General features: G+C 39.4%; 2 protein-coding genes across 2 annotated transcripts; both read left to right on the top strand.

Moving 5' to 3' along the window:
- The first annotated feature begins 40,146 nt into the window (after nt 1–40,146).
- On the top strand, nt 40,147–89,227 carry LOC146670506 (cadherin-22-like). Its single transcript, XM_085407776.1, has 4 exons — nt 40,147–41,279; nt 67,684–67,978; nt 88,998–89,117; nt 89,208–89,227. The coding sequence occupies exons 1-4, from the start codon at nt 41,046–41,048 to the stop codon at nt 89,225–89,227; spliced, it is 669 nt and encodes a 222-aa protein (XP_085263902.1). The 5' UTR covers nt 40,147–41,045.
- A 2,538-nt stretch (nt 89,228–91,765) lies between these two features.
- Nucleotides 91,766–136,251, top strand: LOC146670505 (cadherin-22-like). Its single transcript, XM_085407461.1, has 9 exons — nt 91,766–91,888; nt 93,444–93,625; nt 94,103–94,359; nt 96,988–97,124; nt 107,157–107,278; nt 125,427–125,544; nt 129,038–129,187; nt 129,461–129,562; nt 134,465–136,251. Exons 1-9 carry the CDS (start codon nt 91,798–91,800, stop codon nt 134,995–134,997), a joined length of 1,692 nt encoding a protein of 563 aa, XP_085263587.1. The 5' UTR covers nt 91,766–91,797; the 3' UTR covers nt 134,998–136,251.
- The last annotated feature ends 7,928 nt before the right edge of the window (nt 136,252–144,179 follow it).

Here is a 144,179-nt window from a genome sequence, read left to right as displayed (position 1 = left end):
TACATTATACTCTTTCATAATTGCCACAGTTTCAGTGCAGATCAAACAGACACACTTCCCCTTGAATTCTTTGAAGAAATATTCACTCTCCCACCGTGTCTGAAATTTTCTGCACTCTCTTTCTACCTTTCGCTTCTTTGATTCTGCCATGTTTAGTAACTTGGGGGTAAATTTCTTCTGTGATTGTCCTTTTTGGTGGAGCAACTGCCTTGATCAAAAGCAGCTCCCCCTGGTGTTTAAACTAAGAAGTGCAATACACTCAAGCAAAAGTTGAAGTGCGGGCCGCGGTGTAGTGGTTCTCAAAGTGTGTGGCGCGCCCCACAGGTGGGACACAGAGTTCTGACAGGTGGGGTGCAAGTTACCTGGCAGTTGACAGCTGCAAGACACGCGGCTGCAGGTTTTCGACTACACCCTACACACATCAAAAACAAGAACAGGACCCAGTTTATTCTGTTTTAAGCCGGCGAGGCATGATGCCTCTCAGATACTTACGCCTCCCCCGCAGCCCTGCCACAGACCACGCCCCGCCACTGCTCTGCAGTCAAAAACAAGCTCACTGCAGCCACTAAGAGTGAAAAGTATTAAACTCTCACTAAATTGTATATTTTTAATCTCTGTTCACAAGTTTTTGGATTTCTTTTTTCATAAGACGAAGACTGAACTTTATGTTTCCATGTTTGTCAGTGTTTGCATTCTGTTTAACTTGTTGCTTTTTTGAAGAAGTGCTGCAGGCTGACGAAGCAGTCTAGTGACAAAAGTTACAAATAGTCATTTGAAATGAAAGTTTTTAGTTTAGAACAAAAATTACTGAAGGAATTATTGTGAATGAGCTTATTATCTAAACAAAGTTGCAGCTAGGCTTTTCTGTCATTGTTTTGTTTAGGTGGGAAATGAAAATATTTCTTCCTGCCATGTGGGGAATGATGCAAAAAGTTTGAGAACCACTGGTTTACTGTTAGTACCTAAAGTTTTCACAGTACAGTTGTGGAAATAGCCAAAAAAATAGGTGATGCTATCTTTAAGGCATATTGGTCACACTATCAGCTAAAGCAGAAAATAAGGATTTTCGCAGAATTTTGTAGGTAGGAGTAAGTGATCAAACAGATTAAATAGACTTTCCTATTAATGTGACAAATGTTTTTATGTGTGAGATGTATGTGATGGGTTTCACATCTATGCACTTACCGTATAGTTTTCTATCACTCATCACTATGTAGAGCAAGGCTGAGGTCAGAAGCAGCCATTTACTCACAGCATTGGACAGGAAAGTCAACCCACGCACACACTACTACCTGAACACCTTCAGGCCCTTTCTGTCTCCAACTTGGAAGTGAAAAATCATTCTATTTTTCTCAGCTGTGCAGGCTGAAAAGTCTTTTTTATATAAGGCTACAACTCTGTTTCCCATAAAGTTGGGATATTGTAAGATGCACCAAAATGAAAATCACTATTTATTGAAGATATCACAGGTGTTGAAAACAGCATATTTTATCATTTTTGGAGAAAAAAATATGCCTTTAAAAATTTGATACTAATACCACTTTTTAAAAAAAAGTTCAGATGGGAACATGTTTACAACTGTGTGCCTCATCTTTTAAAATATTAAAAAAGTGCAACATTGTTTCCCAGTCTTGCTTGATATGGGATTCCACAAACTCAACAGCTGAGTGCATATTTTAAAAAAATATTTTTTTGTTTCAAAATGTGCCAAATCTTTTCACTGGGTGATGGTTCATGGGTATTTTACTGTGGAGCCATGCTTCTGCTATGTGTGCAGCGTGCGGTTTGGTATTGTCTTAGTTGAATAAAACAGACTTTTCCCGAGCTGTGTGGCACCATATGTTGGTTTAAAAACTGTATAAATCACTGAGCATAGCATCCACAAAACATCATAGAATTCATAGAATTCGAACATGCAAAGTCATAAAACTGTGATAAAAATTGTAATCTGTCAGACCACACTTAGACAGTTTTTCTTTTTGTCTCAGTCCATGTCAAAATAACTCAGATGGCAAAGGAATCTGTAGATCTTGTTTATATATTTTTTTCTTTTCTTTATTTTTTCATGCATTTATATAGTGATATACCTAACATGTGATATTCACTAACACTGGTTAATTAATTGCAGGTTACTGTCTGTTTTTGCTGTGCTATATGAGTGCCAAATCTCACAAAGAGTGAGTAATCATTTTTAGCCTTTTTTATTTATGTACACAAAACTTTTTAATATACCATGCGCCAAATGTTATTCTTTTCCTTTGTTTTTTTTTTTTTTTCTTTTTTCCCAAACTGCTTATCCACAAAGGAACAGATATGCTAAAGGTCTACGTCAGCATTATACAGCTACTGTTTGTTTATTAAAGAGGTACAGTGTCAGTTTTGGTCTGTTGGTCTAATGTGTTTGTTAATGTTTTCAGAAAGCAACATTTTGTGATGAGAATATTTCAAATATAATTTACTAAGATTTTTAGAAAGAAATTTACTCCTCATTGTTTTGAAATTAACAGGGGAAAAGCATACGCTTAACGTAACTGTATAGTTGATACTATGTTATGAGAACAAGTGCATAATAGGGACTGGGAAATCTGTGAGTGTGGTGCCAAAGCTTTGGCTCAGTCCTGTAACTTTTCACTAAGCCCTTGCACACCATGTTTAGAGTTAAGCCCCAAAAATACAGGTAAAATACACCAAGAGTCTTTTTTTCATTAACACTATGTCATGCTGACATGGGCATGAGAAATACAGGAAGTCAGAGACAGAAACCATTGGATATTATAATAACAATTATAATAGTAATAATTGTACCGTTAACGATAAGATATATGTTTTACATGATCTGCAAATTTTTATTTTTTTTTTACATTTTACACAACATCATCTCTCCTTTTTAGGAAACAGGGTTGTAATTTATTTTTGATTCAAAACCAATTTCTTTTCACTTATCAGGCTGTTATAGCCTCTCGTTCCTCATCCGCCCAAAAAGTCTTGAAACTTGACAAGAGATTTTCAATTTCCAGCAGCAATCTCTACTAACAACCTCAGCCTTCCAGGATATATGGGGCTATTACCATTCATGGGAACAACAAGAAACAAGATGAAGGAGAAATCCCATAAGACCAACAGCAAATGCATGGTGTTGTCTCCTTATGTTAAATCAACATTATGCTCTGTTTAGAAATATTTTGTTCTAAAGCTTTGCTCCCAATGTATGCATCTTGGGTGTCTGTGAAATGTGTTTTTATGTGAAGTAGGATCTGATGAGTGTTAATGCTTCATTTTGGCAAGGCAGCACGGCAAACTTTGAAGATACTGATTGCTTGTGTCCTACACTCTAATGCTCTTGTTAATTCCCCAATGAAGTTGATTGCCACATTCAGATGCACAGAGAAGGTTAGAGAGGAAAACTGTTAGTGGTGCAATGACAAGGTCCTGCAGCAGCCCGCCATTAATTCAGCTACTGAGTTGCTTCACCTCTTGTCTTTTCCTCCTGTTCTCTCCCTCTTTGCCTCTCACCCTATCTCTCTCCCTTTTCTGTCCCTCAACTGCTTCACATAACATTTCATGAATTAAATTAGAGCTTGCGAAATCTTCAGACATGCTTATTACCGGGCTGGCATTGTTGTAATGTGTCTGACCTTGACCTGTTAAAGATTAATTCAAGCAGACAGGGCTGAGAAGGCTCCCCAGCTGATTCCCATGCAGAGCACAGACAGCAGTTGTGTTTACCAATCTTAGATGGAAGAAGAGAGCAAACAAGTACCAGCACCACACTTGAGGAAAGCAGTACGGACTCGACTCACCGTGTCACACCTGACAGTGGTAGAGGAAATGTGTGTAACTGTACGTACATGTTAAGGATGCATCGTGTTGTATTTTAGTCCTTAGTGCCTGCTATTTTCAATGGGTAAAATTAAAGAAACAAAGACTCACATGCATCCACATCCAGCCAACATGTCTATGAGCTAGGCTTGGCTTTATTATTGGCCAATATTTGAGCTCAACTACGTGACTCGCATTCCTACGTGTATATCTACCTGTATGGTTTGGAGTATTTTTGCTTCCTTCTTATTCTGTACATTTTTAAAAATTCTTCATAATCGTCAATACAAAGAAAACTAAACATAAAATTCTTGGAAGAGTCCACACATATTCATCCAAAATCCGAAATTAGCTCAGAGTTGTGCAAAAAACACAGGTAGTAATGGTCTTAATTTTTGTTCCATCCATTCGCTTCCGCTTATCCTTTTCAGGGTCGCGGGGGGCGCTGGAGCCTATCCCAGCTGTCATAGGGCGAGAGGCGGGGTACACCCTGGACAGGTCGCCAGTCTGTCGCAGGGCCAACACACAGGGACAGACAACCATTCGCACTCACATTCATTCGCACATTCACACCTAGTGACAATTTGGATTATCCAATTAACCTATCCCCACAAGCCGCATGTCTTTGGACGGTGGGAGGAAGCCGGAGTACCCGGAGGGAACCCACGCAAACACGGGGAGAACATGCAAACTCCACACAGAAAGACCCCGGCCTGATGTTGGAATTGAACTCAGGACCGTCTTGCTGTGCGGCAACAGTGCTAACCACCATGCCACCGTGCTGCCTCAATGTTCTTGTCTTAAAATGGTTTTAAAGACACACATGCACATACATAGATGTTTCTGTGTGATCTCAGACTTACATTTTAACAGGTAAGAACAATGTATTTTCTGTTTCTTTTTTGTTAGTTAATTACCCACACGGGCCTGCACGCACCACAGGAGGAGAGGGGGGCACGGAGACCCACCAATCCACCTCCTCTACATAATTTCCTTAGGGATTATTAAAGTATTCTGATTCCGATTGTGATTAACTTTAAAATCTCTTTATGTCATGCATGTTTCTGTTTGTTTATTTATTTATTTTTTCCATTGCTGTATGTTGTCACGCACTGGTCTGGTATACTGCAAAAAGCTGACAAATGGTCTACTTACTACTTGTTGTCATGCATAGCCACACACACAGGCACAACTCTGGAAACCTTTTGATTTTGTAAGAGATTGTGTTGCTCAACAACACAAGTTGCTCTTGTGTTTTTATTTCTACATGCACTTGCCTCTGTGGCTGCCATTGTTTTTTGTGAACATCATCTAACACAAGCTTTTTGTTTGATAGCATTGCTCTCCCTTTGTTTTTTGTTTTTTTTCCTACCATCTATTTCTGCAGATCCTTCCATTTCTGTTCTGTTCTGTTCTGAGCCTCGGTTTGCCTTTGCTCTCATCATCTTCAGTGTAATCGTCATCATTACAGTCCTGCTCATGTGTCCATCCAGGGTGTCCAACTGCATTTCAGGCAAGCATTTGCCAGCAGACAGAGCCTGAATCTGTTGTGTAGTCAAAGGCACTCCAATTTAGTGCAAACATCTGATTTTTAATCACTTTAATATTAATATTTAATATTTGTGATTTTTTTATATATGTATATACCGAAAAAAAACATTAGCATTACACAGCATATTTTGTAACCATAATTAAGGCAACATTATAATTCATGTACCAACTGTTAGTACTGTTATCACACATATATTCCATTCATATGCAGGGATCCTAAGGTGAAAAGTTGTTTAGCAGGCTGCGTTGTTTATCTAACCATAGCACACATTACAATGGGGCATATGCTATTTAATGTGTGGAATGCAAATGTAGTCAAATTTATACCGGCTACAAAGCCACATAACCAAAAACACCTTCGCAGATTTGAAGTGCAGTGGAATACACGTGTCTTGTTATTTACTACCTCATCCCAAACTAAAATGATATAGCAAGAGTATAGTCTTAAATGATACGGTGAGAAATTTTGAAAAGAAGACTACTCTGCTCCTATGTAGGTCATTAGTTTTCAAAATCCTCTGCTCTCAACAGTGCTAATCGGTTGCCTAAATTTAGTAATCCTGTTGGCAGTGAGGCAGAGATTCTCAGAGTTTGGCTTTTGCAACACTTCTGAGGAGCCAGCAGAAATGTTGTCTTGGTGGTTTAGCGAGTTCACTCATCTCAACATACAGTAAAAGCTGAATCGTTTGTGTTTGAGTTTTTCTTTCACGTGCAGATTTTTTTTTCAACTGCATATTAGTGCATTTCAAGGGTTTAAATACTGACATGCTGTTACCATTGACATCAAATCAACAGTTTATAAGAAGTAAATATCAAATCAAGAAAACTGTCATGACATGCTCAGAGAGTCATCACAAATAAATGAAGAAATATCCCAAAAAACAAACAAAAAACAATTAAATTATATCATTTATTTAGAAAATATAGTTCTAAGGAGTTGAGACATACATGGAGGTAGGGTAACAGAGTCAATGTGTAGCAAATAAGGTGAATGCATAATCTCACTCAGTCTATCAGTATTGTATTTGAATGCAGCATGTCAAAATGTGAATACAGTTAAATTTAACACAGAGGTTTAATTGGGTTATCTTTTAATACTGAACTAACTTAATAACTTTAAACAATTCATGTCACGCACGCATGTAAAGTTTGAGACCAAGTCTATTTAAAAACAAAGCTGGAAAGCATTATATCTCACTTCTCTGGCGTTTGCAACCAAGGACCCAAGTGGCCACATTGTTGAAATCTCCATCCTTTCCACAAGTGCTCTAATGCTTCTCTTTACTCAGGCTCCAATTAGTATAAACTATTCCTTGCATTTTCAACGCTGACTCTTAACTTTACTACAGAAATATGGAAAGTAAAACACTTGTCTCCTCTGCAACCGGTAAACTTGAATCCCTGTTTACTTCACTCCAAGTTTACTTCACTCCTTTTTCAGCAAATGTAGCACATAATATTTCTAAAAGAATCTCTCATCTCTTTAAATTGTCCTTCATTTCTGTCTTTTTTTCTTGTAACTGCTGTGATTAATTCTTTCTCTCTCTCTTTCTCTGGTATTTCTTGACCACATTTCTGCGTCCTCGTGTCTTGGTCTCTCTTTTCTTGTCTTTGTCTCTGTTCTTCTTTTCTCCCTCAGCAATGTTTTGTGATTGGCAGCTGAAGCTTGACTGCAGTTGAGTTAATAGAGAATAGAGAGGAATACCTAGAGGATTTACAGCTGAGTGGAGACGCACAAATAAGATAATGACTTGGGAATAACAATTTTGCTGCACCGTTTGGGAAGGCACTGGAGAGAGAGAAAGAGAGAGAAAAGACAGAGAAGAGACAGACAAAGAAAGTTACAAAGACAGTGAGGAAGAGAGGGGGAAAGAGAGGCAGGCATAAGTGAACAGATTCCAGGGGCGGCAGACTTAACAAGATTTTTCTAAATTGTAGAAAATAGTCAAAATCCCCGTGGGTTTTCTGAAAAGATAAAGCCTTGTATTTTTAGACAAGTCACACACAAGTCAAGAGTTATTTTCCTTCCTGATGCATGTGTTTATAAGTCTGGTTGATTACTGACCATATCTTTTGTATCCTAATGGGACACAATACGTTTTGAATATTAAGACTTGAGTGTGAGTGTTTGGTGTGGGCTGCCTCTGCCTTTGTCTTTTATTAAGTTTTGATTGTGATGTTTACATTTCTTATCCAAAACAATGGCTAAGTACTAGTATAAGGACATTTATCCCACAATAGAAGAGGTGCCTGTTACGGAGAGATAACCCGCTAAAATTCATAATACCCGAACATCTCTTTAACTTTGCCAGACAGGAGTGGGTCACCCATCAAAACCATTATCTATAGTCATTTGGTTGTCAGAGTTGTTGGTTGAGTTATAGAGGCTGTTGGCACTCAGAAGGCCTTCTTAAGGGACCTAATCTCAGACTAAAAGACAAGGGCTCTTGGTGATATCATTTTCCCCCTCTTGCTTCACTGCTCTGTCCCTCCATCATCTCTTTGACATCACTCAACGCTCAACAAAGTAGTTAATGAAGCAGAAGAGGAGAGAATATTTGCCTGCTAATTAAGAAAAATGAAAGGAAGTGGAGTTTGAAAGCTGACACAGATGCACACCATAATTGTCCTCTCCTTGATGTGGGAGTATAGCAATAGGCTAAACTTTTTCAGTTCAATCATTTTAACCGTTTGTAGCGCTAAGACTTGCGTCTGTCTCAGAGTTTATTTGTCACTGTTTCCCCCCCCTTGTTTCCTCTCTCTTTTCCACTGTTGGCTGTTTTTTGTTTTTTTGCATTGTCTGCAAATTTAAAGACATGAGGTGAAAAATACAACTGATGCATTTGGCTGCTTCCTGCTAAAACATGTTCATCTTAAACACTCAAGCTAAAATCAGTTTGTTCTATTAAGACAAACTGCATGTACCAAATATAGATTGCTACACAGCTTTTACTCTGTAATCATCTCCTTAATCAATGTCAGGAAGCCCACATACAAATCTAAAATGTTAAACTCAAATTATTAAAAATGTACCACTATGCATATTTAGTACTGGGTGCAGAGGCTTGCAGGTGTGCTCAATTGCCTGTGCACAGTATAGGAAATTTCACTCTTGTGGAGATCACAGCAAGAAGTCTTGAAAACTGTTTGTAAATGTACTCTTACTAAGTGGTTCCCAGGGACCAATTTTTTACGCCGTTTCCTGACAATGCTGGGTGCCCATTATATGTGGATATGGGCTCATTTCATATTTCAGACCTCTGCACAAATAAAAGACAAAAACAACATAGTGTAAATGCTGTTTAGACTATTTTTTTATTCTTTCTAATCAAAAACTGATCAATAGATGTGAAACCAGAGGGTCTGAGAAGAAAAAACACAATTTCTTCACCTGGCTTTTATTAGATGTGGTTTCAATAGAGGTCATTTACATTGTAATCATTGGGAAACAAACATAGTGGTCTGGGATTTTTCCATGTTTTAATTCTCTAGATGCATCCGGTTAGATGAGAAGTCTTAATATACAGTCATGAATTTGTACTGATGTCTATTTAATGGGTATGCATCTTATTTAACTAGTTGATAATGAGTCAAAATGCACATTTTTACATTTCATTACATGTTATTAATAAATTCTTTAAGTATGTACAGTCAAAGGAGCTTGCAAAGAAAAGCATCTGGACTTCTTTAAGTTGCTTGAAGACGTTTCACCTCTCATCCGAGAAGCTTCTTCAGTTCTAAGGTCAAATGGTGGGGAGTCCCAGATTTAAACGAGATGAGAGGTGAAACATCTTCAAGCAACTTAAAGAAGTCCAGACACTTTTCTTTGCAAGCTCCTTTGACTACAATGATCTGGATGACTGAGAACCTTCACAGACACTTAAGTATGTACAATTTTGTAGAAATCACTTTGGTTATTGTTTGTTTAATTAGCAATTTTAGAGTGGTTCTGACATTTGAAAGGGGAGCGTTGTAGAGAGACAATGCTGTGATGTGTGGTTGGGCAATCAAAGCAATTAATTGTCAGGTGAGACCCTGGGCACATTATTATATCCCAAAGGTAATATCTTTCCCATTTCATTATTTTTTATTGGATCATTAATTCTCTGTCAATTCTAAGCACATAACATGCAACTGCACATCTGTTTTGACCCCAGTGACATCCTTAAACTCATTGCATTGGATATTTGTATCCAAGATATTAAATGATGGACTTCCTGCAGCTGAATATGGATAAAACCAAACTAACTGACTAGTGGCCCTGATGCATCTAACCCACTCACAATAACACATCTGAGGTCCTTGTCTATAAAGTTGAGCCAGTATTATAATATTTTTAGTGTGACTTTTGAACCACTAAGCACGTCAACTCAGTCATCCAATCTTGATATATGCAACTTAGAGACTTAGTAAGATAGGCTCAATTTTATCCAAAAGAATTCTAGAAACAGCCATGCATGCTTTTGTTTCCTCTAGGTTAGATGATTGCAATTTATTACAGTTTGTTTATTATACAACCAGACTTGCTAAAAAAGAAAATGCATCACTGTAATTTTAGCATCTCTTCATTGGTTACCTTTTACTTTTAGAATTGATTTGTTGAGTTTTTGGCCGGCTCTCTACTAGCCAACCCATAATCATTGGTGATCAGGCTCTTTCTGTCAGGGCATCCACTCTTTGGAGCAAACTCCCTGAGGGGAAGAGGACTTGCAAGCTCCTTTTCATCTTTTAAAACCCTCTTAAGACATGGTTTTGTAAGCAGACCTTTTCTGTGCCTCCATTTTGGGTTATTTCAATGTTGTCCTTTATAATTGTTTTATCGTCTCTTCCTAGCCTTATTTTTTTTATTTTATCTTTGCTTTTAATTCACCTGTTTTAAATTTCATTTTCTTTATTCCCTGCTTTTAATCACCCTGTGCTGGCAGTGTACGCCTACCTGATATTATTTCACATTTATCGTTTAAAAAATTTCATCGCTGCTTGTTTCCTGGCTTGTCTTTGAAACACCTTATATCTTTGTCTTGAAAGGTGCTACAGTATATAAATAACGTTTAATATCTATAGCATAGGACAGTTTTCCTCAGCCCTACAGCAGGTACTCACTTAATATGTATATGATGACATAGACATGTACTGTATGCTAGTTTACTTTGTTATTCTTTGGATTTTCATTATATCACTGCATATACCCATATGGAAAAGAAATAGAAAAAACTTATAAAAAACTTGCATAAGATGTAGCCTACTTCATATAGTGAATCATTAAAAGGCTTATATGATTTACTCATGAAAGTGGCCACTTTCTCATTACTCTCATTTTTTTTTTTTAGTAAGTATCCAAAACATACAAGTTTCATTTATATAATTTTTCAAGGGATCTTATATCGGTTTTCACTCTTATATGCTTTTCATACAAGTTTCACACAAGACAGATACAAACTTTATAAGATTTATATATATATATCTTTTCCATATGGGTAGTAAGATGGGAAAAACAGCTTTTAATAACTGCCAGACAGATGAATAATAAAAAAAAAACATATTCTTCTGCTTGGTGTACTACATATATGTTGTATAAGACAAAGTAATCAGTTACAAGCACTATTAGTGTTACTTTTCTGTAGCACTAAAAATTGTTGATCAAAATTGATTTACAATGTACACATAACATAAACGTAACATCGCTGTTCACTTTGGGTCACATGCTCTTTATATATAATTTGTGAGAGAAAACAAATTCACAGATGCATGGGAATGTGCACATAGTAGCACAGTTCACTTTGACATCAAAAACGAAACATAATATATATAATTTGTAAGGAAGAAGCGCTATAAAAATAACTCCCAACAGCTCCAAAGATGATGATAGTGATAGTTTCTTCCAGATTGATTAGCATGCCTAGGAGGAGTTGGGGAACAGACCCATATACATATCATTATAGTAAAAATACATCTGACAGTTTATGCATTGCTTTAAAATATTTTCACGTCTTATTCTAGCTACATAATGCTTAGTTGTAGGATAGCAATTTATAGAGGAATGTTCAATATGCATCTACTCCCATTGCACAGACCAGTGAAATATAGTTATTTTACATGCTGACAAAGTCCAAGAACTGAACTTTGTTCAATTTAATCCTACCCTCCCACTAACACAACCACCGTCCTCCTGCCGGTCCACTTCTGGACACATGCCGTGATTCTGATTGACTTTTGATGGACATTATTCTTTTTATGGTGGTAACAATAACTTCAATGCTATCCTAATGATAGTGATCATAATGCTGGGAACTCAATCTCCCAATAGTGTGTTGATAGCCGTGCAACAACCTCAGCAGGGAGTGAGTGAGCAGACTTCAAAGGTGCGATTTGCCTCACAGTGGAGTCTAGGGCACTGCGGCCCACGTGGGCGGCTGTCATTTTCTTGGTGAACTTCTCTGTTTTGATCCTGCAGTTCAATTGCTGTTCTCTGGCCAGGTGCTTGAGGAGAAAAATTGTGTAAAGGTCTTATGTGATTTCTTAAAAATTGATTTATATATATATATTTTTTTCCCTATATAACAACACCATAGTCTTTTCAGCACCACCATTAGGGTTCTCGTAGCCATGTGCTTAACTGCCACTTTGGATTGGAAAAAGAAGAAAAATGAAACACAACTCATCTTGACATTGATATTGATCAATTTGCCAGTAGACGCTGCTACTGTGCTCAGCTGTAAATTGAACCCTGACACTCATCCACTCACCCCTCTCTCCTTGGAATGCTTCCTGCAATGCCCCAATAATTTTTATGCAAAAGATGGCCTTTTCTGCCACGAGAAGAATACAATGAATAGATTGATTAGTCAATACCATAATGGGGATAGGGTAATGAGCCTGTCAGTCATAGAGTCAGAGCAAGAGAATATGCCTAGACAGCAGAATTACTTTGTTAGTAGTGTAGACATGGGCAGGGTGGTAAAAATTGGATTTTAGGCTGATTTACAGACCACTGAAACAAAGTGTTCTGGGACAAAAAACTTCTAAGGAATAGAGCAGAGTCACATGTTGTGCTTGAGAGTGTATAAATGTCTAGTTGAGTATTTATTCCTGATATCCATCCAAAAATAATACTCTGCACATCAAAGCCTGACGCTTTTGTATTTGTTTCTAGTGAAATTAAGACATTGTTAATCCTCTCATGAAAACAAAGGCTTCCCACTGACAGGATTGAGCAGTTGCATCATTATTTAATGGCAATAAACTGACAAGTAAAAGACATAATCACTTAATTTGAATGCTACTTAGATTTTCTGTTCTATTATTTCTGGGGTGTGAACTAAACCAGTGGGCTGTGATATTAAATTTGTGGTGAAGAAATCGAATAAACTATACATTTAAAGTGAATGAAATATTTTGAAAATAAACAAGGAAAAAAAAGCAGGACTTCAGTCGATTTATACATGAATGCTCCATTTGTTTACAATATTCAAGCCTTTCTTTCTCTTTTCTGCCTCCACTTTTTCCAGTCGTTCTGCTTAATTCTTCGCTTCATTTCAGCTTTTAGTTTCAATTCTGACACAACGCTCTTTTGTAGGCGGGTATGACGATTTTTAAGCCCACCAACTTCTTTGCCATTAAATTCATAATCATAATACATTCTTTTATTAATTGTTTTTAAACATGTGTATGACTGATATAAATGCTGTCTGCAGTGCACAGTCATTTACAGTGAGAAGATGTGCACTATAAACCTAAAAGAAGAGGGACCATCTTCCTACTATCCCATTTGTTTTGCTTTTGGGCACGGAGAGCAAATTCTCTTGTATCTGAAGCTGAGGCAATTTGTTTTATTTGACTTCTTGCCCCATAAAGTGTCAACGTTGGTTCCCTTAACCCAGGGGAGGTTTGCTGCAGAAAACAAATGGGTGTTGTAACAGCCCTTACCAGCAGAGTTCAGTTTTGGGGTGTGATCTATGTATTTATCTAGGAACATTTGCTCTGTTTATCTATAACTGGGAGGATAACAAGCAGGTTTCTTCCTGTGTGCCTCCGTGCTTGATCTTACACACTTTGATTGATCTCATGTCCCTAGAGGACTATGGGGAATTGGTAGCCACTTGAAATATTCATCAGGCTGCAAAAAAAGTTAAAAAATTCAGAACAGATAAAGATGGTGGTGTTAGTATGTTCTAGTACTGGTGTGTATGTTTGTACACTGCTGAGAGGATTGTGTGTGTGTGTGTGTGTATGTAACTATGAAGAAGTGAATGTTCAGCCAACTATTGATTTTGGAAAAGGCTCTCACTGAGATGATGAGGAGGTGTGTCTTGTGAAGTGGCTATTATGTGAAATCAGTTGCTGTTGGCTGATTTTTGCATGCTCTATATTCATTGCTTCCAGCTCTCCAAAACAGCTTAGGCTGCATCTCCTTAGGATGCAAACAATTGCATCCAGATTCACTGGTTTAACGAACACTCAGCTGCTTCAACATGCTTGAAAGTGCCGTAATCGCTCCATTTCTGGAAAGACTTGAGTTGTCTTGTTTTGCTCTTAACACCCTGAGATTGAAGCTGAAAGCCAAAATCCAGTAAACAGTGTCAAAAAAATAAATAAAAAGCATCATTGTGAAACAGATACTTCACCATGGGAGGGATATTGATACGTGTGACTTAAACCCTGCTAAGCATTATAAAATGTATATCATTTTCCCATCTACAATATTTCAGACAAATTTTGAATATGACATGAATGACAAGTGCAGAATGGTATGACTTTTAGGAATTGAATAATAATGTGAGAAACTCAATTAAGTAATCATATTTAATGAATTACTTTTCCCCCCCAGCTGACTTCCTCAACACTGACATTTGAACACCCACAGATAAGGATTCAAACAGCCTGTGTCCTGGATGTTGACATTTGACATGACGTTTCCTCTAATTCCTGAGCAGCTACATAATAATTACTGCAGTTATACAACCTGTCCTCGGGCTTGGAGGCTTGACCTTTCTGCAAATAACATGTTCATTTCCCTTAATGTGAAAACAGGGAATGTCATTTCCTATTGTGCGCTCCAAACGCAACAACTAAGATGTCATCTCGCATCAGCTGCAGTCAGCTGTGAACTTATGATATTGTGGGGGCATATATGTACTGGGAGTTTTTATATGTGCATAACAAACAAACACATGGGGTCCATAACAACTTATTTTTTAAATTCAGTTTTTTTTTTATTTATGTACTTTCTTGTAACTTTTTCACCAGGAACCACAAGGGAGATAAACAGAAATCCCTTTGAGGAAGTCTTCACACACACTTTCAAAACCGCAGCCACATATAAACACTGGAAGGAAACATGCATATTTAGTTGTTTATAGCTGAGTAACCACACAGCAGGCATGTGGTTAAGATGTATGACAACCTAGTTAAAGCATTCAAGCTGAAAAATGAGCTACACTGAGAAGAAAAATAAGTGTATGTTATGGCCCAGTATTAGGTTGTTAAGAAAACATTTTTCTTTTATCTTTATTAGACAAGATATTTTTGTTTGTTTCTTTGTTTCTTTTTGTTTTGGGGAATATTTTGATCAGTTCAATTAACTATGATCAATAATCGATTGCAACTTGCTGACTTTTGCAAATTTATGTTTGGCACTGTTGACTATGTTTTTATATTTTTCCTGGCTGAAGGAGCCACAGAGGAGAGGAAGCTGTGTACACTACAGTGCGTGCCTTGTTTTTACTTTGTACATATTTACCAGAGGTGGGACCAAGTCATTGTTTTGCAAGTCTCAAGTAAGTCTCAAGTCTTTATCCTCAAGTCTCAAGTCAAGTCTCAAGTAATGTCAGGCAAGTCAGAGTCGAGTCTCAAGTCACTGGTGTAAAAGTCCGAGTCAAGTCACAAGTCTGAAACTTTGAATTTCAAGTCCTTTCGAGTCTTTAAAAAAAAAAAACGAAAAAATAATGTTGCAGTTATGCTAAATGTAAATATTAGACCATGTAATTTTAAAATCTGTGTTTTTCTCAACACATGACAAAATAGTGAACTTAGAAAATATACACAAATTGTGAAATTGCACCTCTTTAAAATGCAGCTCAATTAAACCTAGCTCCAAGAATAATTTTCACCGACAGTTCTGAGATAAGCTGCATGTTATTCTTGGATGCGGTTGTAGGACCAGCTTTAAAATCGCATGACAAAAATATCATACACATTAAAAAAAAAACTGTATCACCAACGTAGCCTGGACAACATTTGCTAGTTAGATGAAGTCAACTATCTCATCTTAGCATATTTATATGCATGTTTATAATTATACGCTTCTTGGAGTGAGTGCATACACTCATGAAGTTTAGTAACTTCAGGTCACTGCAACAAGCCCAGGTACAGTTTACCGACGGATGGGTGCAGGACCTTGAAATGCACCGTGTAGAACGAAAGTGTCACAGGCTGGGTCTCTGACCCAGCGCTCTGATTTCATGTTTGTATTTGTCTCATTTTGTTATGTGATTTAGTTTGTGTTATTTCCTATCTGCCTTTAGTTTAGGCAGTTATTGTTCCTGGGTTTTCTATGTTTTGGGGTTTTGTATTTATTCATCACATATTAGGTCTGTTAAGTTGTGTTGTCATGTTTTAGTTTTAGTATTTCCTGTTTTATTCTGACAATGTCATGTGTTCTTTGTTTATTGTATTTAGCTTTCCTCTCCTGGTCCTGTCATTAGGTTTATGTCTGTCAGCTGTTTCCCCCATGTGTCTCCACCTCCCCTGATCACCTCATGTATGTATTTAAGCCCTTTGTTTTCTGCATGCCATTGTCAGGTCGTCTGCTCATCCATGTCTCATCTCCAGGTACCCATGTCAGTTCACTATGGTTAAGGTTTTTCATGTTTTGTTATTAGTTCACCCAGTTTAGGTTATTGTTTAGTTTTCACCGATGCCCTATTATTTTGTACCCTCGTTGCTAACCTCAATAAACGGCTTGTTTTGTTAATCCACACCACGTTTTGGTCTGCGTTTGAGTCCTCCTCTGCAACACATACGGTCTGCCCCAGCCAGACCGTGACAGAAAGACCATCGTACGTATCATAAGTTTACCAGTCTCACAAATTGTCGTCATAAATACACATTCCTTAACCGTTTATTAATAGGACCTTTGAGCTCAATGGTAATTAATTAGTAGTGGAAATAATTTCTGGTACCCATCACAGAAATGTAGCAGTGACAATAATATTGTATGCTGTAATCATACTGGGCAATTAGTGATACAAAAAACCTGTTTTATCCTGTGAATAAAAGTATATGTTTTTGTCAATGTACCATAATAACAGAAGCGAAACGCAATATTGTGTCAGGACAATTCACTATTTATGCACAATAAATAAAGGAGCATAGCGCGACAATTTCTGTTCAGCGCCAGACTTGCTTGTAACCTATATCACCAATTATGTTAAGAAAAATGACGTATTAACTACTACAAAACTCTGACCTTCGTGTAAATGCTTGGAGCAGACTAACCTGTGAGCTGGAGGGTTCTGGGACGTTATATTTGATCTTTGAATGGCTGCAATCCAGGCCATCCGTCGCGTCTTTGTTACTTCGGAAACATGGCTCGAACAATTTCTCTTCAACGACGTAATCCGATAACAACCGATCTCTTTACCCGTCGGCTTCCCGTGGCTGTCATGCGACCGGCTATTGCAGTTAATAATACAACGGCTTCTTGACATTTTTGTGTTTCTTTTTATCGCTGTGTGACTGATTTCAATTGAAAGCCTGCATGCGCTAGTACCGCTTGCCACGAGTTCCCAGAATCCTTTGCGGTTCTACCCGTGAATGACGTCACATTTTCAATCTCTATATAATATGCATGTTAAATTTTATATTTGGGGTAAAATATCAAGTCTTTTCAAGTAAACCGGTTCAAGTCCAATTCAAGTCCCAAGTCATTGGTGTAAAAGTCCAAGTCAAGTCACAAGTCTTAGAACATTTTTTCAAGTCAAGTCTAAAGTCATAAAATTAATGACTCGAGTCTGACTCGAGTCCAAGTCATGTGACTCGAGTCCACACCTCTGATATTTACTTCTCGATTCGAGGTTTAAAATTGGCTGTTGTCACAACATATTGCTTCGATTTACCAAGTGATAAAGAAGAAAGTAAAATAAACATGTTATTGCCTCTGAAGTCCTTGCGAAATGTGTACTCCTCTGAATATATTAAAGGATTAGAGATTGTATGTAACATGATTATAAACAAAGCAGCTGAAGTGTGATCAAAGTGAGGGAGAGTAAACACACACACGCAAAGCAAACACACTCATACTTACAGATACATACACAGGAGACGAAAAAGTGAGGGATAAACAGAAATTATGAGACGGATTAAGAGATTACTCCAAAGAAAGATTTTTTTTTCTTCCATAAACGAAAACAGAACATTAGCAACAGACTTTGCAAATGAAGAAATATTAAATATGGAAAAACATGTTTGCACGTTTGAGGTTTTGCCCGTGATTTCACGCTATGAGACCTCTTCTTAATAAATATCCATGGGATAGTTATGGATTTGTTTTCCCTTTTTTTTTAATGTTTAGACAATATATTTGGGGCGCTGTCTAAAACATGAATAAAAACAAAATGTAACACGAGGATTTACAGTTTTTATCAGGTAATTTAACTGAAATGCTGAATAGAAAATTCAATATTACTGTGACAGCATGCATAAACACAGTCACGCACATGGCCACTTTGTTAGGTACACGTTGGTTAAACCCCTTTTTGCCTTCGGAAATGCTCTAATCGGTGGTGGCATACCTTCAGCTATGAGTTTCTGTTCAAGAAACCATTTTGAAATGATCTGGGCTTTTGAGCATGGCACATTATGTAACGTGATCATAAAGGGATGGACCTAGTCAGCCACAATTCTCAGGTAGGCTGTAGCGTGCCAAGAAAATACACCCCACACTGTTACACTACTAGTAGCAGCCTGAGCATTTGCTAAAATGTAGAATGGATCCATGCTTTCGTTGTAGATTGATGTCAAGTTTGATCAACTGTGTCTGCAAAAAGAAAACATGACACTGAGAAGATTTTGACATTCTGCTCCTTTGCTGCAAATGCTGATGGAATATATATAAAAGGCAGTCTTACATTGTTTTACTGAAGTGAGCAAGGCATTTTCTCAAAAATGCATCATCTGGATGGCAGCAATTATATTTCATATGCTGAACACAAACTTGAATATGTCATTTAGCTCAAATGCTGAATGTATGCTGATAAAAACCTGGCAGTTAATTTCCTCTTAATCACAAAGAATGTATTCTTTCTTTTCTTTGCAAACTCAAGTTTTAACAACATCAGTGTTTAATGACAGGGTTTTTCAGTAGTGTTACTTAGCTCATGAAGTGATATAGTAATTATTTGTATTAGTTATATGGGCCTTTTTTTGACAAAGGTTTCATTTATTCTGTGATGTACTACATACATACAAAGGTAAGCTCTAAAACATTGTGTTGCAATAAAAGCCCGAAGTATATATGAAGCTAATGGAGAAGCTTCATGTGTGTCTTTTTTTCGCCTGAATTCTGAGCTGCTGATGATGGATGAGATCATTTTTATCCACTAGTTCATGACTGTGTACTGGTCAGTGGTATCTCAGCAGGATCTTTAGGATACTTATTTCTGTGAGACATTGAGCAGTGACACTTAACATCCTCTCTTCCTCACTTCAGTTTTATGTTTTTCTTGTTTTGTTAGTTTTCAGGTGGCTCAGATACACTCTGGACAGGCCTCATTAGTACTGGAAGGTATATAGAGGTTTTAGAGCAACCTATGCTCCCATTCAGATTTGTCTTTTTCAGGGAAGACCTTGCATATTTCTGCAAGATAACAGTAAACTGCATACTGTATCTGTTACAACACCATGGCTTTGTAGTGGAAGAGTCTTAATATTTAACTGACCTACCTGCAGTCTAGATCTTTCAATAACTGAAAACATTTGGAGAACCATGAAATAAAAATGATAAAAAATGACAAAGAAGACCCAGGACTATAGAGCAGCTAGAATTCTATATCAGACAAGAAAGGAGAAACATTCCTCTTCCTAAAGTCCACCAGCTGGTCTCCCAAGTTCCGAAATAACTCACTCGCAAATGGAGAAAAATGTAAGGAAGACAGGAAAGCAGAGAAAGAAAAGAGTTTATGAGCATGAACAGCCTGTTTAATGTCACAGCAAAGCATCTCAATCGGATTTCATGGTAAACAGACTGGTTCTTTTCTTCTCTACCTGTGCACTCAAACCAGTATATATACAGCATGCTTCATTCACACCCATTCATACACAGACTTTTTCTATGCTTGCTGTAAGTGCTTTCGATCTACAGCTACACACATTCACACCTTTACTCCAGTTATCTTGGTTTGATATAAAAATTTGTGTGATGATCTGAAACATTTAATCTGAAATTAGACATGATAGTGCATGTAAGATCTGCTTGTATCGTGTTGAATTATTTGGCAAAATCCACTGAAAGCAATGAAATTTAGAGCACAAGCAACAAAAGACAGCTGATCACAGCCTGTAACCAAAATCTACTTGTACTCACAACAGAAATGAATGAAACTTATTTCTGAGCGATTCTTTTCCCCACACTTCACTATTACAGATCATCCTGGGTTTCGTAAACATGCCAAATCCAACTTTAACCCCTGATTTTATTCATTTTCCTGTTTAGGTGTGGAGACAAAACAGGGAGACACATAGATCAGTGCAGTGCCTGTCATTATTACTGTGGTGAGGAAAGAACTGTGGATGTCAGTCTACAATACTATAATCACCCATTTCCACAAACTGTGATAGTGACTGAAAGATACAATACAATAGAAATGGGCTCTCTCTAAAGGGTGTCTGTGGTCACTCATAGATACACGGTCTGGAGTTTATTCAATTGAGATAGCCTTATTGTGAAGCCACTGCCTCATCTTCATTGAAAACAAACTATTATGGTGGTTTGGGAAACTTAGGTGTTGTCGTTGCCTCCTAGATGAGTTTTTTTATTTTTTATTTCCAACATCAGAATATCCATTATAAAGACCACGACATGCTGAAAAGATTTTGTCTCCTGGTTAGCTTAAAAAAAACCTCCATAATATCTCCAAAATAAGATGAATATTGAACTTTTACCCTGATATCCCAGACGGATAAGAGCTAAATATAGATGGATTGTAACGTACTAATACTTACATTACAGTACATTTAACCTGAACTTGAAGTTTCCACACTGGCTTGTTAGACATAATTTTTTTACATATCCACTTTGTTCTGTTAAATTTTGTGTTTGAGTTGCAGTCAACCCCAATAGGCAAACCTAAGTGAAATCTTTCTTTTTAATTTAATTTTATTCATCCATTTTACTCCCCCCCCCCCCCCCCCCCCCCCCCCCCCTCCCCCCTTGCAGTCTATTGGATGTTAATCCCAACAGCTTATTCTACAATCTCAACATGCTGGTTCTACATCAGGGATAAAATGTAAGATGATAATCCCATATAATTCTGGAGTCCCAGAAACTATTTGAAACCATATTCCATGAACATGAATAACAGGATGTGAAAACATGGACTCGTTATATTTCACACTGTTTCTAACTATTGTTAAACTGCATAAATTTATTCATACACATTTTTTTATTTATATAAAGTGTCCAATAAGATAATGCCCTGACTGTTTGACAGCAGGTTGCGATCATCTTTTGGGGATTTACATCCGAAGGCAATACAGTAGTGTAGTGCTTAACACTGTTGGCTCACGTCGAAGGTTCTGCGTTTGAACCTGCAGTTTAGCTGGGGCCTTATTGTTAGTAGTTTGCATGTTCTCCTTGTGCCTTACTTTATAGATCCCTTCACTACCAAAGTCTCTAGTTAAAGAGTTTTTGCTAGCTAGAGAGTTTTTGAATCTAGTGTTTTTCATGCTAGCTCTTCAAAAAACATACAGACCACTGTATATTCATAACGTTCATAGCAAAAGTTATTTCCTGTTACTTTAATGTTTATTTATCTCTGTGGGAATCACTTTAAAGTTTTTGGAACAGAATTATTTATAGTTTGATTACTTTTAGAACATATCGCTGCTGATCATTAAATTACACCCCAGTTTCATCATAAACTTAAACCACAGAAAGAAAAATGTACAGCATTGTGTTAGTTTGACCACTTAAAACAACTTCTTATTCCAGTATTTGCTGGGTTATCCACACTGGGATCATCAGAGTTAAAGGACAATCAGCCAAACTCACCAAACTATTAAATTTCTCTTGAGTTTTGCTAAAAGTTTGAGCACTTTAATGTATCAATATACATCCCATATGGGTGTTTAAGGAAGGTACAGTATCTCTTACAGTTTCATTATTTTCCGAATCTGTTTTGCTGTATTTTCTTTAATGAATTAGACCTTACTAACAACTCTCACCTCTTGATACTCTCAGCTGCTTTGATATTGCATTTCCTGTTAGACCACATTCTACACATTCACTGACATTTTATCCCAGGAGATGAGTTTCATTTAAAGAAACAAACTCACGCATACTGTTTTGAGTATGGAAAGCTTCATTTGTGGTGCTCTCTCAAAGCTCTCTCATCCAGTTCTCTCTTTTCTCTTGTTGTGTTTTGCTTTCTCGAGTAAGTCATTTTGTATCTCAGGTACCTGAGCCTCATTCCCAAGGTGTATATTTCAGTTCTTACATACTTACAGTATTTGATCTGCTCTCTCAGGTTGTTCTTTTCATATATCCTTTCTACTTTCTCTCCTCCATTCCAGACGGAAGCTATCTTAGTATTGTTTGAAAGTTTAGCTTAAGCAGCCAGTCTTTAGCTTCAGCCAATTTAAAATTGTCAACATCTTTTAATCTTGCTATTCATCTCTTTGTGTTCAAACTCTCTGTGCAAGGCACCTTTGATATTAGTTGGTTGTTTTGTAAAGACTTCTTCCATATTCCTCAGATATCTGTGCATCTGAGCTATGAGTTAGTCTTCTATCTTCTCCTCTCTTTTTATAGTATAGAGCACAGTAACAATGCAGTAATCTGTACTCTACTAGATGCTCCTGTTAAGGGAGATGCATTTCTATTAATATATTTAAATGTTCAGTATCTTGTGCAGGTCAAAAATGCAATGAATTCTGTTAGACAGGAAGGTAGGAATGCCATAAAAATAACCAAAGACATAAGTGTGTATTCCTGAAATGCATGGTTTGAAATGGTTGGAGTCTTTTCTGTGAAACTGTATTTTAAACACTGTAACGGATTCCACAGGATAGCGCTTTTCATGGAGTAGTGTAACAATTTGTAAGGACTCAGTGCCAAGTGAACCTAAGGTCACAAGGCATTAATTAAATTGCTTTGAACTCTAAACACTCCTGAGCCATGAAACATCTTTTCATAAAAAGAGCAAAGAAACTTGTCATACTAGTTCTCTAAGATAGTCAACCACTTGGTGTTATGGCAGCTTACTTTTGTGTCTGCATTGGCTAGAAGCAGCTCTCAAAGGCAGCACTGGTCTGTTGCTGCATGTAGAGGGTCCTAGTATAGCCTGCTTGGTGCTAAGGACAGAGTCAGAGCAGCGTGTTGACAGACACCAGTGCTCTTCTACCATGCAAGGCCCATGTGCACTGACAGCTGTCAGCTACCTTGGCCATCATCTGTCTTTCACTGAGATGCACACATGCACCTCTGTATATGCATGAACACACACACTAACATAATATTTCCTTTGCACACATGCGTGCACACATGTGTAAGTAGAAACACACACAGAGCCTGAGAGGAGAAAGCTGGCCCAGAGTCTTAGTCCAGTCTACCTCTCTCTCAGTTTCTCTTTATCCCTCCCTCTCTCTTTCTACCAGCCAAAGCTAAGGATACTGAGCGCCAGCCACCCGTGAGATGAACGATTTAGTAATTGTGCAGCTGGCAGCCCAGGCACGGGGGCTTTTGCAGTAGTAGTGGACACTGTGGCATGTATGGACAAAAAGACTACTCCTGTGGGGAGAAAAGAGAGAAAGAGAGGCAGAAAGGCAAAGACAGATAGAAGCAGAAAGATGGAAATTTTAATGGAACACAGTTAGTTCTTGAAAAATACATTTAGGGAAAACTAATGGCTGTGAGGACAGTGAGAAAGACAAGAGAGTGGGTGCAGGCTCATCTTGGTATGTGGGTGGAAGCTTTTTAGTTTTGAAGAGTAGCAACAGTATTGGCATGGGAGAAAGGGAGCAAGGGAGGAGGGGCAGTGATTTGAATAGGAAAGGGAGGGAGCGAGGGATGGGGGTGGAAAAGCAGCAATTAGTGTAATTAGAAGACCAGCTTTAGCAAGGCACTGCCAATATGTCACCTCTCATTATAAGCCATAAGCAAACACAGCAGCCTAATTCAAAGCAGCACCCATTCTCTAGACAGTTCCCTGTGTCAATGCAGATTTTGTTCTCCCCAGTCACGCTCGACTGCATATCATTGACTTGCCAATACAACATGGGGTTTTGGATCCAGAATATAGAGTCCAGTCTGGGAGAGAGAGACCCAAACAATAGCAAGGTCCAACTAGCATGCTGCTGGAGTATGGGATGTTTGGCAGCCAAACAGACAGGACTCGAATCCTTGTTAGGCTACAGTGAGATTGATTAATTCAGATGGATGAAATGTGTTAGATGTTTGTGCAGAGGTGGTTTGAATAGCGGATTATGTGTTGATTTGGATTTAATGTTTGGGCAATTATGACATGAGAGCCATTGTGCTTTAAAGCTGTGGACACATTTCACTGAACAATTTTATCGACTTGTGTAAAAACAGTGTAGGATTGATTGGACAGGATGTTATTTCATGTTAGAACAAGTACACATATGGCTACATGATAAGTTTGTATTTGGACTTAATAAAAAAATCAATATGCCAGCTAAGCTAAGCTAAGCAAAAAATGGACAGTGCAATGCATTTTATTATATCATACATGCTCATCATTTCTTCCAGTGCCCGTGTTTCTGTCGTCCGAAGGCAACTGCTATTTGTTCTAGTTTGTCTCATAGCAAACAGCCCATTAAAACTTTACCATTGTAACATAAACAATTTACAGAAACATGTTTTCTGTTGTGCCTCTGCTTCTTTTTTTCACCCCTCTGTGACATGACACAGGGCTGCTGAGCCAAGTGACTGTGACAAATTGGGATTGGAAATGACAAAATAGGCTATTTAATAAGCATGGCAGAGGGGATTGGACTCTGGTGTTGGGTTCACTCGAATAAGCAGACTGTCTGAACTCCTCCTGGGCCCGGCTTTGATGGCAGCTTTCATCCATCTGATGGGGAGATTCTGGCAATGGAAGTTGGAGCCCTCTATGCCTGCTATCTACAGAGTCTGTGTGTATTAAACTGTGCATGCTTGTGTGTGTGCATGTATGTGTGTGCATAGGAATGGTTTTGTGTAAATGCAAAACCAGCGCACACATCAATCTGATGCACAGATATACTGCGGCGAGTGAGGGGGCCCAAAGGGAATAAATGTGGCCATGTGTTAACCTCAGGCTATTAACTTCCAAATATAAACTCCTTCCGTCAGATTGTAATCACTTGTGCTGTTTTTGTCACCATGGCCCCTGAAATGAGAAGCTGTTATTAGAGAGAGATGCAGCGATATTCTCTAATGATACTAGGTTCAACTGACTTGTCAGATTTTGTTAGTGTGTGGGTGAAGACAGAAATATTTGCCTGCATATATGTTTAAAAAATAACTGATGACTAATAAAACACAATGTCCACGTGTTCAATAAACAGTGATCATTTAGAAAACTATTATGGGAACATGCATTTTAAGGCAATGCAGAATGGACAAAAACAGGAAGACATCAAGAAAAGGTATAACGACAAAACAAAGTGTGAGTTGAAGCCAAAAGAAAAGACAACAAAACAAGTTACAAAGTGTTAGCAGGCAGCAATGTCAGTGTGTAAAGAAAAGACGGCTTTGATATAATAAAAAAGCAGTTAAGGAAAAGTGAGGAAGGGAACAAATGATAGGATGGGTTAGAAAGTTTATTGTGGTGTACAAGCTGGAATACATTAACAAAATAAAATACCAAGGTTTGCATATTATTTCTATGCACATTTGTGTGAAAAGTGACCTTGCTTTGTGTTTATGCATATGTGTCTGGGCGAGTGAGTGTCTATGTCTTTGCCTGCATTTAGGTTTTGCTATACAAGCTTCCCAGAAGGAAAAAAATGGGGGGGAAGAGGCCAGCGGGGCAGGGGAACACTGCATTTTTGACCAGTTACATCACACACCAATGCCTGTAAAAACATGAATCATAAATTAATGTATGATATTTTTCACTTATGTGCAAGTTCAGTTGTAGGGAGAACTTTATTTCACTTCTTCAGATTTCTGCATTCTTCAAAATGTAGTTCAAGGCTATCATTATTTTATTTTTTTTATTTTATTTTATTTTATTTTTTTTCTTTTCTCTTTTCCTCTCTTTTTTGAATGGCTCTAAAAATCTTCCAAAGACTGTTCTGGTTATCTGCTACAGAGAAGATGTGCAAAAATTATGTACAACTATAAAACAAATGGAGTAATTGGTCAATTTTAAGTATATTCAAATGCAGTCATGGAGATTCCAGTTGTGTGTTGATGCAAATACTATGGTAACACCTTGTGCTGTAATGTTTTTGGAAATAAACTCTTCCTGGACATATTGGCACCTCTTTACAGTCTTTGGGCTTGGCTGTAAATCTAGAAAACAATAAACATGGTTTGTCTTTTTATAACCTGTGTGATTACCGGAGGCAGAATGACAGGGTAGTGGCGTTGAGTGGAAAAAGCCAAGGAATGCTGCTGCTTTTCTTACAACCTGCTTACAGCAGCCTGTAGTCATTATAGTAGAGCTGAAATCCTTTAGCGTTCAATTTCCCTCCACATGACATCCACAGATGTAAGCTGTGTTAAACGCTGCTAGTGGAAAACATGAAGATTTGGGATTCCTCATCATCTAGGAAACATACATTTATCAATTAAAGATACCATACAATAGCCTACAAAGGTTCCTGTAAATCATTACTTTCCTAATAAGGGGTCACCAGAGTGTATAGCTTCTCATGACTTGGCAGGTTTCTAAACCACAAATTAAACATTTGACATCATTCCGATAACAATAAAAACATACATCTTAGGGTCTTTTCTTCTTCCAATAAGTTTAATCAAAAAAACAGTCAAGTAAAGCACATTTGCTTGTCTGACTCATTTGAACTTGACCTTCCATTTCTAATCTAGAGGGTTTAATATGATGCTGGTCCACCTTTTGCACAGATAACAGATTCATCTCTTCTGGGAAGGGTTTCCACAAAGTTTACATGTGTTTATGTGAATTCTTTGACCATTATTCAGGAAGGATAGACACTGATCAAGATCTGGCTTGCACACCAAACTCATCTTTGTCCAGAGGTGCACAGTCATGTTGGAGGAAGAAGGGGCCATCCCCAAACTGTTCCCACACAGTTGGGGGCATGAAAATGTCCATAATGTCTTGGTATGCTGAAGGATTTAGAGTTTCTTTCAATGGAACTGAGGGAAATGCAGTCCCACCAAACTTCTCACTTGGCACAGTGCAATCAGAGAAATATCACCTCCTGGCAATCGCCAAACACAGACTCATCCAGAAAACATATCTCCACTGCTCTAGAGTCCAGTGATGGCATACTTTACACCACTGCATCCAGTGCTCTGTATTGCACTTGGTGATGTAAGGCTAGTCTCAAGTTCACTGAAGTTTGGAGGTCTGTAGTGACTGACTATGAGAAAAGTTGGTGAACTCTGTACATTATGCACGTCGGCATCTGCTTTGTGATTTAATGTGGCCCATGACTTTATGGCTCAGTTACTGTCGTTCCCAGACACTTCCACGTTGTTATAATAACAATAAGAGCTGAATGAGAGCAACCTGTTCTTTCACAAATGTTGTTTGTAGAAGCAGTCTGCATGCCGGGCGCTTGATTTTATGCACCATGGAAGTGACTGGAAGGCCTGGATTCAATGATTTGGAAGGGTGAGAGAATATATATATATATTTTTTTTCCTTACTGAGGTTGTTGTTCTCGGCTCTAAAACCCTCAGAAATACACAATCCAACCAGATGACATTACCTTTCCCTCCAAAAACTCTGCGGCGGGCCTTGGAGTCGTTTTTTGACCGCCTCTCAGAATGATGCTGAAAAACTACTTTGTGCATTTATCACTTTTCTCCCATATTAATGTCTCTTTATTGGCTCACTGTTAAATTCAGGTTCACATTTAAAATCCTTCTCCTCACAAGGCCAAGCTCTGTAATAATAACAATCAAGCCTCATCTTATCTTGAAGACCTCGTACCACATGACCTCATGTTTGTCTTTTTCAGACTGTCTTCTGTAAACAGAGATGGTTGTTTAGGAAAATCCCAGTAGATCAGCAGTTTGTAAAATACTCAGACCGCCCGTCTGCGCCACGTGCATTCATTCAGTCTGAACTTCAGCAGGCTGATGTAACCATGTCTACATGCCTAAAGTCAATGAGTTTCTGCTACGTGATTGGCTGATTAGATGTGTAGAAATATCAATGCTATAAAAAAGTAATATCACAATTAATACTCAAAGGCTGTCCTTTAATTTTATAATAACTGCTGTATTTGCTTTCAGAACATTGTAGTTTACTGTGTTATCTTGACTGAAGGGGTTTAATGAATATTAAGTATTAAGAAAAAGTGAAATATATGAAAGCTACCTTTCAGGCTATAGCTCTAACCTCCACCAAACAGAGGAAGGCAACACTTAAAGCAAAGAAGGCACATGAATCCCTGCTTGATCGCTCTCTTGATTGCTTGAGCGTTTTAAAGACGACCGTGGCATTACAAAAACCTTACATAGTCAATATAAAGTAAAAATGTTTCCATTTGCTTTGCTTTTTCTGACTAATTTGCATTTAGTTACTATGCTATACCCTGACTACGTGAATACATGTGAAGATGTGCATCAGATTTTTAGATTTTGTTTCGTCTGTGGGAGTTTACAGGCTTTTGAGTCGAAACAATAAAACCTTTTCTATGTTAAAATGTCTGATTCTAAAGGGGGTTTCTATTCCATTTCCAATGTTTCAGCACAGCACATGTAAAAAAACAAAATAAAAATCAGACAATAGACAAAACAGGAAGTGTCTGTGCAGCATAATGCAGTCCGGCACAACATCCGATGAGGCTTTTATGCAGCTTGAGTCACAAAGATAACTCATGAAACGAATTTAAACTCAGCAGAAAACTGAACGTGGAAACGAAGACGAGAACAGGAACAAACGGCAGAGGAGGGTCACCATGTTTGACAGGGTAACAGAGGGATTTGTTTCTAATGAGTAAACAGACAGCGTACACTACTGCCAACCCACACACACACACACACATTCTGTGTTGTTGTGTGGGAGAAAATGAGAAACGTGAAACTTGCACTCGTCTCAAAGAGTTTCTCTTTTAGGAAGAATAAGTGTCAGTGAGGTCTGGCTGTTGGTTTGGGGGGTGGCAAAACCTTTTTTTTTTTTTGGCCTGTCCCGTTTGGCTCTTTTGCCATCAGAATTGTTGTCTAAAGGCAAAGAAAGATGCCCAACGGATTTACTTTACCAAACTGACCATCCCAGCCTTGCCGTAATGGTCCATTTGATTCACCTTTTATTGTTTATTTTATTTTCACTTAATGAATACGGGACAGACTTGACTGGGGGAAAGAAGGGGAGAAAGAAAGAGGGAAAGAGAAACAGCTGAGAAGAGGGACGGGGGAGAAGGGCAAAAGACAAAAACCAACAGAACGGGCAGAGAAAAAAAAATGCATATATCAATCACCTGGATCACCTGCTGAGAAAGAAAAAAGAAAGCAAGCAGAAGAGAACAAGAGTAATAGAATAAACAACATCACAATGATATATGGGAATATGACAGTAAATACTAAATGTTAAACATTATTGTGCAGCACATAAGATCAACAGAACACAGTGTGCTTTGAGGTAGGAGCCAAAAAGGGTGTAGTTTGTGGGTGTGATCGCCCGTGTGTACACCTGTGAGCATGGACGCGCTTGTTTTTTGTTTTTTTAAAAGGTTCCTTCATGTAATAATCTGCTAGAGGGTGTGGGGGGGCCACAGCCCCGTCCTCCAGGGCGTGAAGCAGGTGTGGAGGAGATCAAAACTCCAGACATCCAGAGGCCCCCAGAACACAAGAGACCAAGGAAGACCAACAGAGGGGCAGCTGCGCCACTGTCCCGGAAAGAGCTGAGGAGAGTCCCAGATGAGGGCTCACTCAGCAGCCGCGGAGCAGAAGCCAGGGGGAGTTGCAGTGACGCGCCCGTGAGCTCCGCCGGCAGCCAGCTGCGCCTGAGTGACCAAGCCCCAGGCCGAGAGGCCGGGGGCACCCCACCTCCGAAGTGGCCCGAGCGAGCCCCAGGCTCCAGGCCCCGATAAGCGGCCGCCAAGGAGTGAGCCGGTGTGTACCTGGACGCCCATCCCCGGACACAAAGAACCACCAACGCACCGATGTCTGAGGGGGTCCGCCACTGGCAGGGGAAGTGGTGGTAGGGGGAGATAGGCCTCCAAACCTTGGAGGGCCTGAGATGTCCCCAGAGAGGTGGCGCCTGACACCCAACCTGACATATAGACACAGACATACAGGCACACACAGATACAAACATCCATTCCCACCCTCATGCTCTCATATGCACTTACTCCACACTCAACCAACGTGGAGACAGACATAAAGAGACGTTGTACACACGATCACACTCCCCAAGCGTACTCTACAAACCGGGTCTAGGTGCCCCCGCCCCTGGAGGGGGGAACTGCACCCAGACCCAGGTGGTGTTTCCCTTTTCCCTGCGGTGGGGGGAGGCAGATCGCCCCGACTCCGCAGCAGCAGGAAGGCTCCACACTCCAGACCGCAGTCGGACGGCCAACTCCTCCTCCTAGCCCCCCTGCTCCAGCAGGTCGCAGAGAACGGGGGTGAGAGAAGACTCCGAACCTCCCTCCACCCGCTCATTGTAATGTTGATGCATGTGTGTTCTAAGGTGCATTTAAAACCCAGGAGGGCATGGAGCTACCTGCCAGAGAGCAGCAGGTAAGCGCATGGTCCCTCCTGCTAGCCCTCAATGTCTACGTGTATTTAAAATTGAGAGGTGGGCAACGATGCCAGGGGTGGGGTGTACACCCTGATGGTACTTTGGGCTCCGTGTATCGTGCCCACCCCCAAGATCCTATATGTATGTGTAATGAGAGTGTGAGTAATGTGAATGTCTAAGTTGTGGGATAAAATTGAGGCAGAGGCAGCCAGAAGGGGACAGAGGGGGGGGTAGTCTATCATTATAGACTTGACTTGACTGAATTCTTGGACAATTCCTGGTCTGCTGTTAGTGACTGTTTTGTTTGCATAAGGTGCAGCTGTAATGTTTACCACCACCACCACTTCAAGGTTTATCACAATCTTAAACTTAATTAGCCCAAAAATCAGTCAGTACATTAGGGTGTCTGATGAGAGGTTGTCAGCTACCTGCTTTGCTAGCTTTTGTTGTAGCTATGGAGTCTGTGTTTGCAGTAATTGTCACTGCCTTAAAATGATCAAGCTCAATCTGCTTCATACTGAAGGCACTGACAAATGGTACAAATCTCTGCAGTGAATGATTCATCTTTTCCAACCCAAGTTAAAAGGAAAAAAGAAGCTGCCAGTATTTTTCGTTCAGTGGTTCACAGCACTCACATATGCACTCCACACAACTCTCTGAAGTGGCATCTAATCTGATTGGTCAGGGGAGGCATGATAGAGAGAAGAGAGGGCTAATGGCAGAATAGAGAGGCAAAGATAACAAGCTTATCACAGTGTGAAAAAAAAAAAAAACTGGGCAAAACTTGTTTTGAAGACAATGTCAAACAAAACACTGACCAGTTTGCTGGCTTGTCAGTGTCATTTTCTCACACACATTTCAACAGGTGAGCTTTATCAGTCGTCATTAATTAATTAATACATGGGTAATTTAGATCTCTTTGACTTTAGGGTTTTTGGCTTTCTTAAATGTTTCGTTCCATTCAGATTTTATTAAGGACACCAGTCACTGGCAGAACAACAACACATGTAATACAAAATAAAAAAATAAAAATTAAGGAGAAGTGTAACTGTTTCCATAACACTATGTGGTTTCTTGGAAATGCTGTGTTTAACCTTACCCAGTCATGGTCACCATATAACCTATTACACCTAAATACAATAAACAGCCGATTAGATGTGTTAAGCAGCTGTGACCTTCAAGATATCCAGTGTAATGTGATAAAATGAGTAATAAACCCGTATGTAAACAAAGAAAATGTCCATACATCTATAAAAGATGACAATAAACAAGAATAGGATAGCAATTAAAACACAATGACCATAGAAACATGGGCACCGTCAGATGGAATCTACTCTAATTAAGTATATATTGTGAGCCAATTACGTCCTTAGTAGTCATTTAATATATATTAGTTTCTGGCAAACTACTAAGTGGCGGTTTACGCCACAACATAATTGCCGGGTAAATCTCCTACATAATTATAAAGAACAAAATACATTACGTTATGTAACACTATGACAGTGACATCATTGCTCACAACAAGAAGGCTTGATAAGCACTCTAATAATAGTAACAACAGCCTAAGTAAAATTAATGTTTATTTTTCTTTGAAAAGGGCAATAGGCCACTGATTTAAGACGACATGGCCATGCTGTGTCCCAGAACAAATGCATATCAACACACACGCAGATATAGATGTATTGTGCCCTTTCATGTCTGTGAATGGCCACATCTGTGTGTGAGAGAGTGTCAGAGACAGAGAGGCCTGTCTGCTGGTCATTGGCCCCATGCCTATCAGTTTGCAGTGATCAGTCTTGCCTGGCTGTCGTCTGCTCACTGCCAGCTGTCAAAGGGCTTGCTCTGGGCATGCCCACTGATGAGAGGCTGCAGCCATGCTCTAGAATCAATCCAGCACTCTAATAGGTCACGAATGGCTGCACAGTGCTTGCCAATAGCTTTGGACTAGAGAATGAGTAGAGGAGGGAGCGGAAAGAGATAGGGCAAAGAGAAATGAACAGGGAAGGATAGGTACTTCAAACATATATATTTTTTTAATGATTAATCATTATTTATTTATTTTTTTTCAACAAGGTTTACTGCCCACTGTTACAAAACAAAGGGGTGGTAATTGACATGCCGCTAATTTGCCTCTGCCAGCTAAGGCTTGTGACTCCTTTGTAGTGATGGCCAAGTTTTAGTAAAATCAGAACACACTAACATAAATCTCTCTCTCTCTGTTTTTCTCCACAGCTCATTACAGTTACCCACTTTTAGACCCAAGTATAAGTAAATGTGTACACACTTAATGGAATTCCCTAAGTGCACAGGCAGAACAGAAGGAGACGGATTTTCATGGAGGAGTGTACATTTTATTCTTTGGATGCCAAGCAGTTGGTGCTCAGCAAATGTTTCAGTTTGCAAAGCGACTTCTGGGCCATTGGTGCACACAGAAAATATTTGATACAAATGCTCTCTAATTAATCAAATTCAAACCGCCTGTCCTACTGTTAAATCATCTACTGTAAGGGAACAGGGAAAGCAGATAGGCAGAAAGAAATTAATTCTATCTTCCCAATGTTGTTTGCCTTTGAGGCAAAGAGGAATAAACAGTGTGTTTTTATTACTTTGAAGTTATCACTCCACAGCTGTAAAATATCTAATTGGAAACTTGAAAAGAAATATATTTGATAAATTTAAGTCAAGTGAAAGACTTAAGAAGAGTTCTGCCTCCCTTTCACGCTCTCTCTCGCTCTAAATACACACACACACACACACACACACACACACACACACACACACACACAAAGTAATAAAAGACATACATTTCCTTTCGTCACAAAATATATTTATTATAAACATTTTAAACGATGCTCTGAATCCTACAGCAGTAATGGCAAAGACATAATTTCTTGCAGAAGTTGTTAATTTAATAATGTAATGTTTCTCCTTTTTAAGTACCTTTTGACAAAAGCCATATTTAGGTTTAATTCTTAGCAGTTTTATTATTTTATCAGTGATATAGATCACTTCATTACAGATGGTAATTTTAAAATACTCATTAAAATAGATTAATAAACAAAGGTAAGTATAACAGCTAACACCCAAAAATGTAATTCTTACAGAAGAACAGCATTAGTTGTGCTTAAATAAAGAATATAAAGTATTTATAGTTTTCATGTGACACCCACCTGCGGTCCAATGCTCTTCAGCCATCCTTTGCTGTACTATCGGATGTAGTAACCAGCATTTATTGACAGCTGCCAGAAAGGTAGAGAATATGGCACCAACATGTGAACACCTGTCCTAACCCTGACTTACAGGCCAAATATCACCAATCCCTGTGTGGTGGGGCGTGGTCGGTGGCACAGCTGCAGCGAGGCGGACACACCTGAGCGGCATCAGCATTCACGCTGCACCTGCATTAAATAGTCCGTACTGGGTCCTGTCAGTGTTATTGTTGTCAGCGTGTGTGGCTGCGGGGTGCAAACCTGCAGCTGTTTGTGTGTAGCAGCAACCGTGATAATTAAAGTATGCTGGAAAGCATGAGTACATGGTCGGTTTGCCTGCCAGGTTAGTGACTGAAGACTATGGTTAGAGTGCTCACTGTGAAACCGACTGAACAGCTGATTTTACCATTGACATCACAGGTGGTGACAAAAATGTAATAAACACATTTGAATAATTTTTATAACAGAATAACAGAATTTGCTCCATGTCAGTTTGCAGCTCTTCACAATTTCACCTCTCCTGCTCAGGCCTGAAAATGATGAGGCTGTTCTGCTCTTTATTCTGCTCACTCTTTATTTGCTCAGATTAGTTCTCCACACTCTGGATACTTCATTCAGCTACAGCTCGCCCACTGCTTTGCACAGCCAGCAACCCGTCTGGTTTTCCGGACACACTACCCACTCTGACCTGCTCTGCTCAGGCTCAAAATCCCATCCTGAGCCTGGCAGTAATTATTCATCTTTTATCTGGTTACACTTCCTTATATATTTATTCATGTATTATTTTGTTACCTGTTGAAGATCAGGCTCTGGCTGCTGGGTTGGGGTCAGCAAACTCTCAGCTTTCTTTCTTGGCTAGCTGTGCATTAACATGTTGTCTGTGCGGATGAATGCAGAGAACCCAAGTTCTGTTAGCAGCATAATGCAGTTGTTTCTGTCTTGGACACAGCTTCACTTTATGTACTCATGTCCTTTTGTGCAATAAAAATAAAAGTAATTTCCATATCGCCAATTCTGAACAGCTGTGCTTCACTCCACCCTTTTCCTCCTCCCACACAGGAAATGAAATCGATACTGATATTTTTTGCTTTCTATCTGGAATGCAGACAAATGAAAAATGAAGAATCATTGTAACACAAGAAACAACTGTAATGTAATGTTACATTACTGAAAAATATACTTATTGTAGTAATCCATTACATTGTAAAACAACAAAAAACTGTCTTTAGGCTGTCTTTTCAGGGTCTTAGTTTTAAGTCTGTCTCTTAAAACTGTCTCCTCTGAGACGTGAATTGAACAAATTAATGAATAAAAGTAATTATTTAGACTAGAGATGGCACGATACCACTTTTTTATGTCCGATACCGATACCAATATCATAAATTTGGATATCTGCCGATACGATATGAATCCGATATAGTGTTTTTTAAATCAACAAAACTGTTTTTTTAAATATCTTGCTGCATTTTGTATAAGTTCATACTCAAGTTTAAAACAAGAACTACACTAAAGCTATTCTGTTATACCTGTATGCAAAAAAAAATATTTCATAGTTCAGTAATACTGATCAATCTAATAAACTTAAACCTACACCATCCTCCCTATTCTGGTATTTTAAAGAGTACTTAGCATAAATATTAAGCAACCTAACTAATAGGGTTCCAACTCCCAGCAACAACAAAAATAAATAAATAAAAAATAGGGAACCACCCCTCACGCACCACCTCATGATGCTTAATCGACGTAATCAACCTTAATTTGATGCAGTGTGAAAAAAAATGCACAGAAATCAATTATTTTTCAAGAAATATTAAATAGATTCAACATCTTTCTTCAACAAAATTGCAGACTGCACAGATGGTACCTTCCCAAAGGAAAAAGTACTATAGCTTACTAGGGTATATATATTAGACTTAATAGTCACTATATACAGTAATGGACTTCTATTCATTTTGCATCAAATTAAAACTTTGGGTGTCAGATAATTATTTATTAAAAGCTAGACATTTTAAATGAGAATAAGAAAGAAAAGTATGTCTTTGTGCCCCCTTTTCCCTGTTAATGCCCTATCGGCCCCCCTGGCTAAACTTTGCTAGATCCGCCCCTGCACAGTTACCAGCATCAGCTACGTAGAAAAAGATCCTCGAGTAGAAAGTAATAATAAATACATTCTAACAACAGCTGATCAAGCTTAAACGTGCTGCTGTTGTTCAGCCGCTGGTTTCCTCTTTCTGGTGCAAAGTGGGCCAAAAGCAAATTAGAGACACGGACTCGCGACAGAAAAGCCGATCAGCTGATCATTAAGCAGTTTCATGATCGAAGTAGCAGCAAGAAGAGGCAGTCGCTTGTTAAGCTTAACGCAGGAATGCTTTACAAACATTCAGAGATGGACTTACACACTTGCTTTACTTCTCTCGGGATAACTTTGTCGGAGATGAAATGCCGGGTTGCTAGCGAAGCTCCACATGCTATCCAGACCACCACAGGTCCCGCATGCCACAGCCGCTCTATCACGTGATGCATACTGCTCCGACGTGCTAACGTTCTGAGGTGAGTTACGGCGTGTTGCAAGTTTTGTGAGGTGCTTTCGTGATATTTAATGGATCGGATTACATTTTTTATTTTTCTCCGATATCCGATCCAGTAATTTAGGTCAGTATCGGACCGATACCGATACGTAATATTGGATCGGTCCATCTCTAATTTAGACATAATTTGCAAAAATAATGAACACTAGTCAGTGTCAAGTATGTGCTTCTTGAGTAACACATATCTTCTTGGATTTGGCATTTGGTTACTTTTAGTGTTCAGATAGAAAATAGGACTGCGTTAAAAGCCCTAGAGACACTACATTTGCTGCTGGTGTGTCGCTACAGGTGCCACTGTGAAAATTAAATAAGAGCCCAGCTAGTGTACAACAATTTATACTTCTTGCCAGAAGTTCAATCCTCGGGTAAGATAAACAGCGAGGTAAACTGCAAAATAAACAGTACACTTAACTTAGGGCTATACTCATCATAGTGCCTTTTTCTTCATCAGTACAGTGTGTTTTTAGATGACGCTAAACTGCATTTAGCAGCAAGTTTATTGGTTGAGTAAACTTTTGCCTCGCCAGACCTTGGACCTGAGATCATGGTGGATAAGCAGGACATTTTTTTTATACATGAATTTGCTAACCTCAGGGTTTTTGCATATCTTGCGGAAAAAAAACAAAAAACAAAACACCAGACAGATAGGTAATATGGTCCAGTAGTATGAAGACATGAAGTTGGAACTTGCTCTTTATCAGAACTGTGGGTGTGGCCTGGTCACAGTGGGGGAAAAAACGCTCTGTCATCCCCCATGCCAGGCAGCAGGGAATGGTCATTATCTTCAGTTACAAGTGGTGGATTTTAGAGAGGGATACATGGCAGACCCAGAAAAGCTTTATCACATTCTGTATCACTGCTGTCTGAGCAAAGCTCCATCTGAAAAGAATGCTGGAAAATAGGCCTATCGCTGCCAACAACCACACTCCCACTGTTAGTGGACACAGGCAGCCGTGTGTGTAGTGCCAAGGCACACTGTGCACCGTTGGTGTTGTTCTAACATACTAAAAGGTCTAGGGTTGTGTATTTGTGATGAGAAACAAAGTTGTCCCTGACTGCTAAATTATCTCACCGCAGTTCAGTGTTATGCATAGTGCTGAAAGACTACTGGGGTCAGAGAAGGCCTTGTATTCTGCGCATATTTAATACAATTTATTTTCAGCTGTCATTTTGACGTCTAGCAGTTCTGAAAACCAGACAAAAATTATTGTGCTGAATTCTACTTCATAACGATTTATGCACTTGATCTGAAATTGTAATTCCAGTACACCCCCTTTCCTTTACAGCAGTGTATCGCCACTTCTGCCTAACAGTTCTAACCAAAGTCACCACTTGACAGAGACTGGTGGGTTTTGTATAGATTGATGTACTGAAAACACTTGATGAGCAAAAAAAAAAAACAAACTTAAATGAGTTCAGTTGCTTAGAAATGCTTTGGTGGTAAGATACCAGACTAGTTATAACAATTGCAATACATAATGTTTTCAGTCGGTGTGTATTTGTGTTGAATAATTCTAATCTCAATGTTGACAGTAATAACCCTGTTTATGATTTTTGCCATTCAAATGGCCCTAGCATTCATCTCCTTCCTCTGTAAGCTCTTGGTAAGCTTATCATTGACAAGCCAATTTATAAATAAGATGGTAATAGGATCCATTGCTGGATAAACAACAGCACAAAATGTAGTATCCCCCCCCAAAAAACAGTCAGAGTAACAAACATGAACATGTTTTTAAAAGACATGGGTGGTCTGCTAAATCATGTGGGATTATAAGATGGAACAGAAGGGTCCTTTAATTTTTCAGATTCAATACACCCAGCTACCCTAGGCTAGTACGTAGCCCTGTTCTGGTTCTTAATAAAGTTGAGGAAAAATTTCTAGCTGGATTTGCTCCACTTTGAGTGAATGCATGTAGAGCATCTTCTGGGCAGCAATTGATATGTGGTTTGTTCACTGATGAACAGGGTTTCTCATTCCTTCCAAACATAGAAAGAATCACTGGCTGGCTGATGGCTTCCAAACGTGCCTGCCCTTTCCTAAAAAAGTTTCCAAGGACGTCTCCCAGATGGATCTCTTTAACAAACCATCTGGCACAGAGTTGTTAAACTCTGCTGTTTCAGCTACCTGGGGAAGGTTACCAGTAGCTACTGAGGAAAATGAATGTGCTATCATCATTCAGTTTTGGTTGAGCAATCAAGCCTTAATCTTTCAGAATGTTACAACCAAAAGTTAAATAAGAAAAATACTTGCCTGTTGCCAGTTTAGCCTCTCCATAGACTGCCATAGAATTTATAGATATAGATAAACATGCGACCTGATCATCAGTTTTGCATGCCAAAAGACAAAATCATTTAGTTTCTCATTTCATTGTAAACCTGTGGAAATTTGCTGCTTTCAAAATCCTTAATGTTAATATGCAATACTTGAACATTTAGTCATAAAATAAAATTTGCTATATGATTACTTACCTTAGAGTAGCACACCAATCCCTGCATCACACAACTGTAATAGTGATAATGTTTGTACATTTTCAAAACTGTATATTTTGAAATCAATGTGCAGTTTTTCTATTAATACTCACTGTGCTGAAGTTAATAAAGAGATCTGAGCTGTTTAAGTTACTCCTGAGCTGTTTCCCCCGGAGATTGGACACCCCCGGAGCAGTTGGTTTCCAATACCACGGACATTTCCTTGACCAACAGTCTGAGAAGGAATTATTTCCGGATGCTCCAAGCTTGCTACCGGGCAGCAGGAGAGCACGATTAGAAATTCCTTCTAAGCCAGCAGAAATAGGTTAAACCACCTGCTGGCCTTAGGAGCTTTTCTTCGGCTGGTGTTGCAATCTTCTTTCTTAAAGTTGTAAGGCCAGAGACATAGTAAATGTTATTGTTTCTTTTCCTTTTGGTCCTTTTGTTCTGAATGTTTCAAAGAGGCCATAAATCACACCCACAGCCACACAACACACTCTCTTTCATTTCCTCTTATATTCTCGGCCCTTTAATTTCTTCATGTCTTCCTTTCTGTCTCCTTTAGAACCCTGCTTTTACCCTCTCTGTCTCTGCTCTGTCAACTCTGCCTTTCTGTCAGCCTCTGTGCATGTTTCACAGCAGCCAAGGACCATGTCTGTTACCCCCTCCTACTCACCAATGTTTGTCTGAAGTATTAGGGGGTGTTGCCTCATTGGATAGAATTAATTGATTAATACTTTTATCCAATTAGTGTTCCCTCATGCAATTAATCAGCTGGCTGCGGTTAGGTCCGCTCCATCAGTTGGATGAAAGGCAGACAGATGCTTTGGGTTTGCTGTGTGATGAACAGTGACCTTTCTTGCTTGCGTTCCCTTTCTCTCACTCCCCCTCTCTCTTTTTCTTACTCTCTCTCTCTTTCCTTCCTATTTTCCTTCCTATTTTTCACTTGTCTAGTTTCCTGTCTTTCTATCCCGTTTTCACCATTCTCCAGCAAATTGTTGGAATTCTTGCTGAACACAAGAATTACTAATAGAAAAATGTTCGTTGCAGATAATCCTAACAAAACCAAAACACTTATGGGTTTTGTAGTTCAAAAACACAGAGTTAAACAAAGATAAATTAAACAAAAAAGCGGTGCTATAGGATTTGTTCTTTATTTATTATTTGTACATTGATTTAATATTGATTGTAAAGAGCTATGAAAAATTGACACCAATAATCCACAACAGGTCAAGTAAGGGAAAAAAATCCAACTAAAATAATAATAATATTAATAATGATAATCATCATCATCATTTTGCTGGTTAGTCAATCCTTAAATCTATCAAATAGAAACTATTTCCATACTGAGGCCATGACAACAGTGTCTTTTCTGTTTTACAGGTTCCCTCTTTTCCTGCCTTCAATCCATGATGGAGCTGTCATAATGGCTGAAAAAACACTGTAGGACCTTTTGAAGAATGAACTTTCCAAACCAATGGATTGTTTTGAAGGGCAAAGCTGTCAGAGACCAAACATTATCACCAACAGTAAAATCCTTTGGCCTTTCGTCAGTTCAAGGTTTCTGCTTCAGAAGGTAAAGCCAGCTGTGACTTTTCTAGGAGCTGAACTACTGAAGAGTTTTCTCTTCAGCAAAGTTTAATCAAGTCATTTTTTGGCAGCTTAGTATCAAACCACCTGAAACACACACCAGCTACTGGAGGTGACATGGCTAGAAGTGGAAATGGAAGCACTGCGAGCAGTAATCGATACGAAGTCAAAAATGGATGGAAGCTATCACTCTCAGTCTTCATAGGCATGCTTTTCAATGTCATTCTATGCTTGGCCCCCCTAATTCCTTCAATGATCAGTGAGCCTGTCTAGCAAAGCCTGTTTTTCTTGCTTTCAAAAACCTTGAATAACATTTTCCAAAGTCAATTTGTCCAGCTACTTTCGGTCACATAAACAACATATTAAGAAAAACAAACAATAAAAAAGACCCTATAAGTTGGAGTAAACACTACGAAGAATCAGAATTACTGACAATGTCACAGTGCAAACAGTTACTCTGCAGGTGGTACAACTCCTATATGCTCTCTGACCTGCCCTGTGTTTGGCAGATAACTTCAGATTGATTTCTGATCCCATGGATTAACTTTCAAGCTCTTTCACAAAGACCTTTAAGCGTGTCCTTTTGGAGTTTTATTTCAGATAAAACTACAACAGAAAACCTTCTCTTGTTTGCATGAATCTTTTAAATTACATGTAGACACAGGAAGGATTGTTTTTCTTTTTTTTTTTAAATCAAAATGGCTCCTTCATGGACATCAGGAGTTTGGACACTACTGGCAGCACTAACTCTACTTAGCTGCAATATTTTTACCTGGTGTGAAGCCTCAAGGACTAGTGGCACAACAACTTCAGGAGAAAGAGACCAAGAGCAAGGACCCTCATCACTTGAACGTGTAAAGAGAGGATGGGTGTGGAACCAGTTCTTTGTCGTGGAGGAGTATACAGGAACAGAGCCTCTATATGTAGGAAAGGTAAGACATTATGACTCATTACATAAATATATGAAAAACCTTGTGAACAGGTGTCAATTCCTTGAACTGTTGGTAGTGAAAAGAAAAAGAAAAGAATGTCTCAGCATGCAGTTAAGATATGGGTAAAACATTTCAGGTAAAATAAAGTATAATACTCTGGATAATGTTCAGGAAAGCTTTAGTGATGTACTGTGGAGGGAGATTAATATGTTGGCAAGCTATGTTGAGGTTAAAGTCAGAGTTTCATAAAGGTAGCTCTCATTTTACCTAGCTAAATCACCATGGTAACATATGCTATATGCAACCTATTCAAGCGAGCACAAAATTGTCATGGTTTCTTTTTAATTTAAAATAAGCTGTAATTCTAATATAGATTATCTGCTTAAGGAAGATGCATTACATATGCAACCATACCTAACTGAATGAAAGTTACAGCTGTAAAGTTACAGCAGTAAGAAACTTTGTAAAGGGCCTAAACTACTGTCTCGCTGGAATTGCAGCTAATAGAACTCAGAAACATTAAAAAACAGATAAGTTCTATTTCTAAGAACAAATAAAATGTATTATGTATTGAACTTTTCCCAAACTAAACTGATCTTCTTATCTCCTTTATTAGGCTGTGAGAGAATGTCAGACCTGAACACACTGATTAACATTTAAATAATTTAAATATTTAAACTATAGAGATGAACATGCAGCAGCTGATATGTTAGGAAAAAATTAAAGATCTTCTGCAAGAATATTCTCTTATCTTTGGATCACCAGTGCTGCATTTTACTGTTATCTTTTTTATACTCTTTAGTGAACTTTATCACCAATTCTTATGATAATGTTACGAGTGTCTGGAGTTGGTGACAAACTTTTAGTGCTGAAGAAGAGTCAAATGAGGCATCAAATCCCCCCTTTTGTGAGTGTGCATAGAAAGTGATGCCGAAAGTCTGACTTAACAAAGAAAGTCGATAACCTCTGACACCTGTTTCTCTAAGTAAGGTTTCAAGATTTTATCAAGACAAAAAAAAAATACTTGCCAACTTCCTTTGCAGTATACACTTTTTGAGGGACAAATTCCCAATTTGTTGTTAAAATACTCCAGATGCCTTATGTTATCAGGATGAAAGCATTATTTCTAAGAACCTCTCTCAATCACATAAGACTTTTTAATGAGCAATTCAGATCAGTTCCTTTAACCAAATGCTTTTGTTGTCCTTGTGAAACAGGGTAAATAAAGTGGCCAAACATAGATATACAGCAAAACAAACAGGCTTTCAAGGGCAGACATGCACTTATATATGAATTTGCTGTTTGAGGAGCTTAACACATAGTTACTCACCTACGTTATTTTACATGATAATTTATGTGACACCAGCATATCTCCTTTAAAATACTATACTCTACTAAAGCCGTTAAAAGGTATACATATTTTATAGAATAATACATGTTCAATCTAGAGTATACTGTAGACTATTTTGCTGTAATATTTGTGAAAACAAAATAATCAAATGTAACCCCTTCAGCTCACACAGCCATCAGAAAGGCAGTAGCTGGAATCACTGTCAGATCCTTACTCAGTTACTTTAAGTAGACCATGATCGTTGAGTGTTACCATAAGAATTCAAGAGAAGCATTCTCATTGGGCTCGGAAATCAGCTGACAGTTCCTGCAAGCATCCCTATCCTGCCCGAACCTTTACACACAATTGTACATACAGAAAAAAGTACACACAAATGACATTTGTAGATTTAAACTAAATATACTGTTTAGGCATCTATGTGTTTGCATTAACTGTCAACTCCTGATAAAAATCTGCATATTTATTCAATTTACATAAAAGAGAAAATGATTTTAGTTCAGGATAAAAGTGTGATTTGGTCAAAGTCAAAGCTCAACTACATTAAAAGCATTTTTGAACGGTCTAATTATGCACCTCTTCTAATCAGTAACCACAAATGCTTCCCTCTGCTCTTTGGCATTTGCTTTGTAAGACAAAGATGCAAAGTGGCCAGAATTGTTGCCAAAATGCATCACTTGAAGCCACTGAATTACTAAACCGACACTAGCACTAAAACCTTGCTTCCAATCAACAGCCATTTCATTGTAGTTGCATTTACTTGTCTTCTTTTTAACCTGCATAAAATTACCGAGTTCTTGAGATCAAGACCCTGACATTTTGAATGAGGAGCAAGAAATTAAATCCAAGTGGTTTGCTGCTAAGAACTACCTCTGAACAAACTCTAAACAATAATTTCAGCTTTTCTGTAATGCAAACACTGTGGCTATTCAAAACAAAAGTGCTGGACAGACGCGTATGGATTTTCCAATATAATGTAGGAAATATTTTCTTTAATGTTGACTTAAGGTAGGCATATACCTCCCACATGACTCATGCTACTGAAAGGAAGGCACCATTTTTAAAGAACATGAATACTTTGAGCTGTCAGGAGCTTTTTGGCTCCAGTGCAATGTAAGAGTCACTGTGGCTTCCAGACTTCTTTCAGTTCTTGAGCCAGTCTCTCTGAAAACCGTAGCCCACTGGCATAAAATTGAGTACTTCGATCTCATGCTCCACATAAAAAGCTTTCAGAGATTAGTCTTCAAAGCCAATTTTGCTCAGAAGGTCTCGAACTACAATATTTTTCTTTTCCTCACAGTGTACCAAGTGAATGGAAAAAAAGTCATAGATTACTCAATTACACTTACTTAGTTATAAGTCAAAACAATTACAAATGATTTAGTTGATACTGAATTACTAATTTGTATCACTTTTTTAAAGCTGACTAAAGTCCTTATTAAACTAAAAAAAAAAAAAAAACAAAAGCAAAAAAAAGCAAGGAACTATCTTACCCACCTGTCTTCAAGACATCTAAATCTGATGTTTTTGTCTTATTTTCTGTTCACTAAAAAGTTCCTGCTCCGGGGCTAGTACTGTCTGATCACCTTGGGAAAAAGCACAAAGACACTCACTTGTCAAACACTAGCCTGTCTGCTACAGTTTGCCTACAACATGTACAAATTCTCACGTTATGCAAAAAAGTATATTAAAAAGTATTTTTATATTTAATTGTAATGAGCAACTATACCAAAAATAACTAACAATAAATGCTTTGCAAGTACAGTGTAGTTAAAGACAACTTTAAAGACAGTTTAATATTGTTCTTTAATACTCCTTAATACATTGTTAGCCAATTTGTTAAATCATAAATGAAGCCATAAAAATTCTGTGTTTTTTTCTGTCTTTGGTGTTTGTTAACAAAGCCTCTGTACTTAGTGATGACAGCCTCAGCAATGCCCTTCCTTTTGATGTTGAGGACAATGTCTTCACACCAGAAATGTGATCAGTGAATGTCATTTTGTAATGTAATCATAGTTAATGGGTATATGTCAAATGAAATCAGTTTGTTATCATGTCAGTAGCAAGTGTGCATTTATTAATATTTTCACTTTTTTTTTTCCATTTCGTCTCATTCACATCCCATTCATCAGCTGTTGCTCATATGATCCTCAGTGACTTGATGAGAGTGGACACCGCGTATGATTCGATTGCTTTACGTAGGACGTGATATGAAAAGACAGAACATTAAAGCAGACAGAATGAGATACGGTGATGAGTCACATGCATCAATCATGAAATCCCCTTGTTTCTAATCAGTTAGACATGGCAATTGACCAGCTAATATTGCATCTGCATATATTGATCTCTCTTTTCTTACAAATGAATGGAGATGTTCTTTGTACCAGAGCCTGGTCTTACAGAATAATTATCCTTTGATCAGTATTTTTCTGCAATTGTGAATGTGATGAATTCCTGCTGGCAAAACCAATGCAATCCAAACAATGCAACAGGCAGCACTGTCTGTCTGCTGGTAGAGCAAGAGACAGAATAAAGCTGAGTGACATATGAGAAAAGGAAGGAAGCGAGAGGAAGGCTTCAAAGGGAGACTGGAAAACAAGAGCCTTCATACACTGACTGGTGATTCATTAAAAGGACAGGGTGCCAGGGAAGACAGTGAGCTGATATAAAGGAGCTTAAGGGAAGAGCTTGAGGGAATGATGCAGCAGGAGGGAGAAAAGAGATGATTTTATTAATAAAATTATCAAGTTATTGCATTTCATGTCACAAGGGCAGCGGCCAGTGCTATTTATGGCGTGCGTAAGTGTGGATGTGATTGTCTGGGTGTTAATACATGCTCAAACACAAAGTACCCTGGCTGGATTTTTGGTATCGAAACTATAATTTAAGCTATGAAGGATTAGAGCCAAGCATTGGCCCTCTGCATTGTATAATTGTGCATCTTGCTTTGCCCCGACACAGCAAAGTTGACAAATTTGCTTTTTTTTCCACACTGTGGTTACTGCCAGTGAAGTCACTTTTCTAGTAAGATGGTCACTTACATGCAGTTGATCTGGAAGATTTTATCTGTGTATTTAGATAAATACCAGTTGTGTACTTTAATGATCTAAAACGCATGCATTTTCCTAGCTCTTTTTCAAAGCTCTGTGCGGTGATAAAAGGAAGGGAACTTGGGGAAAGAGAATTGCTGTAGAGCACAGGTAATCCTAAATGGCTGTTGTTAAAGGAAGTTGACAGGGGAAATGATACATTCTTCATCTACTCTGGGTTTTTCTTGGTAGTTTTTTTCTCTTCTATATTGACAAATGCTGTCAGAAGTAAATCCATTGTGAGGGTGAATGTGTACGAGGTGGACAATTTCTGCAGCGTGTGCACACATTCTATGCTCACTATAGTAACGTGTACAGTGTCAGTGTTGTCTTTATGTCTTTTCAATTTTCTCTGAACTTTGGGTCTATATCTGAGATGAGTTTTTGCATACTGTCTCAGCAAAAGTGATAAAGTGGTTGTTACAGTCCATGTCACACTTCAAGGTGCTTCTTATCCCGTTTTAATTCTTAACCCCAATTAAACAAATTGGCTTTTTTAAAATAAATATTTTTCTCATACATCATTTGTCTTTCTGAAAATTATTAATTTGATTTATGGTGTATCAAATTCTGTGTCTGATTTTGGTTGCAGCAGGTTTGTTGGACATAAAGTAAAATCCATTTAAATGGTAAAAATCAAAAGAGGCTTTTGCTTTTTTTTGATTTATCTGTTTTCTGATATTTTGTAATAATCAGAAATGTGTTTGAATAAAACACTGAGTTTTTTAAGTGAGTTTGTTTAAGCTTTAAGTGTTATCAAAACATTCTTGAACGATAACAAAAAATCATTTTAATTCATTTATTTGTTTATTTTATTTAATTAGATGATTTTCTTTTACTACTGAACAATCCCCTCACTAGTGTCTGCTTTACCACTGCCTTAGCTTGCATTTAGAGAGATTACAACTCAATGGTCTTTGAAATCCATCTATAAGATAAGAAAGTCATTGGAGAGACAGCTGATTATATTTCTTCTCTTTTGCTGTAACCTTTCTCTTGGACACATGCATATATACATACCAGGTTTATGTCACTTATCTGGTTTATTTATTTATTTTTAAATAAGGTCCTAAATTGTCTGTGTAGGTTCTCAGTCATCCAGGTCACGGTAATCTAAGGCACTTGAAAAGAAAAATGTCTGGACTTCCTTAAGTTTCTAGAAGATGTTTCACCTCTCATCCAAGAAGCTTCTTCACTTCTAAGAGCAATTGCTGGAGAGTCCCAGGTATTTAAGCCCTATGGGAGTTGCCCCTTAAAAGGACCGTTGACGCACTATTGACCATGTGCCACATCACATGAGCTAAGGTGTGAATAAGGGTGTGGGTCATTATCAGGAGAGGTTTCGGGTAAAACCTTGCCACACTCTAGCATGTGACTATTGAGATCAAATCATGCAAGATGTAAGTTGGCGTTAAGGCGCCTGGGAAGGGATCTCAAAACTAGATTATAGGTGGTAGACAGTTGGTGTTGTTAGCCACCCCTTCTGTTCATAGATGGTCATTCACAATGGACAAAGATGGCTTCTTTCACATCTCTTTCAAACCATCTGTCTTCTCCATCCAAAACGTGAACATTGATCGAAAGGTCCTAAATTATATTAACACATTATGACAATGTTTTCTCTTTGATGTCTAGATATTCATTCTCTGTTTCTGTCTAAGCTTCTGCAGGTTTGCCTCCGTAACTGTAATTCAGAACATCACTTTTACATTTTAACTTCTTTCTGCGACTTTTTTCTTCCTTTTTCCTAGTCCACTGTGCTACTATTTTCTATCCATTCTCATCGCAGGTTCTGTCCTTGGTATGTATCCTTCCTTCCCCATAGCTATCCCCACCTAGACTGTCTCTGATACCTTGTCACCTTCTTAACACTTTGAAGCTTTTAAGATCAGAAGCTTTACAAGCTGTAGTGAAATGTGGCATGCCTAGTCCAGATTACACAGACTTAAATATAAGACAATTTGCTTCGTCTTTGAAATCTTCAATAAACTAAAGCTTCAGTGCAGCTCACATTTTTCTATCTTCACTGTAATGAAAATGCTACTCCATGTCTATTCTATTCTATTCTATTCTATTTTGCTACTGAACACATTCGTTTAGTGTTAGCTTGTGCTTAAAATATGGTTTGGAGACAGTGACACTGACAAAAAGACAGAAGACCAAGTTGTAGTTGGAAGAGCTGACGATTTTCATTGGGAGTGACCAGGAGAGACAAGATTAGGAACGTATATATCAGAGGAAATGGTAAATTGACTGATTCTTATATAGCGCTTTTCTACTCTCCTCGAGCACTCAAGGCACATTTTAATATGCCACATTCACCCACTCATACAAACACTTTTTTCTATGCTGAAGTGCTTTCTATCGAACATTCACATACATTTATACTTCGATGGATGCATCAGAGAGATTAGGGTTAGTATCTTCCCCAAGGATATTTGGCATGCAGACTGGTACAGCCAGACCTTTAACCTTCCTATTCTTAGATGATGTGCTCTACCTCCTGAGCTACAGCCAGGAACAGCTATAGGTTGACCATTTTGGAGATGAAATTAGAGAAACAAGGCTGAGATGGTTTGGAGGTACGGGGGAGGGATAGTAGACAAAGGATCTTGAGTACACAGCTGTCACTCAGAAAGAAAAGAAGAAGACCACACAGAAGATTTATGGATGTAGTGAAGGAGGACATGCAAAAGGTTGGCTTGACAAATGAAGATGTTAGGGATAGGAGATTGAAGCAGATGATCTGCTGTGACTCTTAAAGGGGCCGACCAAAAGAAGAAGAAATAAAAGGGGTCGCCACAGCGTGTAGTTTTTTTTTTTTACACATTATTTTTATTGACAGTCCTGTATATTTTTTACAAAACATTTAGACCCCCAACAAGCACAGAGCAGGCTAGCACAGGCTAGCAAACAAAAAAAAGACATATCCCTTTGTGGTACAATCAGATTAAATAGGTGAATTACAGCAATGAAACATGGTACCAGAAATTATAATATTTTTCCATTTAAGTAAAGGTCCCATTTTTTCCAGTATTTCTCAAATTTATCGGCAGCCAGTCTTAGTGAAAAAGTCAGTCTCTCCATTGTGTAAATTTCCTTGATAATGCCTATCCAGTCCAAGAATGACGGTGGATCAGCGTTTAGCCATTTGCAAGTTATGGCTTTCTTTGCACCAGCCAATAATATCAATAAAAGATATTTGTCTGAATTCCTCAGTCCTTGTGGCAAATCATATAGATAAAACACAGTGAAATCAGGGGCCAAGTTCAAGCCCATCATGGTATTGACTTCTTTGATCACTACTAGCCAATAGGGGACAATCTTAGCACATTCCCAAAAAATATGAAAATGTCCTGCAGATACACCTCCACAGTTCCTCCAACACTGAGTCTTGTCGGGGTATTTACTTTGTTTACTCTTAGCATTAGGCGTGACAAAAAAACGCACAGCCTTACATATATTGAACCAGTTGTCGTCATGTATTATTATTTCAGCCTCTTTTTCCCATCTAGCTTTGATATACGTTGTGTCATTATTCCTACATGTGTGTAAACATTTGTATAATCTGGATATCTGTTTCTTTGGTGCATTCCCCTTACAAGAGTCAAGGAAGATTTTAACCAAGCCCGTGTCCTCCTCTTCTAGGAATTTTATGTTTCAAGGTTCAAGGTTCTTTATTTGTCACATGCATAGTTATACAAGTATAAGACACAGTGAAATGTAGCCTGACACGCTCCTTGACATGTGCAAAAATGGGGGGGGGTAGAGGAAGAACATATATATATATATATATATATATATATATATATATATATATATATATATATATATGTATATATATATATATATATATATATATATATATATATATATATATATGTATATATATATATATGTGTATATATATATATATATACATATATATATGTATATATATATATGTATGTCCCAGGACGGCAATGCTCAGTGGCTAGTGGATCTGAGGGCAGACCACAGCAACCTCCCCGAACAGGATCCAGTAACCATCACAGTGGCAGATATCCAAGAAAGGGTCTCCAGTATGAAGAGTTGGACAGCACCAGGGCCCGACATGGTTCACGCCTACTGGCTAAAGAAGCTGACTGCACTCCACGAGCGTCTAGCAGCACAAATGAACCAGCTGCTAGTTAACGAGAGACACCCGGAATGGCTAACCGAAGGTCGGACGGTCCTGATCCCCAAGGACCCCAAGAAGGGACCGGTCCCCTCCAACTACCGACCAATAACCTGCCTCAGTACTACATGGAAGCTCCTGTCAGGCATCATATCGGCTAAGATGAACAGGCACATGGGTCAATACATGAGCGGGACACAGAAAGGAATTGGCAAGAATACCAGAGGCGCAAAACACCAGCTACTGGTAGACAGAACAGTCAGCCGAGACTGCAAGACCAGACTGACCAACCTGTGCACTGCCTGGATTGATTACAAGAAGGCCTATGACTCAATGCCCCACAGCTGGATACTGGAATGCCTAGAATTGTACAAGATCAATGGGACCCTAAGAGCCTTCATCAGGAACTCAATGGGGATGTGGCGTACAACACTAGAGGCCAACTCCAAGCCCATAGCACAAGTCACCATCAAGTGCGGGATCTACCAAGGAGATGCTCTGTCCCCACTGCTGTTCTGCATAGGCCTGAACCCCCTCAGTGAGATCATTAACAAGACTGGCTACGGATACCGACTACGGAACGGAGCAGTTGTCAGCCACCTCCTGTACATGGATGACATCAAGCTGTATGCCAAGAGTGAACGAGACATCGATTCACTGATCCACACTACCAGGCTATACAGCAATGACATCGGAATGTCGTTCGGACTGGAGAAGTGTAGTCGGATGGTAACAAAGAGAGGGAAGGTAGTCAGAACTGAGGGGATTGAACTACCAGAAGGCAACATTGCAGACATAGAGGACAGTTACAAGTACCTGGGGATCCCGCAGGCAAATGGGAACCATGAAGAGGCCGCTAGAAAGGCTGCAACCACCAAGTACCTGCAGAGGGTCAGGCAAGTCCTGAGGAGTCAGCTGAATGGTAAGAACAAGATCCGGGCCATCAACACATACGCCCTGCCCGTGATCAGGTACCCTGCTGGGATAATAGGCTGGCCAAAGGAGGAGATAGAAGCCACTGACATAAAGACAAGAAAGCTCCTGACCATGCATGGAGGGTTTCACCCCAAGTCCAGCACCCTGAGGCTGTACGCTAAGCGGAAGGAAGGGGGCCGGGGACTGGTGAGTGTCAGCACCACAGTCCAGGATGAGACAAGGAACATCCAAGAATACATTGGGAAGATGGCCCCAACTGACCGAGTGCTCAGTGAATACCTCAGGCAGCAGAAACCCAAGAAAGAGGAGGGAGACGAGGAACCATCATGGAAGGACAGGCCCCTGCACGGTATGTACCACCGGCAGATAGAGGAGGTGGCTGATATCCAGAAATCCTACCAGTGGCTGGACAAAGCTGGACTGAAAGACAGCACAGAGGCACTAATCATGGCAGCACAAGAACAAGCTCTGAGCACAAGATCCATAGAGGCTGGGGTCTATCACACCAGGCAAGACCCCAGGTGCAGGCTGTGTAAAGATGCCCCAGAGACAATCCAGCACATAACAGCAGGGTGCAAGATGCTAGCAGGCAAGGCATACATGGAACGCCATAACCAAGTGGCCGGCATAGTGTACAGGAACATCTGTGCCGAGTATAACCTGGAAGTCCCGAGGTCAAAATGGGAGATGCCCCCAAGGGTGGTGGAGAATGACCGAGCTAAGATCCTGTGGGACTTCCAGATACAGACGGACAAAATGGTGGTGGCTAACCAACCGGACATAGTGGTGGTAGACAAACAGAAGAAGACGGCCGTAGTGATCGATGTAGCGGTTCCGAATGACAGCAATATCAGGAAGAAGGAACACGAGAAGCTGGAGAAATACCAAGGGCTCAGAGAAGAGCTGGAGAGGATGTGGAGGGTGAAGGTAACGGTGGTCCCCGTGGTAATCGGAGCACTAGGTGCGGTGACTCCCAAGCTAGGCGAGTGGCTCCAGCAGATCCCGGGAATAACATCGGAGATCTCTGTCCAGAAGAGCGCAGTCCTGGGAACAGCTAAGATACTGCGCAGGACCCTCAAGCTCCCAGGCCTCTGGTAGAGGACCCGAGCTTGAAGGATAAACCGCCCGCAGGGGCGTGCTGGGTGTTTTTTTTTTTATATATATATATATATATATATATATATATATATATATATATATATATATATATATATATATATTAGGGGTGCAACGATACACAAAATTCACGGTTCGGTTCGGTTCGATACTTTGGTGTCACGGTTCGATATTTTTTCGATACAAAAAATGTTCATGCCTTTTTAATTTGTCATTTATTAAAATTATAATTATATATTTTAACTCAAAAGTACAGTTTTTAAATTTAACCCTAACCCTTGTGCGTGTTTTTTATTTTGACAGCGAATGCGCACCTGCGGACCACTTATGTGCAGCCCTGGTTATTTAGCTCGTCATATTGCAGCCACAGAAATTCTTTTGTCCATGAAACCATAAAGCTGCACTTTCTTTTTGCCTTATAGTCTGATTTGTCATAACTTCTCCGTTTTGTGGTAAGCTTTTCTTTGGCTGTCACTTCTTCACACTGACCTGTCTTATTTGGCTCAGCAGAACTAAAATATATATCTGTCTGTGAAGGTCATCGTAGTCAAATATATATCCTGCTGCTTTTACACGCGCACTCACATAAGCTCAGCGATTCTCTGCGCGATCAACCTCTCACATGTTTAAGCTTGCTGCGGGAGATTTCACTTGTCATGTTTGCATAGTAAGCTACCAATTAATAAGACGATGTCAGAGGAATTGGTGCACAAATTATCATCACTCACAGATCAGTGCTGTCATTGCAAAGTGAAAGCAAAAAAACAAGCGCAAATTCAAACGCGATTCCAATATGTCACATATTGACAGTGGCTCACCGATGCCAATGACATAATTACCCAGCTACATTTCTGAAAGAATGCAAAAGCATTGACATATATTTCTCCTTCCTACAATAGCCCGACGGGCAGCATATTAAACATATAAGGAGAATCATGTGCTAACAGCTGTCTAAATGACTCGGCTAAAGTTAGTAGCATGCTTGCTTGTTTTTTTTCTGCTTCCACTTGTCTTTGCACTAGGATGATGTCGGCGTAAATGTGCAGTCATATTTGTCGTGTTCCCACTAGTGCTTTCAGGTTAATCTCGTTGAAATGACCTTAACGCCACAACACGGCAAATCTCCATTAACGAGCTACCGCCGATCGCCCCGTGCATGGGGCTAGACGGCCAACACGTTAACGAGCTAACTGCGCTAACACACTAGTTCCCACCCATGTAATTGAGCATTGCATGGCACATCCAACATACTGTTTTACTTTAGTGCATGACTCGCTTACCTTCAGGGTCATACGTCACATGAAAACCAAAATAATTCCAAACGCCAGATCTGAATGAGGGTGCGGAAGGTCCATGTTGCAAGGAGAGCTTAACTTCTGTCTCGCTAGCTTGCCCTGCGCTCTTCCTTCTGACGATGCTGTCTGTGTTGAGCGCTCAGTGAATCTGCGTTTGACTACTCCGCCTAGGCTGCACTGTCCAGCGCAGATCCACTGAGCGCTCAACACAGACAGCATCTTCAGAAGGAAAGTTGATAAAATAAATAAAAAATTTTGTATTGTTCGATACATATGCGTACCGAACCGAAAGCACTGTATCGAACGGTTCAATATCGATACGAATATCGTTGCACCCCTAATATATATATATATCTATATATATCTATATATATATATCTATATAAAAAAAAAAAAACACCCAGCACGCCCCTGCGGGCGGTTTATCCTTCAAGCTCGGGTCCTCTACCAGAGGCCTGGGAGCTTGAGGGTCCTGCGCAGTATCTTAGCTGTTCCCAGGACTGCGCTCTTCTGGACAGAGATCTCCGATGTTGTTCCCGGGATCTGCTGGAGCCACTCGCCTAGCTTGGGAGTCACCGCACCTAGTGCTCCGATTACCACGGGGACCACCGTTACCTTCACCCTCCACATCCTCTCGAGCTCTTCTCTGAGCCCTTGGTATTTCTCCAGCTTCTCGTGTTCCTTCTTCCTGATATTGCTGTCATTCGGAACCGCTACATCGATCACTACGGCCCTCTTCTTCTGTTTGTCTACCACCACTATGTCCGGTTGGTTAGCCACCACCATTTTGTCCGTCTGTATCTGGAAGTCCCACAGGATCTTAGCTCGGTCATTCTCCACCACCCTTGGGGGCATCTCCCATTTTGACCTCGGGACTTCCAGGTTATACTCGGCACAGATGTTCCTGTACACTATGCCGGCCACTTGGTTATGGCGTTCCATGTATGCCTTGCCTGCTAGCATCTTGCACCCTGCTGTTATGTGCTGGATTGTCTCTGGGGCATCTTTACACAGCCTGCACCTGGGGTCTTGCCTGGTGTGATAGACCCCAGCCTCTATGGATCTTGTGCTCAGAGCTTGTTCTTGTGCTGCCATGATTAGTGCCTCTGTGCTGTCTTTCAGTCCAGCTTTGTCCAGCCACTGGTAGGATTTCTGGATATCAGCCACCCCCTCTATCTGCCGGTGGTACATACCGTGCAGGGGCCTGTCCTTCCATGATGGTTCCTCGTCTCCCTCCTCTTTCTTGGGTTTCTGCTGCCTGAGGTATTCACTGAGCACTCGGTCAGTTGGGGCCATCTTCCCAATGTATTCTTGGATGTTCGTTGTCTCATCCTGGACTGTGGTGCTGACACTCACCAGTCCCCGGCCCCCTTCCTTCCGCTTAGCGTACAGCCTCAGGGTGCTGGACTTGGGGTGAAACCCTCCATGCATGGTAAGGAGCTTTCTTGTCTTTATGTCAGTGGCTTCTATCTCCTCCTTTGGCCAGCCTATTACCCCAGCAGGGTACCTGATCACGGGCAGGGCATAGGTGTTGATGGCCCGGATCTTGTTCTTACCATTCAGCTGACTCCTCAGGACTTGCCTGACCCTCTGCAGGTACTTGGTGGTTGCAGCTTTTCTAGCGGCCTCTTCATGGTTCCCATTCGCCTGCGGGATCCCCAGGTACTTGTAACTGTCCTCTATGTCTGCAATGTTGCCTTCTGGTAGTTCAATCCCCTCAGTTCTGACTACCTTCCCTCTCTTTGTTACCATCCGACTACACTTCTCCAGTCCGAACGACATTCCAATGTCATTGCTGTATAGCCTGGTAGTGTGGATCAGTGAATCGATGTCTCGTTCACTCTTGGCATACAGCTTGATGTCATCCATGTACAGGAGGTGGCTGACAACTGCTCCGTTCCGTAGTCGGTATCCGTAGCCAGTCTTGTTAATGATCTCACTGAGGGGGTTCAGGCCTATGCAGAACAGCAGTGGGGACAGAGCATCTCCTTGGTAGATCCCGCACTTGATGGTGACTTGTGCTATGGGCTTGGAGTTGGCCTCTAGTGTTGTACGCCACATCCCCATTGAGTTCCTGATGAAGGCTCTTAGGGTCCCATTGATCTTGTACAATTCTAGGCATTCCAGTATCCAGCTGTGGGGCATTGAGTCATAGGCCTTCTTGTAATCAATCCAGGCAGTGCACAGGTTGGTCAGTCTGGTCTTGCAGTCTCGGCTGACTGTTCTGTCTACCAGTAGCTGGTGTTTTGCGCCTCTGGTATTCTTGCCAATTCCTTTCTGTGTCCCGCTCATGTATTGACCCATGTGCCTGTTCATCTTAGCCGATATGATGCCTGACAGGAGCTTCCATGTAGTACTGAGGCAGGTTATTGGTCGGTAGTTGGAGGGGACCGGTCCCTTCTTGGGGTCCTTGGGGATCAGGACCGTCCGACCTTCGGTTAGCCATTCCGGGTGTCTCTCGTTAACTAGCAGCTGGTTCATTTGTGCTGCTAGACGCTCGTGGAGTGCAGTCAGCTTCTTTAGCCAGTAGGCGTGAACCATGTCGGGCCCTGGTGCTGTCCAACTCTTCATACTGGAGACCCTTTCTTGGATATCTGCCACTGTGATGGTTACTGGATCCTGTTCGGGGAGGTCGCTGTGGTCTGCCCTCAGATCCACTAGCCACTGAGCATTGCCGTTATGGGTTGCGTCCTTCTCCCATATGCTCTTCCAGTATTGCTCGGTCTCCAGCCTTGGTGGTGCTGTTCTCTTATTGTTCCCTTGCCACTGAGAGTACACCTTTGCTGGTTCTGTGGAGAACAGCTGGTTTATTCTCCTGCCTTCTATCTCTCTGGTGTACCTTCTCAAGCGGCTGGCCAAGGCTGTGAGTCTTTGCTTGGCAGTTTCTAAGGCCTCAGGTATGGACAGCTTGCTGTATTTCTTATGCACCTTCTTTGTCGCACCTTTCTGCAACTCCGTTAGTTGGCTAACCTCCCTCCGTGCTACTTTGATCTTGCCCTCTAGCCTCCTTCTCCATGGAGGGTACTGCCCCTTGTGGCTGTTCAACTTGTAGCCAAGCATCTCACTGATCACTGCTGCCGTATTGTAGATCAGCTTGTTAGTGTCGGTAATCGTGGTTGTAGGTATCGTCCGTAGTGCTGCATTAACATCATCTAGCAGACCTTCTGAGGGTACTTCACGTAATCTTGGTAACCGGCTACGGGGGATCCAGGTTTCAAGCTTGGCCATGATCCTATCTTTCAGGTCAGTTCCTCTCGCACTTAACGATCCTTCTCCTATCGCACTTGGGGCTATGTACCCAATCTCGGGTGGGGGTGATGATATCGCCCCCCTGACCTGGCGTCCTGACTCCTTCTTGCCGTAGCATTTGTGTTGTACCTTGTCAATCTCTAGCTGTGAGAGCAGTCCCTTCTTTCGAATGTTGGAACACTGAGCTACTAGTTGTTTCGCCGTCATTGTGGATGTTGGGTATCGAAGAATCCATAGGTCCCTCAGCCTATTCATGTAGCCCCTTCCGCCAGGGTTACTTGCGTAGTAGCATTCCAACAACGCCCTGTTTTCGTCTCTTGCCCACCGATGCCTTCTTGTATATATATATATATATATATATATATATATACATATATATATATATATATATATATAATCGTAATGGTGCCTCAGCTGGAGGTATCTAAAGAAATCCTGTCTTTCCAAGTAAGAACTTCTCTGGAGTTGCTGGTAGTCTTTTAGTACATTTTTATCTGTAATCTTCCAGTAGCCTGTTATACCCTTATGTGACCACTGTATAAATCTCTTATCCATGTTTGCAGGTGCAAAATCCGAATCATAAGCAGGCCATCGTAACGTCCGGGCACTTTTTTTAGTTTTCTCATATTTGAGTATCCTATGCCATATTTCTATGGGCACTTTCTTTAGTGCCGGGAGCAGGTCTGCATCTATATGTCTTTTAATGAGTGGTTGATCTCCAAGCAGTGATTGAAGTGGGGTCTCACAGTAGGATTGATATATCTCCTTCCATTTAGCCTTACACATTAGATCACACCACCCAATCATCACTTGTAACTGTGCAGCCCTATAATAGTCCTCAAGACACGGCAGAGTGAGTCCACCTTTGTCCATTTGCAGTTGTAACGTCTGAAATTTTATTCTTGGTTTTTGTTTGGCCCAAATAAAATTAGAGATCATCCTATTCCAATCGTTAAATTGCTTGGAGGGTAGGTGTATAGGCAGCGCCTTGAACAAATAGAGAAGCTTTGGCAAAAGATTCATTTTTATTATATCTATCCGATTATGCATATTCATTGGCAATAAATACCAGCGCTGTAGGTCTGCCTTAATTTCTGATGTCAGTGGGACATAATTGCATTCGTAGAGGTCGGATAGATCCGTGGGTATATGGATTCCTAGATATTTTATAGAGGTGTTACTCCAGTTAAACTTGGCTATCTTTTGAATGTCTTGTGATGGGCGGTAATTATATAAGAGAATCTGAGTTTTCTGTAAATTTAATTTATATCCGGAATATATGCCAAATTTTTTCAATAATGAAAAAAGATTAGGCAGACTGATTTCCGGGTTAGTTAGCGTTATGAGAACATCGTCAGCATACAGACCATCTTTATGCATTATATTGTTAATTAGTACACCTCTAATGTCTTTAGATTCCCTGATAGCTTGCGCCAGGGGCTCAATGAATAGCGCAAAGATAGTGGCACTGAGATGGCATCCATGACGGCAGCCTCTTTCTAGTTGTAGTGTATCTGTTAAATCACCATTAATTTTAATCCTGGCAGTGGGTGAGTTATATAGAGACTGTAAGCATCTGATGATTTGGCTGTTAAAACCGAATCTCTCTAAGGCCAAATAAAGATAATTCCAGCACACAGAGTCAAACGCCTTTTCAGCATCAAGACTAACAGCTACTGATTCGATATTTTTCATTTTATTTATTAGATGGAGAGCCCGCCTCACATTATCATGAGTTTGCCTATTTCGAACAAAACCTGTTTGATCTGTATCCATTAGTTCTGAAGTTATAAATTCCAACTGTTTAGCTAATATTGTTGCAAATATCCTACAGTCGATATTCAAGACTGATACGGGTCTATAGGAACCACATTCCGTTCTATTTTTACCCGGTTTGGGAATTGCTGAAATAACTGCTCGTTTCCAGGATGGTGGTATCTCACCCCCTGTAAGCACATGGTTAAAGCAATCCCTCAGCAGAGGGGTTACTAGATCTCTGAAATGTTTATACCACTCTGCCGGGTAGCCATCCTCACCGGCCATCTTATTACCTTTCAATTTTGAAATGGCCTTGTTAATCTCCTCCGCAGTTATTGTTTGTGTTAATCTTTTATTTTGTTCTGTTCCTATCGACGGTAAATCAAGTGAAGAAAGAAATACATTAACAGAGGGCACATCTATCCTGTGTGGTTCTGCGTACAGTCGGGTATAATAGGTCAGAAAAGATTCTTTTATGCTTTTCATGTCATGACATATCTTATCATTTGCTGGGTTTTTAATTTTCTGAATAAATCTGTCAGCCTGCTGTTTCCGTATCCTCCAAGCAAGGAGTCTCTTAGATTTGGGACCATTTTCATAATAATTCTGCTTAATGAATTTAGCCCTTTTTTCTATTTGGTCATCATATAACCTATTTAATATCTGTTGTATTTCTTTAATTTGTGATAACGTGTCATCATTGTTACTTTTCATATGTTCTGATTCTAGGTGTTTCAGTAGTAAGGTCTTTTAGATACTTCTGTTTTTCCTTTTTTTGTATGAGGACCACAAAATTAGCTTCCCTCTAAGAACTGCCTTCGCTGCATCCCATAAAATACTAGGAGAAACATCACCATTGTTATTGTAGTCCATGTATTCCTTAAATTCTTATTTTACAAACTTTTCAAATTCTACATCATTTAGTAGACTAGTATTAAGCCTCCATAAAGTCTCTTTGCGATCTGAATCCAAATGGAGTGTCAGGTACACCCCTGCATGGTCCGAAATATCTCTCACCCTTATATCACAATTTATAATTCTATGCTTATCAAAGTGTGACATAAAAAAAATAGTCCAGTCTTGAATACATATGGTGGGAATGTAAAAAAAAAAGTATATTTCTTTTCCAGTGAGTGTGCATCCCTCCACACGTCAACCAACCCCAATTCCTTAAGCATTCTTTTAACATATACTGCTTCTGGTTGTAACAATTTAGTTTTGCTGGACGTGTCCAGAAACGGATTCAAGTGAATATTCCAATCTCCACCGCATATTAATATGCCTGATGTTTCTGTTGCAATTAATTCCGAAAGGGTCCTGATTACATGTTTATCAGTCCCTGGTGGTCTGTACACGTTAAACAATGTAACTTCCTTGTGATCTATGTACCCTTTAACCAGTATATAACGCCCCTCCTTATCTCTGATTTGTGAGGAAAGTTGGAAATGTACTTTGTCACACAATAAGATGGCCACTCCTCTAGAATGTTTTTTTATATGCAAGGAATAATACACATTTTTAAACCCCATTTTACACAATTTTTTGTGCTCGATGGCAAAAAGATGTGTTTCTTGCCAGTAAATAATATCTTGTTTTTCTCGCTTCATTTTAGCAAGAGCTTTGTTTCTTTTAATGGGGTTATGTAAACCATTAACATTAACTGTAATTACCTTATATTGTTGTCTGATCTCCATCAGCAAAAGGAAAATACACAATACCTGTAAATCTGTGCTCTGTGCTCTGTGCTCTGAAAAGAAAAGGGGGTCTACAGAACAAAGGAACAACGTACCTGAACAAATAACATATATGACTTCCAATTATGAAGTGTACGTCCAACTTCAAAACAAAGAGGAGAGTCCCTAAAGTCCCAGAGAGCCCCTCGTAGTGCTGCTTGGTGAGCTCCGCTCATCATAGCAGCGCTCTTGGAGAAAGCTGTTAGCATCCCAAACTGCGGTCAAACCTATCACTCTTATTTTACACAGGAAAACTGCAGTCTTAAGTGCGGAAAAAATTTTTTTAGGTTTTACTATCCATGCACTTGAATCTCTGGAGCTTTTCCTGGATGTATTTCAGGGCGATTGTGGCTCAAGAGTTAGGTGTTTGTCTTGTAATTGGAAGGTTGCTGTTTCGAGCCCCGGCTCGGACAGTCTCGGTCATTGTGTCCTTGGGCAAGACACTTCACCTACCGCCTACTGGTGATGGCCAGAGGGGCCGATGGCGCAATATGGCAGCCTCGCCTCTGTCAGTCTGCCCCAGGGCAGCTGTGGCTACAACTGTAGCTTGCCTCCACTAGTGTATGAATGTGAGAGTGAATGAATAGTGGAATTGTAAAGCGCTTTGAGGGGTCCGAAAAGCGCTATATAAATGCAATCCATTATTATTATTATTTCATCCGTTCCTCCCGGGTCCGCCGCGGCGCTCCGCTTGCGCTTTCCCATCAACTTCCTCTTCTCCAGGTCGTCGGCTGCGTCTTGCGCGTTGTTGTAAATCACGGGCCCGTTTTCATAAAACACACGCAGTCTCGACGGATACAGTGTTTGGAAGCGGAGCCCCTTCTCTTTTAAAATCCTCCTGATCGTGTTGTATGCTTTGCGTTTCGCTAAAATGTCACTAGGATAGTCTTGGTCGAAATACACACGTCTGCCCTTCAGCAGTATTTCTTTTTTGGTCCACGCAGACCGGAGAACCAAGTCCTTGGTGTTGTATTCCAAAAAATGAATCACGACGGACCTGGGGTTGGAGCCCGGAGGTGGCTTGGGGCCGAGTGAGCGGTGGCACCGCTGTATGCCCAGATTGATGTCGGGGAGGGACAGTTCATTCTTTATAAAATTTTCCATGAATTCGAGCATGTTGTCCCCTTCTTCACCCTCTGGTATCCCGTGAACACGTATGTTATTCCTGCGAGACCGGGCTTCCAGGTCGGACAGACGTGTCTGGAGGTCTTCTTGTAACTGGAGAGTATGGCCGAGCCCATCTTTAAGGTCGACTGTGACCTCCTCAACCTCGGTTACTCTCTGTTCGACCTCCTCGATCCTGCTTCTTACCTCTTTCATGTCCGTGACAATTTCGTTGAACCGTTGCCCCACTTCTTTCCTAAACTCCGACATTTCTGTTTTCACAAGTCCAGTTTTTTCCGCTATTTCACTTTTTAAATTATCCTGGACTTTTTTAAGCTCAGCAAGAATGCTAGCTTCAATTGCCTCCATAGCTCCGAGTAGCTGTAGCTTGCTAGCACCGTCAACTTCTTTCGGTGAAAAAACTCCTTCCTCCGCACTTTCTTGCCGAATTCCTCTTGTCTTTCTCTTGTTACCCCCTGGCATACTACTATGAATATTCTTAGTTGTGTTATAATATGTCCGTTTTCAAGGGGTAACCGCCCGGGAGCTGAAAGATTATGCTGCAACCAGCTTCCCCACCATCTGGAAGTCCCCAGTTTCACATGTTTGATCTGGTAGATTTGTACACCAGATGCCCCTCCAACCTCATAAAAACTTAAAATAGCTGACTAAATGTGAAGGAAACTTTCAGTCACTGCATGTGAGTCATATGTCATCCCCTTCAGTAGGTTAGCCTATAGTGACAGCTAGACACTTTGTTATGACCTAAAGGTGAGTCTGACAAGACATCAACAACCTCACTGTCCTCTTAGTCAACCCACAGGCCTGCACTGTAAATCCTAAAGCATGGCTGACTCTTGCTAGCATCAAGTTTAGCATAAAGCCAGAAACCAAATTAATGTTTAGCTGCAGTGATAGGATGATATATTTTTTAGTAAGTTTATAGAAAGGGTTCAGATAATTGGTATTGTAGTTTATATCCCTACATTATATTTACTTTGGAAATTTGGTCATTGTGTAATGACCAATAATCCTTCTTTTACATTTTTTAAAGGAACCTAATATTTTGACATGAACAAAGTGTTATTAATAAAAAAAAAACTCCAATCCCACTTTTGACGGCTGTAAATTTCCTGATTAATTGAATAATCAGACCGATCATGTCTTGAAGACCTCATATTGCCCCAATAGAGCACTTTGCTCTACACTGCAGGCTTACTTGTGGTTCCATTCTTCCAGTAGAATGGGAGAGTGTTTAGCTTAGAGGCGCCTCTCTTTTGTGGAACGAGCTCCCAGGTTGGATTCAGGAGAGAGTAACCTTTTCTACTTTTAAGATTAGCTTAATTCCTTTTTGAAAAACCATATTGTTATGGCTGTATCAGGTGATCCTGAGTCCCCACTTAGTTATGGGAGCTTCCGATGATGAGTGTCTTCTTTGCTCAAGTTTTTTCATTCACTCATGTTTATGCACCAATCATTAATTTAATCATTAGTTATTATTAATTTTTTGCTCTCTTCCACAGTATGTCTTTTGTCCTGTCATCCTCCCCTCACCCCAACTGGTCATGGCAGATGGCTGTCCCTCCCTGAGCATGGTTTTGATGGAGGTTTCTTTCTGTTAAAATTTTGTTTTTTCTTCTCACTGTCTCCAAATGCTAGTTTATAGAGATGTCTGATTATTGCACGGTCTTTTCCTTACAATATAAAGTAGCTTCAGGCAACAGTTGTTGTGATTTGGTGCTATTTAAATAAAACTGAATTCAATTGAATTGAAATGTGGAAAAGAAGTGCACTGCCCATGGGGGGGAAAAAAATACAAACCCTACATTTTCCACAGCATAAAAGTCTTCTCTGTTGTGCTATGTCCTCAGTATGTCCAAAATGCTCATAGCTTCATCAGCTTTATATTAACTAATTGAAGGGAATTAGACTACCGGTGTGATTTCCATATGCTAGTATGGACTAGTGAAAATCTACAAGGAAGCTACACAGTTTGATAATTAGCTTTCTACAGTGAAGCAATGACATCAAAGAGTAGAGTTCCTTTAGTACTGATTTGAAATATATGTTGTTTTTCTTGGTGTGTATTAGTATTTTTTGATAATGTCTATACCAGTGACCTAGCCAATAAAAGAAATAGCACACCTTGTCCAAATGTGGAGAATCTATTTCCCCCCAAAAGTGTCAGGAATATCGTTTAAAGATTTTAGGAAAAAACATCTATAATGTCATGCTCAGCAGGTGTACAGGATGTGCGTCTTTCCCATCTTCTTCTTTGAAATTTGTTGTGCACTTTTGCACCCCCGGTTATTTTTTGTGAGTGACATCCTGACTCTGACCTTTAGTTTGCAGAGAACAACTTAGCTAAGCGTAGTGCATGTGTGTGTGTCTGTGTGTGTGTTTTTCAAGCTGCCAACTTGAATCACTCCAGTGAGGATAGACTGACAGAAGGATGGGTATAGCCAGCCTGAGGGGAGAGAAATTGCATCATTCCTCCAGAATGATGATCCATGTATGTGTGTGTGTGTGTGTGTGTGTGTGTGTGTGTGTGTGTGTGCCCCCACATGAGTGTATGTTTGTTCGTGTCTATGTGTGCAAGAAAAAAGGAAAAAAAAGCTCATAGGACTTCTTTATAACATCTTATAATCATCTAGGGTTCCCCCTCCTAGGACCTGGCATCCACATATGTGGACATCTCATTTTGGGTTATTTAGACCAAAATACTCAATTTTGCTCTACAAGGGCCTGATATCGACTTACGAGGACATTATACTGCCTATGATCTATCGAAATTTTAAACAAATGTCCTCATATGTGGCTCTTATTTTTCTTAGAAACAAAAATCAGGTATAAATAAAAATCCAGTAATTCTTTGTTTATACATTCATCTGGCCCCAATCAGCCCAAATATCAAAGAGAAATTAAAAATGCATGCCGTGGAAGAGTTCGGGTCTTAGGAGGTTAAGCAACCTTGGTGATGTAAATAAGTCTCTGCACCTAATTGATGTAGAAAAATTATGCTTTTAAAAATCTTTTTGACATAGTAAACCTAAACCAAACCAAGCAATATTTTTACCTAAACTTAACCAGACAGAGAATTTAGACTGAAGTGAACACTGAGAGAATGTAAAGCCTAAGTTTGATTTTAAACTGGATTTTAATTCTAGACTCTGAGAGCGTGTCCACATGTAAAATAATGTACTCTGATATTAGCCACTTTTAGACATTTCAAAGTCCTGTTGTAAGAAACATTCTAAGCTAATGTACGTAACAATCCCAGGTACAGTGAGGGAAATAATTATTTGATCATCTGCGGAATTTGTAAGTTCCCTCACTTGCAAAGAAACGAAATTTATGATAGTTTAATTTTAGTATAAAAAGACAAAATATCAACCATGCACCACACGGGTTAAAGTCAATAAATAAATAAATCGTGGTTTTTTTTGTTTGCTTGTTTTTCATTCCAACTTCTGCAATGCTATGGACCAGAGAGCTGTCAAAGGACATCAGGGACAAAACTGTCCCTGCATGTTTTGTCCCAGTCAGGGACAAAACATGCAGGGACTGTGTAGGCTTGTGTTATCGCCTACACAAACAGCTTTTTAGCAATCAGTAGACCACCATCGGTGACGGATTGAAATCTTGCAGCGCCCACAAGTTCCTCCCTGCTCAAGAAGGCACAGATAGAGGCTGGTCTTAAGTTTGCCAGTGAGCATCTAAATGATTCAGAATATATTTTGGAGAAAGTGTTGTGGTCAGATGAAGCCAAAATCAAGCTGTTTGTCATCAGTTTGACCTTGTGTATTTAAAGAAAGAAAAACGCTAAGTATGACCCACAGAAGATCATCACCACATTCAACCACCAAGGTGGAAACATTTCAAGATGAGCCTACCGGACAATTTCACTGCATTGAGGGGTTAGGGGATGGGGCAATGTAAAATCTTGGAGGAGAATCTCCTTCCCTAAGACAAAACAATGAAAGCTGGTCTTCTAGAATAGAATGACCCAAAGCATACTGCCAGGCAACGAAAGAGAGGTAAAAGAAGAAGTGCAACGAAGAAGTTTTAAGGTCATGGAGTGGCCTGGCCAGTCTCCAGAACTCAATCCTATACAAAATCTGTGGAGGGAGCTGAAGCTTTGAGTTCCCAAGTGACAGCCAAGAAAGGGGTTAAGAGTTAAGGGAGCCAAGAGAGATCCATTTAGTCAAGAGATGGAGAGTGTGATTTTGCCATGTTACCTTCTTACCATTTTTTCCCCTATTTGTCACATTTTATAAAGAGTAAACACTGTGGTTTCAGGAATTCTGACATAGGTCATTATAAAAATGCTTTCATGGTTTGTTTGTTTTTTAGATTTAATTGCAGGACTTGTTGTGCCAACATTTGTGGAACTGAATGAACACAAGATGGCAACACTTCACACATGCATTTCTCTCCTGAGATTCTAATTTAGAAATTCAGGAGGAGGTTTAGTCTGGAGGAAACATATCAAGTGGTGGAAGCGTGTGCTCACTTTTATTGGATAACTTTCACAGTCTGGACCAATGAAACTTTTATTTTCCTTTTTTTTCTTTTTTATTATAACTGAAATATTGATACCGCCAAAGTATCCAGCAGTATATTTCCACTGACTGTCCATGTATTTGTCTTCAGGAAGATTCAGAATGGGGAGAATAGGCAAAAACAGACAGATAAAAAAGAAGGAGAAAATGGATGATGGAAGCAATATCAAGGCACAGGCTTGCATTATTCCTCGGTTTTACGACAAATACTTAATGAAAATCCCTGCAAGGGTGATAGAGGCCTGTATTTAATTAAGCCTTTATAAAAAATTAACCAGGGAGGCCAGGGCGATTTCCCCTCTCCTCTGGTCTGTTGAGTAGATTGAACCACAGTTACACTGCATAGACAGCTCTGAATTATAATTTTAGATAGAAGGTGAGTGAGAGGGAGAGGGAGCAGGAGCAAGCAGGTCTAATGCTCACTAAAGAGCCAAAGGGGAGTTTAGGATGGGGGACCAATGCATCTCCTATTGCTACCCCTGGAATGTCTTCTAATCACATTAGGGGAAACTATAGCTCTGATTTATAAGGGCTCTTTTAAGTTCACTTTTCAGCCACAGCACCTCCATGTCTCTACATTTAAGAGTCTTTGAATGACTTTGATCTCCTAATTTGGGCGTCACATCCTGTGAAGGGCACAATGTGCAGAAAAGGTGTAAATCATCACAGGAACTCTGGTGTCTTTTTTTTCACCACACTGATGATGGCTAGTCTGCAGGGAGTAGTTAGAAGGACTTGAATTGGATTTACCACCCTAAGAGAAGAAAAGTCAATGGATGAATAAAATACACATATTTCTTATGGTCATGGTTGATGACCAAATATCATTTGGGGGTTGTCCATTTTTAACCCTTTTCTCAGCAGTTAAAACAAAATCATAAAAATAAGATACCTGGCAAATATGTGACAGAATAATCTCAACTTGGACAAGGATCACTTCAGATATTTTTTCTAAACTTTCAACAGTTTCTAATACTTTGAGGTGTCATCGAGTGTGGTGTGTCAGCCATGTGATAACAAGTGCTTAAACAGGACTGTAATCCCTGTCGTGGTTCAAGCACAGTTTTGCAGTTTGATTTGGTTGGCCCCGATCGTCAGACTGCTAGGACGGGGTGAGCAGATTTTGCCTGAGGTTCACAGATAGCTTTGTTGTCTGTATCAAAATGTTCAGTTAAAGTAGAAAGGTTTGAATTAGCCTGCGTTCAAATGCACTCCAACAAAACAGTACTTGATTGCAATCTGAATAAATTAATACAACACTCGTAAAGTAATAGCTAATAAAAGGAAAACAACAGCAGTAGCAAGTTCATTACATTAAAGTGGATTTCTTTTCAACTCAGAGTTTTTAATATATAAATAAATGTAATATTTACATATTAAAAAGTTAATCAGTTTTTGTGTTTTAAACAAATTATGACTTTTATAAGCATTCAGCTAACATTGAATGGTACCCAAATCATTCAGGTTTGGGTACTAACAATGACTATTAGTGCCCAAACCTTAATAGAACCTTAATAGAAAACTATACTTTTGATAATATAACTAGTTGTTATGGAGAAAACAAAATAAACATTGATTCAATGAATTATTGTCGATCGTGGCTCAAGAGTTGGGAGTTCGCCTTGTAATCGGAAGGTTGCCGGTTCGAGCCCCGGCTTGGACAGTCTTGGTCGGTGTGTCCTTGGGCAAGACACTTCACCCATTGCCTACTGGTGGTGGTTAGAGGGCCCGGTGGCGCCAGTGTCCGGCAGCCTCGCCTCTGTCAGTGCGCCCCAGGGTGGCTGTGGCTACACTGTAGCTTGCCATCACCTGTGTGTGAATGGGTGGATGACTGAATGTGTAAAGCGCTTTGGGGTCCTTAGGGACTAGTAAAGCGCTATACAAATACAGGCCATGTACCATTTACCATCATCAATATGCAACTTGATCATGACACTAACAAAACATTTTTTAGAAATTTTACGGTACGTACCACATTGCATAGTCGTAAAAGATGGAATGCATGTGTGTGTTTTATTGAAGTCATCATTCTCAAAACTGCTCTGTTTTTTTTTACAGATCCATACAGACTCTGATGATGGTGAGGGCAACATCAAATATACTATCTCTGGAGAAGGAGCTGGATCCATCTTCATCATTGATGAGCTTACAGGAGACATACATGCCACAGAGAGACTAGACCGAGAGGAAAAGGCTTTTTACACTCTTAGGGCTCAGGCCCGGGACCGGCTCTCTAATGATCCCCTTGAGCCAGAGTCAGAGTTTGTCATCAAGGTCCAGGACATCAATGACAGTGAACCCAAGTTCTTGGAAGGACCCTATATTGGCAGCGTGGCAGAGTTGTCACCCATAGGTAAGCTGGAAAATGTCTAGCGCAGTCAGACAAGAACCATTTGGATAACTGTTTGAGGCTCTGTACATAGCAAAGCCCAAGGGTGCCTGTAATGTATGGAATTGCAAGTTTTACTGCAGCTATTTTCATGATACATAAGTAGGGTGTGTGAGCTTTTTTTATGGGCTCAAGGGAAGGCGTAAAGTGCCAGAAAGAGCAATATGTTAAAATTCTCCTCCACAAGAGAGATGGATATATGAAAAAGCAGACATGTAAGATAGCTATGTTAAATGAAAATGGATTTGGAGTCACTGAATTTACTCTCGATAGTAGGAAGTAGAAAATGAAAGAAACAGTGCAGGCATATAAAGAAAGTAGAGGCAAACAAATTGCATTACTCCCAGATAAGCTGTGTTCTAACACTGTTTTGAGGCAAATGATAAAAGGAAGAACAAGAGGGAAAGAGCAACATAGGAACAGTGCTCCAGGAGTGCGGTTTATGGAGAGAGTACACTGTCAGTAAAAATGACACTACAATACTTTAAATCCTAACGTGTTTTTATTGTGACTGAGTATATTAGCAGCAATCCATGGCTGCTTCAAACTATTTGCAAAATGGAAAAGACAGGTGAATGAGGGTGTCAAGGGCTTCATTAGCGTGGTATTAATGTCAAAGACAGCTGATATTCAATAGACAAAATTTTGTTTAGCTGCTAAGCAATATCACCATATTTACTCCAAAGGGTTTGTGCGATACGGGTATATGCGTCCGTGTGTTTGTGTGTGTGTGATCATGCATATGCAGTAGAGGCAGGGGTGCTTCTTGTTTGAGTGACTCCAGGAGTGGTGCAAAATGGAATGGCTCTTTCCTGTTCAAGCCTGATTGGAATTAATTCCTGCTTCCTCAGCATGATCCAAAGCATGGGCATTTCTGCCTACATTGCTCTCTAAAACTGAATGGCGTGTGTATGCATGCGTGTGTGAGTCGGTGAGAGAAAGGAAAGTGAAAGTTAGCAAAAACAGGAGCATGATAAAGAGAAAAGGAATAAACACAATTTCAGAAAATGATGCAAAACCCTGGGGAGCACAGGGGAGCTGTCCTCAAGAAAGAGTGAGATGCAGCCTTAAAAGCCATGCTTGGTTAATAATAGTTTATGTAATCTTAATGATCATAACTCTTCTACCTCTGTCCCTTATTTGACCCTGCCACGTCTCACTTAGATTATATAAGAAATAAATAGACAGTTCATATTCTCATGGTGTGCTACCACTAATGACATAACATTCACCACTAAATCAGGCATTCTCATGGTTCATCCATGTGTCTTTTCTTTTGACCTGTTTGACTGGCACTCACCATTTCCCAGCTCATCACCTTTACTGACATTTCCATGTTTTAACGACAGTAATGTCACTTAGTTTGGACGTATACTTTTATAAATGTAAAAGTATAACATTTGCTATATTGATATATCTTATAATAGTTTCAGTGCTTTTTATTTTGGATAATTCTGTAGAACCCTACTTTCCACTGGATCAACAAATTTACTAATCCGCATTTTAAAATAGTTCCTAACAACATCTTACACCGGTTTGAGTAGAATCTGGTAAAACCTACAGTGTCCAGCTGTTTTAGGAAAATGTTTCTTTATGACACAAACTGGTTTTGTGCTATTTTTATTGCTTTTTGTGGCCTGTTTTTGTTTTGGGAGCAAAAGACAGTGGGGCAGAGCAATATAGAAATTTGAGAAGGTACTAACATTGTGGGATGTACAAAATATTGACTTTTTAGCCTTTCCAGGAAAACAAAAACAAGACCTGTCTTATAAACGCTGAGTTTTTATTTTGTTTGTTAATGTGTCTCAAAATCATTCAGAATTTATAGGTATCCTCTTATTTTGTTGCTGCTCTGTTACTGTTGTTTAATGAATTCCCAGTGGAATTTTGTCGTCATGCCCTATGAGCATGTTCAACATGTGCTGACATCTACTGTAAATTTGATTTGTCTTTTTCTTTGTGGAAAAAAAAAAAACATTGTACATGCACAAAACCTCAGTAGAATCATCACTTTCAAATAATTTGGACACAGCTCTTCTGATATTGCTGTGATGGAAGCAGGTTGCAAGCATTAACCACACCAGTGATATGCTCACTGTGCTGTTTTATGCTCAGCCATATAGCCAAATTGCCTTGGAACACGTGAGGCCATAACAGTAAGAAAGTAATCAGGACTCAACTGCCAGAGGCATATTCATCTTTACCCCTGTCATGTCTCCCGGCACTCGTCTTTGTCATAGTCTTAAAGCCTCTCTATGCTCGCCTCGCCCCTTTTGTTAGGGCATCCTATTTGGTTGCCTATCTGTATCCTTAGTATACTTAGTATACTCAGCATTTTCTTTCTTAAAAATAACCCTTTTTCACCCACTGAGCAGTATTTGTTAAGGAGAACTGCAATAATTAGAAGTACTGAAGCTGATGATGAAGCATGAAGGTCTGAGCTCTACGTTGCCCTGTGGAAAATGTGTGTCTAATGAAATTGCTGTCTTAAATCAGATTTGTTGCGTACGAACGATTGAATGTTGTTCATAGAATCATGCATACGTTTATGATGGAACAGAAAAGGGAGCATGGAAACCTACAGGTGTGCTCCAATTCATGATGATAAACTGTGAAAGATCAATTTGAATCAGCACAACCAGTAAAAGTACTTGAGCTAACTATGCTTCTTGGTTCGTAATTATATTAACTGCCATAATATCGATGCATTTTCTATTTACATGTTTACTGATTCCATTATTTTTGCCACAATAATGGAACAGTACCACACAGCAAGAAGACCCTGGCTGCAACTACAAATCTAGTCTCCGTGTTCGAGTAGTTACATGTTCGAGTAGTTGCTTGTTCGACTAGTCGCATCCCACCTGTCTTGTTTTTTCATGCTGCATGCATTACTAGCAAGTTGAGGACAGTCAAACTTCCATCTGTCTTTTTGTTTTTTGTTTTCTACCTTACAAATGCACAACAATGAGTCGCGTTAAATAATATTAAAATTCTGCATTTCTCAAATCATTTAGCAGTGATTGTTCACCACCATTAACTCTGTCTAACCGCAGAATATGTGGCAGAGTTGGTTTGGGGCTGCATTCATCTGAGCTCAGTTTTGTAGAAAATTTTGCGTACTGTCACACCTACAGTAATCCAGATCTGTAATATTCACAGTGTACATAAAAATAACTTTTTTATTTTTTCTAAGTTCTTTAAGTCCAAAGCAGATAAAGAACTTATTGTATTTTGAAATTAAAACTAAACATTATCGGTCAGTTTGATTAATGGCTTCTCACTTACAAACTTACAGGTCATCATTCTCTTTATAGCTCACCCTCCACTGTATTTTCTGAATCAAAGTGGAGCTATAATAAATGTAAATCAACTGCAATGTTAAAAGCTAATGTTGCCTCACGTCCATTTGCAAGGTAATATTGGATGTACGGGTCTGTCCATTTTAAGTACCTATCCTTCCATTATAAAATTATATGCATTATATCTTTGGCAAAAAGCCCTGCGCCTTCCTAAAAGTACCAGCAACTTTTAGTGAGTGTACTTAAAATAAAATAGTAGGTTAAGATACTAATCAAGAGGTAAATATAACCGTAAATCATTTTGTATTATGATTTGTTGTTTTCTAAAGAATATCATAAAGGTTGAAGAAAAATGTTACAAATATTACAAAAATACCAAAATACATGACACTGATCCTGCTCAAGACTTAAGATGTGAAATCTTGTTGTCTTACTAAAAATGTGAGATTTGAGTTGATTCTTTTTCACAAAACTCTTTGTTGATTCCATTTGACTTGGTTTTTTGAGGACTCTTAGAACATGTTATGGCATAACTATTACATGCTGTAACAATAACATCAATTAAAGTCTTAGATGAGAAAGACGTCCATAATTTTACTGAGTGGTTCCTCAGGGCTAGTTCCAGACACTGGCAGCTCCCTTTTTGATTCTGGAGGAGGCAACCAATGCACTGACTTCAGTAGCCTTGGCTCTTGATACAAAGGATGCTAAGTGACTCTTCATACACTTTGGGAGGCAGAGATGGAGACAGACATCTTGGAAACAGGAATGTGGAGAACATGGAAACAGGGCCCAATAAACACCAGCTGTCTGGTGATGTCACCTTTGATTGGAGGTGAGTACTGTCCATCTAGTTTACAAGTGCTCTTGCCCTTAGCCACCAAAGTGCAGACCTGCAATATACAAACAACTGTTGAAGAGCAGAAAAGAAACTGTCTGTAACTTTCTGCTGAGGCCCCATTCTCATGCCCCGTTGGTTAGGACTTGGTTTTGCAAAAGAAGTTGGTTGGACCTATAGCTGTAGCATCTGGCTAGAAAGACAATCTAGCATGGCTTTAAGGAAAGATCAGAGTTAAACTAGAGCTATTTGTCAAGTTCCTCAGCCTAGCATAATCACGGGAATTGGTTAGAACTAGCTAGCCTGACTGCGTGCAATAATAATAATAATCCACACGCAAATGGCGTTTTTTTGTGAGATTTTGTGAAAACTCCGTTTTTGCGTTTACGTGTGGACGAGGAATACTGAGTTCGTCACGAAACGTCAAGGGTATGTACCTCTTTTCACGTGACGCTGTTGGCCACGTTATTGTTTACATGAGATGAATTTCTACAATGGCGGATATAGACAAAATACTGCTAATCTTACTATCTGCAGGTTTTACACACTTACATATACACACGCAGTCGCACTGTCCCTCCATTTAGAAAGGCAAAAGCATCACGGTGTAATTATTTTACGTGTTATTGTATTTTTCCTGTGTAATAATATTCAACACTGCTATCAATACATTTTTCAAATAGTGTCTCTCTGTACAAAATGGGTTCAGAAACATAAACAACTGTGGGATACTGTTTGTCCGTGATTTGGACAGCCCAACGCGTGCTCCCAATGCAGGGGAAACTAATTCTGTCGCAGAGTCCTACCTTGTCACTTGTGCAGGTGAAGCCAAAGGCAAGATATGCTTCATTATATTTTCTAGTATTTGGCTTGGAATGAAGTTGGTTTGGAAACATATTTGGTGATGCTTCATCTTCTGCTTTGCGTTTGTGTGGGAGCCCCGTCAAAAACCTGTCCATTATGCTAGCAGTGTCCAAGCGCTCTTTATTTTTTCTTTTTTTTAATTCATACCGTGCCACCCCCCCACCCCCCTGTAATGGCTCTGTGCCCCCCACTTTGGGGAACTCTGGCCTAAAGAATATATAGCATTGTAATGTTTGTAATGTTGTTGTCATAGCAATAGTCTTTTGAAAATAATTACCTACTTTTGTAATGATAATATTTTTTTCCATTTTTCATTTATTTTATTTTATTTTATTCTTTATTTGGTGCCAGTTAAATCTATCTATTGTTTTTTTTGTTGATTTTTTTTCTTTTCTTTTGTTTTTTAAATTCTGCATTTTAATTTCAATCCTAGCTAGCGAGACAAAAACATAAGAACTTATTGAGACAGGTGAGAACTACCTCGGAAATGGTGTTATTAATATTGCAAAACCCACATAGTGAGGTTCAGTGTCAGTCTGGAAAGTTAGAAGTGGGAAAATACTTGTGTTGCTTTAGGCATCTTCTGGTAATCGATGTTATAATAGGATTTTGGACTGGGAATTTACCTTTATACATCAAGTTTAATATGATGCTTATGAAGGTGGTTTACATATGATGGTGTGATCGGCTAATGTTTGTGTTTTGTGAAGCCTCATCATCAATAGCCGGACTGGATCCATCTCTTTTTTCTTTGCATTCCCCAGCCATTGAGAGTGTTTAAATATTTATGTACATAGCTTTGAGCTAAGACTGAAAAGTTTTACAGACATGGAGGCTTAAGTAGTGTTAAACTAATATGGTGCAACTCTTTGACAATACTACATAGCTGTATAGTTTTGTATCTTCTACACTTATGCAGTTGATAGATTGAGCTTTTAGATCTAGTACATATACTGTGGAGACATTATTAGCTGTGGCACCCCAAGCTAATACTTATGCTTCACACGCCCAGCTAATATTGAAGTAATAAAGACAGGCCTTTTCCAATTTGAAATCAGTATTACATCGTGTTTCAACATGCATACTAAGACATCCTTTTCTTTCTGTCTTTATGTGAACTGACTAACAAAGAAGCACCGTTTGTATGGGGCGAAACCATTTACTCACTGAGATAGTCATCTTTCCCTTCCACACAAAGGTCAGTTGGAAACGTGGCGAGGAGGGTCAGATCTTAGTAGTGAAATCACTACAGGGTGAAAAGTTACCACAGAGCTAATCCTGTGATTGATGTGGTTCCATTAGAGAGGAACTCAGTATCTCTGAGTGGCATAGATGTGGCACAACATGACATCATCGTTGTAGCTTCTAACCTTCTAGCCCTGACTGACATGTTGCAGTGTCAAAAGAACAACATGCAGGCAAATAACAGTCTAATAGCAGAGATAGTGACCACTGCCCTCATCTTTTCCTCTAATTACCCAAACTGATGCAGTGCCAAATACAAACAACCGTAGCCTCAGTTTAAATTAGCATATCAATTGGTTAACCCCCAATTGATCGTATCTTTTAAAGATAAAATATAAAGGAAGGGCCTTTATATGGACAAATGGACAAACTACAAACTCCATTAGCCAACATAGATTTTCTTTAAGACACTGCTATGCAGTTTAAACTGACATCATCTGAGGCTTTGGTAAATATTTCGACACTTCACAGTATGTTGTCTGTGTAATTATTAAAGGCCTTTGCATTTTATGTTTATATCTTTTTGATATAACAGTTGCTGTTGTTGGAATATTTTATTCTTGTGACTTGTTTTTACTTTAAAAGAAGCTGTTTTGATTTCAAGTATGAAAACATGCAAAGGTAGAGGATATTATCACTGTTACATGGTAAAGAATATGCTGTGATATATCTCTGTGTGTGACACTGTGTGTTTAATAGATGCCTGAATTTAGATATAGAAACTGACACTGATTTAAAGTCAGAAGTAGAGAAAGAAGAAAAAGCATTTTGAGATGTACTTTTTGGGCCCTTTCTTGAAGCTGTCTACCTCAACTTCAAAAAATAGATCACTTATTCTAGACTGTAGCCTACACAATGAACAGAGCGACTGACATTTAAAGAGTATTTGTAGTGGATAAAGGAAAGAATAGCACTGGAGATAATAAAACAGTAAAACTGAAAAAACTTGTTAATAAAGTTCTATATTTCGGTTGACATACATTTTTAAACTCTTCTGTGACACTGAGTGTTGTTTTAGTAAAATGATTTATAAAGACTATGGTATAATATAAAAAAGTGATGAAGCAACAAAATGACGCAACAAAATAAAGCAAGTAGGAGTATCTCTGTGAGGAAGACAACAGCTTCTGCCTCTCGTCTTTCTTTCTTTTTCTTTCTCTTCTTCATCTTTTGACCTTAGTCTCTCTGTTTCAATTTAATACCAGCAAAGTGGGTGTTAGAGATACATTTCCCCATCCTTTTGCTCCCTTTGTATGTAATGTAAGTACACAAGAGGATTAGAGTAATAATCACCCTAGTGGCTGTGCAGAAGGCTGCAAATTACTGCAGTTACCATTAGGGACTCCCGAGCCTGTCATGCTAACAGTAGATGAGACATTTAGAGCACCAGTTTCACAAGAGCAATGAGATAAGGCAGGAGCAACTTACAATCAATATGGTCTGTCAGCCACCTTTATGTATATGACTCGTAACATCCAACATTATGCGCTTAACCACAGTGTTTGAAACAATTGATTTTGGCTGATCTAATTGTGTGTGTGTGTGTGTGTGTGTGTGTGTGTGTGTGTGTGTGTGTGTGTGTGTGAGTGATTATTTGTATAAAGCAATGCGTAAAGCCAGGAGTGGGGGAGTGGGAGGAGGAGGGCAACAGTGTGTGTTTCAGTATGTTATGAGCAGTGTTGGGTAAGTTACTTTAAATTAGTAACTTAGTTACATTACTAGTTACTTCTATCAAAAGTAACTCAGTTACTTCAAGTTACTCGTTACTTTCAGAGTAACTAGTTACTAGGGAAAGTAACTTTGGTTTTACTCAGAATTCTCTTGTTAATGTGTTGCTTCCGTAACTGGATACCCAGCCAGAGTGCCAGTCTTCTAGCTTGCTTACTTGCCACAAGTGCACTGTGCCACCTACCAATAGAAAGGAAAAAATAATGTGCACATTTCCACGAGAGAAATCCCACGCCTGATTCTATCCTAGCCATTCTATCCTTGCTTTTTACATCCAACACAAAAACTGCAGTCGTGGTGCTTTCGATTGTACTCAGAACTCGGAAATTCTGCCTTCTGAATAGGAAGATGTAGGTAACACCAGACTGCAGATGAGCTGCATACAGGGCTGGACTGGGACAAAAAAATCGTCCCGGGCATTTTGACTAGAGACCGGCCCACCATTATAGGAAAAATCATAAAGCCTTTGAATGAAAACAAACGCTGTTGTGACAGTGATGTACACTGTTCTGATGGTATATATGTATCAATCTATCAATCGTTTGTTGTAAGACTCAGATAATTATTTTTTTAAAAGTGAGACATTTTAAATGAGAATAAGAAAGTATTTCCTTGTGCCCCCCTCTCCCTTTTAATGCCCTACATGCACCCCTGGCAACACTTTGCTAGACCCGCCCCTGCACAGTTACCAGCTGTCAGCTACATAGAAAAAGATCCTGGGGTTATTTGTCTCTCAGAAACAGTTCATAACTTCCCTTCAACTCATTCGTGTCACCTAAAAGGTAAACCTGTTTCTCCATCACCTGTTCAGCTCTGATGATTCAGTAAGGACATCTCCTGGTTTCATCTTCATGTTTCCCTCTCACCACATAACCAAACCGACATCATGACCAGCAGGTTTACAGCTGTGGCTCCAGCAAACAGCTGATACTAGAAAGTAATATTAAATAAATTCTAACAACAGCTGATCAAGCTTAAATGTGCCGCTTTTGTTTAGCGCGACATCCGCTTTTTTCCTCTTTCTGGCGCAAAGTGGGCGATAAACAAACAAGAGAGAAAAGCCGATCAGCTGATCATTGATCAGTTTCATGACTGAAGTAGAAACAGGAGAGGGAGGGGAGAGAATGAGAGAAGAAGAGTCAGCTGTGCAGCAAAGACACAGTAACTCCAGCTTTGTGTCTTTTTCATTGTAGCTGAAGTCCGGGACAAACTGTGTTTCTTTTCACCTAAATACGAAACACGTAATATTTTCTCTGAATACGAGACGATTCCGTTTTTTACAGGACGGTTGGCAACTCTAATAATTAACCTTATGAACGAAATAAAGTTCAACATCAGTAACATAGCACCACCCAGCTGTATAGAAACTCCGTCATGCTAGCTAGCACGCAGTACGAAAAAGTCAGCACAACGGAAATAAACTCCAACTAAACTTGGTTCATATCTGACCCAGATGGACTGCAGGTTATAACTTCTTACCTGAAGTTCAGTTCACCTGACACTCTCGGACCAGCGGCTGCTTCGGGTCTCTCCTCTTGCCTCCCTTTTCCTTCATCCACCTGCTGGCCTCCACCACTTGCTAATGTTATTGAATCTGTGAAAGCTCTGCGATAGCCACCACACGAAGTAACGAATAACGAGCCTATCTAAATCCCAGTAATGAGTAACGCGTTCCCGGTTTTGGCATAATAACTAGTTACCGTGCTCGTTACCACAATAATAACGTAGTTACTGTAACGCGTTACTTAATAACGCGTTAGTCCCAACACTGGTTATGAGGCATCATAGTGTGAAATTGACTAGCGTGTTACTTTTTCATTAGAAATAAAATCAAGCAAAATTACTTGAAAACTGTCTTTAGTTTCCCTAAAGGAACTGACTTTGTGCAAGCAAAGTGTTAATGCCGATACACCTGTCCATCCATTTGCTTAACTAGGATGTACCCCACCACTCAGTTTGGATACAGGAAGTATCCGAATTATCCGTAACTTCAGTTTGATACCTTTGAAGGATTTTTTTTTTCTTTTTCCACTTTTAAAGGGAAGGATAGTCAGCACTGTATTTTTGTATTTTTTTAATGTAAGATCCAAAGTTGCCATTTTGTGTTTGATTGTTTATTTTGGTTTTTTTTAATATTTATTTATTTATTTGTTTAAAATTCAGTACAAAAGCTGGAAACTATTGAGAGGTTAAGATCAAAATGGCTTACAGTTTTGTCCAGGAAACAAATAATTATATGATCCCGTAAAATATGAAAGACAAGTTCAAGGGCTAACAAAGACTAGATTTACAATCTCTGTCATAAGAGATGAAAAATATCCCTAAATCCTTGTTGAGATCTTGAAGAGGATCAATGTAAGCAGGTCATTGGTTTTTATGACATGGCAGATTTTTCTTCCCCTTATACTTCATTCTCTGCCTCACTCTCTCCCCACCTCTCTCCTAGGGCATTTATGTGGATGAGAGAGGAATGAATCACAGTAGAAGTAGTGAAGAAATAACTTTTCATGTGAAAACACCTCAGCTTTTATGGCTTTACTAAATGATCCATAATGCGGGCAGGGAGCACTCAGTCCTGCAGATTAAGGTGGGTAGGAGTGGAAAAGAGGCTCAGTGCTGCAGCCGTTAGACCACTCCGCCGAAGCTCGCACCAGTACAGCACCAGCTGAGATAGGCACAAATCTCTTTTATGAGGCCCCTTCTTAAATAGCTGTCAGTCTGGTGTCTCACACGTGGCTCACTTCGCCAACTTCCCTCACAGTAATTGAACCATCTCTCCCAGAGTGCTGAAATGGTGTGGGAAGCAATTCCGACAGGCTGTGTTGATACCATTAAACCAAACTAATGCATAAATCTAACAATATAGCTATCGTCACCCACCCTCCACTGTATTCTCTGTGCCACAATCCTCCTCGATACTAACACACGGTCGGGGGTTAGTTTTCCTCTGAATATTATTTACATTATATATGATGAATAATTTTCACCGCTAAAGTAATATTTGCAATACAGATTGAATTGAATCTTTTTTTTTTCATCAGAAGTCTTTCAAGGCCTTTTAAATAGAGAGGATGCATTCCTAAAATACTAGTTACAGTAAATATTGTAACAGTTAACTTAATAGACTTAGCTATTAATCCCTCCTACCCTGTAGGGCATTAAGTACTTTAAAAAAGACAACAATAGAATTAGAGATTTATTAACTTTTGAATAAAGATGGGAAATAATGTGTAATAAATGGCTGCCATCCAACTCTAATTGCTTACCCATTCTGCTAGAGGCTTAAATGAATAACAAAGCTATATCCTCATTAGCTGCTCAGCAGTGAAATGTTGTAGCCCTGTCTAATTCTCCATGGTCAGGCAAGTCACAGTGCAAATCATAGTTAAACATTGTTGAATGTGGACATTATTAAAACAGCAACTTTACAATTTGCTAAGCCATAACCAAATTAGTCCTTACAGTTCAGTTCAGCTGAATCAAATTCAGGTTACTTCAGTTATTTTAGCTTATTTTTTAGTTGAATTCTGGTTTATTTATATAGCAGCAAATCACAAAAATAGTGATCTCATCTACAGTACTCAGGAGAAAACCCCAACAATCAAGAGACTCCCTGCGAGGAATAATTTTTCAATGGTCAGAATTTTTCCATAGGAAGAAACCTACTGGGGTTGAGGGAAAAGAGACAAGAAATGAAAAGGACAGAACCCTCGAGACAACACAAAATACAGACTGGGGGAAAGAGAAAGTGAGGGTGTCTCTCTCCCGAATCCAGACTGGGACCTAGTTCCACAGAAGAGAGGCCTGATAGCTGAAGCCTCTGGCTCCAATTCTACTTTTAGAACCTCTAGGAACCACAAGTACACCAATCAGACAGAACGTTATGACCACTGGCAGGAGAAGTGAACAAGACTAATTATCTCTTCATTATGGTACTGTTAGTGGGTGGGATATATTAGGGAGCAAGTGGACATTTTGTCCTCAAAGTTGATGTGGTACAAGCAGGAAAAATAGGCAAGCAATGTGATGGATAGACGACTGGGCCAGAGAATCTTCAAAAATGCAGGTCTTGTGGGGGGACTGCAGGGTCAGTATGTATCAAAAAGTAGTTCAGTGGATGGGCTGCATGTCCGCAGACCAGTTAGGGTGGACATCATGATCCCTGTCTGCTGCTGAAAACACCAACAATGGTCACGTGAGCATCAGAACTGGACCATAAGATGGTAAATGGACAGATTGTTATATATCACTTTTCTACTCTATCTGAGCACTCAAAGTGCTTTACACAACTTCCCTCATTCACCCATTCACACCAGCAGTTTCTTCTATGGTGGAAGAAGGTAGCCTAGTCTAATGAATATTTTTTGTTTATTGACATTACATGCATATCTGGGTCTGTCTGTGTAGCTTATCTGTACAACACCTGGCATCAACATACATTATTGGAAGAAGGCAGGCCCTCAGCAGAGGCACTGTGATACTTTGGGCAATGTTCTGCTAGGAAGCCTGGAGTCCTGCCATCCATGTGGATTTTACTTCGATATGTACTATCTACCTAAGCTTTACAGAACATGTAAACCTTCTCATGGAAACAGTATTCCTTGATGGCTGTGGTCTCTTTCAGCACAATAATGCACTTTGCCACAAAGGAAAAGAGGTTCAGGTTGAGGATTGGTTTGAGGATAACAACAATGAGTTTGAGGTGTTGCCAGCGAAGCTTCACCTGGCAACCTATAGGATTAAAGGATCTGTTGCTAACATCTTGGTACATACCACATACCACAGCATGGGTCAGGGGTCTAGTAGAGTCCATGTCTTGATGGGTCAGGTCTGTTTTGAAAGCAAAAGGGGAACCAATACAATATTAGGCTGCTGGTCATAATTTTATTGCTGACTGGTGTAATCCTGCAGCCTGAGAGAGAAGTGCTCTATTAGCTTAATATGGTACTATGATGTCTTTAAGACATGATGTGGCCTGATTTTTAAGATGGATTTCAAAACATATGATCTCTCATTCTTGTCCCCGTTAGTAGCCTCATTGCAGCCTTTTAGATTGAATGGTGGCCTTTTCAGGAACTTTTAGAACAAGTAAAGTAAGTAAGTAAGTAAACTTTATTTATTAAGCGCTTTTCGCAGACAGGCAATCACAAAGCGCTGTACACAAATATTAAAATATTAAAATAAACAATAAAATCAATAGACATTATATACAATGTAAAAGATCAAATGTAAATAATGTAAAAAAAAATAAAATAAAAAATATTTTTCCCAGTTTAAATAACAACCTGACAATAATAAATTTCAATCATCCAGGTGAGAAGTAATGAATGTGTGAAGTGGTTTTTCAGCATCACTCAGAGGCAGGGGAGGAAAAAAAGTAGCCCTACATATTTATTTAGTGTAGGCACTGAAATCTTGATCAACTCTGTTAGTGCTGTTTTATTTATAATAACACCAGACAGTGATGAGGGTGAAATGGGTAAAAGCCAAATTTTCTATACCATGGTATAAGAATATAGCATAATTTAACAGTGCTAGTTAAATGTTTTGTATTTAAATGCTAAGATGCTATTTAAACTGGGAAAAATACTTCATTTCATTCAACCAGTTGGAATCACCATTAGTAACATTGTATAGAGAGATTAAAAATTTGAGGTAGATTTTTTTGAACACAGCAAAAACAAAAACAATTTTTTGCAAAAAATATATGGACCTGTATATTTTGGCAGTTTATTTAATAATGTCTTTATTGGCAGAAGAAGGCGTTAGACATTGAATATTGTGACCTTTCTCCATTAGACATACTATACTTCTCCCGTTACTGTTATGTGCATTACATTTCATTATTTTAATTGACTCCATACAAGTATATCAACATTCAGATCTGCTTAAGTGTCACCAATGACGACAACATACTGTAGGTAATGACATCCCGCTGAAAACACTGAAGCAAGTCAGAACTTTAACAAGAACTCAAGTGCCAAACTTGCTGCTTCACTTCTCTTTTTAATATAAACACAGTAAAGAAGCATTTGCATTTATATAGTTCTTCCAAACCATCTTTTTTTTTTTTTTTTTTTTTTTTGGCCTGTCCCGTTTGGCTCTTTTGCCATCAGAATTGTTGTCTAAAGGCAAAGAAAGATGCCCAACGGATTTACTTTACCAAACTGACCATCCCAGCCTTGCCGTAATGGTCCATTTGATTCACCTTTTATTGTTTATTTTATTTTCACTTAATGAATACGGGACAGACTTGACTGGGGGAAAGAAGGGGAGAAAGAAAGAGGGAAAGAGAAACAGCTGAGAAGAGGGACGGGGGAGAAGGGCAAAAGACAAAAACCAACAGAACGGGCAGAGAAAAAAAAATGCATATATCAATCACCTGGATCACCTGCTGAGAAAGAAAAAAGAAAGCAAGCAGAAGAGAACAAGAGTAATAGAATAAACAACATCACAATGATATATGGGAATATGACAGTAAATACTAAATGTTAAACATTATTGTGCAGCACATAAGATCAACAGAACACAGTGTGCTTTGAGGTAGGAGCCAAAAAGGGTGTAGTTTGTGGGTGTGATCACCCGTGTGTACACCTGTGAGCATGGACGCGCTTGTTTTTTGTTTTTTTAAAAGGTTCCTTCATGTAATAATCTGCTAGAGGGTGTGGGGGGGCCACAGCCCCGTCCTCCAGGGCGTGAAGCAGGTGTGGAGGAGATCAAAACTCCAGACATCCAGAGGCCCCCAGAACACAAGAGACCAAGGAAGACCAACAGAGGGGCAGCTGCGCCACTGTCCCGGAAAGAGCTGAGGAGAGTCCCAGATGAGGGCTCACTCAGCAGCCGCGGAGCAGAAGCCAGGGGGAGTTGCAGTGACGCGCCCGTGAGCTCCGCCGGCAGCCAGCTGCGCCTGAGTGACCGAGCCCCAGGCCGAGAGGCCGGGGGCACCCCACCTCCGAAGTGGCCCGAGCGAGCCCCAGGCTCCAGGCCCCGATAAGCGGCCGCCAAGGAGTGAGCCGGTGTGTACCTGGACGCCCATCCCCGTACACAAAGAACCACCAACGCACCGATGTCTGAGGGGGTCCGCCACTGGCAGGGGAAGTGGTGGTAGGGGGAGATAGGCCTCCAAACCTTGGAGGGCCTGAGATGTCCCCAGAGAGGTGGCGCCTAACACCCAACCTGACATATAGACACAGACATACAGGCACACACAGATACAAACATCCATTCCCACCCTCATGCTCTCATATGCACTTACTCCACACTCAACCAACGTGGAGACAGACATAAAGAGACGTTGTACACACGATCACACTCCCCAAGCGTACTCTACAAACCGGGTCTAGGTGCCCCCGCCCCTGGAGGGGGGAACTGCACCCAGACCCAGGTGGTGTTTCCCTTTTCCCTGCGGTGGGGGGAGGCAGACCGCCCCGACTCCGCAGCAGCAGGAAGGCTCCACACTCCAGACCGCAGTCGGACGGCCAACTCCTCCTCCTAGTCCTAGCCCCCCTGCTCCAGCAGGTCGCAGAGAACGGGGGTGAGAGAAGACTCCGAACCTCCCTCCACCCGCTCATTGTAATGTTGATGCATGTGTGTTCTAAGGTGCATTTAAAACCCAGGAGGGCTTGGAGCTACCTGCCAGAGAGCAGCAGGTAAGCGCATGGTCCCTCCTGCTAGCCCTCAATGTCTACGTGTATTTAAAATTGAGAGGTGGGCAACGATGCCAGGGGTGGGGTGTACACCCTGATAGTACTTTGGACTCCGTGTATCGTGCCCACCCCCAAGATCCTATATGTATGTGTAATGAGAGTGTGAGTAATGTGAATGTCTAAGTTGTGGGATAAAATTGAGGCAGAGGCAGCCAGAAGGGGACAGGGGGGGGGGGGGGGGGGGGTAGCCTCCTCTGCACCCTGGTGACATACCCCTACTCCAAGGCCCTGCATGTGTGGGTGGTTGTGGTGGAGCGGGTAGAGGGAGGCAGCTGGAGATGGGGAGGGAAGGAAGGGAGGGGCAAGTGACCCCTCCCTGGGGCCAGCTCCCCCGCTGACCCCAGTAGGCACCCCCATACTCCGCGACCCGCCAGGGAAAGGGGGCCCAGGCCCATCCAGACCGGGCCCAGTGCAGCAGCGCCTCCCGGCCCCACAGAGCCCGGGACAGTCCACCCAACCCCACCACAGAGAAAACTGCACCCACCCCACCATCCACTCATCTTCCAGACTACATAAGACAATAAACACCCAGGCTGAGATCTTCCTCCACCTCTCCTGTATCTCCCCCTCCTGCAGAGGGAGCTCCTGAGGAGAGGAAAGCTCCTGCAAGATGTGACAATCTCCCCCACCAGTTGAAGAGCCCCCCAGGTGGCTCGACGCACCGGCGGCACCCTGCTCCAGGGCTGGGCCCCCATGCACCCATCCGCCCACAACCCCGGCAACACACCAACCAGGACCCAAGCCCCCGAGGCCCGGTCCGGGTCCCAGCCCAGAGACGGAGCGCCCCCAGAACCTCACGCCCATCCCGGACCCACCCAGGGGCAGCCAGGCTACCAGGTCAGTAACCCACGTCCGTCAGCACAGACCCTCCCCTAGCCCCGCTGCACGCAGCCGCGAGGAAACAGTCACCGGAGAGCCAACAGAGCCCCTAACCGGACATGACCGCTACCCCGGGTTGAGCCCCCCAAGGAAGATGCCTCCGGGGAACCCCCCGACGCCCTAAGCCTGTCCCTACCCCCACACCAATCACAACAGTGAAGGCGGGACCAAACTATGACCCCCCACCCCCACTAGGTGATGGAGCTGATCAAAGGAGCCCAGAGCAATTGATCTGATGTGGTGGCAGAGGCTTATCAAGACTAATGTAATCTAATAGATAATTTCTATATTGGTTAGAATTAAGATTATTTTTATTTTTCCAGTTCATGAGGACTGTTTTCTTGGCTATGCATAGGGCAGTGAAAACCATATGGGCGATATTCTTTTCTGAAGTGACATTATCTAAGCTGCCCAACAAACACACTAAGGGGGAAGTTGGAATGTTACATTTCAGACACTTCGATAAGTCTTCACATATCTCGCGCCAAAACTTCTGAACTGGTGGACAGAACCAAAGAGCGTGGATATAATTGTCCGGTGAATTGGTTTGGCAGTGTGAGCAGTTGTTGGTAGACGTAAAGCCCATCTTGAACATCCGATGACCTGTATAGTGCACTCTATGTAATATTTTGTATTGAATTAATTGAAGACTGGGATTTCTAATTAGATGAAAGGTTCCAAACCATCTGATGTTGCTGCCAGGCAGTATCCAGAAACAGCTGAGCATCAAACTGATTGTTACCTGGGGAATATTAAGATAAGAGAGTAATCCTATGGACAAAACATGGTTTTGTTGGAGTTTCAGCAGTGGAGCCAACCAGGTAGGAAAAATTAACAAACCCCTGCCTGTTGCCAGTAATGAAAATGCCTAGCCTCTGTGAAGTCTTATGTTTTAATGTGATAAGAATGGTATCTCACTCATCCCCCAACTGGAACAGAGCATATCTTGATCTTTTGAGACTGGTGCTTATTTTGCATATATGGGACAGGTAATAACTGGATGATACAACTCAGAATACGAATTTAAAAATTCATTCAAACCTAGTTGATATGCAGTACACTGAATTCACTGGAAGCTGCAATATATCAGGATTTCACTAATATCCTCACAAGGATGTTGACAGTACCAGAATTCATGATTCTGTGGCATTGCACATATTTGAATGTCCTTGTTCATTCCCATCTTACACCAGTTGTTTCCTAAAATATTTCATAGTGGCTATGCAATAGCTTTGTTTCACTACATTTGCAGAGGAGAGGGTGATGCCTCATATGATAGGTGTAGTTTTGCATGCAAGCTGGCAGGAGTACCATAGGTGACAGTGATAGAATAGTGATCCGAGCCATCTGATTTAATGGCTGGGTGGCTTTAATGGTAATCTGGCCTCTCCCTCCTGCTTCTCCCCTTAGGAGTTCTATTGGATGACAGGAAACAAACAGTGCTCTGACACTTCCCGCTCATTAGCATCATTAGCATACGGTCATTATGTAGCTGGACAGTAGCATGACAGGGCTCTCAGAAAGGCTACAGTGGTGACCTTTAGTGGACAACACCAGCTGTCAGTAATTACCTAAAGCATTCTCCAGAGGGATGGAGACAAAGACTGACTCCTTGTTCATGAGGACCTGTGGTGCCTAGGAATCTCTTTTTATCTTCCATTTGCCTGGAAGTGAATATATTTTTAGACAGAGAAAAAAATGTACTCACATCCTAGAGACAAGTATGCAGCTGTTTCCTAACCTAAAAATTAGGAAGCCTAAAGTTGTGTAGGCTTTAGGTGGAGTTTTAACTAAAATGTGCTACTAAATGTAGAGCTACGTCTGCGTTTGTGCTGCCAGAGGCTTGTTTGTGCACACTGTTGACAAGTATACTACACCCAGTGGAAAATAATGACTTAAACACCATTGCTCCACAAATTCCAAATTTAACATTTCATGTGGAAATGACTTTATTCTTTGTATTCTCTGTCTAAGTGCCTCATAATCATATGTAATTGTTTGTTGTAGATTACTTTAGCTTCTAACAGGCTTTGATGATACAATGTTGATTCTACAGCTTCATGTTCCCTTTCATCTGTGTGTGCAACCTCTGTATGAATAACAACTTTGAGCCTTGGTGTTGTGAAAAGATAATTTGAAACATCAAAAAATTTGTTTGGAAAATTATGGGCATGGAGGTGAAACAGCTAGTGGGTGCTGTAATATCTGAATGCATTAACTCAACTCTTCCAAAAATAATCGCAGACAAGTATGCATGAACACAGACACAGGTGTTTGCAGGTACTCACACACACATGCTTTTAAGTCTCTCACACTGATGAATTGCTGTGCTCACAACCTTAACTACATTAACGGCGGTGCAGTCTGGTGCACTGTCAAATCACAGCAAGAAAGTTCTGGGCTCAAATCCAGCTGGGGCCTTTCGTTGTGGAATTTGCATGTTCCCCCTGTGCCTCCGTGGGCTTCCCTCCACATTCCCTGGCTTCTCAGCACAATCCAATGACGTACACGCTCTAAACTGGCTATAGGTATGAATGTTTAGTTTTTTTGTCTGAGTTAGCCCTTCAAACACTCTATGGCACCTGGCACCCCCAGCACCCTGTTACACCAAATTGGATAGAAGCTCAGGCATTAACAGTTGGGAACACAGTTAAGGTTTCCCATCCATTTTCTTAACTGCTTCAGCATCAGCCACACAGACTGGTTGATAACATCTGGTTGCTAGAGAAAAGTGTGTATTCCCCATCTGGTTGGTGAGTGGTTGCTGGCAGTCACAAAAAGGCTACTTCATTAAAAGCCTGCTTGTGATTTCTTTGATTGCTAGCAAATTCAAATGGTTTCCCATAGTTTGGCATGTCTACAAACACTCACTACCCACTTACTAAGTGGTACTCAAACTTGAAAAAGTGCAATGTAAACCAGCCTCAGATGTCTATAGGCTTTTGTGATTAGGACCCAAGTGGTTAAGAAAATGGTAGGATAACCTTAAATATGTTCCTAACTTTTTCATATCAAGGTCCTTAAAAAATCAAACAAGCTACTATACCCCCAGTGTTACTGGAATTAGAAATAACTCCAGTGTAGAGGTAGTAATTCAGTAGTTAGTTCTAAAAATGTAACAAAACATGGAGCGCAACTTAGGCTTTATTACATCCACGAAATAGTGGCAATAAAATACAATGTTGACTCATCAAAGTGGAATTTTCTTCACATTTCCTCTCAACGTATTACCCTAGGCATCAACATAGAAAAAAAGTCATATTGTGAGAAATGAAGAAGCTGAAACAAGATTGCAAGACTGCAAAAACCAGATACTATGTGTGTGAAGAGCTACAATGAAATTGCTCCACTGCTCTTTCTGTGCGACACATTGTATAATATCATTAAAGTGCAATTTAGACATTAAATTACAGTTGCCTTCTCCCACTTTTAGAGCCCCCAGTATTATTTCAATCAATCAATCAATCAATCAATCAATCAATCAATCAATCAATCAATCAAGGCTGTATTCGCCACGTGCAGGTTGCCCTGCAGTGAAATGGGACACCCCCCCGACCTTACACACACAACACAGACATCACATGGGGATACAGGTCGGAGATCAGTAGCGTTACAGAAAAAACACTGAAATATACACTACAATGGGAAAGTACAAGAGGAAAAAAAAGAGACCTCTACTCATGCTGGGCTCCTGGAAAAAAAAATCATTAAACCCCCAGATTAAAACCAAACAAACAGCTCTGATTACAATATCATCAATATTGTTGTGGTGGTTGCAGTTGTGTGTCCTAAGCTCCACATGACTATTTCATCAATTAGCATGTATATTGGTAGCTCAAATGCAAATAGAAAAAAGCCCTTGAAGGTGTGTAGTTTTCAGAAGAGTTTGCCAGCAGGCACACTCAGGGTATAACATTAATCAAAAGACACCCAAACACACATAAACTAAGCCTACTTACATTGTTATTTTTAATTTTAGAAAATATTTATGTGTTACATTTTGTGGTACTGTTGGCATATTTGAGACCTGAAGACAAAGACGATTATAAGAATACTGACATACCTCTGAATGTATATTCCTAATGATAAATAAAAAATATATTTATTATTCCTCATTCCTTAATGAATGTTTGGTGTTGTCTTTTGAGAGCATAGATTGCTGTCAGATTGCTTTGTCTGTCAGTTCTAAATTTTGTATTTTTTACTGTGGTTCTACAACATACTGGCCAAAATAATAACAAACCCCTTACATTAATTATCATTTCAGTCTGTTAATTTTGTCCTCACAAAGACAGAACAGGCAGCAGTTTCATAAAAAAAACACTGACATCCTTGAGTCAGGCTCAAATTTGCATTTTAGGATTGTAGTATAACCTTAAAAGTTTGATTTCTTTCCTTTAACTGCTTTTTCTTTTCAAAAGGAACGTCTGTCATGAAGGTTACTGCATCTGATGCTGATGACCCAACATATGGCAGCAGTGCCAGAGTGGTGTACAGTGTATTGGATGGAGAAAAGTTTTTCACTGTTGATAAAAACAAAGGTAAGAGGACACATACAACACTCAATTAACCTTAATTTTTCCCTTTCTTTCTATTTTTTCTTTCTCCATTTTCTTTCATCAATATTTTAGGAAATCTGAAGAGACCATAATGGCCAAATCAATTAAAATATGTCAAAACACACACTTGTATGTGTATGTATGTATATATATATATATATATATATATATATATATATATATATATATATATATATATATATATAAGTGTGTGTGTATAGGATATAGATTTAAGTAAGGAGGATCTTACTGGTGTAGAGCCTATAGAAACAGTATGGCCTACCCCACAATCTTTCAGGACTGCAGGAAAAAGCCTGTTGGGAGGGATTTCCTCTCCAGGGAAAAGCACTAAGGTTTTAATGATTCCTTTTTGGTCTCCACCAATTTGATTCGGTCAGCCCAGGCACCTGGATGATAAATGGCTCTGCCTTGGTGGGACTAGTCAGGAGACTAGGTGGTTCATTCCAGCTTCTGCCTCATGACCTCTATTCCACCTACCTCTCTCCCTATCTTGTAGACAAACAGGCTAACCTAATAGGTGTGAGTCAAGAAGGTCAAAATAAAGAGGAGACAAAACAGCTGTGAAATCTACCTCATTAATATCACTCTCACTCACCTTGACAACAAACTCAATAACAAGTCACTGTTTTTTTTCTGTTGCTTTGGCAAAGCTGAAATTGCCTGAAGATGTTTTTTGATTATCCAAGTACTGTCCTTTTAGCTGTTTTAAAATGTTTAAACCATACTATTTAATCTCCCCTTTACAAGCACAGTGGATCATTATATTATAAAAAATAAATATCTAGATTTTCTCACCCATTAAGAATTCTATATCTTTATATGCTATTAAATTTTACCAAGAAGCATCAATAACAACAGTAAACTTGCGATGGTATACATCAGCCAAAACTGCAATATAAATCCCAATAAGTTATGAAAATGATGAAATAAGATTTTCTGCTAACTAAATTGTAACAATACTGAAAAAAAACTGTTTTTACTTAATTATGCATATGGTTCATAACTATCAATTAAGCACAACATGAAGTGAAGTGTAGAGTGCCATTGGGCACTGAGTATGCCTTTGTGCTTCTAGATGTCATTCAAGCTTATATCTGTACTCTCTCAAACGGGGCTTCTTTATTTTCAAGGCTCAAAATAAAAAGGAAATAAAAGCAACACAGGTGCTGTCTATGAATGCAACTGCCAAAAGTGAATAAGTAGAGTGCAATGGCACCTGTGGTAAAAATGTGAAAACAGCACTATGTGTGCATCACCAGTTTTTAAAGCCACAAAGTAGCAGAAGGAATGAAGAGATGACAGGTATAAGTCATCTTTTTTTAGAATCCATGAAGTGGGGAGACTTGATTATATTATTTATTTATTTATTTATTATGTTAATGCAATGAATCACTGAAGCTCCATTTCACAGTTGGTGTACACATTCCGGTCATCCAGTTACAGTGTTTAATCTTAAGGGGGGGTGATACGCTCTGGAGTATGAAGTGCATAGAGTTTTTTTTTTACTTCTTTGATAAATAAAGACCATGTAGATTCATCTGCATATATAGTTTCTATACCATGAAGTTGGAGCACCACTGCTGTATACTTGTTAGAGATTGTGGCTTTACTTTCGACAGCCCTAATTTAGATGCATCCCCTCTGGCTTTGTTGGATAAAAGAGGAGCATGTCATCTGTCTCCAGCCCTAACTCTATTGCTGCATGTACTGTATTTTGGTTACTCATAGAACAGGTCCCAAGGCTAAATGTGACTGGAATCTGTGAGTTGTATACCCAACACAATGCAACCCTTTGGGAGTGAGACAGCACACCAAGACCGAGAAATATATCTATAGATTCTGATGCGAAAAATCCCAAGGGGTAACGTGGAATTATATTACTGCTGCAGAGTAAAGCAGAGAGCTACTGATATGGCTAATGCTGGGCCAATAAGGAGAGTGTCTCTTTTTAAACAGACCATGTGTTATATATATATATATATATATATATATATATAAACAGAGTCTTTCACACCGTGCTATTAAATTCACACAGTCACTATTAACTGTTGTCTAAAATAGCCATTTAATAAACACTGGTTAGGATTTTTTTGTTATGAATTCTAAACAAATATTTGTCACTTCTTTGTCGTTTTTCTTCTGGTGTAAGCCAGAATTTGCGATTTTAACTTATGTAATACTTCTGCTGTTACTGCTACAAAACATGGTTTCCCAAGCACTGGAAACTGTGCAGTTCAGGAAAGCTGTGTCATGCCTTCATTGTCCCTCCATATATTATTCATCTTAATACAGCTAAGCCATAAAATGGTGTATGTGAAGAGTCACCAGTACAACATGGTCTCTCCCATCCATTCTGTTGGTAGAAGAGAAATGGAACGCATTGTACTTTTGCCTCCATAATGCAGTACTTATCACAAGTTGATTCTCAGACTGAGAGGAAATATAATTGGTTTAATGCACAAGAGCTAACCACTAATGCAACGCTTCCAGTGGTGTCACTTGCTAACTACTCTTCCTCTTTCTGCCACTCTCCCTTAAACTCACTTCTATCTCTCAATCATTAGGAATCATCATGACAGCAGTGGCAGATTTGGATCGTGAGACACAGGATCGTTACGAGTTGGTCGTCAAGGCAACAGACATGGCAGGACAAATGGGTGGTCTCTCTGGCTCCACCACAGTGACCATAGTGATCACGGACGTTAATGACAACCCACCACGCTTTCCACAGAGTGAGTGTATCCTGTGCATTCTCCCACTTTAGAAAAAAAAGATAATGAGACAGAGATAGAGAGAAGCTAATGACTGGCAATGTGGGTGAAGAAAATGAAAGCCAAGGCACAAATTACAACAACATACAAGAAAATTGTATACAACCTAAAAGCCACTAAAAATATGCAGTAGAATAGACGGCCTGCATCCTCCCATACATTAAAAATAGCTCTATATATTGATAGACTGTACATTGTAATGTTATGGACGGGTTCTTTTTCAGCTGAATGTCTTTGATGCTCAATTTACTCAACAAAATATATTTAAAAAGTAAAGTTTAATGTGGCTAAAAATATTTTCTCTCTCTTAAACACAAAAACACACTTAATTCAGTTGAGTAATAGTCTTCTTTAGAGCAAACCAAAATGTCCATACAGCATACATTGGTCTTTAAAATAAATGTACCAATGTGCAAATAATTGGTATATTGTAACAGTCCTAACTGACGTATGATTGCATGTCTGAGTAAAGTAGTGCATTCCCTTCTTGTCTTTTTTTTTTTTTTTAGCTCTTTCTTCATTCTGCTTCTTTGGATTTAAACTAATGCTGTAACCCACAACAGTATTACTTTTGTAAAAGCTACAGATGCAGCATCTGACAGTCTGTTTGATTGTATTTGATATGTCTCCACACACCTTTTTCTTATTCCTGTATAAATCTTTTTTTTCATCTCAGTAAATCATATTTACCCAGTCAGAGGGATAAACCCTGTAGGATTAAAGTTCCTCGACTCTACAATATAGTGAAGAAATAGAATCTGAATGCAGCTTCATAAATAAGGAGGATGAGATATGATGTGTATATGAGATATATGACACATATATTTTGGCGAATAACTTTTTCGTTTATTTTTTGTTTATTTTATTCTTGCAGTATTTTACAATAATCTGTGATAGATCTCATTCATTTTGGTCTAGTCTTTAGAGTCACAGCTGACAATGTGAGTATGGCGACAAGTTTTTATTCTTAGTTAAAGATGGTTTAAATTGCAGATTATATGATATTGGTCAAATGATATGATGTAACACTAGGGTTAATTCTAATAGGTAGAGGGCTAGGGCTAGTGGAACTGTTAATATAGCGCTATGCTTTCATAGCAAATGTGAGAATAATAATGTTAATGTATGTGAATGCTCACTAATAACTGCATGAAGTCTACCTTTTTCAGTCCTTTCCTTTATAACTTTTCATTGGCACTCTAACCCCTGTTTGCCATTTCTTCCCTTCTTTAACAGTGCTTTACTTTATCTTTAATGATATCTCATCTACTTCCTCTTCCCACTTTTCTCTGTCTATTTCCTATCCATCTCTTCAGCGATTTTCTTCCCTCAGCCCTTTTCTACCTATGGCTATCCATCTATCTTTCCCTATCTTTCCTCCACTAGTGTTTTTCTCATTTCTGTGTTACTTTTGGATCTCATCTTTCTTTTGTGTTGTTTTGTACACCAAAAATCTGGATCTTGGTTTAACTGCCTCTATATTTTCTACCCTTGGGCCACATACTTTATTTACCAGAAATGTACCAGTTTTCCGTGTCAGAGGGGGCTGCTGTCGGGACACCAGTTGGACGCGTCATTGCCACAGATGCAGACATGGGAGAGAACACAGACATGAGCTATCTGATCACAGATGGAGGGGAGCTCTTCAAAGTCACTACAGATATGGAGACACAGGAAGCTGTTGTCTCCATCAAGAAGGTAGATTTAAATGCTAAGAATACATTTTTTGTGATACAATTGTTCATACAAACAGACTTTTAAATACAGTCCTATTAAAAAATTAAAGAAAATGCTTTTATGTCAAGGAAAAAGTGAGTATATTTCCCACATTTGCTACATTTATTTTTTCCTTTGAAATAAATAATAAAAGTGTTTCTCATAAATGAAAGAATCCTTTTGTAACGTGTGCATAATGGTAAACTCAACAAGAAGACATCCAGCTAGCAACAATGCTTTGGTTCGCTGGAATCTCAATAACATGATAATGTAATATGTTAATATGAAGTGACAATATAACTTAACAGTTAGCCTGTGCTATGGCTATATTACTGCTCTGGAATTCACTAAGCCTTTTCAAAGATATATTCTCAAACAGCACTGGATCTGTGCACATCAACAGTCTGTACAAACCTGTACTTTTGTAATCTTTCTTTGTATTTCTCCTTTTTATGCTAGCCGCTGGACTTTGAGAACAAACGGACACACAATGTTGTTGTGGAGGCGGTTAATAAGCATGTGGACCCTCGTTTTGTGGACCTGGGCTCTTTCCGTGACCAGACCATTGTCCTGGTGAGCGTGTCGGACACAGATGAGCCACCCATCTTTTACCCAGCCGATGGCACTATCATGGAAGTCCAGGAGGACGCCAAAGTAGGAGCCCTAGTTGGAATTGTTACTGCAAGGGATCCAGATGTGAAGAATAAACCTGTCAGGTATGGCAAGATCAATAAAGGTAGTGCTATATTATTGTAGACCTAAAACACACTTAATCACAGCATTCTGCATCAACCGTTTTTACCACTGAAGACACTTTTGAAGTTGAAAAATTTATTCAAAGAAAAAATGACTTTTAAAGAACTGTAGTTCACTAGGTGATACACATGTAGCTGGTGGGCTTAAAGACAATTTCCTTAATAATTTCTCTTGAAGATGAAAATCCAAACAGCATTGTTACGTTAACAATTGATGACAGTGTACAGAACATTTTTCTCTCAGATCAACATGTGTGATAAAACAATATAATCTAGTAATCTTGTGTTTGAAGGTCTTTGGTTTATATATCCTCGGAGGAGCAATTGCAATGTGAGAAGGGAATGTAGATAAGGTCTAAGATAGTCTCACTGGCAGAGTATACGGCGACACACACAGGGCCTGTGCAAATTACCTTGATTAAAAATGCATGAGGCTCAGAGTTCTAGGTGTAATAAAGTAAAACACAATGGCAGCGCTGTCATTCACCAATGTCTTGGCAGCCGGCAGTCAGAATTATATGTGTGTCTATGAACATAAAAGTAGGCTTTGTGTTTATGCATGTGTCTTCACTAAGCGAGTAAGTTATTGAGACAAAGGGGGATGGGAGATGTTAGCGAGGAATTACCTACTGAATAGAGTTACCAAGCTCATGATCTCTGATAGCATATCCTCTATCAACTATATATTGATAGTTATCTATCAACTGTATAATTATACAGAGGAAATGATCAAATGCACGCTCTGTGGAACTGATTGGCAAGAAAGCTTTTGTAGAACAGACATTTATGTTGACTTGGTGAAAACAAGTGGCAGCTGGCAGTGGACAGCAGATATGTTCATGTGCTTATGTATAATTTAAAAGGAATTTATAGTACTTTATGCTTTCACTGCACTATATGCATGCATATATTCTACAACATATATCTGTATACAAACCATATCCATAAAATTCACACTGTAGTTTAGGGCTGTGCGATATGACCAAAATCTCATATCCCGATATAAGAATTATATCCTCCCGATAACGATATAAATCACAAAAATGAGTCTAAGGTTTACTTTTTAGCACCTGGCGGCTCTTTTTTACTTCTCATCCGTAAATAATCTGCTCTTTCAGATGATTCATTTTATTTTGAAAAGTCTCAACAGGATCTTGAGCTTTATTGTGAAAGGTTTACGTGGAACATATACAAGTGGACACGCGATGGTGTTACCGTCGTTGTTGCTAACCACAACGCATAAAAACAGGTGCTTGTCCGTCCATAGTGTGGTTATATTAAATATAAGAGAAAGAGAGAACTTTAAGAAATTAATATAGCCACTACAGTGACCATCAAAACGATGAAAAAATATTGCCGTAAACAGTTTATTTTGCGCCACCATGAAATGATAAAATGAAACGATAGACGTTTTTATATCGTCATCCGATATATATCGTTATATCGAACAGCCCTACTGTGGTTTTGTGTGAAACTACTTAGAAGTGTGACAAGCACCTAAAATTTGTGACACAGTGACAAATTACAACATTAAGTAATAACGGCCAATACTATTCAAAACTGTGTGGGAAGCAGGAGTGATTGGATTGTTGTAAATTGCAGTTGCATTGTGTTCCAAACAAAGGAGGTTTGATTGTCATGGTGGGAGAGACTGCACTGGGAGACTCTCCGTTGTAAATCTAATACAGCCAAATATGTGCCCTAAATGGGATGTTACACTAAGATTTAACAGAGCTATGCACATGATGACACCTATATATACAGAACCTATATTGTAGGTATTATGTTTATTTGTGCAATAGTATATCATGTTAGCACAGTATTTTAAAAACTTAGCTTTTTAAACAGTAAAAATATGTTAATGCTCTAAGACTGAATGATCACAATTAGTTTTTTTAATGACATTACATGGCATGAGTGAAATATAAACAGAACATGCTAATATTTATCATTGTTTGTTTGTTTGTTTGTTTTTCTAAAACATGTAAAATCAAAACCTGCTATGAATTTCTATGCTTTCTGTAACATGTAACCATGTTACTAGGTATTGCTGGCTGGTTTCCTTGACAAATAGGCTATCATGAGGTGGTTTATGTAGACTTGATTAAGAATGGTGTGTGTGTGCAGAAAATAATTAAGAATAACAAAATATTTCAGCAGATTTTTGTTGACTCACCAGTCTTTTGAGAGCAGCGCATACCCCAAAGAAGGAAAGATGAATTTGTGTTTTTTTCTAGAGTGCACAATGAAAATTTAATGCATTTTTTTTTCTCTGCATAAGAAAAGAACGAGTCAGTATATAAGGAAATATAGTGAAGGGGCATAGCTCTATTAGGGTCACAGAGCTTGTGGCAAGTCTCCTGTAAATGCTTTCAAAAAATGTTTCAACGCTTGTCATAACCATGTATAACTACTGCAAAATGTTATCTACAGGTGTCTTTTTTTAGCCTTTAAGACAATCTTAAAGACACAACATAATTAAGTTACTTAAAAAATGAAATGAATAAATAAATCATTCATTGTAATTATTCATCCATATTTGTATTGACTTTAACATTTACATCCTAATTTTATTGTTTGTTGTAATAGGTTCTCCATCGATCGGACTACAGACCAGGAGATGATCTTTCATATTGATCCTGACACTGGTGCCATCACGCTGGGAAAGATTTTGGACAGAGAGACTGCAGGCTGGCACAATATCACTGTGAAGGCTGTAGAAGCAGGTACATTGCTAGCCATTTCAAACTCTGAGTTTAACACTCTGTACAACCTAATACTAGTGTAATATTATTTATCATTAAATATTCTAATTTGCCAACTTTTCTGACCGTTTATTAGAACACTATAGTTTCAATTGGAAACAAAATGAGTTATTTTACTGATTTATTTTGACTTGTTTATCCTAAAGTGTGACATTAGAAGACCTAATGTTTGAATATTTCAAAGTTACTTGTGAAAGCAACTGTGTGCGTTCTAATGAAGCAAAAATTCAGTTTTAGAAAAGTATCAGCTAATGTTGAAGTCAGATTACAAACGAGTTACCAAAAAACAAAGAAAGAAAAAGTTGTGTCCTTAAACTGGATTGTACTGTTTAAAGAGACAAGATGTAATTTGCCTGACATTTCAACTAAAATTAACAAAATGTACATGTGTTTGAGCAATTTGCAGCCGAATTTTTAAAACAAAAAAGCAAAATGATTGGCTAGCTTTGTTTACACCCAGTGCCTGCCAATGATTGTACAAGTTAAATTGGCTTTCTAGCATTTGCTGACTCCCAGCAGGGGTTATAAGGGGTGACAGACAACCTCAAACCAATGTCATCATTACTATTTCTTTGGTATATGACTGAATGGCTTTTATGTCTTTTAATATGAGTATAACTCGAGGTTTAACCTAGAAACAGCAGTAATATGAGCAGAACTTTTATGGCATCTTTTTAAGATTTGGTTTATTTGTACAGATTTTACAATTTGCGATAGATCTCATAAGCTTTAAAGACTTTCTCTTTGAGAGTAATACTATTTTCAATCGTTTCTTTCTAGACTTCACTGTTTTGACACACACTTTCTTCTACTTTTTTACATTTGAACACAGTGACAGAATATATCGTTTATTTTCATTGACCATAACAAGAAAAACTGTTGGTCGCAGATCAAAGGCAGCTATGCACTACTCTCGTTTTTCTTCCAGGAGAAAAATATAGTCATCGCTTTCTTGCTTGTCGATGAGTTGATGAATACATTGCTGAAAATGAATGAAGAGCTTACATTTTTTTCATCTCATTGGGTTCTTTTGTCACAGCAAAGAAAATGAAGAATGTAATAACTTGAGGAAGCTGGGGAAGTTATTACTATACCATTAGGAGCAAACTTGAAAAAGGAGAAAGCCTGGTGTTCCTCACTTTTTCAATCTTTTACAGATGAAGTGATTTGAGGGTTGCAGTGAAAGCAGGGGAGATTGCATTCTGCATCTAACTGGTATCCAGCACTACACATAGAAGCGGAAAAAAAATAATACCACAAACAAAGCTGAATTTAAAATGTCTTCATATTTGTTCCTCAATCATATTCCCCTAGACCAGTGGTTCCCAATCTTTTTTTGCTCGGCCCCCCTTTGTTTTACAAGAAAAATGTCCCCCCCCCTTCTCGCACACATGCACGCACACATCCTCCATCCACACACACCGATATTTTGCTCCATTGCGGTTTCTTTCACACCTCAAACACTTAGTAAACAATTAAGCAAATTCAAGTAATCTGCAATAAATGACAGGTAGTAATAAAATAAACTACTAACTCTTTCAGGCTACGTCCACACCTACACGGGTATTTTTGAAAACGCAGCTGTTTCGTCCACACGTAAACGGTGTTTCCTATCACCGAAACCGGAGATTTTTTAAAACTCATTTTTTTTCAGTTTACGTGTGGACGAGGAATACAGAGTTCCTCACGCAACGTCAAAGGTATGTGCCTTTTTTCACGTCACGCTGTGCGCCACGTTTACATGACATGAAATGCAGAATGGCAGATAGAGACGAATGCATATATACTATTACTGTTAATCTTACTATCCTCAGGTTTTACATGCTTACATATACACACGCAGTTACTGTCCCTCCATTTAGAAAGGCAGAGGCATCACGGTGTAATTATTTTACTGTAGTTGTTTTTTTTTTCACGTGTAATAATATTCAACATTGCTATCAATGCATTTTTCAAAAAATGCCCCTCTGTGCAAAACTGTGGGACACTGTTAGTCCGTGATTTGAAGAGCCCAGCGCGCTCCCGACACAGGGAAAACCAATTCTGCAGGGGAGACCTACCTCGGCACTTGTGCAGGTGAAACCAAAGGGCAGATATGCTTCACCATATTTTCTAGTCTTTGGCTTAGAATGAAGTTGGTTTGGAAACATATTCAGCTATGCTTCACCTCCTGCTTTGCGTTTCTGTGGGCGCCCCGTGCTAGCAGTGGCCAAGTGTTTTGTTCCCCCTTTTCATACTGCGCCCCCTCTGCAATGGCTACGCCCCCGGGGGGGGGGGGGGGGGGGCGGGCCCCACACTTTGGGAAGGTCTGCCCTAGACTGTGATTACCCCAATAATCAATACTGCCCAATCTGAATAGTAAGCAGTCTCTTCCACCACAAACATTAAGACAAAATTAGCCTTTCTGAGTCCTCCCAGAGCAATTTGGAGCCTTTTGTGGTCTGCCTCTTTGTGCTTGGCATTATCTCATAAACACGTTTTAATGTTAATTGAACATTTAAAGCAACCGTACACCTTTCAATATCAGACATAAACACATGCCTGCACTTGAAAGATAAAGCCTCTCTCATTGCCATTGGTGGAAACATCCACACAGACAGAGTCAGTGGTCAATGCCATCAAAATTCCCATCCACTATGTCTCTTTATCACCCGTTCATGGAGTCCTGAGAGCTGTACACATACAGAAAGCAGACAGAAAGAGATAGAATAAGTAGACACAGAAAGGCCACAAGAGAGATGGAAATAGAGCGGGGGGGGAGAGAGGCATATACTTGTGAAGCTATGAGCTAAAGTATTTTAAGAAGGGACTTCATTTTCTCCATAATGATTTTGTTCGCTTTTTTATTTCGGCCCTTCTGCTCATTAAAGCTAGACAGCCACAAGGTCAGTGTGTCTGAGGACATTGTTAAAACTGGAAATTTTGTGGCACAACCCTTAATTATCCCAGTTCATTACTGACCTTTGAACTGTTGTACTGCCCATGTATCAGTATCGGACAAGTGACAACTGCTTCCTGACAATGCTTGGCGTAAATGCCCCAGGATTAACCTCTGTTGCAAAACTGAAAAACACCTAAATGTCAATTACTCCATATGTGCCTGAGTAAAGATGTTTTAGTTTCAAATACAAACATGCACACATAGTATGTCTTTGAAATCACCCAATTAAAAGGTGCAACATCTCCTGCAGACACTATCACTGGCAAAAAAAGCCTCTCATCTATGCACTGCTTGTCTCCCCTCCAGAAAACGCAGAACCTCCCGAGTACAGGAACAACATTTAATGTACTGTCACTAGCCACAGTACTCGTACTTCCTGACAATCTTCTCCGCAGAAACGTATCAGGTTAAGTTAGAGTGACATATAATTTTCGAGAACTGATAGCAAGTATGATATCACCTTGCAAAACTGCTTTTTTCCCCAGACAGGTAGGTGGGAAAAAAGAACATCACCCTGAGGGCAAAAAGATACTGAAGTAACTGAAAGTCTTTATCTCTTGCACCGTTACAGAGAAGAAACATTTTCTACAGCATAACTTTTCTCACTTGCTGTCTGGCAAACAAAACACACACTCTTTGATTTTTTTATGGTGTTAGAACATTATTCTCTGCAAATCCAAATGAATCACACGTTTGTTGGAAGATGCTGAAGAGAGATCAGTATCTCTTTTTAGTCAAAGTTAGAAAATGCGAAGGTAAGATGAATCTAAAGAGCAAAGTATGAAAGGATTGTCAACTTTCTATGTAAAGTGTTCACACCTTTCAGCACTGACAATAAATGTAATCACATTATTACACTGCAACAGTATTCCATAAGGAAAATAACTGTAAATAGGATGCTTTAAATATTCACGAATAAGCATGTTCTGATGTTTTGGATTGTGCTAAGCTTGGTACAGCTCACCACCTCATGGAAGATGGACTTAGCTACTGTGATGTCATCCACTGGTTTCTAATGTCCTGCTTTGAAACCTTGAGAAGAACTGTTGTGCCATTGTTATCATGGTTGCAAAAAATGGGCATGATGAGGAAGCAGGTCTGACTGTGAATTCAAAAACTCATTGGCTAGTGACTTGTGATTTGACGTGTCATTAGCCAATGAGCGTGGACTTTAATATAACAGGTAATCTTCTATTAAAAGATAGACAGGAGCCCATAAGCTCAACGGGAAAGTGTTTACAGATCAAGACAAAAAACTTTTTCCCACAGACTTTCCCTGTATTTTTTACCCTCTTCAGTTCTTTCGGGACAATAATGGAGAAGCATATAAAACCAGCACATCTTTGAGACTTCTTAAAATGTTCTACTTGAAAAGATCTAAAAGGTTAATAAGCATCCCCGATAAAATGTAACAAGTTTTAAGTAATTGACAATGTTCAGGACCCATTCAATTTTTGTGCTTAAAAGCGATTGTTCATAACTAGCAATTCTCAGTCACACAAAATCAAGATATACTGAAGAGGGTCTGTGCTGACGGGGGTCTGTGCTGACGGACGTGGGTTACTGACCTGGTAGCCTGGCTGCCCCTGGGTGGGTCCGGGATGGGCGTGAGGTTCTGGGGGCGCTCCGTCTCTGGGCTGGGACCCGGACCGGGCCTCGGGGGCTTGGGTCCTGGTTGGTGTGTTGCCGGGGTTGTGGGCGGGTGGGTGCATGGGGGCCCAGCCCTGGAGCAGGGTGCCGCCGGTGCATCGAGCCACCTGGGGGGCTCTTCAACTGGTGGGGAAGATTGTCACATCTTGCAGGAGCTTTCCTCTCCTCAGGGGCTCTCTCTACAGGAGGGGGAGATACAGGAGAGGTGGAGGAAGATCTCAGCCTGGGTGTTTATTGTCTTATGTAGTCTGGAAGAAGAGTGGATGGTGGGGTGGGTGCAGTTTTCTCTGTGGTGGGGTTGGGTGGACTGTCCCGGGCTCTGTGGGGCCGGGGGCCGCTGCTGCACTGGGCCCCGGTCTGGATGGGCCTGGGCCCCCTTTCCCTGGCGGGTCGCGGAGTATGGGGGTGCCTACTGGGGTCAGCGGGGGAGCTGGCCCCGGGGAGGGGTCACTTGCCCCTCCCTTCCTTCCCTCCCCATCTCCAGCTGCCTCCCTCTTCCCGCTCCACCACAACCACCCACACATGCAGGACCTTGGAGTAGGGGTATGTCACCAGGGTGCAGAGGAGGCCACCCCTCCCCCCCCCCCCTGTCCCCTTCTGGCTGCCTCTGCCTCAATTTTATCCCACAACTTAGACATTCACATTACTCACACTCTCATTACACATACATATAGGATCTTGGGGGTGGGCACGATACACGGAATCCAAAGTACCATCAGGGTGTACACCCCACCCCTGGCGTCGTTGCCCACCTCTCAATGTTAAATACACGTAGACATTGAGGGCCAGCAGGAGGGACCATGCGCTTACCTGCTGCTCTCTGGCAGGTAGCTCCATGCCCTCCTGGGTTTTAAATGCACCTTAGAACACACATGCATCAACACTACAATGGTGGAGGGAGGTTTGGAGTCTTCTCTCACCCCCATTCTCTGCGACCTGCTGGAGCGGGGGGGGCTAGGAGGAGGAGTTGGCCGTCCGACTGCGGTCTGGAGTGTGGGGCCTCCCTGCTGCTGCGGAGTCGGGGCGGTCTGCCTCCCCCCACCGCAGGGAAAAGGGTAACACCACCTGGGTCTGGGTGCAGTTCCCCCCCTCCAGGGGCAAGGGTACCTAGACCCGGGGCTTAGAGTACGCTTGGGGAGTGTGATCGTGTGTACAGCGTCTCTTTATGTCTGTCTCCACGTTGGTTGAGTGTGGAGTAAGTGTATATGAGAGCATGAGGGTGGGAATGGATGTTTGTATCTGTGTGTGCCTGTATTTCTGTGTCTATATGTCAGGTTGGGTGTCAGGTGCCACCTCTCTGGGGACATCTTAGGCCCTCCAAGGTATGGAGGCCTATCTCCACCTACCACCACTTCCCCTGCCAGTGGCGGACTCCCTCAGACATCGGTGCGTTGGTGGTTCTTTGTGTCCGGGGATGGGCGTCCAGGTACACACCGGCTCACTCCTTGGCGGCCGCTTATCGGGGCCTGGAGCCTGGGGCTTGCTCGGGCCACTTCGGAGGTGGGGTGCCCCCGGCCTCTCGGCCTGGGGCTCGGTCACTCAGGCACGGCTGGCTGCCGGCGGAGCTCACGGGCGCGTCACTGCAACTCCCCCTGGCTTCTGCTCCGCGGCTGCTGAGTGAGCCCTCATCTGGGACTCTCCTCAGCTCTTTCTGGGACAGTGGCGCAGCTGCCCCTCTGTTGGTCTTCCTTGGTCTCTTGTGTTCTGGGGGCCTCTGGATGTCTGGAGTTTTGATCTCCTCCATACCTGCTTCATGCCCTGGAGGACGGGGCTGTGGCTCCCCCACACCCTCTAGCAGATCATTACATGAAGGAACCTTTTAAAAAACAGAAAACAAACGCGTCCATGCTCACAGGTGTACACACGGGTGATCACACCCACAAACTACACCCTTTTTGGCTCCTACCTCAAAGCACACTGTGTTCTGTTGATCTTATGTGCTGCACAATAATGTTTAATATTTAGTATTTACTGTCATATTCCCATATATCATTGTGATGTTGTTTATTCTATTACTCTATTACCCAGGTGATTGATATATGCATTTTTTTTCTTTTTTTTCTTCTTTTTTTTCTTTTTCTGCTCATTCTGTTGGTTTTTGGTTTTTGCCCTTCTCCCCCGTCCCTCTTCTCAGCTGTTTCTCTTTCCCTCTTTCTTTCTCCCCTTCTTTCCCCCAGTCAAGTCTGTCCCATATTCAGTAAGTGAAAATAAAATAAACAATAAAAGGTGAATCAAATGGACCATTACGGCAAGGCTGGGATGGTCAATTTGGTAAAGTAAATCCGTTGGGCATCTTTCTTTGCCTTTAGACAACAATTCTGATGGCAAAAGAGCCAAACGGGACAGGCCAAAAAAAAAAAAAAAAAAAAAAAAGATATACTGAAGAGATTTCTGATAGCCTGGGTTGTCAGTGTAAAATTGGAGCTATGCAACAAGAGAAAAGAAAAAAACTGTAATACTGCAAATCTTTGCAGGCAGTATGGACAGGCCTCCGGCTCAGAAATGAGACGAAAAGCACACGCTCCCGAGTACATTTGTATCCTTATTTATCTCTCCTGACAAAAGTGACATTTTAAACCAAACTGTCTCCTCCAGCATAGACAATAAACCATTTGGTCCCGAGCATTGTAACAGTCCTGACACACACCTACACACATGCAGCCATCCACATGTGTGAGGAGACAAGCAAGCACTCACATACTGTATCTGTCTTCCCTGAAGTTATGTCAGTATAATTCAGCACCTTAGAGACAGTCTTTCTGTAAGATTCTCGACAGCTGGTATGTGCAGCACAGATGCAGAGCATGCCAATAATCTGTTGAGATCCTTTTTTATTCTTCTACACTAGCTGTAGACAGATTTAGAACAGCACCACTTGGTCCACATGAATGAACCTGTCTCACTGAATACGCTTTTTTTGTTTTTTTATTTTTTATTTATTTTTTTGTCCCGATGAAGAGAGTCTGTGGTGGTAGGCGCTTTCTCACATTATTTCATCTCTTTTCAGTTCTGGGAATTGAAATGTAAAATGTGTAACATCTGGTGATTGCTGGTTTTCATTCTGGCACAGCGGGGACAACAGAATAATGTGAAGATGAAATTAGAAGAGGAAAAAGGACTGGTGGAGCTCTTTTTGCATTTATGCTCTTGCTGCTCTGGCAAAAAGCAGTCAATTAAAACCCTGCATTGATGTGAGGATTATGCTATTAGTTGAGACCAGCATTCTCATTAGCTGCTGTGCAACTGTTAGACAGAACTATGTGGTGAGAGAGAGCTGGAGAATTTATCTGCTATAGTCTGATGACCATTAGTTTGCTTTGCTGTCTTTAGTAAATCTGTCTTGTCATTTTTCTTTTACTTGGAGTGTGGCCCAATAATTGTGTTTGTAAGCTCTGGAATTTTCCATCATGTGGTTGCTCACACACATGAAGAAAAAAACACAGCTTTAAGTTTACCCATAGTTTAACCTCAAGTGTCAGTTTATCCCTATAATAACCTTGAGGCAAAAAAAAACAAAAAAAAAAAACAAGTGTGAAGTTGTGGTGGGACAACCAATTCCCACAGAGTGGTGGAGAGTTTTTATTTTAAGCACACACATTTACAGACATGCCAGTGTTGAGGACTTAATGTCTTGCAATGAAACCACATCCTAAAAAAAGAGAAGATAATGACAGTCTATAAAACCGTGGATGTTAAGGAAGGTAGGCATCTTTTCAAGGACTACAGTCCAGTTTCCAGGTCCATTTTGGTTTTCAAAAATATTTATCATTTGTTGCACTAAAACTACCGTTTTTTTAATAGAAAGTGCAACATTAATTAGATTTAGTAAATTAAGAGCAGCAAAAAAAACCCCACAGAGTTTAACTTCTGTATAGAAATAGTTAGTAGCACTAATATTAGATTAAATAGCTCTCATCTTGATCACTTGACTGTGTTAATTTGGTTGTTACGCACTATTGTGCTTAACTATCTTCCAGATTTACATAATTACAACAATTTAAATTCATTCAGTGGAACACTTGGAACTGATTTATGTGTATATTCAACCACTGGGTAATTGTCAGTAGCTGCATGTTGTTACATTTTCTGTAGGGTGCCACTCAGATGCATAAACTAGGTGGTGACAGCTGTGTATACTGATTTATTCATCAAGTGTGCACTACAATTAACCTACCATATCCTGACTAACACTTGCAGCAACCGGGCACCCCCCGCCCCACCCATTCTCCCAACACGCGCACACACACACACACACACACACACACACACACACACACACACACACACACCATTCTTCTTTTCATTTTCTTTCTTTTTTCCACTAACTTAAGCTCTCATACACACACACACACACACATGCACACGGGAGGCCTAAGGCTCCCTTCTGTACTGCAAACAGTGTTTTATGAGAAAATGGAAACTCCATCAGACATTATCATATGATTAAGAATGGGAATTAAGATTCAAGGAGAAGTCAAGCTAATTTGAAGTGGGTTTTGATTGTACTAATTATATAATCTTCTCAACTCCCACATTTATATTTTTGCCCATTAAGAAAAATGTCTTGAGAGTGTGTTGTGGTGTTATATATCTGGATGCATCTAGCTGACACTGGCTTAAGAAAGAAAATGATAGTACTACATTTGCAATTTTGTCACAAGCATGTAGTTCTCATTTGCTGAGGTGTGTCTCTTTTCACTTCATTATCAGATAGTGAGTACCTAGAGAAACTAGGAGAAACTACAAAACTAGCATCTTTGGTGCCATTTTTATGTCACTCACTGGCATACAAAAGTGTTTTTTCAGGCAGTGGATGTATTTTAAGTTAACAAAACCCTTCAGCACATAGCTACTAAACTACTTTCTGGTTCCTACTGGGAGATGTGTCTTTGTCTTGTCTGCTAAAGGCTAACAAGGGTGCATTAAGTGTTTTGTCTATGGATTCTTGGAAATCAACACCACTCTCTTATAGAAAAATCAGCACATTGGCAGGATTTTTAGCAGCAGCTGCAGTCCTCTGTCAATATCCAGAAGGGAGCACCAAATACTACACACTGCTATGTGTTTAGTAGCATATTGGCACAACACAAATTCCCTGTAGTTACACATAAGCCTGAATTTTAGGTTTCAGTTACATGTGTGCAACCCGGGCCGTTATGAATATTCTGGTTAAACTAAAACTTTACCTCATCTCTTTCATGTGGTAAATAAAGAAAAGAAAAATGCCTGTGGAAAAAAAGACACATACAGTCGGAGCAGTCTAAGAACCTGTTGTTTCACTGCCAGTTGTCGGCTTCCCCCAAACACTATAGTTATAGTGAGATAATATTATGCAAATGCAAATGCACATTTCTGCCACAGCTCTTTACACAACTTTTATTTTCTGTATCATTCTTTTGTAGATAACCACACAATGGCATCCCAAACATCAGTGAGCATTCGGATACTTGATGTGAATGACAATCCACCTGAACTGGCCACACCATATGAAGCCTCAATATGTGAAGATGCCAAGCCAGGTCAGGTATGTTTTCTTCATAAAACACAGACTCAAATAATTTCATTTAGACTGTGATCTCAGAAATGTAATCTTTGTATTTTTGATGTAAAAAAAATCCTTTAAAAAATACTATTGCTCTTTGTTGAGCAAGAAGCTAAAGAGTGCCAGTCAAGTAGATTTCACTATAACAAGTTAAAGGTGAGGACCTTTGAAAACTCTGTACCAAAACACTGTGCCACAGCACACACATATTTTATTAACATCCGAATAGAAACAAAATTGCCACAATGTAATATTATCTGTGTTTCTTTAATCTGAAACATCAATATTACTGCAAAACAGCACACAACCTACTTAAGGCACTTTTGACAGTCATTTTTGACATGAATGACCACAATACTGAATGAGAAATTAGGTCCGTTGTTACACCCAAAAATACACGAGATTTCTGTTTTTAATTAATTTTACTTTTAGAGGGGGTTGTGTTTAGTTATTAGTCCTCATTCACTCCACTAAGTAACCAAAGACAAAGTATTTTTAGGCAGAAGAAGTGTTTGGCTCAAAATCTATGAAGATTTGATTATGATACCAGCATATTTAATTCTGTGGTTTTGTTTGATTTAGACTAAATTACTTAGTTACAAATATCAGCTTGCTTCCTGGCATATTTGTAAATTAGAAGCTTTTTCTATTTCATATTTTGGTTAGTTTACATCATAAATGATGTCAGGGGACACATGCAGCATAAAGGATCATGGATGTGAAACATCCATTTTGGATATATTGTAATGATTCACAATATTGAATATTATGTATGAAGAGTATACAGTGTCTTTGGAAGCGGCAGTTAGAATGAAATATGGTCACCAAAATGGAAACATTACACAAATATTCAAACAAATGTTTGATAAATGAACAAGGTTTTTGCATTCCTCTGATTCCATGTAATGTATCGTTTGGTAGAGACTTCTGTATTTTTTTGTTTAGTATTGTTTTTGCTTAGTATTATTCCTTTCACTTTTCTACTGATAGCCCTGTGGTGCAGTGGGCAATATGAAGAACAGGGAGTAAGTCTCTGAGGTAAAGTCTGAAGAAACTGGACTTATCAAAAGTGTGATTAAATTGTTTTAAAAAAACTGCCCTCGTGCACTTGAAAGTGGAACAGCCCTCGTGGTCTTAGCAGGAATGCATCTCAAAGTCTATGTGAGATGCATTCCTGCTCTCTCTGTGTGTGTGTGTGTGTGTGTGTGTGTGTGTGTGTGTGTGTGTGTGTGTGTGTGTGTGTGTGTGTGTGTGTGTGTGTGTGTGTGTGTGTGCATTAAAATGTTTTTGTACCTAGATTACAAACCAGCCTATTTATTCTATTTATTGTCTTGTAATTCCTGATTATTTCCATATTTTTGCACAGCTCCACGCTATGATCTGTTTGACACTTAACACCAAAGGCAACTTTAGACTCAGCTCTAGGGCAAAGGCACAAATTCCCCCACGAGTCCTGTGTCAGAAAGTTAATTGCTTTCCAAAGTATTTATTTAGTTATTTATTTGCTATAAATTAAAACATTATTATAAAATAATTACAGATTTTGATACTGGATATCTATCCCAGAAATGTATTTGATTGGATTGATTCAGTCATATTGTTCTGCCTGTCAAGAAGTCTTTTCTTTAAAATGTCACTTAACAGGCTCTTCATGAGAGAGACGTCTTTCCTTCATGACAAAACCTTGATAGAATTTTAATTCTACCTTTAATGTTTGCCCCTAATTCTGATATGCTTCACTTATGCCTTTTTCAGGTGTTTCTTTTTTTCTTTTTTAATTAAGACGTGATCTGTCTGTTGAAAGTTGTTTCATTGTGGGAAAGAAAGTGGTTTCTGATATTTGATTTAATAGCATCTTATAATCCAATCAGGGCTAAAACGGCAAATAGTGCATCGTTTAAATAAAATTTAATTCAAAGAATTTCAGTCAGTTCAACCATTCATTCATTAATTAATTTTCTAAATGGAAAACATATAAGCCCTGCGATAAAACATTAATACCCAACAATCAAACAGTGGGAGTCTGTGCGGAAATCAAGACAAAGGCACTGATGTGGCTATTTCCAATCCAATAGAAGGCCAGGTCTTTCCACTGATCACCATTAAAAATGGACCAAGTCATTAGGGTGTTATATTCACCTTACATAGCCAACAGGCCCTGAGCTGAGTTAGAGCCAATTATCGTGTGCAGAGCAAAGGAATAATTAAAACAGCAAGGCTCTAAAGTGGGGCCTCCATGCTGGAAGCTGCATTTACATGTGTAATGAGGCTCAGGCCTCTCCTCCCCTTGATCCACAGACTCTTAACCACTTATAGCCCCCCTGTGCCTCTGCAGTACCACCAGTCTGTGCCTTTCTAGAACGTTGTCTGGTCTGATCTCCCTCACTCCCACCTCACTCTGTCTCCCATCTGTGAGAGCCCACATTAACCTTCAGCTCCTAATCACATAGAGATGATTAGTCTTCCAGCTAAAAAGATCTTTGCTGGCTCCCAGCATTGTAAAAGAAAAGGTTTTTTAATGTTCTCATTAGAGAGAAAGGCAGTGAAATATTTCACATTGTAATTACAAACTAAAAGTACATGCACAAGACTGTGCTGTCTATCCATCCATCTCTTATTTCATTTTATTTATTTATTTTTACTATCATCCTGTGAGGTTGGCAAATGGCAGGAACATCTGTTCCTTTTCTTCCGTTTTCATTTTTTGTATTTTCTCTACAGAGTCTCTTTAAATTTTGTTATGGGAAGTTGAGTAGGCTGTAAGGATTGAAATTAATTGTTTAAAGCATTTTCAGCCTCACATTCATGCTCAAGGGTAACCAATGGGAGACATGCAGGAAACAATTTGACCTTTGTAATTTCCATGGATAATATAAAAATGGTTTCCTGTAGACACTGTGAGTCCCTACATATTAAAACATAGAGCAAGTGGTCTAAAAACCAATTTTGTTTTTGGATGTTTTATGATACGAGTTCAAATTTAAAGTATTTTTTCACAGATGAGTGCTTTTTTAATTTGTTTATTTGTTATTGTTTTTTATTATTAAGTTGGGTGCAGACATTTCACATTTTAGATCAGAAGTGTCAAGGAGACACAGACAGTTGGTCCACAACCAACCTGTTAACGTGTCCAATTCAGCTGCTGGATGGCTTTGCAAAGTGTCATTAAATTACTTATGTTACGTCCGACGTGGCAGACGTGTGGAGTTGTAGATTAGGACCGAAGATGCAGCTTGTGATGAGAGTGAACTTTATTTAGTAAGAAGGATGAAAAACAAACAGAAACGGCGAGGCAAGAATAAACTTAAACTGGAACAACTAACAAAACAAACCTAAAACCAAACGCAGAGATGTAGGGAGACACGGAGAGACAACGGAGGGAGATACGCAGGAAGATGGAGGAGAACAACACAGACGAACCAGTGACTACTAAGACAGAAGAAACGACTTAAATACACTCAGAGAAACACAGGGAGATTACACACAGGTGGGGGACACAGCTGGGAGTGATTAACATGACGAGAGCAGGGAGGCAAACTGAAAACACTCACATAAGACGCAGACCTTCACAATAAAACATACACGTAATGACTAGAGATGGACTGATCCAATATTACGTATCGTATCGGTCCGATACTGACGTAAATTACTGGATCGGATATCGGAGAAAAATAAAAAATGTAATCTGATCCATTAAATATCAAAAAAGCACCTCACAGAACTTTCGACACGTTGTAACTCTCCTCCTAACCGTAGCACGTCGGAGCAGTGTGCTCATGTGATAGAGCGGCTGTGTGTATTTGTAGCCTTGCTACCAATCTGGCATTTCATCTCTGAGGAAGTGATCCCAGAGAGGAGAGAAGTAAAGCAAGTGTGTAAGTTCATCTCTGAATGTTTGTAAAGCATTCCCGTGTTAAGCTTAACAACCTATATATGGAGCGACTGCCTCTTCTCTCCCCCTCCCTCTCCTGCTGCTACTTCAATTATGAAACTGATCAGTGATCAGCTGATCGGCTTTTCTGTCGCGAGTCCGTCTCTCTTGTTTGTTTATCTCCCACATTGTACCAGAAAGAGGAAACCAGCGGCTGAGCACGTTTAAGCTTGATAATCTGTTGTTAGAATTTATTTAATATTACTTTCTAGACCAGGATCCTTTACTACTTAGCTGACAGCTGGTAACTGTGCAGGGGCGGATCTAGCAAAGTTTAGCCAGGGGGGCCGATAGGGCATGAACAGGGAAAAGGGGGCACAAAGACATACTTTTCTTTCTTATTCTCATTTAAAATGTCTAGCTTTTATTAAATAATTATCTGAATCTTACACCCAAAGTTTTAATCTGATGTAAAATGAATAGAAGTCCATTACTGTATATAGTAACTATTAATGTCATGAATCGCTGTGCGGCAGGCAGGAGTTGGACCCAAAAGGCAGGCACGAAGTTTAAACACAAAGAACTCAGCTTTATTCGCTGGCAGGAGAAAGTCATACAAAGCAAACTAAACTGGAAACTCACAAACTAAACCCACAGAGAGACACAGGGAGATCCACACAGCATGAGGGACGACGCGACAAGCAAAGTAGGACACATTCACATAAGACACGGACCTTCAAAGTAAAACAGGAAGGATCACACAGAGACACGAACTTGACACAGTGGAGACAGCAACTAAGAAACACAGAGACATAAACCATAAGGCAGAGGACTCTAAGAACCGAAAGACACAGAGGGGAACTCAAACATGCAGACACAGACTTACACAGAACAGAGGGGACACAGAGAAACATGAAGGGCAAGGGATCGAAACTAGAAACCATAGAATAACTCACACAAGTACAATAATACAAACATCACAAAGAACTAAAAACGCTGGGTCAGGAGACCTAGGACCGTGACAATTAAGTCTAATATACTCTAGCAAGCTATAGTACTTTTTCCTTTGGGAAGGTACCATCTGTGCAGTCTGCAGTTCTGTTGAAGAAAGATGTTGAATCTATTTAATTATTCTTGAAAAATAATTTATTTCTGGGCATTTTTTTTCACACTGCATCAAATTAAAGTTGATTACGTCGATTAAGCATCATGAGGAGGGTGAGGGGTGGTTCCTTATTTTTTCGTTTTTGTTTTTTTTTTGCTGGGAGTTTTAGAGCCCTAGTAGTTAGGTTGCTTACTCTTTAAAATACCAGAATAGGGAGGATGGAGTAGGTTTAAGTTTATTAGATTGATCAGTATTGCTGAACTATGAAATATTTTGGGTGCAGTGCATTTTTTGCATACAGGTATAACAGAATAGCTTTAGTGGGTTTATTTGGGGTTTTTTTTAACTTGAGTATGAACTTATACAAAAAGCAGCAAGATATTAAAAAAAACAGTTTTATTGATTAAAAAACACACTATTCATATTCATATTCGGATTCATATCGGTATCGGCGGATATCCAAATTTATGATATCGGTATCGGACATAAAAAAGTGGTATCGTGCCATCTCTACTAATGACACAATACACAAACTTAACACAGACTCAGAGACGCGGACTAAACACGGAGACCTACTACACTAAGGGGATACACAAGCAGGGAAGACACCAAACAGAGGGAACACAACTAAACCCTAGAACCCCAAAGCAACAGTTGCTGTAATTGTGACAAAAAAATAAATAAATAAACAGAATCCAAATTGTAGGGTTCTACTGAAGCAAAGTGTTGTTGCCTAATGTGCTTGAAATACTTTGATGTCTGCTGCTTCCCAAGATGCACTTATTTATTCAGCAAAATAAGCTGCCAAAAGAGGAGCCTAGAGGTATAAGCATGACTTGACAGATGTGTAAAATGCAATTCAATTTTGTTCCAGCTCCCGAGAATGTTGTTAATCAATTTAGAAACTTCGACAGGCCAGCAGCTTTCAGAAAGAGAAGTAATTAAACATTTATTACTTTATCATGGAAGACAGAGATGTCAAACACAGTCGTGGTGTCATCTTTTGCCTAATGTATAAACGTCTAGATTCAGATAATGTGCACTTCATCCACTTCATCTGGAATCTTTTAGTGGTAATCTGAGGTTAGATCAGGTTACTGTTGTTTTGTTCAGTGTCTACACTGTTTGTTTGTGTTTTTTAAAGCATCACTTCACAGGGAGAATTCATTAGAGCCAACATAACACCTGTTGTCGTGAAACTAAATCGACATCAAATAGTTTGGCTCAAGATTTGAAACTTTTCACAGAGGAGTTTTCTATCAGTTTCAAGTTGTCTTTTCAAATCAGCTAAACCCACATGCGTGGCAAACTTTATATCGAGTGATTGATAGCAGGTCTTGAGTATTCATAATTAAAGTAATTTATTTAATACCTAAATCATTTAGGCATACACTGTGCCATCAATCAATCCTATTATCAATTAAATGTACAGTACAGGGAGTGCAGAATTATTAGGCAAATGAGTATTTTGTCCACATCATCCTCGTCATGCATGTTGTCTTACTCCAAGCTGTATAGGCTCGAAAGCCTACTACCAATTAAGCATATTAGGTGATGTGCATCTCTGCAATGAGAAGGGGTGTGGTCTAATGACATCAACACCCTATATCAGGTGTGCATAATTATTAGGCAACTTCCTTTCCTTTGGCAAAATGGGTCAAAAGAAGGACTTGACAGGCTCAGAAAAGTCAAAAATAGTGAGATATCTTGCAGAGGGATGCAGCAGTCTCAAAATTGCAAAGCTTCTGAAGCGTGATCATCGAACAATCAAGCGTTTCATTCAAAATAGTCAACAGGGTCGCAAGAAGCGTGTGGAAAAACCAAGGCGCAAAATAACTGCCCATGAACTGAGAAAAGTCAAGCGTGCAGCTGCCAAGATGCCACTTGCCACCAGTTTGGCCATATTTCAGAGCTGCAACATCACTGGAGTGCCCAAGAGCACAAGGTGTGCAATACTCAGAGACATGGCCAAGGTAAGAAAGGCTGAAAGACGACCACCACTGAACAAGACACACAAGCTGAAACGTCAAGATTGGGCCAAGAAATATCTCAAGACTGATTTTTCTAAGGTTTTATGGGCTGATGAAATGAGAGTGAGTCTTGATGGGCCAGATGGATGGGCCCGTGGCTGGATTGGTAAAGGGCAGAGAGCTCCAGTCCGACTCAGACACCAGCAAGGTGGAGGTGGAGTACTGGTTTGGGCTGGTATCGTCAAGATGAGCTTGTGGGGCCTTTTCGGGTTGAGGATGGAGTCAAGCTCAACTCCCAGTCCTACTGCCAGTTTCTGGAAGACACCTTCTTCAAGCAGTGGTACAGGAAGAAGTCTGCATCCTTCAAGGAAAACATGATTTTCATGCAGGACAATGCTCCATCACACGCGTCCAAGTACTTCACAGCGTGGCTGGAAAGAAAGGGTATAAAAGAAGTAAAACTAATGACATGGCCACCTTGTTCACCTGATCTGAACCCCATTGAGAACCTGTGGTCCATCATCAAATGTGAGATTTACAAGGAGTGAAAACAGTACACCTCTCTGAACAGTGTCTGGGAGGCTGTGGTTGCTGCTGCACGCAATGTTGATGGTGAACAGATCAAAACACTGACAGAATCCATGGATGGCAGGCTTTTGAGTGTCCTTGCAAAGAAAGGTGGCTATATTGGTCGCTGATTTGTTTTTGTTTTGTTTTTGAATGTCAGAAATGTATATTTGTGAATGTGGAGATGTTATATTGGTTTCACTGGTAAAAATAAATAATTGAAATGGGTATATACCGTAATTGTCGGACTATAAGCCGCTACTTTTTGCACAAGCTTTGAACCCTGCGGCTTTTAGTCAGGTGCGGCTTTTCTATGGATTGTCCATGATTTTTGTCATATCGTAAGACGATTTGTTTTATTTGTTCCGCTATTGTACGGCACTACGTTGCCTGGCGGAAGGGCATGTGATCGGACACACATCGGGGTTCAAGAGTAGTATGTTGGTCACATGTCCATCCGCCAGGCAACATAGTGCCGTACAAGTAGCCCGAAAAACAAACTTCAAAGTAGCGCTACACGTTCAGCGGGAGGCGTGGATGACAAGCGGCCATAAACTTGCGAAAAGCAAGTTATGCTCAACTCCACCGGTGGATTCTGACAGCGTGGAAAAGTGTGAAAACATCCATGATCACCAACGGATTTCAAAGGGCTGGACTGCTGCATGATGGAGAGGAGGACACCGCCACGGCCCTTCTGAGGGTGTTCGACTCTGACACTGACAACGAGGATTTCTTTGGTTTTGAAAGTGACAACGAAGGAAAGGAGCTGAGAGTGGATGACGAAGCCATCCTGAACCTGTTCATATCCGACACTGGGGAAGATGGTGGGAATGACTGACTTTTCTTCTTGTTAAAGCCGTGTCACTGCACCTGAGCCTAAAAGGTAGTCCGAATCTATTTTTCTGGTGTGCTGTAGGTTATTGTTATGTACTACATTTGTTACTCATTTATGAAGCACAGTACATGTTTCATACTTGTAATTACCGCTACTTGTACATATACCTAAAAAGTTATGCAAATATGTACCCATAACTTGTTTTTCAAAATATTAATAAAAGTGATGTCTCCAAACAGCCATCTCTTTCCTGACAATTCCCTTTGTGCATATTCTCTTACATATGATAAGTCAACATTGAAACACCTGCGGCTTTTGGTCAGGTGCGGCTAATGTATGTACAAAACAGGATTTTCCCCTGATTTTAGCTTGTGCGGCTAATATACAGGTGCGCTTTGTAGTCCGGGAAATACGGTATTTGTTTTTTGTTAAGTTGCCTAATAATTATGCACAGTAATAGTCACCTGCACACACAGATATCCCCCTAAAATAGCTAAAACTAAAAACAAACTAAAAACTACTTCCAAAAACATTCAGCTTTGATATCAATGAGTTTTTTGGGTTCATTGAGAACATGGTTGTTGTTCAATAATACAATTATTCCTCAAAAATACAACTTGCCTAATAATTCTGCACTCCCTGTATTTGCTCTGTTTACCTTGAATTATACCACTATGGTTGCCTGTCCCTGCACAGACACATGCTAAGAAAAGGCATGCATACACACACCCACACACATGCTGTACACAGGCTGCACTGTCACACTCTTAATGTGTCAGATCAACCCCCGGTTTACTGCGCTAATGAAGAGCATTTCATTGTCTCCTGTTGTGTGCTCGGTTATCACCCAGTCTCGTTCACAGAGTGTCAGCTCCTTGGCTCAGGTCTAGCTTTTGGTGGAACCACAGAGAAAATCAGATTTACCTAAGCCTTTTAACTGCGGTTGGGTTTGATCCTATTTAAGAGTTGGCAATACAACATATTTGTGTGTGTGTGTGTGTGTGTGTGTGTGTGTGTGTGTGTGTGTGTGTGTGTGTGTGTGTGTGTGTGTGTGTGTGTGTGTGTGTGTGTGTGGTGGGGTTCGGTGCGGTGTGCTTGAAGGGAATAAAAAATGGGTGAAAGTGGCAAAGCAGCTTTTGCTTGGAGACAGTTCACACCAGGGCCGTGACACAAAAATTGTTAAATAGCTTCTCACCTTTTATTTACAGAGCCTTCCTTTGCATCCTTCTTATGCAGGTTGATGTTCAGAGATTAAAGGAGAGAAAAAAAAACTTTCCATAAGCCTGAATTAAAGAGAAATACAGGGAAAACAACCCCATACAAAATACAGGTTGGATTTACGGTTCTATCATGTAGAACACATGTGCACAACCTTGCCAAAAAGAAATGCATCCTTAATCCATTTCCAGAGGATCAGTTCCAGGTACATCTCCACAGTAAATATAGTTGTGTAGAGTCTTTTTTAGTGGAGTGTACATTTTTAAAAACGACTTCGATAGAAAATGAAACAACAAAGGGAAAATGTTGCCTGACGAGGAAAAGTTGGCACACTGCTATCAGTAATGTACAATAAGATGTAAGAAAGAAATAAGCACGTAATGTTACTTCAAAACACATTGCACTTAGTTTGACATAAATTCAGTGGCGCTGTTAAGGTGTCCTTCACTGTTTTATTGTTTATTCAAATATGAATGCATCTAAAAGACAAAATAAGGAATTAAAGTCCACAATCACAATGAGTGTAGACAGAGGAAACATAATACAATAAAATGCAAACAATGCAAGACACTGATGAGCCCTCAGTGACTATTTGTTAAACACTGCGAAATTCAATGAATTTCCTATAGTAAAAGATCCTGATGTCATTTAGAGATTTAAAAACTGCCTTTCTCTTTAAATTATAGTGTTGATTAATGACACCCTCCAATTATGATTTTGTTCCCACATCTTTGCATTTAGGATTTAACTGAAAGTGAGTTCATGTCTCAGAATGACTCTTAAGAGAAATTTAACGAAGGAAGTGCCGGCAATTTTCTGCCTACATCCCCAAACTCTCTCAGACTGCTGCTGTTCACCAGAGACACACATACTGTATGTAGACACAAAAATTAGATTTTTTTTTGAGGTAATATATTCCCTAACTCTGAGAAAAACAACACTTAATATTGTTCACAGCAAGCAAGTTTTAAAAAGGGGTACTGTTTGCCCTCTAAAATATGTGACAAAAGATTGTCTTTACATAGTTACAGCGCAAGCACAATGTCTACAGAATTCAAATGAAAACATTAAAAAAATTGTAAATCTGTTTTTAACTGTCACAGGCTTTCAAAATCTGAGTTAAACGGACTTGCATAACAGAACCATGCAAATCTATAAAATATAAAGGTTAAATTATCATAGCAAATAAACAAAGCCAATTTAGTAGTGTAAAGATCACTATTCAACACCCAAATTATGAATGAGTCTTAATGGTCTTATGATGTGATCCATTTTAACTACAATTGCCATTCGGGCCATGAATCACACAAAATAATACATACGTAACTTAATTTTATTAAGATTTTACAGGATTTAATTTACATTTAACATTTGATATTCCTGGTCCGTGTCCTGATTTGGCAATTTTCCCCAGTGTTCAGCACCTCTCTAAATGGCACATGACTGTGTTCATGCGCCATCCCTCACCCACCTCGTGGTATTTATCTGATTAAATGCAAAGAGACAGATATCATATAGTGCAATGTGTGCAGAAAAAAGGCTGGTTGGAAAGCCAAATACTAAGTGTGGCCTGGGGTAACAGAGCCCTGTCAGCTCTGCCATGCTGTCTTACAGTTGGCTGAGTGGGTCAATGCGACAGATCACCTCGGTTTGGCCAAAATATTGCCAACCTCTAACCCTCGAGGACTGAGTTTGAAATAGCTAAATGCTAAGCCTGCACTCACATAGCACACATATGAGCACATTGTTCACTCACCTTATGGATATGCATAAAGGACTAAGACAAAAACATGCAAGCACACATCAGATATAAAGGAGGAATTGGTAAAACAAGGCGTAAACCAGCAGAGATGAGGAAAAAAACCACAGGAAAATACAGACAGACTCATAGTTTTGCCAGTGCTTCACGAGTAGGAGACTGAATGAATCATCTATTCTACTTACCAAATGCCTCTTCCTTTTGTCTTTCAAATGTGAATGTTGAATCAGATGAACCAGCAGACTTGACAGACTGAATATTCACAGTTTCCTTTTTTTCCCCAAATTAACCTTGTCAGTGTTTACAGCATCAAGGTCTTTGTGCATTCAGTACAACTTTCTTTTCTTCAGGCAGAAAGTCTGGATGTCAAATGATATTTGTCACTGCATCTAAAATGTTAAATTAGCTTTTTTTGTAACTAAACGAATAAAATGAATATACTTAATTTCTGTAATTTTTCTGGAGAGCTTAGCTTTTATTTGCAGGAACACATGAGGACACTTGTCAGCATAATGTCATAATGATTGAGTTAAACCATTTAAATCAGACACTCAAAAAAGGCAGACAGTCAGTACTATAGTTTTTCTTTTGAGGGCAATTCAGATTTTTACCTCAAAACCTGGTAAGTGAATATATTTTAACAACACTATGTTAGGGCACACCTTGCTAGTAACAGATCGGGCTTTGTGCCTTCAGAACTGCCTTAATTTTCAGCAAGATGCTGGAAACATTCCTTAGACTTTGACATGATAGCATTACACAGTTGCAGTAGATTTGTCAGCGAATATCCATGATGCACATTTCCCATCTAAGGTGCTCTACTGGATTGAGATCTGGTGACTGTGGAGTCCATTTGAGTACTGTGAACAAGGAATGGGAATGGATAAGAATTTAGTAATTCTGATTCTATTATTGATATCACTTACTGATTCGATTCCTCATTGATTCACTTTGACAATGACCACCATTGCTAAGCTGCATACGAAAGACATTACATTGATACAATGTTGTTGCATGTTTGTTGTGATCAGTGTTCGGATCTCTACTCAGAAAAAGTAATTATTACACACATTACACTGAATGCGTTTCCCTAAAAGTAATGCAGTATGTTAATTACACCAAGAAAAATTTATTCCTCCACTTTACCATCGCGGTGTTGTGCAATAAAAATAAAAGTTATGTCCATATCCACACTATATACTGCAATGCCATTTCCCTCCTCTGGCACACAACCCGAAATCGGATGGATAAACAAGCAGACTAGCAAATTCAAAAAATTGGATGCTGGGTACCGGTTTTCTACAAGAACCAGTTCACGATTTTTCTATGGTGCCAGTTAATATTACTTTTTATTTTTCGCATGCATCTTTTGACAGTCTAGTCTGGCCATGCAATGTGACTCAAGTTTTGCACAATGCATTGAGTCAGTTTAATTCTACGCTGGGCAACAGGAGAATGCTTTTCACCACTCAGAATAATGGATGCATTTGAAAACGCACCGCTGATGCTTGCAGTGAATTCCAGGCTTCAGAGATGAACCCAGCACTACACATTTTAAGTAGTTCAATGTTTATTTATTTATTTTTTTCATTACCCTCCCCACTGCCATCATGAAATGGCTGATTTCTACTGTGAATGAGAAAGCCTCCTCTGCCTCACAACCTTCACCTTTCAGACACCTATAGTGTAGATGGGGTGTACTTTTGGGAAGTCTCCCCCTGTAGTTTTCCAGAGATGCAAGAGATTTAAGGGGGTCAGGAAAGGGGACTGCTAGATAGAAATCTAATTAGGTGATTGTGCTTGAGGGAGCTTCACTAGCTGCTCGATAAACTCCCACACACTCCTCTCTCATTTCTCTCCCTCACTTTACACTCTCTCCCTTGGCACTTAGTTTCCACTCACCCTGCGATGCTGCAAGAGAGTCCCCCCCACTGAGGGCACAGTCACAGAAAGCAGATCATGGCTCATTTACTACATCGTCACTGTTGTTCATATTCTTCAAATAGAGGAGTAGATTCATCCCCCAGTTGATTATAAAGTTATTGCTTATAGTGTCTTCTCTTTGCTCATTATTCTTTTACCTTCAGAGAGAAATAAAGTTGACAGTGCTTCAGAGAACGATGAGAAGAAACTATCATCCCGTTTTGGCATACAACACTGAACTGTATTTTTCATAGATCACTGTGTATATGTGGTAGTTTTTGCCCTATGTCACTGTGTCTATGTTATTGTGTGAGAAGACACACACACGTAAAGATTTTATTGCCGGTCAAAATACTCTGTGAAATACAAATGTCTTTAGAAAAGGGGATGTTTGTCCCTTTTTGAATTTTGTTTGGCCTTTGCTCTTCTTTAAATTCTCATATTAAACGAATCGAAGTGTGATTATAGAAGAAATCAAAGATTTAAAACAGCAGTGCAAACATTTGAGCCATGGTTTACAGTATTTTCATGAAATAATTTGCAATTCATGATTAAAGCAGTCATATAACTCTGATGGTGACAACATGCCGACTGTGGCATGGATGTTTGTACCAACACTGGCAATGTTTGTCATATTCAAAGTGTGTAGGAAACTTTAGTCACGGTGCTCCAATCAAGAAAGCAAATGAGATGGCATTGCTCATTTTTCCACATCATTGTGGAAAAGAAGATATCAAAATATCTTGGGGTTACATTAAACATCATTTACATTTAGAGTATGTATAAGGTTGGATCCTGGCATTATAGCTTAAGGGTTTTTTGTTTGTTTCTTTTTTCTTAACTCTAGATCCACGAATGACCCCATTTTTAGAACGCTTCTCTGAAGCACTTATTGTTGCTAGGTTACAAAACCGTCTTCTTCGATGTTAGATTGTAAATTACTAGTTTGTCAGTGACAGCTAGAATCAGTTTCTTCTTCTGGCACTCTGGACAGTATTGATATTGTAGGTCCCACCTCTTCTTGGTTTTGATTGGTTAGGGAGAAAGAAGTGACACTGATGAGTGCTGTCATGCTGAACTATATCCAAAATTGTCCTATTTTCAAACTGACAATACAAAACACTGTGTACTTTAGTGTTTTTTCACCAAAGACAGCTACAGAAGATTTGTATCCTCTGATACTGTGCAAAAAAACTTTTCAATTTTCAATTCAATTTTGTTTATAAAGCGCTAAGTCAGCTCAAGGCGCTTTATATTGTAACAAAAAGACAATATAATAACACTGAGGAAAAAAGCATGCCCTGTGGGCATAGAACCTCATTCTACATGTCTAAGCTACCACACACATGTAATGCCGCTCTTAATGCTTCTTGACATTAACTTGCAAAGCTGCATGTGACTCAGTATGATCTCACATTAAACAGACTTGCCAGTGCCCTAGAAAGTCTGTGTTATGTCTGATTGTGTCTGAGTTAAAAACAGTAAAGGTAAATTGTTCTGGGAGTTTTATCTGGGCACTGCAGACCGTAACCAAGCACTCACATTGCTCAACCAAACTGTATTTCGAGGAGTGTGCCCGTATCTGATATGGAGAGGCTCACGGTGTGTGGCGGACGTGAGAAAGGCGAACTGCAGACGATATCCTGATATGATTCTCTTGACACTGGCTCATGTGTAAAAAATGTTGAATATAAAATGTGGGATTTGAGTCGTCTCATAATATGCTTTCATTTTTTTAATCACATTTTATGAGTACAGCCACTATTTCATAGTCCATGTGTTTCTATAATTTGTGAGTGGAGATTTTGCACCACACTGAGGAAGAAGCAGTGATTTAGTCTGAAATCATGCTGTAGCATTTTGTAATTACAAAGTAAGGCATATTTTCCAAAACAGCCTCCCTGAGCTGTTAGTATGACTAAGCCTGTTCTGTGTTTGTGATGCAACGTCAATCCTGAGACGCTGTTTATTGTGAAGGCACAATTGTGGCCCGGAAGTGTGCTCAGCAGTAGCTTAGTCACAGTAATGCATAGCCATCACTCACGCTCAAAGAGTTCTGTGCAGTGCCATAAATGAGGCTCTCTCACAGACGGGCAAATTGAGCTTAAAATCACACAATGAAGCAGATGACTTTATATGTGAACCACAAGGATTACATCTACAATAATATTGTTTGAATAATCAATTTACAGATGATGAATGAAGGACGCATTTTTGTAAAAGGATGAAAGGGAGACACTTTGTAAAAGATAAATGTAAAGGACAAGCAATTAGAGAAAAAGGTAATCACCGTGACAAACAGTGAGAACAGGCCAAAGAGGCATACGGGTGAAGAGAAAAGACAGAAGGGTTTAGTTCAATAAAAAAAAAAAACTCTTTAACATTTTTCTGCACCTGTATCCTGCATCTAAAAGAAGAGACTAACAGCTGAGTAATGGCTTGATTCATTTCTCTTGATCTTATCTGATCCTGCGTGCTTTTCTGAAACCAGACAAAGGAATTACAACTGTCGAACACCTGCTTTAATCATTCTGAAAAATGCCTCACTTAAGAGTTCTGGAGGTTGTTTGTCGTGTGTGTCTCTACTGATTTTGAACTCTCTCTGTGTGTGTGTGTGTGTGTGTGTGTGTGTGTGTGTGTGTGTGTGTGTGTGTGTGTGTGTACATGTACCCGTCACCTAGTACAAGATAAAACTTGTCTGCCTCAACACCAACAAAAACAATATTGCAAAAAATAACCCCACTATAAAAGCTAAAATAAATTTGCTGGTCTTTTTACAAGGTTCTACAAAAATTATAACAGTGGTGGACTTCAGGAGAAGTTTTGTATTGCCTGTTCCACATTCCTTTCTCAACCATTTACATTTTATATGTATATTTTTAATCATTTGTTTTATGCAATGATTTTCTGCCTAGACACTTTATCTCTGTCATATAATGCGGTGTTTTGCAACTAAGTGCAGAGTGTCGAGCATAAGTCCTAAATCTTTAAAGAATGTAGATTAGGTCAGAGGGAAGCTGTGTTTGCAATCAGAATGATGCTGCTGATGATGACTGAAAAAAATGAGTATTTGTTGGTTTGTTTGTTTGTTTTTGTAATTTTATCAGAACCACTGAAGTTGATTGCAAATCAAACAATTAAGATGTGATGAGGCTTAAAATAATCATCCACATACTCACATATGTTAAATGTTCATTTTTTTCCTTCTTCTTCCTGTTAAAAGGGAGTTTTTTCTTCCCCCTGTCACCAAGTGCTTTCTCACAGGGTCTCATCTGGTTGTTGTGGATTTCTCTGTATTATTGTGTGATCTTTAACTTCAAGCAACCTTTGTTGTGATGTAGTGATAGGGCTGGACTGGTAATCAGGCATACTTTGCATCTTCCAATGGATCAGTATAATTTATTTTTCTCTTTGTTGACATAATTAAACAGTCTACAGGTCGGCTTGAAGGGCTGGCACTACAAGCACTGACACCTGCCCATTGGTTAATTTTCATTACTGACACTGGCTTGCCCCATAAAATCTCTTAACTTGACCGGCCCCTCCACTACCTTTCCTGTATGCTCATGCACCTTGTTGAATAAAGTTTAGTGGCCATTGAGAACTGCTGGAGGGATAGCAGTCCCAACAAGAGACCGAGGAAGGTGCAATTAATTTTAATATTTATTTAATATTAAAGTGCAGAAATCACATGGATGGGCATAATAGAGAAGGGAGAGATTCAAGAGATTAAAAAAAAAACTTTTTAAGATAAGTGTGGTTCAAACTGTGACTCATCTGACTAAGTGTGGGTTGTATGAAATCAGTTATTATGAAAATATTTACATCATTTAGTTAATGGCAGCTGGAAGACATGGCTAAGATAACATGCATTAATATAAAAAGAAGGGTGAATAAATAACTTAAGTTATATCACACATGCATCACAAATATTTTTCATCTAGTGCCATCGTAACATCCATGTCATGTAGATCATTTTGACATTTATTTTGAACAAACAAGTTTGAAGAGGTACTGTTTTGTCTGCAGCGTTTTTGGTTTATTTTATTTACCTAAACCCAGTGATTGTTTTGCAATAAACAAAGATGAAGATAATCAAAATAGTAATGACATGGTCTTAGAGGTTGTGTACTGGCAGAGGAAACACAGAAACAGAGCCGATGGATGTGATGTGAAAATATCATTTATCAACTCGTGGTTTCATGCTGGCTGTGGAGTAATAGGATGAGAGGAAGATGAATTGTCACTGAGGGCCCCATGTTAAGGTGAAAGGATCTCCAGGGGCTGTTTGATGTCTGTTCAGCTCACAGTGAATCCTATCTCACCTTATTGTATCCACACAGAGTTCTCAAAATTGGATCACAGTTGATTTTTATCTTTGAATGTGGATCACTATTATTGCATTAGATACGAGAACTACACCCCCACCTAGTCTGTCTTTCTTTCTGTTCTCCTACACATTTCCATTTTGACTTTACTCCTTCTTAGCACAAATATGGCAACATCAGAGAGTGTCTCTGACTCTGGCTCTTTTTTTCTGTTCTTAGTTCTTTTCTCTTTTTAGTGAGATATTTTATGCCAGTTTTGCATTTCTACCATAAGACTTTTTTTATTATTTTGCTGTGTCAACTTTCTAGAAAGGATTTTTTTTCAGTCTCTTTGCAACTGTAGTCCCTTTAAACTACTCTGTTATATCGGACGCTTTCTTAGTCTGTTGCATCCAAGTACACTCGTTCCACATCAGTTTCTCGTTTATAAAAGAAATATTTGAAATGCAAAGTGTTTTTATATATACATTTATTTGAAATGGGTAGAAAAGTCTTAACGTCTGTGCCTTCTTTCTTGTTACTTTATTTCACTTTTTCTTCTTTGCTTTCCTAAGTTAATTCACACCATCAGTGTGGTGGATAGGGACGAGCCACAGTCTGGACATCGTTTCTACTTCAATCTTGCCCCTGAAGCCTCCAGCAATCGGTACTTCTCCCTGTTGGATTTGAAAGGTAAGAGGGTAGAGATCCTAAATTAAAGTTATGTGTGAATAAGCATTCAGTATTTGTGCAGCTATGCCGATAAGATTATCAGCATTATTGAATTTTTAGGTAATGACAGTAAAAGTAGGAGTCCTGTCTATGACCAGGTGTTATATTTGTTATGAGTGAGTTTAAGGATTTGGATGTGCACAGGTGTGACATATCTATAATGAACTGATACTTATCACCATAATGAAGTGATAATATTAATAATATTTTATTATTAATAATTGACCCCTATAAGGTCCAAGTGATGAGGAAAAGTAACAAAAAGTATCCAGGTTGAAAAAAAAGGAGACAAGGAGGCACAATTGCTAACTTAAAAGTTTGTATTATTTTTTCTTACTAAATAAATTGAAAGAGACGGACAAGCCACTATCGCCTTTTAAAGACAGGAAACAACTAAACCAGAGTTTTTTCACTGAATTATAAAGTAAATCAAAAAGGCTGAATCACCAAAACAGACACTCCTCTTCACAGAGCAGGACTAAGCAACCACCACACACAGCTCTCTAGCTACAAACCAAAAAGGCTCTCTGGCACTCGAGTTCTGGCTTTAAGTAGTCTGGCACCTAAGGGGGACAGGCAGCAGGACACTCGCATACATAGACCCTGCAAGGACCGTACCACTATATAGAAATTTGGTGAAATCCATTTTTAAAAATGCACCTTAAGACAATGTTTACTTAAAAGACTGTTGCTCAAAAAACTTTGTGAAAATATAAATTTAAATACATAATTACAGTTTCTGCGTTATTTTAATCCAGTGCCAGATGGTTGATGTTTTTAACATAAAATAACCGATAAAGTTAACTGCCAGAAGACAAGTTGTTTGAGATGTTTTTTACGGTGTAGGGAAAATTGTGTATTTTTTGTGTGATTAGACCTTTGTCTCATAAAAGGGAGATATTTCTATTATTATTTTTTGGATAAACACCAGCTGTTACGCTCCTGCTAGTTGGGAAAAATATCATTAGAAGATATTGCATGCCAGTATGTGGATGATTCTCTGCATTTTAAAAAAGTATTTTTATGGTTTTATGGTATATCTCATAAACTGCAGAGTTGTACCGTGACTATATTTTTTTCAAAGCCTTTTATATAAATGTTTAAGCTTTGGAATATCTTTCACATTTGAACACTTTAACAGTGGATTTTTTTCTCTATTCCTCAAATGATGACTTTTTTTTTTCAAATATTGTGTTGAACATAAAATTTATACCTACCTGCAAAATGTAAGGAAACATTAAAATCAGTGTTCCCCAGTGATGACTTTGCTTTGTCAGGAAGATGAGCTTCTCCATGCCTGTCTGTGTTTTTGCAAATGCACTTGCAGATCCGTCGTTTAGATATGTGTACCTAAGTGAATGTGACAACTGGCTAAATCAAGATTGATCTGACACCAGGAAAATGTCAGGGGAGCAGCCGGAGCCACAGAAATGTCACTGTAAAGGAGGCAGCAAGGTCTGCTGCAGTTCCGCTCGCTTAAATGTGAATCCAACAAATATAACACAATAATAAAGATACAGACACTGGGGACAGCAGAAGTATACCACAAGTGTTTTTCTGCCTTTTCACAAAAAAATGCACACTTACACACACATTGGAGAATCATAAAGGTTATCAGTGTCTGCTTACAATATCTGCCTTCTATGTAGGTGATTATGGAAACTGGTAAATAATCACAATACATATATTCTTAGATGTAATGTCACCCTATTTCCCTGGAAAAAATACACAACTTTCATATATAAATATATATATGTAGCCTACAAGCCCACAAACAACACCTCAGAACATGTATATGTTTTGATGTGAGGCAAACAAAATACCACTCAGACTTTTGATTCTTCTACCCCTCTTTTTTACACTGCCTTTTTTTCATGGACACATTTGTCAGCTTGTCACTTTCAATCTGTCACTTCTCTTCCTTATCATGGCCTCACATTGCGTTCTGTCTCCAAGTCTTGACACACAATGATGAAAAGGCATTTTTTTCATGTTGGTAAACTCTTTGAAGTTGTTGCTGGTCGTCTGTAAAGCAAAACCTTATCTCAACAAATATAATTTGCTGCTACATGACAAACTGCCTTCATGTTATGGGTGAAATGCCCCGTAGCATGCTAAAAAGATACATAAGACAAATTTAAAAGGAAAATAAAAATACACATTTTGTTATAAAAAAGAATTGAAAACTGAATCCTAATCTAATTATCCTTCCGGATACAGAAATTAAACGATACGTGGTGTGGGGGTGTTTTAAAGTTTTCAGAGGCATACAGTCTCAGACTGTTGTGTTCATTTGGACTGGCAAATTAAGTGATCAATTACATTGTTACTGTTGGATACAGACTGTAGCAGATGCAGGGAGAATCTTTTCCGTGCAGCAGTGGAATGGAATGCTGTGTTAAAGTCAAAAGGACAAATTGAGGTGTAGGCTTCCCGTACTTAAACGGTAATATGAAAATTGTTCTACATGTGTCAGAGGAGCTCCAAGACAACACGAATAACAGTGATATACGTTTGAAGAGATGAATTACTTGCTATCCTCTATGCAAGTATACCCACGAAGCCACTCTGACTCTATTTGTCAAAGCCTCATCCTGTATTCTGACTTACATTTATCTTTGTCTCTGGCAGAGAGCTTGTACATACACAAGTAAAGTTTAATTTCACACAGTGGCTTTCACAGTGATTTCCTCTCCTCTTGTTGTTTGCTTTTGAAAAAGAAGATACATGTTAAATGTTAATGGCATAAAAGCAGTTTATTTTACCATAAAAGTTTAACCTCAGGTTAAACTTGACATTCTTTATCTGGAAACCTTGGACTGTGCACCGACTAAAATTATTTATTCTACTTGAGTTACTTCTACTTCTATTTGGAATTATTGTCAACTTTCAAGTCTTGAAAACTATAATTATTTATTTAAGTTTGAGTGAACAACACTTCTACAAGTAGTTCTTTTACTGCTTTTCTCAGTGCAGATGTAAGTACACCCATATGGAAAAGAAATAGTAAAAACTTGTATGTGATTACTCATGAAAGTGGCCACTTTCATGAGTAAATCATATAAGGCTTACATGATTTACTCATGAAAGTGGCCACTTTCTCATTACTTTCATACATTGTTTTAGTAAGTATCCAAAACATACAAGTTTCATTATATAATTTTTCAAGGGATCTTATATCTGTTTTCACTCTTATATGCTTTTCATACAAGTTTCACACAAGACAGATACAAACTTTATAAGATTTATGTATATCTTTTCCATATGGGCAAAGTAGACAAAAAACCACAACAGTGATAATAAACTTACTGATTTGAGTTCCATGAAATTTACTGAAGGCTAGTAAAAGCTAGACACTATCAAGGAGACATAGATGGTATTATTTATCATAAAGACACTAATATGTGTTTCTCTGCTTTACCTTCTCTCTGATCCCAACCCATATCTGACCCAGACAACACAGCTGGCATCCGGACTCAGCGGTCAGGCTTTAACCGCCATGAGCAGAACGTGTACTTCCTGCCTATTCTAGTGGTTGACAGTGGGCCTCCCTCCCTCAGCTCCACAGGCACCCTGACCATTCGTGTTTGCGGCTGTGACACAGGTGAGTGCTGCTGTATGAGCTGCACCATTACTAACATTATCATCACTGTCACCTTCTGCAGAAGCGGGAGTGCTAAAAGGTCATCTACATGCCAAACAACAAAATAACACAAGGGCATAAATTTGCATCAAAATGGTCCTCTACAGAGATTTCACACTCTTAAAATCATAATATATACATGATAAAAGACATTTTCTTTACAAGATGAGGCTTTGACAAACTGCTTGTGTTGAATTTGCAAAGTAAATGCTCCTTTTATGTTTTATAATGCAGATGGAGCCATCCAGTCCTGCAATGCCACAGCCTATGTAATGAGTGCAGCTCTCAGTCCTGGGGCACTTATAGCATTACTGGTGTGCATGCTTATACTAATAGGTAAGCAAGTGAATGTTCTTATAAATGCATGGAAGATGAATGTATTGCTGTATGTTGAATTTTTGTATGGATTCATTCGTTTGCTTTTTTGCTGTAATGCTTAGTTTGGGATGGTTACTTTGAGATTCAGTGGAATCACAGTGGGATCAACTAGTTGACAGCTGGGCCTAAAGACATCAATTCAAGCTCAGTGCCTTTTTGTCATTAATTCCTACAGTCATGTTACCTTTTATTGGACTGGTCAGTTTTATATTTAATCCATATATAATTGAACTGAAAATGCATATTTGTTAAAAACTTAAATGAGAGACATTAAAACAGATCAAAAACACATTTTGTTGCTGCTTTCACTAGAAGAAAGAGGCACAGATGACATCTAGTTTTGTAAACAATATCAAGCTACTTTGATCCCTGGAACACAGACTGTGATGGAATGAATGGGAGTGAAGTGAAAGTCGTCTTGAGAAAGCAAACATTTAAAAGAGCAGCCTAAGCACTTGGAATAGAGGCTTTAAATGGGCTTTCCAGAAATTATTGGATTTTTATAGAGAGACACATACACATGTGCACCTCCTAGCACACATAAATGCATATGCTAACCCCCTAAGAGATGTTTGATATTGCCATTTTTTAAATTTTCATGAGTTTCCTTCCCACTTTCCCCTTCTGTACATGTTGGAGCTCCACTCCACAGTGACAGCATGAGACCACAGCGCTGTCACAGTGTTTTGTTTCCCTCGCTCGTTCCTCGACACACTTTACATTGCACAGGAATTGAGTGATGGATGATGTGCAGACTCAACTGTGAATAACATCGCTAACTATTTCTTTTAAGAGCTTTTCTAATGAGAGTTGTTAAAACTCTGTCTCCATTAACTGAGACATCTACTGCAGTGAACTTCAAAAGCAGAGCATCATTTATTCATCATGGCTTTAAAAGCCTCAACAAAATGTTGTGTACAAATCTAAGGCAACCTCTGCTGGCTATAAAAATGTTTCTCTGGTATTGTGGTTATGGTACTCTGAGCAACATTGCATCCCCCTGAAAAACCTGGGTATGGCCTTTAAACTACTAAAAACCTCGATTCTGTGCATGAAAATAGACTGTACAAAATATTTTATTTAATGGGTGGCTTAGTGAACAAAAACAAGCAGTATGCAGTTTTTTTCTTTATTCCGATGGTGTAAGTAATCCGTGCCATTCTCTTGCCTGTAAATGTGCCTCATATAAAAAGCTGAAGGACATGCTAGGTTAAAGCGCCTACATGCTGCTAGTCATCATGTGGACAGTCAAATCTCAGGACTGCAGGGGTTAGGATCAGGGGGATAAACACTGTTTTCACAACTATCATGTAGTGTGAATAACAACACTAGAGTGGGACATGTGACAGGAATCGTATCACTTCAGCTGCACACTTTCCTCTTTTCCTTTTTCATACTATACCACATAACATGCTATACACCTATACAAATTGCAAACCTAGATTAACAACTCCACTCCTAGTAACTGCAATGTAATTCATTCTCTCTATTCAACGTTATTGTGTGCACATCATCTTCTCTCTCCCACATTTGCAGATATACACTCTGACTGCCTAACCAACAAGCTAGCACTCTCTCCAGAGACTGGGCAACCTCTATTATATCAATTGTTGGGTGATGAGAAAAATGAAAACAAATTTCTGCCTAATTACCTTACGAACAAACAATCCCTCCATCAGTTCCTTTATAGGCCTGATGTGATGAATCCATTTCACTGCGTTGCAGCATCTGCATGCATCTATTCCAATTACCTCCCATCTGCTTGTGATGAACTCCCGCATGGGGGCAACCAGCGCAGCCCAAGGGTAAATTAACCGTCTTGTCAGGAACGCTTATCGCAACATCTGTACACATAGGGACCAGCTTTGTATGTATAAGAGACAGCTATGCGCAGGTACATATGCTTCCTGCAAGAGTAAACTCTGTACATGGTGTTGAATTGAAATTTAGACGTGCTAATCTCCTAGTTAAATATGTTTTCAGTGGCTTTCAATTCAAGCATCTGTATACCTAAAAGGTAAATTCCATTAGGAGGGTTTTTGAAAAGTGAGGCTATCAGATCATCTTCGCTTCAGAATGCCACATAATAGCACATACTCTTTAACACAGTTTACTGAAGGGAGGCTGTTCTGCACCTAGGAGTTCATAGTTTCCTACCTCCTATTATTCTTCACATTAGTGTGAATTTAGAGTAATTGTCTTAGTGCTTGGTTAGTATGCATGGCTGTGTGTGCCACAGTTTACCACAAACCGTGACTCTTTCTTCAGCCGCCTGGCAATTAATTTACCCAATTCATACAGGAGAAGAATAAACACAATGGCTACAGACACCGTATCCCAGTGGAGCCCAGCAAACAATGTAAGAAGAGAACAACTGTACATATCAGTCAGAGATGATGAATAAAATCCAATTCAAGATCAGCAAAGCTTTTTAGTCTGTGTCACAGCTCTGTAGGCAATGAACCCCCTGGGTGTTTCACTTTACAAATGAATTTTAGGGCATTTATAGCAATTGAAAAACAATTACCAGGAACAGCAACAACTCGTTGTATAGATCCCATCACTATTATATTCTAATGTTGTGTAGGGTGTACAAAGAAATGAGATGGGAAGAAAGGTGAAATATTTATTAATATAATCGTATGACCTTCAGCGTCACATTTTCCGTGCCCTTATGCATATTAATATACATGCTTTAACATGTATGGATTTCCTGTACACAGCACCTATTTCTAACATCCATCTATTTTGACTCGGAAACAACGTCACTATAGCTCATTTTCACAATTTATGAATGGGTATTTTGGGTTCAGGGCATCAAACAATATGTGCCATCCAGGACAGCACAGGCACCATTATAATTGATAGTCTTTTTATCTCTGTGGGCTTGTAGGCATCTGTTTTAGGCTATCTGTTCCAGAAGATGCATGATGTGTACTGCTTAATGATCTATCTGAATGTCCCTTCACTGGCATCCCTTTGGAGCTGTTGCTTATTGTGCCTGCTAAAAGGAAAAAAATACTGTAGGTACAACAAAGCATTTTAGAGAACATGCCAGGCAACTTCTTTTCCCTTATTGAGATTATATTGTAAAACGGGAGAGTAGAATAATTAGCTTTCCATTTTAGAGACAGAAACAATTCTGAGCCTGCAAGAGTGTTGTAGTACTTGCCAATTTGTCAGCAATTTGCAATTGGCAGTGTTTTATGAATCAGGACAGTGCTGCCATTTATAATCTGGTTTTTGTGAAATATGGCCCTCAGAAGCGAAAGACCATCGTTTTTCATGAACAAAAATAAACAACAACAACAACGAATGTGCATTACGATAACAAAATACCAAGGAAGTGAGTCAGAAGCTGTTTTGATGCTGTTGTACAGTTCAGTTTTTGATCTACAGTAGATTTTTTTCTCCTTTTATTTTAATAAATGAATGTTAGTACAATCGTATTGACAGGCACATCAGAATAAAGTACTTTTATCCTTGTCTTTCAGAGTATTTACTATGCACTGTAGAAAAATCCCTTTGCACATTCTTCTTTGCTAATAACCTGATCAAAGAGCAGCTAGATTGCTGTTTATCCCACTACTCAAAATTGAGTTGTTCATTATCTTTGTCACACTCCCCAGTGTGCATCATTCATTAATAACTGGCTCTAATAAGTTTTTACCATCACTGTAAATGACATTTAATGTTGTTGCAAATCTGAGACAAATCTGGTGGAAGTTTCAGAGGGAAAAGTGCAGCCCTGAGGAGGGATGACGAAGTTAGAGGGTGGGTGTCTGAGCTAAGTGAGACTTGTCTAATCACAAATGAAGGCAGTAATTAAAACAACTAAGCTGAAATTGAAGCCAGATTGATTTATCTGTGCATACAGCCTTTGTTTTCCTCTCATCTCATTAGTCCATAACAGGATCTATCACAATTCTTTTTAATCAAGACTTTTAAGCATTTATCTCTCTTTCTGAGTGGTCTCCTCAATTTCTTAGCTGAAGAAACAAAAACTCTTACTTTCACTTGACTTGGATGAGTATTGATATACAGTTTGGTCTCCATTAAGCCTTTTGAATCATATTTCTGAGCGAGGCAATCAAGATGTTGAAAAATCAATGCTCATGCATTTGAAATGTAAAACTTGATAATATATTATCTTCCCCTGCGGTGCCTTTGCCCCGAGAGGTGAAATCAAAGTTACTATGGGTGTATTTAGAAACTTTCCTATGGAAAGCACTTGCAAATCCATCATGTGCAGTGTATGCTCGACATACACATTTAGCTCAGTAAGGAGAAAGAGAACAAGTAACAAGCGGAATTTATTGCAGAAACCTGAGCATGCAAAATAGAAGCATTTTACTCAGATGAAAAGCAACATCAGAATGAAACCCCAGATGAAGGGGAGGTAGACTAGACTGCAAGGACCCTAGCCACCGGCGGTGAGTTAGCAGATGGCTGAAAAAGACTGTTTAAGATGAAGTGGACAATCCAGATGGGTTGAAGATGCGAAAGAGACAGTTTGACAGTCAGATTAACAGACTGATAGGATTTTTTTTTTTTTTAAAAAAGGGCCTGAATCTGTAGGCATTTTATGTGTTTTTTCATCACAAAATGTCAAAGGGATTCACTTTTTGCATGCAATATGTTTAAGCCTCTGTGTGATGAGAAACCTGTAAATGAGAACCTTTTTATCTGTGTTTTACCAAAGCACGAGAATTCATGTGTGGGAACGTTTGTGGATATATGTGTTTTTGTGTTTGTCTTAAAATCTATTCACTGAATTGAATTGAATATGTTATTTTAATGTAGAATTACAAATATCGTCTCTTTTCACTTTCTTGTTCTCTCTCTCTCTCTGTCCATCAGTTCTTGTTTTGCTGATTCTAACCCTGAAACGCCACAGGAAGGGCCAGAGGATGACAGAGGACGAGGAGGACATGAGGGATAACGTCATCAAGTACAACGATGAGGGTGGAGGGGAGCAGGACACTCAGGCATATGACATGAGTGCTCTGAGGAACCTCTATGACTTTCCAGAGGCCAAGAGCTGTGACTCTGGCCCAGACATCCGCTCACTGCCACAGTGGATACAAGCTAAACGAGTGGGTGGCAGTGGCGCAGAGGCAGCTGCTGCGGCAGCAACAGACTTTTCCCTTTTCAAAGGCTACATTCGAAAGAAGGTGGAGCAGGCTGATGCTGACCTGTCAGTGCCACCATATGACTCCTTCCAGACATACGCCTTTGAGGGCACCAGTTCACCGGCGCTTTCGCTAAGTTCCATTCATACACTGTCCACCACCTCAGAACAGGATTTCTCCTATCTCAGCGAATGGGGACCACGCTTCAGGCAACTGGCAGGCTACTACGCACCAGGAAACCCTGAGGAGGAAAGGTCCTAGCACAGCTTCTTCTCAGCAGAGACACTTTTAAACACCCTCTTCTTCCTCCTACTTATCTCTCTCCCCTTCTCACCCTCTGGCAGGCTACTGAGATCAGAGCCAGTCTATGTACTCATTAAAGTCAGAGTACCACCTCTTTATCTCTTTAGCAAAATTCCCAGTCTCAGACTTTGAACTCCTTTGAGAAAACTTTGAGAGGTTTTTTTTTTTTTTTTGCTTTCTTTTTTTTACGCTTGTTTGTATTTTCTTGTGTGTGAGAGTTTTAAGATTTAAATTAAAAAGCTCTGGTGATCATATGAAATAAGGAAGAGAATGAGCGATATCTAAAACTGCTATTTAACCGTGTGCAAAGGGAGAGCTTGTTTCTCTCAGGAAAGAAGAACATTTATTTTAAGTTAAAAGACGGACTGTCAGCATTACATGGGTGGGGTTAAACCATGCCAAGGTAAAGTGTCATGTATTTATTTGATGCCGAAATATTTATGTATTTATTTGTTTTTATGTATTTATTTATTTATTTATACCATGCTCACTATGGTAACTACAAGAGTGAACTCTGCTAAAGTGTTAATGAAAAAGTGAGGGGAAAAGGACATCATGAATCAAACGACACAACATGGAAGAAAGAAGAACTGCATTAGCAGGGGAGTCCACACAATACCAGTGAAGAGATGACATCTGGGTCATATAAAATTACATTCTGGAAAATATTTCTATTTATTTTCTATGACCACTTTTGTAAAATAATAACCAACTTCAAACAGATATACGAAAAGCAAAGGAAACTAGAACAGAGGCAACACACTGAATAATAGAACTGCCGAAGAAAACAGCTGCCAGTTTAGTCTGAATGGCAAAGACTGATGCACTTTTGCTGTATTTTAGTGATTTATAAAAAAAAGGAGGGGAGTTTATGGTGACAAACTGAGAAAAAAATGTGTGTTAATCATTTCTTATCCTTTCCACAGCCATTTTTAAGGCAATAAGGCACAAACCACAGCAGTGATTTAAGACAAAACAAAATGACTGTTTTCCTGGAATTGGCTGATGCCCAGCCTTGTCCTACAGGGAGCCAATCTTTATTCCAGATTTGTGTGTGAATGTGTACAATATGTTCGGTTTATTTCATATCCTGAGATGTTTAATTTTCCTTTTGACATTTTATTTCCTTTGGGGTAAGGGAAGAACGGTTATGTCTAATTAAAGAAAGAGTTTTATGGGATAATGTGATTAAGGAAGTGGTCACATCCACCTGGTATCCACAGCCTTTTCAGTGTTGACCTTAACTTGCAAATGTATGGAAAATGAAAAAAAAAAAGCTAAATAAATATTAGATTTTTTGGTAAAAACTACATCTCCCTTGGTGCAATAAACTAAATTACTCAGTGAATTGCTTTGTAAATGAGATCACGGAGATAAAGTAAATAGAGCATCTCTGTTACTAATTATTGTTTGCCACTTGTTTGCTGAAGATGTCTGCTGAATTATGAATAATTGTGGAGCTAGGTTTTGTTTACACCAGGGGTAGATTCAGAGAATAGTTGTAGATGGAAACAAACAGACCATATGACAGGCCACAGCCAAACAAAGACTCTCCTCTCAGCGTGTATCCCTCCTGGCTGCCTTCTGCCAAACTACAGTAATTTTCGTAGTCACCAGAGGATGCTGAGGTTTATGAAGTTGCTTTTATCTTTCTGACCTGCTGCTAAAATGGCCCTTCAGACAGTGGCTTGGATTCACATTCAAGTCCTTTCATAACTGGGTTTCAAAGAAATGTCAGTTTTTTTTCAGTAGCGCTACTGTATCCACTCATAGTTTGCTAAGAAGTGACATTGAACTATGTTTCAAACATAACTCATCCATCACTGCTCGACAAAAAAAAGGTATAGCTAGACTTTTATTCTACAAAACTAAAGTAACAGCAGCATGACAAAATATATGCTGCCACACTATTTTACAAGTATAGCAGTGATGCCACAATCAGCAGCACAACTTGACTTCACGTTGTTGCAGTTGCAGAATAGTTGCAACTCTTTTTTTTCTGTAGTTATTTCAGTCAAAAAAATAACTACAGAAAAATTCTGTAATTAGCATATGGATGGATAGTCTTTAAAAATTGTGCACCAGTAATTAAGTTATGTTAAAGAAGAAACTCAAATTGATTTCACAATTTAAATCACGTTTTACATCCCTGGCTTCATCAATATGCATTGTACTCTATTATACTGTATTGATCCATACTGCATCAGTGTTTGTATTTATTTGTGCATCTGTGCCAAGGAGTGGTTGGCCATTCATTATTAATCATAGCTTTTAGCCTAACAGCATTTGCTCACTGACAAGCAAATGTCGTACGCTGGATGGATTTATACAAATGTAGGTCAGCATGAGCTCCCTACTCACAATCATAAAGGAAGGGTTGCATGTAAATGTCCTTTAAACAAACTATGTAGACCACAATGTTGTCTAGGTGACCAAAATCTGCAGTCAAAGAGGTCATGTGACTAATGTTGTAAAAGCTGAGGTTGAAGAGTAAGCCCATATTTAGGGGAAATGAGATCCTCCAATTGCAACTGTACATCCATGAAAATGCAAATGAGCCTTTCATTCATCTTCCGTCACCGTCTAGGAAAGTGTCAATATGCAGTGATGACCTGAACATGTGAACATATGAATGCATTGCCATAAATCAGAATATCCCCCCAACTCCAAGGGCAGCATGAGGCCAGTCATTAGTTATGTAGATAGATGGCTGGTGATTGACAGTTCTCCAGGGGGATAGCTGTGTGCAAATTAAATATCCTCTTCTCTTTGTACTTGGCTGGGTAATGACAATTGATTAAACATTGGGGAAATATGAATGTGCGCTGCTGAAAATATCAATCACACATAGCCTAATAGCTGAATAGCATTAGGTTTTTTTTTGAGTGTTTTTTTTTCTCAGGCATTAAAAACAAAGCTTTCACCTTCAGCAGTGTAAAAACAAATTCATTTAGCTAAAATGCAGTGCAAGTACACTGCATAAGCAAACCAGACTACAAATGCAGCACTCTGACAAGGTGAATTAATAAAATGAGATGAGTACAATAGATAGATGGCCACTCACTCTTTACAAAAACTGGACTCGGATAGAAAATTGTATGTCTTTTTCTTCACAAAATGACACCTTTTCCATGGGCAGAGAAGCGTTTCATTCAAAGATTAGATAATGACCATGACTTTTCTCTCACGCTTGTGTGACAGCGCTTTACCTGGGTCTGCAATGAAATCATTCAGTACAAATCTGAATCAAAAACAAGGCTCCCATTTATTTGTATAGCATATTCAAAGCTCAGAATTAAAATTAATTAAAAGCTTTGTCAGATAAAACACACAAGACATCATGAGTATAAAAAATGATACTAAAGAAAATCTAATTACATCCATTTTCTATTCTACTTCAGGTTCTGAAAGAGAAAAATCATTGACAGCAAACATTTGGGGTGAGTCAGGCTGCAATCTGGACAGGTTTGCCACAGGTCTAAATCATATAGAAAAGGGGCCATGAATAAATCTGCTTCAGCATACCTGCGTGCTGTTGGACTGTGGGAAGAAACCCAAGCAGGACAGTGGATAACACACAGACTCCACAGTGAAAAGCACATTATTCTCAAATAATTCATTTTCAGTTTGAGGCAACACTGCCACCATCACATAAAAATGTGTACTTTTTTAAAAAACATTAAGATAATATTGATTCTGGCAATGCCTGAGGTCCTTGGGCAGAGTCCACTATCTTATACAAAGGTCCTAATGGGAAAAATCCCAGTTACCCCTTCTTTTGATTTTAAGTCTTAGATAAGTAAACACAGCCCTGCTAGAGGATCAGAGGTTGTGCACTGGCTCATGAAGAAATAAATGTGTGCAGTAGCCAGCGACGAGTCCTGAGGAGGCAGTAAAGCTCAGTAAAGCCTGGAGAGATTATTTGTGCCTTATTCAATGATTCCATGATTTATTTATTAATTAATTTGCATTGTGTTAAAGATCTACAGTGGTCTAATTCAAAATAACTATTACCTAAAAATTTCCAACAAGCAAGATGTAATGCATCCCTCAAAGAATTAGCAGGTTTCTACTGCCTGTTTTTTTTTCCATCCTTTGTTTTTGATTTCTTTGGGCGGTCATGATCCCGCTACCTATAAATCGAGTCATTCGTGTTTTCATCTGTTTCTGCCATTTTATCAAAGCTGCTGGTGTCTCACAGATACACAGAAGGTCTCTTTATGGCAATAGGGAAACAGGTGTCTTGCTCCCATCTCGTCACATTTAAATGAAAGGGGTGTTTCTTTTTACAACATGCAGAGTTACTGTTGTCAAGGGGCATATTTTAACCTAAGCTATGATCTTTTTGTAAAGCAGCTTTCAGTATCTGAAACTAACCAGGTACAGTGCAAAACACAGAACTCCCAAAAGGGACACAAACTGTGATCTCCTGGCTCTGAAAGTTCCAGCTTACTTCCTCTCTACCCCCTCTGACCTTCTAATAAGGGTTTTATTGCTCTTTAAAAGATGTTATCTCTGCCTAATGTCTAATAATATCTTGTGTCTAATATTGGCTGTGCACCATTGCCAAAGTACACCTTGTGCATATAGACCTTGTCCAAGAGCAGCATTATCAACAGAATGACATTGTTTTACGTCCAAGGATGTGAAAGCGTTTTAAAATGTTAGTCAGGTGAATTAGGTCAGCCTGAAGCGCTTGTTAATTTTTTATTTATTTTTTTGGTATAGAAAGGTTTATTTTTCAGATATGCATTCATGTGTAGGTATTTTCTCAGAGAAATGTTTGATATGCAGCAATTATAGTGACAGATGGTAAACATATTAAACACTACCATTCCTTTCTGGCTAAATAAAAGCGAGAGAGGGAGCTATGGTTGAACAAGAGTGAATGACAAGAGCATTAGCAAGACCAAAGCACTGAAACAGAAAAATCAACATTATTTTCCAAATGTTTCAGGACCGTTACATTCAAAAGCACAAATTAATATTTTCAGACCTCCTTCATCCTGTCTGGTGTGGCTTCTTTGCTCTGCATGTGTGTGTAGCTCACTGACTGTAGAAAACATATATTTATACAGTCATTGATGTGGCTCAGCTAGCCCTGGCCTCAGTCAGACACACACTTAGAGCTCTTTAAACATTCGTAACAAACATAGAGTGGAAGTTGTGGAGATGAGTCAATAATGTACCCTTGTCATTGTCCTTCCTGCACATTAATTAATAGTGGGTTAAACACCCACCCACACAACACTGCTCTTCTAAAACATCTTGAAAACAGTAAAATAAGAATAAAATCACTAAATCCAGGGAGAGGTTAATACAGAAAGTTAAACTGAAAAACACTTTACAAGTAATGGTTTTGAAAGACTTATTGTTGTCTGTAGTGTCTATTTTGACTGGAGTCTATTAAGGTTATGCAAACACATGACCACTGTGACATTCATTTGGTCACCATTTTGGATGTCTAAAAATGTAAGGTCAGGTGAATAAAGTGAATAACGACCATCTGTCAACCACCTGTCGCAAGGGAAAAAATAATTATTCTCCAAGTGGTTGTGAGTGGGTACTACCATACAGGCTGAAGATGATTGTTGATGCCCCAATCACCCAGGCCAGCCTATCAGTCAGCAATCCCCTGGAAACCACCAGGTAGGGAAGGAGGTAAAAACACTTCTCAACTTCCAGTTTGAAACACATTTTTCCCAGTTTTACTACTGCTTGGCTTGTAGTTAGTAAGTATTTGCAGACAAACATGAAATACTATGGGAACCTGCCAGCAACCAAAGCACTTACTAGCTTTTTGGTGCAGCAACCCAGCAAGAGCCAGCAGCTTCTAGCAACCATTGCCAGCAACCAGTCGATCATTCAAGGCTCCTAAAGACTGTACAAAACTCTGACCATTTAGTGACACCACGTGGTAAGATGTGTCTAAAGTATATTTTACCTAAGCAAAGTCATCTTTTCATTTGTTAGTGTCATTGGATGAAAGCTTATGGGTTAAGTGATGAGACAAACAGATTTCAAAACTGAGGATATGAGTTTACACATTCTTATTCATTTGAATTCAAATACTGTTGTTTTGTTACAACGTGCTAACATCAGACTGATACATACAGTGTATATATTGGCATTGGTGCCCGTGACGGACCGACTACAGCAATAACGCATGGCACAGCTTTAACAGAAACAGCTGTGCTTCATGGCCAGGAAATGAGCTAGTCGGTCACTTACACCAACAAGCATTTTTTTTCAAAGATACTGCAGATTGTATTAAAAGCTGCACCTGCCAATTGTCTTTGCAGCAGTGAGTCAGTGTGCAGATCTGATTTACTGGTCAATGACGACTCCTCTGTAAGTCACTGTACATTGGCTGTGTAGCAGACAGCTGATCCGACGTTGCCTGTGTGTTATTAGATTTAAGTATTCCGCCACATGTTATGTCAGTTTAAATAAAGGAGGACATCTCCCTGTGAACTATAGATAAGACTGGCACTATACAGACTTTTTACATACAACGTGTTATGGGATTTATTATTTCAGAGCTTTCAAGCACAAGAAATTAACATTTAAGTGCTAAAAAAAAACTGTATGCTAATGCTCTCAAGTGTATAAAAAACATCTGTCAAAAAAAAAAGCAAAAACAAATGAATAAATAGGTTTTTTTTTATAGTCAATAAATTAATACTTAATCCCACACCACATTTCTGGTTCAAAGGTTTTCTGCAAATTTCACTTCTAGATTCTTGTTCTATTTCACGAAGCGGATTTTATCATACAAACTATTAACGATTACCTAAATTGATGAATTCCACTCTATGGAATACAACTCCAAGTTCACTATCATTTAGAAATAATGCATTTCTGAATAGGATCAAGCACATCAGAGCCAATGTAATCTTCTTTGTCTTCTCCCGTCGTCTTCAATTCAGGGTTAATGGCTCTGAGGAATCGCCTCCCATCTCAGTTATATATTAAATCAAGCATGCAGACAAACATTCTGCTTTTTTAAAAACAAAGTCATTGGTTTTGTCCGTTCCTGTGTTCTTCTCGTGATTTGTAGTTTTTGATATCTCTGTGCATGCTTATTTTAAACATGCCACCTTTCAACCAATTTGCAAAGCAGTCTTTAAATAAACACATAAATACAATAACAAAAGTTTTGATTGAATTTCCATAAATGGTACTCTAAAAACTGACTCAAGTTACAAACAAGTCCATTAATAATGTAAGAAAATGCTTCACGTTGTCATATTTATATATCATTCTTGCATATTAAACTGTGAAGTTCAGTGTCCTTGTGGGAATCTTAGCTGTGGGACTTTTTCTGGTGCTGTCGGTAACATCTTCCCCTTTCACATGCAATGATTATTGAAAGTATAGTTTTTCTACTGCTGTGCATTTATATCATCACATGTTTTAAGCTTCAAAAAATAACACAAATTTCAAAAGCAATGAACACTTTTTAAATGTAATTAAATCTAGATAACTGATGAGTTTTTTCAGTTCTATTTCCGTTAAATCCTCAGTCATTAATCTTTATGTCATTTTTGACCAGATAGTGACTGTGTAATTCAAGTGCTTTTTATAACTTCAACTGAGTAATTATGCCAGTAATTGTGATTTCTGTTGTACTGAATTTAACAGCAACAGTTCTACTAAACTTTTTAAACAGTTTTCATTTCACTTCACTCCTACACCAACTCTCCATCAGAATCAAAGCTTAAGATTCTTGTGATTATCATCTAGTAGCTTATTATGTTTTATACTACAAAGCATTTAAAAAATTAAAAAGGTGCTTTAAAAAGAAATTGGTTTTCCTTATAAATTCAACATTTTGCTTGTGTGCAAATTATTGGGATTGTGTGTCACTGTATGGAGTACAGTGTACCAGTGATTTTAAGTAAAATGTGTCAACTGGATGGTATAGTCAGATAATAATATATCTCTCCAATGCAGAAATTTCATGCTCATTCTTTCTTATTTCTGGCAACCCAGACAAACCAACTACCAAGTTTACTCAGGTTAAAGGTGCCTTCAAGACCTACCATAGAACCAAGGCCGCCAGAGCTTACTTTATATTTTTACATGCTGTAGTGCCATTTTTGGGAGCATTTCAAGTTGCTATACATCATTACAACTGTTATAGCCCATATTTTAATAATATGTATGCATTAAGTCCATAGTAACTACATAAATTGCAAAAAAGTGCAATAAACTACAAAAAAATAGAAAATCGTTTTTGTTTTTGTTTTTTTACATATATTTCTACTTGGAGAAATTTAAGAGGTTTATCCCTCAAAACTAAAAAAAATAGTTTATAACAACAGGAAATTTATTTTGAGTGTCTTCATAGTTTTATTTTTGAGATACACCAATTTTTATACAGGGAGTGCAGAATTATTAGGCAAATGAGTATTTTGTCCACATCATCCTCTTCATGCATGTTGTCTTACTCCAAGCTGTATAGGCTCAAAAGCCTACTACCAATTAAGCATATTAGGTGATGTACATCTCTGTAATGAGAAGGGGTGTGGTCTAATGACATCAACACCCTATATCAGGTGTGCATAATTATTAGGCAACGTCCTTTCCTTTGGCAAAATGGGTCAAAAGAAGGACTTGACAGGCTCAGAAAAGTCAAAAATAGTGAGATATCTTGCAGAGGGATGCAGCAGTCTCAAAATTGCAAAGCTTCTGAAGCGTGATCATCGAACAATCAAGCGTTTCATTCAAAATAGTCAACAGGGTCGCAAGAAGCGTGTGGAAAAACCAAGGCGCAAAATAACTGCCCATGAACTGTGAAAAGTCAAGCGTGCAGCTGCCAAGATGCCACTTGCCACCAGTTTGGCCATATTTCAGAGCTGCAACATCACTGGAGTGCCCAAAAGCACAAGGTGTGCAATATTCAGAGACATGGGCAAGGTAAGAAAGGCTGAAAGACGACCACCACTGAACAAGACACACAAGCTGAAACGTCAAGACTGGGCCAAGAAATATCTCAAGATTGATTTTTCTAAGGTTTCATGGACTGATGAAATGAGAGTGAGTCTTGATGGGCCAGATGGATGGGCCCGTGGCTGGATTGGTAAAGGGCAGAGAGCTCCAGTCCGACTCAGACGCCAGCAAGGTGGAGTACTGGT

The sequence above is a fragment of the Rhamphochromis longiceps genome, linkage group LG5 (genome assembly GCF_057381845.1).
Source record: "Rhamphochromis longiceps isolate RC_006_pf linkage group LG5, R_longiceps_female_GT1.1, whole genome shotgun sequence".
Taxonomy (NCBI): Eukaryota; Metazoa; Chordata; class Actinopteri; order Cichliformes; family Cichlidae; genus Rhamphochromis; species Rhamphochromis longiceps.
The sequence above is the reverse complement of the archived record's forward strand: the minus strand, read 5'-3'. Positions and strand labels throughout refer to the sequence as shown.

Bases quoted from the DNA above. Each gene is read 5' to 3' on its own strand.
- LOC146670505 (XM_085407461.1), top strand. From the start codon at position 91,798: ATGGCAGGACAAATGGGTGGTCTCTCTGGCTCCACCACAGTGACCATA. The intron at 125,545-129,037 runs GTAAGAGGGTAG...TATCTGACCCAG, and splicing joins CTCCCTGTTGGATTTGAAAG to ACAACACAGCTGGCATCCGG. The intron at 129,188-129,460 runs GTGAGTGCTGCT...TTTATAATGCAG, and splicing joins TGTTTGCGGCTGTGACACAG to ATGGAGCCATCCAGTCCTGC.
- LOC146670506 (XM_085407776.1), top strand. From the start codon at position 41,046: ATGGCTCCTTCATGGACATCAGGAGTTTGGACACTACTGGCAGCACTA. The intron at 67,979-88,997 runs GTAAGCTGGAAA...TCTTTTCAAAAG, and splicing joins GGCAGAGTTGTCACCCATAG to GAACGTCTGTCATGAAGGTT. The intron at 89,118-89,207 runs GTAAGAGGACAC...TCAATATTTTAG, and splicing joins CACTGTTGATAAAAACAAAG to GAAATCTGAAGAGACCATAA.